This window comes from Vipera berus (assembly GCF_964194415.1).
Source record: "Vipera berus genome assembly, chromosome: 4".
Taxonomy (NCBI): domain Eukaryota; kingdom Metazoa; phylum Chordata; class Lepidosauria; order Squamata; family Viperidae; genus Vipera; species Vipera berus.
Genome location: NC_138206.1, coordinates 71248717 through 71370612, shown reverse-complemented (window position 1 = coordinate 71370612; position 121896 = coordinate 71248717). Strand labels below are relative to the sequence as shown.

Sequence of the window (121896 nt, the reverse complement as noted above, 5' to 3'; positions counted from 1 at the left end):
ACCATCACCAGCATCTGGTGAGTCCAAGGTCTCAGCTTTGGGTTCACCAAGCAGAGGGCTTACAGTGAGATCAGCTCCAGCCACCTGGTCTAATACAGGTTCTCTTGGACTGACAGCACCCAGTAGATCCCCCTCCTATCAAGCCCACCTTTGATGGGGATCCTGATAAGCTGCTCTTTTTCCTGAATCATGTGTACACCCATATGCATCTTAATGCTCATGCCTACCCAGACCCTGCCAGTATGGTTGATGCAGTGGCAGCAAACCTAGAAGGGGAGGCAGAATGGATGAATTGCCTGCATAATGAGCAAGCACCACAACTGTGGAATTTCTATCTGTTTATGCTCTGACTAAGATCCAGATTTGAGGATGAGTCCCTAGCTTTGCAAGGAGAAAAAGACATCAATGAAATAAAGCAGAAGTGTCGGCCGGCAAAAGAATACATGAGAGAATTCTGGAGGTGGCCAGCCAAATTCAGCAGTAGCCAGAATGGTCCCTGGTTTACCTTTTTAAGGCTGGACTACATCATAATTTATACCAAGCGTGAATTTACAGGGGAATCCCTAATCAACTGCATGACTGGTACCATCTGGCTATAAATCTAGACCTTGAGCTGAACCACTACAAGAAAACCTCCTATGCCAGTAGCCAGACCAAAACCAGACCAGGGAAGGTGCCCAGCTCAGCAGTGAAACCCACCTACTGTGACTAACAGAGGCCTAGAACACCTACATGACCTCCAATCAAATGTTTCAGATGTGGTCAACCAAGGCACTGAGCAGCAGACTGTCCAGTCCCTTTCCCACCACCAAAGAGTGCACCGGTTGCTTCTGCTAAACCTAAGAAGGAATCCCAATCAATATGTGAAAAGTCAAATTGGGTCAGCCAAGAGAAAGCTGTGCAGATCACCTCACCTCCCCAATGGAAAACTGAGATCCTGACTGAGAATTTGCCTCCTCCTGGCTCCTGGTGACAATGATGATGAAGGAGATGACAACCTGATGGTGAGTCAGCCGGTCCCACCTTTTGCATTTTCTGCAAAGCTTTTAGTCTCTAAGAATGTTTTAATTGACTCCGATTCCACCCAATGTTTAATCAATCTCCCCACAGTACTTAAGCTAGGTATTCAGTCTAAGTTATTGTCCACACCCGTGAGGTTCGAACAGGCAGACGGATTCCTGATAGGTGAGGCCCCAGCTACTCACTTAACTGAACCAATACACCTAGAACTAGGGGACCATTGGGAATTTATCCGTTTTGTGGTGGTTCCCAAAATGACTGAGGCCATAATTTTGGGACTAGCCTGGCTGGATAAATGGCAACCCATGATCTGGTGGGAAAATGGAATGAGGACTTTAAGGTTAGCAATGGGACCTTCACCTCCTGATTCCACCAACAACACAAATGAGGCCCAAAGGCAGTCTCTTGAGAACCTAAAAACTGCTGTAAATTCACCACCTGAGATACCACTTGTCCCAAGCAAGTACTGAGACCTAGCAGAGGTGTTCAGTGAAATGGAGTGTGACATCCTGCGTCCCACAAAGCAACTGATTGTGCTATTGAAATTTTACTTGGAGCTAAATTGCCTAAGCCAAAAATGTACTCAATGACCACCCGTGAATTGAAGGAACTGAGGGAATACATTGACAAGAACCTGGCTAGAGGATTCATTCAGCCAGCTAAATCCCAAGTAACTGCCCCTGTGCTTTTCAAAGAAAAAAAAATGGATCATTGAGGCTGTACATAGATTTTAAAGGGTTAAATGGGGTTAAATGAAAAACATGTTAGTCCATTTGGCAAAAGAAAAGATTTTTACCAAACTAGTTCTAAGAGAGGTATACTATCAAGTGAGAATTAAAGAGCGAGATGAGTGGAAAATGGCATTTAACAGCCCCCTGGGGAGCTTTCAGTTCAATGTTATGCCTTTTGGACTGCAGGGATCCACTGCAGTATTAATGCAATTAATCAATCAAGTGCTACATGATCACCTATACAAGGGGGTCTTAGTTTATCTTTATGACATCCTCATCTATACAGAAACCACAGCAGAACACATTAAATTAGTGCGAGAAGTGTTCAAAAAATTGCTGAAAGCTAAGCTCTATGCCAAACTCTCTAAATGTGAATTTCATCAGACATGCTTAGATTACCTAGGACCGTGGTGGTGAACCTATGGCATGTGTGCCACAGATGGCACACATAGCTGTCCCTGTGGGCATGCACACCATCACCCCAGAGGGAGGCAGGGCCGGACTGCTCCCCTCACCCTCTCCATATGCACTAGCACTTTCGCTTTCTTTCTCTACACTGGGAGTCAGGGAGCAGATGCAACAACTGGGCTGGGAGAGGTGAGAAGCCAGAAGCAGCACAGAGAAAGAGGTGATCCGTGCGGTGGGGGGAGGGGGGAAACAGCAGTGGCAGCAGGGCGATCCGTGTGGTGGATGGGGTAGGAAACCTCCCCCACTTGTTCCATGGCTGCTTTCGGCCGAGCCGCATTGCAGCAGCATTGGGCACAATATGCAAGGCGGCAAACAGCTGCGTTATGCCAAGACCAGCCGTTTGCCACCTCTTGCCCAATGCCACTGCCATGAGGCCACAGAACAAGCCAGGCAGCGGTAAAAAACCAGCAGCAGCCCCACGTGTGTCCGACCCAATCCTTGCAGAGAGTCCTTCTCCTGCCGCTCTGACCCAACGCTCACAGAGACCTGACCCGGTTCCTTACCTCCACCTGACTTGTTCCACGGTCTCATGGCAGTGGCACTGGGCAGGAGGCAGCAAACGGCTGGTTTCAGCATGGTGCAGCAGTTTGCCTCCAGATGTGGCCATTTGCCACCTTGTGCATCACGGCTGTTTGCCTCAGGCCATGTCCATTTGCCGCCTCGTGCGTTGGACCCAATGCTATGGCCATGAGGTCGCGGAACAAGCCAGACAGCAATAAGAAACCAGTATACCAGGATTTCCAGTGAAGGCATAGAAATGGACCCAGCCAAAGTGAAAGCACTGATCGAATGGCAACCCCCATGAACCTGTAAACAACTCCAAAGTTTTTTGGGCTTTGAAAATTTCTAACAGCAGTTTATCCCCTCTTTGAGAGATAGCTAGCTAGCTAGCTAGACATAGATGATAGATAGATAGATAGATAGATAGATAGATAGATAGATAGATAGATAGATAGATAGATAGATAGATAGATAGATAGATAGAAGCTTTATTATCATTTTATCCTGTGGGCACAATGGCACACATCAAAAATGAAATTTAGTTGCTTCATCTCAAAGTGTACACATACATAACACATTTAAAACATACTATATACAACATATGTATAGACCTACATTCTTACATATAAGTAACATATAAATATTATTCACTGTCCATCTTGAATACATAATGGAAGGAGGAAGCTTTAGAGTTCACAAGTTAATACTGTATGGAACAAAGCTGTGACTGAATCTGTATGTTCTGCTTCAGATACCACAAAGCCTCCTCCCAGAAGACAATAAGGAAAACAGGTTGTGAAGAGGATGTGTAGTGTCTCAGACAATCTTGCAGACCCTGCTCAAGCAACACTTATGTGCTACATCCTGGATGGAAGGGAGGGAACTGCCAATGATCTTTTCAGCCATCCTCACCACTCTCTGCACTGCCTTCCTGTCTGAAGCAGTGATGCTTTCAAACAAGATTGTGATGCTGTATGACAGGATGCTCTCGAGAGTTTCCCCTGTAGAAAGTGGTAAGGATAGGGGAAGAAAGATGTGCTTCTCTCATGCGATGCAGAAAATACAGGTGCTGCTGTGCCTGCTTCACCAGTGTCTCGCTGTTGAGCGACCAAGCCAGCCTACTTGTTAACTGCACACACAGGAATTTGGTAACCATCTCTACAGGTGAATCATTAATGCACAGAGAAGTATGGCTGTCCTTGCCTTTTCTGAAATCAACAATGATCTCTTTGGTTTTTCCAGTATTTAAAACTAGGCTGTTTTCCTTACACCAGTTCGCAAACCCTTCACCTTCTTACAGTAAGCACCCTCATTGTTGTCATGAATAAGGCCCACTACTTTTGTATCATCTGCGAACTTCACAATATGGTTAGTGGCAAACCTAGCAATACTGTTATGGGTCAACAAGGTGAACAGCAGCAGACGTAGGATGCAGCCCTGGGGAGAACCTGTGCTCAAGAAAATGGTGTTAGAAATATTTGTTCCAGCTCGCACATATTGGGGCCTGTTAGTAAGAAAGTTTTGCAGAGATCACTTTACCCATTACTGAACTGTTAAAAATGGGAAAAAATGGAGGCAAGCCATGACAATATCAGCCTCTGCCGTGGTCTATGGAAAGCCAAACAGTATTTGAGAACTTAAAGAGACTGTTTGCTGCCGAGCCTGTTTTCAAACACCCTGACCATGAGGAACAGTTTATTATCCAAGTTGATGCTAGCGATGTAGCTGTGGGGGCAGTTCTCCTGCAAAGAAACCAAAAGGGAGACTTGCAACCCTGTGCTTACACATCCAAGAAATTAAACAACACTGAGTGAAGGTGGGCAGTTTGGAAGAAGGAGGCTTTTGTGGTGAGATGGGCCCTTGCTTACTTGGTGTCATTTCCTCAAGGGGAGCAAGGTGCATTTTGAAGTATGGACTGATCACAAAAATTCAGAGGCACTGAAACCACCATACACACACCCTTTAAACTGTCCCCCAAAGAAGTTCAATGGGCTCAATATTTTAATCATTTCAACTTTACTCTAAAATACATTCCGGGAGGGAAAAACTTCTTAGCAGATGCCCTCTCCAGGCTACCCCAGTACAAGAGCCATTGTGAAGAGATCATGAATTCCATCATTGCACAACCACACACAATCTCTCAAATAACCCCAGCCGGCCAATAACAAGCAAAGCCATCTGAGCCAGACAGCTCACTGACAAAAAAGTTAAAGGAAGAATTGAAAAATGACTCCCGGTTTAAAGAAAATCAGACTGACTTATCAAGATGGGTTAGCTTGGAAGGGGTGAAAATTGTATTTGTATCAAACAAGTTGGCCACTTTGGATATCTAAAAACTTTACATTTCGTCCGGAGGCAGTTTTGGTGGCTGGGTTTGAAAAAAGATGTTGAAAACTATGTAAAAAGCTGTGCAATGTGTGCAATGATGAAGAAACACCCCAGAAGAACCCCTGGACTTTTGCGGCAAATGGCAGCAAATGGCGGATCCTTCCCAACCATGGGGGGAGATTGCCATGGATTTTATAGTGGAGTTACCAGAAAGTAGAGGAAATATGGTAATATAGCTTGTGGTTGATCTTTTCTCGAAGCAACTCTGTAAGGCCAGCCCCAAACTTCACAAGTGGAAATCGAGGGAGATTGCCAGGAACACGAGATCGGCTTTTCTCAGCCCGCGCTGATCTTGCACTCCTTACAGTCTCCCTCTCTTTGTTTCAGTTTGCTTTCTGCATTTGGGATGAAGACTTGAGATTTGGCATTTCCGTGCGGAGAAATGCCGAATCTCAAGTCTTCGTCTCAAATGCAGAAAGCAAGCTGAAACAGAGAGGTAGACTGTAAGGAGCGTGAGATCAGCGCACGCAGAGAAATGCTGAATCTCGAGTCTTCGTCCCGAAATGCTTGCCTTCTGCAACGCAAGCAACTGGGACGGCTCAGCAGAGGGAATGGGCGTTACTCCACGTGCACTGATCAGCGTGCATTGAGAAACACCGAATCTCGAGTCTTCATCCCAAATGCAGAAAGCAAGCTGAAACAGAGAGGGAGACTGTAAGGAGCGTGAGATCAGTGTGCACGGAGAAACGCCAATCTCGTGTTCCTGGCAATCTCCCTCAATTTCCACTTGTGAAGTTTGGGGTCAGCCTTACAGAGTTGCCAGAGCTCCCGTGGGCCCGGGAGGACGCATACACAGGGCCGCTGATCAGCTGACGACTCTGTACCACTGGCCCTGACCTCCGCCGACAGGCTCCAGTCAGCGGAGGTCAGGGCCAGCTGTTCAGAGTCACCAACAGTGGAGAGGAGCAGCGCATGGGTCTGGAGCACCTCCATATCTCAGCAAGGGCACTAAGCTGCCTGAAAAGAAGCCGCCACTGCCACCGCTGCCGCCAACCTTTCTGTTTTTTGTGCCCGGCAGGCAGGCAGGTGTTGCTACTCCTGCTGCCAAAGATGGTCCAGCATCTCGGCAAGCGCACTAGGCCGCCCCAACAGCAGCTGCCACCGGCAGAGCGATTGCCTGCTCCTTGAGGCTTGCTGCTGCCATGGGGGCTGGCATGGGGATTTGTTTCTGTGGGGGAGGTGGAAGCTGAGGGAGATGCGGCAGACCTCCAGCATCTCTCTTCCCACCGCCTCCACAGCTACTGTCGTTGACTTCTGCTATGGCTGAACCCGGGCAGCCTCCTCCACCCCCAGCAGTGGTATCCAGGGATTCTCAGGTTAAATTGGAACCAAGCAGCAAGTGAAAAAGTTAGCAGTAGCAGCAATAGTGAGAGTGGTTTTAATTGCCAAGCGTCCCCATGGAAGTCAATGAGAGCAAAAGAAGCTTTTGTGAGGAACGTGTGAGTGAATGAGAGAGCGAGATAAAAGCTTTCTTTTTATCCCTTTCTTCCAACACCACCTTCACCCTGGCCGTTTCTCCCGAGTCACCAACCTTCACAGCTCCCTGCTGCGAGCAAGAACCATCTTTTTGAGTTTTTTACTCTTCTTTTTCCAGGCTAAGGGAGTGCCAGCCCTGCTGATGTAGGAAAAGCGAAGCAGAGGCCCTGCTGGCTCTCCAGAATAGAGGGGCCGCTTCCTAATAAATGTGGCTGATCAGTCTTAGTTTCTTCTGCGAGGGATGGTTGGGAGAGGGGTGCGTTTGCTTCACCCTTTCCTCCCCCAAAAGGTTCCCTGCTTGGAAGGAGTAACGTGAAAGGGGTGGCTTTTGGCTTCTTTCCTTCTAACGGACAGAGTGGTGCCCAATGGGTATTTAGGGAAGGTGCAGATTGGGAACGGGGATTGCATCTTTCGTCATCCAGCAAAACTGGCGAGAGAAAGCTTGTGGGCTGACCAACTAAGCTGCTAAATCCCCTCTTTCTAGTGGACCCTCCTCACTGGGAAAAAACCTTGGCAATGAATGGATTTGGAGGCGGGCGCGCGTGTACACACACCAACAGAACTCTCCCTCCCCGGCACGCCCCATTTGACCGACCTTTCCAGCAGTCCTCCTGTCTCTTCCTCCGCTGCCGCCATGTGCAGTCCGAGGAAGAAAAGAGGTTTGTGGGCAGTCCCACAAACAGCTTGTGAAAAGTCCCACAAACCAAAGAACTTCAACCAATCAATTCAAGCTTCGCAAGTTTTTTTTCCATGAGAAGTTTGAATAGATTGGTTGAACTTTTTTAGTCCCACTTTTTTTTTAACTGCACATGGCAGAGGACTGGGAGCCGCAGGAGACAGCTGAAAGAGCCGCATGTGGCTCCAGAGCCACGGGTTGCCGACCCGTGGCCTAACGGAACTAAGAACATAAAAGTGGCAACAAAAGTGGGATGTGCTGCTTAAACATGAGAGCCTGAAGTCACTAGGTTGTGAGGCCAGCACAGAGGCTGGGATGAACTACGTTCCCCCCCTCGGTCTGCCAGCAAACCACGCTAGAGACCACCTCGCCCTAAGGATCCATCCTAGGGCCTGCACAGAAGCCAGCAGCACAAGGCATTGCGAGCAAGAAGCAACTCACCATGGCAAAAGTTGGAAAACTGGAAGAATTTGATGTGGTGCACCCGGAGAGATGAAGTTCCTACATCTTTTGTGTCGAAAATTACCTCTGCGCTAACCAGGTTGGCGAAGACGGATTGAAGGCCGCAAGACTCCTTTGCATGTGTGGTCCAGCCGTCTTCGACATAGCCGAGAACCTGGTCACCCCTGTGCCGCTTGAGTCGACCACCTACGCAGATCTGAAGAAAAAGCTCCAGGACCACTTTGAGCCCAAATTATTCATCATGGTGTGGAGGCACACATTTGAGCAGTGGTTGCTTGTCTTTCCTGCTCTCCGGACGAGGTTTGAGATCTAGAGCTTAAAGCTTCTTAGGAAAAGAGGGGAGAGCCTCTCGCTGAGGACACGACGGCAGCGCCCTCTCACCTTCCAGCGTACAGGCATGACTCTTCGCCTGCCTGGAACTAGACGTGGACAGCGAAAACGTGCAAGTCTTCTAAGGGGAGAGAAAAGAAGGCGGTTGTGGTGGAAGCAGAGAAGGACGCAACAACTGTAAACAGAGGCGTTTCCTTGACAAAAAGCCCCGCGGCCTACTTGGCTCCGGCCTTCGGGCGCCTGCGCGAGAAGTCACCAATCAGAGCCTGCACGCGCGTTTGCCTTCGACGCCCCTCTGACTCTTCCCTTTCCAACTGCCGGCGGGCTTACTTGAGCAGGAGCGCTTTCTTTGCTAGCGGGGGAAGAGTAGTCGCGCGTCCGAGGGGGGGGGAAGGGAGGGGTTAATGTTGCTCTCTTCCCTCTTGGAGAGATCTCTATAATCGTTATTGAATTCCTCCTTTGGGTGCTTGTAACTGCTGTAGGATAAGGTGGGTTTATGTTTATACGCAGATTCGTGTCCAAATAAACCATTGGTGAATGGGATGACCTTTCGATACTTACCCCTCCCCCCCAAACAGATTGTTGAAATAAAATGAGGCAGAGACGAGCATCACTCCGGGTGCCTTAATGTGTAATTAATACCGCTTCCCTTCCACGTTGCTTAGCCTTAATTCATGAAGCAAAGGAGGATTTGGAGAATTGGAAAGGAGGACGAATGGGGGCAATGCAGGACAGTTGAGGCAGCATCCCCGAGGACTCCTTAGGAGCCAGGGAGCGATGCTGCCTCAAGAGGGAAGGGCGTCGGGCGGGAGCCGGCAGGGCAGTCCTGCACACACGCGCACTCCCCAGCTGCTAAGGAGCAGCCGGGGAGTGCGCGCGTGCGCAGGACTGCCCTGCCGGCTCCCGCCAGACGCCAGACGCTGATTTTCCGGCGTATAAGGCGACTGGGTGTATAAGACGACCCCCCAACTTTTGAGGTGATTTTCATGGGTTAAAAAGTCGTCTTATACGCCAGAAAATACAGTACAAAAAACAATTATTCTTGCTTGTGAATAGGTTACTAATAACACAAAGGAGATAAAAGAACAATTTTCTAATTCAAATCTACAAACTCAGAAGACAACTACAGAGAAGGTACCAGCAATCCAGAAAATAGAAGGAAAACTAGAGAAAGCTGACGCAAACATTGATGATTTAAAGAAGGAAATATACTACCAGACTCAGATAAATAAAAACACAGAAGATATCATGATAATATTGGAAACGGAAAAGACAATTTATAAACCAAGGTTTCTGAATATACTGGGTGACAAGAAAGGACAGCTGATGGAAAGGAAGATAAAGTCATTAACAGAACTGTGGGGAATCAGAGAAGAATATCCATGGGCTAGCTCTTCCAAAAGCATTTTAACCAAATTGTTTCTCATGTTCCAAATATAAAAAAGAGGAAGAACTATTTGATGATCCAAATGCACTAACTTGGAAAGTTAGTTGGCAAAGAAAGAAAGCAAGAGTAAGACTGAAGGAAACAGAAGCTTTGACCTATTAGAGGGGATGCTATATTATTGATTAGAGGTGTGAATATGGTTAAGAATATATTGCTAGAAATAGAAGTATTATCATAACTAGTCAGTTAGGATTTGTAATCAGAATATTATATCTTGGTATGAAAAGGGAAATAAGAATATGTTAAGAACTTTGAATAAGGGATTCTTCTGGTTGCCCCAATATAACTTGTTTTGAAATTACAAATGATTGGATGGGAAACTAAAATTGAAAAAAAAGAAGCAAAAATAGGATATGGAATAAATATGTGGAAATTGAATGCAAATTAAGATATGCTTTGGCTAAAAATGATATTTTAAACTGATATTATTGATATTATTAAAAGTGTAATAAATGTTGATATAATTGTATGTTTACTAATATTAATAAGAATTGTATTTGTCTAATGTGGAAAAATTGTTATTACCAGATGAAGAGAGGATGTACTGGCGGGTGTAACATTGGACTTAGTTGAAAAAACTTATATGTATCACAGAATTATTAATGGAGTCAGTCACCACGTTGTTTATTGAATACTTGTTTGTGAAAATAGAAAATCAATTATATATATGGCTTTCAACAATGGAAGCATTTGTACATCCAAATTTAGTCAGTTTTGAGAAAATATGGACATATAAAGATATTCTAAATTCTGAAGGGAATTTAAAATCTAAACAAGAGATGGAAAATCAGATGTTAAATTGTATGGATTTTATAAAGAGCAGACTTTGTTTGATCAGACAATATTAACCTCTGATGAGAGATTAATTAAGAAAATGTATAACTTTTCATTGAACTTGAAAATGGAAAATGAACAAGTTAAAGAAACAATGATAACATGGGCAAAGAATTTTGGATATAATATAGATTTAGAAAAATGGCAAAACTTGTGGCAAAGAAACTATAAATTGACAATGTCAACTTCTTACAAAGAAAATCTATATAAAATGTTTCATAGATGGCACTTGCCATGAGGAAAATTAGCAAAAATGTTTAAAAATAGATAGATGTTGGAAATGTAAACACAAATCAGGTACTTATTATCATGTATGGTGGACAAGTGTTAAAGCAAAGAGATATTGGACAAAAATGCATACTTGGCTAGAAAAGATGTTGGGAAAACATGTAGATTTTAAACCTGAACTTTTTTTATTAGGTATAATGCCAGAAAAGATTGATAAACAAACTATATACTTGATTCTACATGTGATATCAGTGGCAAGAATCATATTCACACAATACTGGAAAAATGAATAAATACCACCAGAGGAAGAAATAATTAAAAAAATACTAGAAAGTACAGAAATGGACAGACTTACTTTGAGGTTGAGAGAAAAAGAAGAAACAGAATACTATCAAACTTGGGACTTATTTTATCAATGGCTGGAGAAAAGAATAAAGGATTAGGAATTAAATTTGTATTAGTGAATGATAAACTCAACACGTTTGTTGAACAAGTACTACTGAATTGTATGAAAAAAATCAATAAAAACTTTTTTTAAAAAAATACCCTTGAATTTTGGAAGAACTTGTGGGAAATCAACAAGAAGCATAATGGGAATGCAAAGTAGATTAAGGAAGTTGAAAGAACTGTAAAAGTGACTAGAATGGAAGATGTTCACATAACAAAAGAAATGGTTCCAAACAAGCAAAGGAGGTCAAGACCTGGAGTACTCCTGGTTCATATGAGCTGCATGGCTTCTGGTTGAAATCACTAACATGTTTGCATGCAAGATTAGCAAACCAGATGAATCAGGTTCTGGAAACATCAGAAAGTGAAAAATGGCTAACAACTGGAAGAATTTTTTTTGATTCAGAAGGATGCAAAAAAGGAAAATGAACCTGAAAACTACAGGCCAATTGCTTGCCTGCCAACAACATACAAATTACTTAAAGGCATTATTGCAAACCAAATGTATTGATATCTAAAAAAACAAGGATTTAAGGCCTATAGAACAAAAAGGGTGCTACAAAAATTCAAGAAGAACCAAAAACCAACTGATGACTGTGTTATATTTTCGGTTCTTTAGGCATTAAGCGAGACAAAGTGTTGAAACAGCAAACAAGTTTATTAACTCAGAACAGAAGCAGCCCTAATGGCTGCTGCACAGCTATTTATATGGTTAGCCTCTAGGTGGCGACTAATAGGTTTAAAGTAACAGTTTCCTGCCCCAAACCTAATTATCAGCCTGAAGACAGCAAGTCTGGCTTTCAGTAACAACAACCGTTACATAACAGAGAAATCTAGGTCAGACATTAAGCAAGTGATCATACATTAACCAAGTGATTTAAAACAATTATGGCCAATACATTACAGACTGATAAACTGGTTATGAAGAATTCAAAGAAAAGACAAACAAATTTGTTCATGGCCAGGATTGATTATAAGAAAGCAATTGATTCTGTTCCACACAGCTGGATTGAGAAATGCTTAGATCTTTTTGGAATTAGCAGCAACATCCAGAAATTCTTAAAGACTTCCATAAGCTGATGGTCTGTGGAGAAGAACTTGGTGAAGTTGAAATCAAACGAGGAATCTTCTAGCGACTCACTGTCACTTCTGTTATTTGAACAAGCATTTTGAACACAACAAACTGTGCCTATGGATTGACTTAAAAAAGGGCTGAAAATTTCCCATTTGCTCCAAACAGATTTAAAACTGGAAAACCAAAGCTGAATTGAGCTCACTGCTGAAAAGCACTGAGGAGTTTAGCAGAGACTGTCAGAGACTGTCAAATGTGCAACCATTGTTGTTAAAGCAGGAAAAATTGTTGAAGATGATGGATTTGAATTTGATAATGAAAAGTTGATAAAGGCAGTAAAACTAGAAGAAGGGTAGGAGTTTTGGAATCCTGTTGCACAACCAAGTCAAGGAAGTTACTTCAACAAAATATATAATGCGAGTCCAGAAAATCTTGCGATAAAAGCTGAATGGAGGAAATATCATAATGGCAATTAACACCTGGGAAATGCCTGTAATATGATATTCAGCTGGAATAATTGATTGGACTCAGCTAGAATTTGATAACTTGGACTGAAAGACAAGAAAACTAATGACAACGCACCATGCTTTGCACTCAGAAAGTGATATTGATCGATTGTGCTTGCCTAGATCTCAGGGTGGCAGACATCTCTTACAGGTGAAACAAACTGTGGAAGAGCAAAAACATGGCTTAAATGACTATATAATACAAGCAAAAGAGCCACTGCTGAAGAAGGTGAACAAGTGAAACCTCTTGAAAACAACAAGATTGAAAGCAGAATATCAAAAGGAAACAATTGATCATTGAGTTTCTAACTAGAAAAATAAGCCTATGCACAGTCAATACCTGAAGAACATTGAAGGAAAGATAGATACAAAACTAACATGGAGCTGGTTGAGATCAGGGATACTGAAGGCTTCATTTTGGCTTCCCAAGAACAAGCCTTGCAGACCAATTCCATGAAAGCTAAAATTCAACATGTCAGTAACAATAGCAAGTGTCACATTGCAGCAAGAAAGATGAAATAGTGAATCACCTTATCATTGACTGCAGCAAACTCTCACAGACTGATTAGCTACAGCATCATAACTGAGTTGCCAAAATCATACATTGAAAGCTTTGCCAGATGTTTGGGTTTGAATGCAGCAAAAATTACTGGGAACACCAAATTGACAAAGTTCTTGAAAATGAGCAAGTCAAGATCCTATGGGACTTTCAAATCCAAACAAACAGACATCTGACCCACAACATCCCTGACTTCAGTTCTGTGGAAAAGAAAAAAAGTCTGGTTCATTGATATTGCAATATCAGGTGATGTACAAATTGAGGACAAACAGGTAGAAAATAATAATAAAATATTGTGAATTGCAAATTGAAATTGAGCGATCATGATGGAAGAAATCAATGGTTGTACCAATAGTAATAGGAGTCCTTGTAGCAATACCCATAGGGCTGCCTCAATACATGGAAATTTTGAAATTACTAGACCTGAATATCCTGACTTTGCAAAACATCACCCTACTCAGGACTGCCTATATACTCAGATATATAGCTTAATAGCTCTTAGAGTCTTGGTTAAGACTTCAACTGTTAAGTTTTTACCAGTCCCAGGCTATGAATTAAATTGAAGATTAAATCAATAACAACAAAACAACAATAAATAATAATATCAACAAAAACAACAACAATAATAACAACCTTTATATTAATCTCAGTTGTTGCATATAATAACTTTAATATTAATCTCAGGAATTCAACCCTTGTTTCTGTATGCATCCACATGTGTATTTATGATTTAAATCAGGAAGCCCAGGCAGTGAGGAAAAGAATACAATTAAACAAAATACTAAACTCCCCCCAATAAGCAAGATTAAAAAGAACTTCTTTCATAGGATACTTTTTTAAAAAAATGATGGGGACAGTTTTTCTGTACAGAGTTACTTATCTAATATTGTGGACCATTTTCCCCCCAAGTATCCTATGCTCAGTCATAACAGCCACTATATTATAATAGGTCTATTGAATGATCAGCAAAAAGTGTAGGAATGTTTAAGAGAACTCTAAGATTTCTAGAAGTAGGAAAAATATTATTTATTGGTAAAGAAATCTCTAAACCAGCCCATGTAATCGTGAATGTGCTTGGTTGCCACTGGGTATCTACTTTTAAAGAACAGAGACAAAAAAATACAGAAACGGGAATGGAATGGAATGGCATATCATGAAATGCTACATAGTAGACAAGCTGCCACACTTAAGAGCAACATTGCATTCTGCAATTTACATGTTATACTGCAGTTTTTAAAAAGTATGTTATGCTTTTGTTATACAAAGTATATGGGCATGTTTGTATCTACAATATATCATACTAAAATTATTCTTAAATCTTTACGCTGTAATTAAAAGTACAATAGGTTTCATGGTAAAACTACTGCAATACACCCAACCCCCCTTTATTAATGTTTGTGGAACCCTTTGAAGCATAATATGATTTACAGAGATTGTGTGAACCCAATCCCTGTTATGCTATGCATATAAGCAGACAATACAGATAGTCCTTATGAACATTTGATTAACAAATGAAGTTATGATGATTTCAGGAAAAGGACTTACTGTCCTCAAAGTTACAACTGATGCACTACCCCCATGGTCATCTGATCACGATTTGGGCTTTTGGCAACTGGCTCACATTTATGATAGTTGTAGCATCTTGGGGTTACATTGATTGCAATTTGCAACCTGTCCCAATGAGCCAACCGAGGATGATAGATTTACCTAGTGATCATGTGATTCACTTAACAACCATGGTGATTTGCTTAGCAACCACGGCAAAAATAGTTGTAAAATTAGGTTTGGTCACATGGGGATTTGCTTTACGACTGCACTGATGTATGATGGAAATTTCAATCCCAATTCTCGTAAGTTCAGTACTACTTGTCCTACCTATATCTCCATGTATGCAGATTTGCTGAAGTGTATGCAGTTGTTTCTCAAGTTTGTATATAAATAATTATGTGCATTTTATGTTCCTTGATTTGGCTACATCTAATAAAGTAGCATAACAATGATAAATCATTCTCCGAAAAGAGAACCTCTAGAGCAGGGATCTTCAAACTTGGTCCTTTTATGACTTATGGACTTCAACTCCCAGAATTCCTCAGCCAGGCACGCTGGCTGAGGAATTCTGGGAGTTGAAGTCCACAAATCATAAAAGGGCCAAGTTTGAAGACCCCTGCTCTAGAGCATAAACTACTCTTTGTCTTTCTCTGTGTTTGGTTGGGAAAAATGAAGTCAGTGACTGCAAACTCACTTAATTTTTTCAGCCATGTTATCATAAAACTCAGCTGTGTGGGTCCTTCCTGAATTAGATGGTAGTTAGAGAGAAAATATTAATGTGACCAACCCAGTGCAGGCAAAAAATTGAATCTTCTCTAAGAAGATTCTAAGTGAGAGCTATTGACAGATAGTGATGAGGAGGCTTATTTCATTGTTTTGAAAGAAGATAGTGAAAAAAATTACTTCATGCCATTCAATTACTCTCTAATCTCTTATTCTCTCTCTCTCCCCCCCCCCCAGATATTCTCTATTGCTTTTGTGAATTGTTAAAGGGTAACATTTTAACTCCAAATTTAGTATTAGAATTACCGTATTTCAAAATATCAAAAGAACCAGAAAAGGAGAGACATTGGGGTATAGAAAATGTAATCTATTGGAACAAAAAGCTGACTGTTTGGTGAACACTCAATAGTTCCCTATAGTATTTCAGGATTGATTAAACTGGGTATATAAATCTAAAGAGCAACTGCAAACTCATTCATATTTTGACTCTTAGTGCATGCAAATGAAATCACACAAGTTTCTGTTTTAGCTTAGCAGAGACCACATTCCTTCCACTGAGCAAAACGGGGGAAAAAAACCTTTCTGAAATGGCCGTAGTGTGCTATATGGTCTTTCCATTGCTACAGCCTTTTCTTTCTTTTGAAGATAGAATTGAACCTGACTGTAGGCTAAGTATTTTTGGAATTTGATGGTGAGTAACATTTGGATTGAGAAAGCAACACAATATAATTGCTGAGGGCTATAGTGTGAATCTAAAGTTACTAAAAGGGAAACCATGCCTCATTTAAAGATTACAACTACTTTTCTAAGATAGCATCTTCCACATTCATTTTAATTCCTTTTGGGACTTGTATAGAAATGCCTATGAAGAATGCCATCTTGAAGAAGGCAAAGTCAGACTATGTCCACTAATTCACAAATGAGCCTCACTGAACTGCAAACTGATTCATACGTTGTACTATGACAGGGCTGTTTATATATGGTTTTGTACAGCATAAAACTTTACTGACTGATTTGTGTAACACAGTAGGCAAAATCAAAACATACGGTCCAAGTACAGTGCATGATGTTATTTCAGTGATATTCCTTGGGATTTTGCAGTTGGCATAGATAACTTGTGGTCATCCAGATTTTGTTGGACTTAAATTCCCAGAAGCTTCAGTGAGCGTGGCTATTCTAAAAAATATTGGCTGTTGTATGTGGAGATTCTCAATCATCCATGTCATGGTTGCCCCAAAGGTGCTTCTTCCAAAAGGCAACTGGACTTTCTTGTTTTTCTTTCCTTTCAAAACATTCTGTTTCTCATCCAAGAAGCTTCTTCAGTTCTAGCTGACTGATGGGGAATTCCATCAACTGAAGGAACATTTTGGATAAGAAGCAAAATATTTTCAAAGGAAAAATATATATTAAAAAGTCCAGTTACCTTTCGGAAAAAGCACCTTTGGGACATTGACAATTGTAATTCAAGATGACATGTTTCCCATTGTGATATAAGAGATTTTTTTTCCAAAATACCTATTTGGGGAAAAATGGCTAAGACCTATCTCAGATGAACAGATTTTGAAGTAAGTTCCACATACTGAAGTATAAAACAATGGAGGATTGGATTATTGTACCAGACTAGTAGATGCTTAAAAAGAGAATTTTGTTAATCCCCAGATCAGCATTATCAGTGTAATCAAGAGCACAGTGCAATCAAGTGTGTGAAGAATATAATTCAAGAGGATTCTGACTTACCTAAAAGATCTATAACTCAGCCAAATATTTAATAATAATAAAGTTGGAAGGGACCTTGGAGGTCATCTAGTCCAACCCCCTGCTCAGGCAGGAAACCTTATACCATTTCAGACAAATGGCTGTCCAGTCTCTTCTTAAAAACTAGTGTTGGAGCATTCACAGCTTCTGGAGGCAGGTTGTTCCACCTGTTAATTGTTCTAACTATGATTTCAGATCATAGGACCTGTTGTGCTAGTAGCAAATATTACTCATCAGAAGGTTAATGAAAATATAATGATTTAAAGGATTTTTTTTCCAAATATACAAAGGTATCTGGAAGAATAGATTTAATTTTCTAAATAAGGTTTTCTTTTTATCCCCTTTGCCTAGGAAAATATTAGCATTTCTTCAACAAGATATTTGACAAATATTTTAACCTTTCTATGACTTACATTTTTAGATCTGTAGCTAAATTTAGTTTAAGGTGCTTTTTTCTCAATCCCCAAGCTTATTTCTGAGTTATTGATTCCATGGGAGAATCAACTGGACTCTTCTTGTCAGATTTAAAGATGATGATATGATACTACATAATTGCACAAGTCAAAGCTGTATTTAATCAGTGAGTTTGTGCTAGTTTGCAAAACTGTTTTTCATTATCACAAAAATTACGTCCTTTGGATGTTAGTGCATTTCAAAGTAAATCAATAGTTCTGTATCCATGAAAAACATTCCAATTAACAGAAACTGGGCAGCTCTGCAGGGAAAGTAAGCATGGCCTGTAAAGAAATTTTTTTCTTACTCAGCATCAATGAATTATTTTCCTGAAAATATTTATCTCTAGATATAACTGAGTTTGTAATATTTACATATTGCAACAGTATACAGTTGTCTATAACAACAATAGCAAATTGTTGCTATTGTATTTTCAGTATAAGATTATTTATAAAATGTATTTAAGATACTTTATCTTCCAATTTTTTCTGGATGTAAACGCATTTTTGTAAAGATAGCTATTCTGAGAAAGCAGCTTAATGAGATGCGAGGCGCTTTCACTAAGGAATACACACACACACCACTTTGTGTGCTAGCAAATCTATTTAGACTTAAAACTTTGATAAAAGCTCCTTCTTTATTTGAATTTTAAGCAGCATCAACCTTCTCAATTAATAGTGGAACTATTCTTGTGATACTTTATTGTAAGGATCATTATAGCAGCTTCTCCTTGCTGCAGAACTGTAATAGACCACAAGGTTTAGTTTTGAGTTCAGCATCTATTTAATTGTCTCAGAACATAAAGATGACCTGGTTAGAAGCAGTAGAACTGAGAAAAAAAATAGTCGTTTAGAGTAGCAATCCTGGAACATAAATTTGGGAGTAAGCTCATATGGTTCATTGTGAGTAGTCTTGCACTATTGGGAAATTCTGAAGCTAAGCTCATTTTTATCATTTTAAAGCTAGGAAAAAGTTGATTTCAATTTCAATTTTATTGCATAAGGAATTGTAATAAAGAGCTTTGTGATGCATTTATTGAGCAAGAAGAAAATAGATTTTGGAAGTATGCTATCAAATAAAAAGAATAATCAATAAACTGAATAAAGTTATATTTTTATTTAGTGTAAGAAGCAGACCAATTCAGGTGCTTCAAATGGACAGCTGTGGTAGAAGATCTATTCAGAATAACAGAATGACAAGAGTTGAAAGGGACTTTGGAGATCTTCTAGTTCAGGCCTTTTCAACCGGTGGTACGCGTACCACTAGTGGTACACGAGCACCTGGCTGGTGGTACACATAGGATGGATTGAACAGCACTGTAAAAAAAATGTAAAAAACGCTTGTTTTTAGTAACCTGCTTTCAGCTGCATTCTGTTTCTCCATTCCCTTCTCAGGCTTTGCCACACATGTGTGGGACAAAAAAAAAGTTCCATGAGACTTTCTAACTCTCACGAGAAGTTAGAAAGTCTCATGGAACTTTTTTTTCTTTTTTACCGATAGTCCCACAAACACGTGGTGAAAGCTGAGAAGCAAACGGAGAAACAGAATGCAGCTGAAAGCAGGTTAGTAAAAAAAAATGTGCCGGGAGGCTTCAGAGCGCTGAGCGCAGGCGGCTTCTGACTGTGGGCGGGGCAGCTTCAGAGCCCTGAGTGCAGGTGGCTTCTGAGCGCCGGGAGTCTTCTGAGCACAGACAGGGTGGCTTCAGAGTGCCGAGAGTGGGCAGCTTCTGAGCACCAGGCGGCTTCTGAGCATGGGCAGGGTGGCTTCAGAGTGCCAGGAGGCTTTTGAGCGCCCTGTACAGGTGGCTTCTGAGTGCTGGGAGGCTTCTGAGTGCCCTGCACGGGCGGCTTCTGACTATGGACAGGGCAGCTTCAGAGCGCCCTGCACTGGCAGCTTCTGAGCACCGGGTGGGGTGGCTTCTGAGTGCAGCTCAGCTGTAGCTGCACACACCAAGCCTGGCTTCCAAGCGCCCTGTGCGCCCTGTCCTTCAGCCAAGGTTGCTAATGAAGCACAGGTAGCCCAAACAGCCCTGTGCTTTTGAGGCAGAAGTGATTGCCCTTTTGCAAGCAGGAAATCTTGCGGGTCTCCTTGTGAGGAAGGAAACCCCGGATGTGGGGCAAGCCAGGGAAAGTGTGTGTGTATGTGTGAAATCCCCAGCTGCTATTCCCATGCTATTCCCGGCGGCGGATGCCAGCAATCCAGGTTGGGGCTGCAGGCAAGGAAGGGAAACCCTTTTGCAAGCAGGAAATCTTGCATGGGAATAGCAGCTGGGGATTTCCCCCCCCCCACACACACACACTCTTTCCCTGGCTTGCCCCACATCTAGGGTTTCCTTCCTCGCAAGATTTCCTGCTTGCAAAAGGGCGATCACTTCTGCCTCTCTTGCAAAGACAGGGATTTCTCCAGCGGAACAAAACAGAGAGGCAAAGAATGTGGAAGTATGGTAGGAAGGCAATTCCTTAGCTTCGGTAACCGTGCCTGAAGTCGAACACTTCCCAGTTCCATTTCCAGCAGGGAAAAGCAGCCAGCTGCCTCTCCACCTTCTTGCGAGGGGCGGGACTCTGGCCACTATCAGTGCGGCATGCGGGAGGCTGTGAGTATTCCCAATGGCACCTCTGCGGGCCAGCACTGACCTCCTTGTTCTGGGCGGCCCCCTTGCCGTGGTTGGAGGGAGAAGATGCTCGTGCCTGCCTCTGTCTGAGGCCTGATCTCTTGTGTGCTTGAGGTGGAAAAAAATATGATTTTGGGTTTTACAGATTAGACTGATTTCCCAATACAGAAATGGCTAGTACATACTACTATACAAATGTAAAAACTTGAGACTGAATTTTAATGTCTGATTTTACTGCAACAGAGTTGGAAGTCAATGCCTATTGTTTCTTCCCATCCCTTTCTTCACACTTTCCCCCCTTCTCTAATGTTGTCCCCTACTATTTGCTTTTATATATTCACATTTTATGTTATAAATGAATAACAATAACAATAATGGAAATGAAAAATTGCTCACTGCAGCACAATTATTGATTCCCACATGTCATTATGTGAAACTATTGTGCATTATACTGTCCTGTCTTTGTCATTATCTGAATTCAAATGTTCAGAATGGTTGAGTTTCTACATCTTTATGCTCATTCTATGACTATGAAATAGGAAAGCAATTGACAAATGCAGTTACAGTATGTTAAATTGACTGAGAAATGTGCCAATTATATAGTATCCACTAGCAAACTATATTGTCTTGTTTTTTTGTATCATGCTGAACTGTGGAGAAGGCTTGAGTTGAAGTTGAGTGTGAAAAAACTTACAACCATGTTCACTCACCATGTTAACTCACACTTTGTTGATTAAATGAATAGACGGCAAGTTGAATATACAGTACTCTGCTCCATGCAAACAAGTAAAACTAAGTAAAATATGCCAACTTACCATAACTGAAACCAAGCCCCTAATTTATATTTCCCAAATAGGTTAAAACCATAAGATAAACAACAAATTGGTCTTAACTGGTTTTAAGTTGATTTTCAAAAGACTTGTACTTCTCCCCAAATATTTTTGCAATGGGTGTTAAGTATGAGTTGGAGTGCATCTATACTTGCAAGCTAAATTCTTAATTATTAATTTCTGATTGAAGAGACATAAGATTGCAATTTTCTTTACCTTTCAAACTTAAAAGAATTTGATAATTACGGTCTCTTCATCAGATGCATTGGAGTGAAAGATGTAATAAAGTAACTCACAAAAGATAAGTATTCTAATAACATTTTCTGAAAATATGCTTAGTTTGGCTTCAAGCTCTGATTTTTTTCAAATAAACTGTGGGTTTAAAAATAATTTTTAATACAAACATACTTTAACTGCAGCCCTTTCAAGAAAATTATTTAACAGAATTCTGTTTAAAAAACGAACTACAATAAATCATTCTATACTGGTAAAGAGCATACTTTCTGAAAATATTCAATAGATTTGACAGCAGTCCTCAGTGAACAAAAAAAAAGGGAAAGTGGTTTTTTTAAAAAAAATATACACCATTTTGAATTTGTTTCCAAATAACAGAAAAAAGCTTTCTGAAAACCTTATAATAGCAATTATTCCAATGGTACTTCCAAACATACATTTTATTATGCAAATTGCTCTACAATAATTCATCCAAACAATTGTATAGGAAATCTTTATTGGTTTATTAAAATAATCCATTATGGCTGATTAACTCAAACATGGTGACTCCAAGTGGTATATAAACAAAATAAGTTAAACTATTTCAATTAAGAACCAAGATGTTTAAGTATAACCAGAAGCTCACATTCCAGATGGCGATTCCAATCACGCTGCCCCCAAGATCCAGGTAAAAAGCCAAATTTTTACTGCCTTTCGGAAGGCCCATTGAAGGCAATCACTGCAGAGAGGAGGCCTTCCTGATTACATATCTACTGTAATGGGAGTAACTGGGATGGGCAGATATCACTGAGTAGAGGTGGTCCCACAAACTGTCTTTTGTAAGCTTCAAGTCCTTATTAAAAAACCTGTTATCTTTTACCTGCAAATACCCACGAAACAACAGCACGTTTCAAAATATTTTAAATAGTTGAGCAATGTACCTTGTCAATTTAGTACAATCTTAAGTATAGATAGAAACACTTGGAGAGAGAAATACACATGAACAGCCAAGGCCATCTGTGCAACTAAACTTTGAATAAAACTGTTTTTTGTTTCACAAGCAAAGCTTAAACTTGAAAAAGAGATCATGGCACATGTTTTCAAAATGCAGTATGTATAGAACTATTCCGAATGCAGAAATTGATAAGATAAAATATAAGCTTCTTATTGGTATAACTGCTAATTTTGCAAAGGCATAAATATACATTTTAAGGAAGATCTTTGAATGGAGATGTTGTACCAATTAAGAACATTTGAATGGCAAGGATGCAAATATCTTATTTTAATTAATCAGATCTAGCACAGTATATCTATGGAGGTACTGCTTCAGGGAAAGGATTATCCAAAGGAAATGTCTAAAAACCATAGGACTTCTAACACGTATATTCACATGAGACAGAAATATCAGTCAGCTAATTTATGCATATGTATGACTGCCTCTTTCTCAGTTAACAGGAATGTTAGCTTTGAACCATCTTTTTTAAAATGAATTTTTAATTTCTATAGCTAAGTAAGACAAGAGAAAAGTCAGTAGCCATGCTGCGGGGGGGGGGGGGATGATTAGAATTAAAACTTTGTTCCACTATATTCATGATGAGAATCACAAGGAACCCATTTCCTTCCCCACCCCAACCCCAATCCCATGCCCATGTCTAGTTTATTTTTCTTCCTGATCAGTTAAATACAACTTTGAAATAAACAAAAATGTGTATTTTAATCTGACTGGGTTTTTTTTGTTCTGTTAGTTCTGTGAAAGCAATGTTTGCTTCTGACTTGAAACTCTACAGCCAAAGTTTTCATTTTGGAAGAGAAACTCAAAAAGCCAAATTACAGTAATTTAAGATTTTATCCAACTAATACAGGTGCCTCCAAGAAAATAAATGGTTGCAAAAAAATAGCTGCATTTAAAATCCTACAGCAAAACTAGTGTAGTACTAAAACATTTTTAAAAAATGCTTTGAATTTTGATAGTTTTAGCCTTTTCCTCTAGTCCAACTGAGCAAAAATAAATGTTACTTCATTTCCTGCAAGGCTAACACATGCCAACATTAAATTAACTGAAATACCATTTAAAAGAGAATTTTCCTTATCCCCTGTACAAATGACCGATTCAGCTTTTCCTATTGAATTGCAGTAAGACTCTGGAAATTGGCAGACAAATTCAAAGTTGTGCTGGAAAGGGGAAAGAAAAATTAAAAAGATCTTTTGCTGACTGTTGATTCATTCCCTTAATTATACTGCTTGGTTGAACATCAGGATATATAGCTCTGAATCTCCAAAAAGGGGAAAAGGTGCATAACTCAGAGTTTCAGAGAAATAATTGGCCAGTACTTGGGCTGTTTTGTATCACAATTCCTATCAAAGTTGAGTTGCATGATGGTCTCCATTGCTTGTATTTTGTTGGCACCTTTGCCATAGAGCTTTCTCATTTCAGCCATTCTTCTCTTGCCGGGCTTCTCAGCTGGGGGCTCCACTGACCGGCTTGTGGACAAGTGAAGGTCATGGTCAGCTTCCACATATATCTCTTGATGTTCCGCCTCCAGCTGTTTCTGTTTTCCTATGTAAAAAAGAACACATTTCATGATTGTTTGGAAAAAAAATGGGAATTTCAAATGATGCCAGCAATGAACAACTTAGGTATCTTGTCTAAAGATGTGTATACCTTTAAAACAAGAATTCTTGTTTGTATTTTAAACCCCCGAGCAATCCACTATGAACTGAAGTATGCTGTTACATAAAAGGGAACGCTGCACCAATCTTACAAAAATGGCATTGATCATCAGCTCTTTTCTGGCCACAATTATAATAAACCTTTATTGTCAAAGTACAACATGTGTACATTGAGATTAGCTGAGCCTCCCCCCGTGCTCTCTCCCCCCAACACACAGTGACAACAAACCCTCCATCCCACCACACTATGTGAACCAACTACACTACACACCGGCCTCCCAAGTCAATTCTGCATAAGATTATGTCCCATTTAAAAGCCTAATAGCCCACGGATAAAAGCTATTTTTCAGCCTGTTGGTACGGCTGGCTATATTCCTATATCTCCTACCGGATGGTAGGAGAGTAAAGAGATACCGTCCAGGGTGTGAGTCATCCCTGAGAATCTTCCTCACTTTTCCAAGGCAACGAGCCCTGGCGATGTCATCCAGTGGTGTCAGGGAACAGCCCACAATGTCTTGTGCTGTGCTCACTACCCTCTGTAATACTTTCCTATCCACGGCTGTCAGACCAGCATACCAAACCACAATACCATACGAGAGGCGCTTTCTATAGTAGACCGGTAAAAGAAGGCCATTAGCTGTTGTTCTACCCTGTTCTTCCGCAAGACCCTAAGAAAGTGAAGCCTCTGTTGGGCCTTTCTAGCCACCTGAGTTGTGTTAACTTTCCAGGTCAGATCTTCACAGAGGGAGACTCCCAGAAATTTAAAGGAGGAAACTCTCTCTACACAGTTCTCTCCGATGTAAAGTGGGGCAGGTTCCTCCTTTTTTCTCCGGAGGTCTAACACTATCTCTTTCGTCTTGCCGATGTTTAGGTGCAAGTTGTTGTTACTACACTATATGGATAGTTTTTGTACCTCCGCCCTATATGCTGTCTCATCCCCACCTGTAATAAGACCCACCACAGCTGTATCATCTGCGAACTTGATTATCGCAGTGGATGGGTCAGATGATACACAATCATAAGTGTATAAAGAGTACAGGTAGGGGCTAAGCACACAGCCCTGTGGTGTGCCGGTGCAAAGCTTCAGGGGGCTGGACAAAGCAGAGCCGACCCTCACAGTTTGAAACCGATCCCTAAGAAAGTCTTGAATCCAATCGCAGATGGCGGGGGAGAATTTCAAGTCAGTCAGCTTCTCGATGAGAATGCTCGGCAAAATGGTGTTGAAAGCCGAGCTGTAGTCAACAAAAAGCATCCTGACGTAACTTCCAGGCTTCTCGAGATGACTTGCTACAGAGTGTAAAGCAGTAGCTATGGCATCGTCTGTCGACCTATTTCCCCTGTAGGCAAATTGATGTTTATCAAAGTCCAGTGGGAGGCATGTCCTAAGATGTTGGAGAACCAGTCTTTCGAAGCATTTCATGACTACAGATGTTAATGCAACAGGTCTGTAGTCATTCAGGCACTCAACTGCAGTTTTCTTGGGGACTGGGACAATCATAGCACTTAAGTCACAAATCATTTGGATTTAAAAGACAGCCTTGTATTGTACCATCCTGCCCATTCCCCAATATTTGTGAAGCCTTTTTGGCCCATGATGATCAATACATAGTGTTATATAAAACAGTGGTAATTACAGGTAATCCCCGAGTTACGAGTGTTCACTTAGCGCTCGTTCGAAGTTACATGATAAGCGTCCCCTAGTGTTTATGAGCAAGTTCTGAAATTACGAATGTTACAGTACCATGGCAGTTATTAGCCCTTACGAACAACTGCAGAGGCGCTGCAACATTCACCCTATTCCCCCTCCCCCTGCTCCCCACAATTGCTTCCCCCTCCCTTCCTGCCATGCTGGATTCACTTACCTTGCAAAGATCTATTGCCTCTCTCCTGCAGTTTCTTTGCCTTTGAGGGAGAGTCAGTGGAAGCTCCTGAGTGCTGTAATATTGTGTGAGTTCAGGCACCCATCATCTTTTGCAGAGAATGGGTGCCTGAACTCTCGCAAGATCATGGACCCCAGAAAAGTTCATTCTCAGCACGAAAAGTGTTTGCGGTGCCTGTCTCCTGCTCCTCTCCCCCTAACTCCTTTCTGCCACCACCAGAACACTTTTTGTCCAGATGGAGATCTGATGGAGACTGGAAGCTTCATCTGCATGCAAATGGGGCACATGGAAATGAAGCAAATTGCTCCGTTTCCAAGCACCTCATTTGCAAGCAGATGAAGCTTCCAGTCTCCATCAGTTCTCTGTCCGGGCAAAAATTGTTCCAGTGGTAGCGGAAAGGAGTTGGGGGCGAGGAGCAGGAGACAGGCACCGCAAACACTTTTTGTGCCCAGGAGCTTCCAGCGACTCTCCTCTATCTCAAAGGCAAAGAAACAGCAGCAGAGAAGAGACAGATCTTTGCAAAGTAAGTGAGTCCAGCACAGCAGGAAGGGAGGGGGAAGCATGAGGTATCTTAGTGGGTCGGGGAGGCCTTGGGGTCTGGTCCATCACTAGGCCCCCCCATGGCCTATTCCAACCTGAGATACCTCATGTGCACTTAATGAACCACACATTTGATTAGTTAATGTGTGGGCGAAAGCAGGGAGTGATCTCGTTCAAGGTATGAGATTCACTCCTATGAATTCTTGAGTGACGAATGGAATGGGCAGGCTTCATTACATTCGTAACTTGAGGACTACTTGTATATATAAAAGGGGGGAGGGGGGAGAGATAAAATAGTGCTTATTACAGTCGTAGACCAGAATTCAAAATAACACATGTTGAACTTAGACAACAAACCAGAGTAAGAATGTTACAATTGTGGCAAATTGATTGTTGAAAAGTCAGAGTGTGTCTAATTTTACAGGAAATGTAAATATATTTAGTATAGATATAGCCCCAACTTTGCCATTGACTGACTATGGACCAATATCAGAAGATTTTTGTGGGGATAACATTAACTGAATCTGATGAGATGTGAGTGTAAAACATTCACAACCTTGAGCTAATTGATGACTGGATAAATACACATGTAATGATGCAATGTTTTTGTTCAAAATATCATTGCCTGCCCCTGAGCACTATAAATGCAATAAGTAGTTTAAGACATAACAGTGTTAATAAATTATGTTAGAAATAAAAAAAATATTGAGATGATGAACATAACAGAAAGATTTAAAAAAATACATTTTGCTGCAATAGTAAAAAAGTGGTAAACAAACCACTACACCAATTCCTAAAATGAAAATAGAAGTGACATGTAGAGAGACATTAAATTTTTAATGTTCCATAAAGATGAAACCAATACAGCTGTCAGGACCCACCCCAATCCACATCTTAGAAAAGAAGAACTCTTGGAGACAGGGTTGTCAAAGCAGGAACTTTTACTAAAACATGACTGACTGCGGAAAATCTAGACAGGATCTGGAAACTGTGTTGCAGATTGATACTTTTAAAGTGTCTCCGAGTAAAAACCCCTCCCCTCAGTCCATTTGGTCAGTCCCGGATCAATTAAGTTTCAGGTGTCAAAACCTTCCATGGGAAAAGGGATCTTCCATGCCTTTACAACATTTGCTTCCTTCCCTTCAAATTCCAATCAAACCAGATTCTCTCTTTCCCCCCCCCCCCGCCTCTTCCTTTGTTCTTCTCAGTTCAAAGGTTCTTTTCCCTGGTCTTTGATGATGGCCTCCAGGCAGGCTGAATAAACAACCTTGCATCTAATGGATAGGGATGGCCAATTAACATCTTCTCTTCTCCTCCTTGGGAATGGCAGAATCCAGTAAAGGGGAGAGATTTAGGGGTACACAGATAGGGATTTAGGAATGGAATATAAATGGATTCTGACAATCTGCTCTTCTTAAAAGAAAGATAGGTCCATCTGTTCTCTTTTTAGTAAACTGCAGTGAAAAATTGGGTGTATCTGTTGAAGATTTTTAGGTAGTCCTAATTCAACTGTTACTGGGTTTATGATTCTTTTAATTGGAAAAGGTCCAATATATTTTGGTCTGAGTTTTTTACAGGGTTGTAGTGATTTAAGGTATTTTGTGGATAAATATGCCAACTCTCCCACCCTGAATGGTTTGGGATCGACTTTTTTTGTCCGCCTGTGTCTTGTAAGCTTGTCTAGCTTCATCTAAAGCAGGGGTGTCAAACTCAATTTCATTGAGGGCAGCATCAGCATTGTGGTTGCCCTCAGGGGCTGGGTGGGTGTGGCCTGGGTGGGTGTGGCCTACTGGGTGGGCGTGGCTAAAGTGCCTATGGCCTACTGGGTGGGCATGGCCAGCTCTACATCGTTCACATCAAGGGTGCCTATGGGGGCCTGGGCAGGAATGGGACAGATCTGAGGGTCTCTGGCAGGAGGAGGGTCTCTGGGCCAGGGCCAAGGCAGTGGGGGCCATTCCCTCACTGTTTCCAGGATGGCTTTGCGGGCCACATGAAACCACTTCATGGGCCGGATCTGGCCCCCGGGCCTTGTGTTTGACATGTCTGGTTTAAAGCTTTCCTAACGATTGAACAGATGTTTTGTAATTCAGCAATTCCTTCAGTTCGGGAATTACCAGTTCGTATGGGGTTAGTTCTGGCATGGGGTTGAAACTCTGACCGGTAGCTACTTGAAAAGGAGTGTAACCTGTGCTGGAGTGGACTGCATTATTATATGCCACTTCTGCGAAAGGCAGTAGGTCCGTCCAATTTGTTTGCTGGAAATTAATAAAGCATCTTAAATATTGCTCAAGTACTGAGTTAGATTTTTCACATTGACCATTCCCCTGAGGATGGTGACTAGATGTCAGTCCTTGGGTGGTTCCTAAAAGGGATAAAAATTCCTTCCAAAATGTTGACGTAAATTGTACCCCCTATCAGATATGATGCGTTGTGGTGCCCCATGCAGTCTGTAAATATGCTGCACGAAAAGTTTTGCTAAGGCTTTTGCGGTGGGGATCTTTTGGCAAGGAATGAAGTGCACCTGTTTAGAAAACAAATCTGTGACTGTCCAGACTACAGTGTTCCCATTGCTTTCTGGTAATTCCACTATAAAATCCATGGCTATTTCTTTCCATGGGGCTGAGGGGTTCACCACTGGTTGTGACAGTCCTGGTGGTTTCCCTTGCAGCCTCTTAGCCGTCGCACAAATTTGGCAGCTGCCCACATAGCTTTCTATGTCCTTTTTCATGGAGGGCCACCAAAATTGCCTTTTAGTTAAGTGTAAGGTTTTTACAAACCCAAAATATCCTGCTGATTTTGTATCATGGCACAGTTGCATGAAATTGATCCTCTGGGTGGCAGGTATGTATAACTTCTCATCCACCCAGGGTAGTCCATCTTTAATTGTGCACTATTTTTTTTCTGGAACTATTCATCACTTTCCAAAGACTTTCAGAATTCTATTCCAGTTTGGCTATCCACCTTCGGCTTCATTTTAGCTTGGGACCTGGTGGTGATTGGTGCTGCCAGTTGTTGTTCAGGCATAAGTGGTTTAGAGTCAGTGGCCCATGTGCTTTTATATTGGGGCATGTGAGATAATGCATCCGCCAGGAAATTCTTCCCCCCTGGTAAGTGTTTGAGAGTGAAATTGAATCGGTGAAAATGTTGGGACCAGCGGGCTTGCTTAGGAGTGAGTTTCCTGGGTGTTTTTAGTGCTTCCAAATTTTTGTGGTCTGTCCAGACCTGGAAGGGGATTTTATTTCCTTCCAGGAACTGGTGCCATGTAAGTAATGACCATCTCACAGAATAAGCCTCCTTTTCCCACACGGGCCAACATTGTTCTGTCTCCGTGAGTTTCCTGGATGAATATGCACATGGTTGCAATGCCCCCTCATCATTTTCCTGTAATAATACAGCTCCCACCACCACATCGCTAGCATGGGTGGGGTATTTTTAATTATTTATTGTTAGGGCTTAATTAATTAAATTTCATTTTAACTTTTGTATGTAAAGCTTTTACTGCCCTGTACACCGCCCTGAGTCCTTCGGGAGAAGGGCGGTATAGAAATTCAATTATAAATAAAAATAAATAAATAAAATCTGCCTGTATTACAAAAGGTTTATTGGGATCTGGGTGTCTCAGGACAGGTTCAGCAGAAAAAAGTCTCTTTAGCCTCTCAAATGCTGCTTGACATTCCATTGTCCACTTCAGAGTCTGGCTGGGTTTCACTGGGGACCCCCCCTCGTTTTCAACAAGTTTGTGAGTGGCAGGGCTATTTGGGCAAACGAAGGGATGAATTGGCAGTAGACGTTTGCAAACCCCAGGAAACTTTGCAATTGCTTCTGTGTGCAGGGGGTGGTGGTGCCCATTCTAATACTGCCTTGACTTGTTCAGGGTCCATTTCGATGCCCTCTGGGGATATGCGATACCCCAGGTAGTCTATTCTTTCCTGGTGGAATTCACATTTTGATAGATAAGCATATAGGTGGGCGGACCGCAACTTTTTCAGGACTGCTCTGACTAGGTTAATATGTTCCTCTTTGGTCTCAGTGAAGATAAGAATGTCATCTAGATAAACCAGGACTCCCTTATATAGGTGCTCTCTTAGCACTTCATTAATTAATTGCATAAAAACTGCGTGGGGCCCTTGCAGTCCAAATGGCAGTACTTTGAACTGGTAGCAACCCATTGGGCAATTGAACGCAGTCTTCCATTCATCTCCTTCCTTAATCCTAATGCGGTAGTATGCTTCTATCAGGTTTAGTTTGGTAAAAATCCTTCCTTTCGATAGGTGGGATAGCATATCCTTCATTAGGGGTAGGGGATATAGATTACATTCACTAATTGCATTAAGGGACCTATAGTCCATACATAAGCGAAGCGAGCTGTCCTTCTCCCTGAACAGGACCGGGGCGGCCAGTTTGGGTTTGGTAGGCTCAATAAATTCTCTTTCTAAGTTTTTCTTTATGAATCTTTCCATCTCCGCTGTTTCCTTTGGGCTTATGGCGTACATCCTGGGCTTTGGGAGTTTTGCCCCGGGTTTGAATTCTATAGCACAGTCTGTGGGGCAGTGGGGGGGAAGCTTATCTGCCCGTTCCTCACTGAAAACTTCAGCAAGGTCCCTGTATTCCTCTGGTATCTCTGGTAACCTCTTCTCTTCCCCCACTGATGCTGAATCCTCTCTTCAGGTTGGGGGGGTGCTTTGGGGTTTTAAGCTCCTATGCTCCCCCTCTGGGAAGTTGAATTCTGCTGTCCTCCAATTTATCCCGGGGTTCCATTTCTTCAGCCATTCCAGTCCTAAAATCATTGGGCATTCCATGCCTGGGGCTACTACAAACGTTATGTCTTCCTCATGAGTCCCTAGGGACAGGTGAATTGGTAAAGTGGCTAGGGGTAGCTGGGACCCCCACTGCTATTGACCCATCTAACTGGCCAAAGGAGATTGGTTGTTTTAGTCTCCTCACCGGAATGCCCCAAATCCCCACCAGCGTCGGACTGATGAGGCAGTGGGTGCAGCCAGAGTCTATTAGGGCTTTTACTTTGACGGCTTCAGGCATAGAGGAAGCTAATATAGTCACTGTCTTAAGGATGGGTAGAATGGATCCACTTACCAATGGTTCTCCCTCCGAGCTGTCTTCTGAGGTGTCCACCGCCCCTGCGGTGTACGCCGGAATCCAATCCCAGTCCTTGGCAGGGGTTGTGGACTCTACAGCCTCTGTCCCCTTCATGGAAGATTCTTTTGGGTTGCCTTGGGACTTCCCTGGTCTCTTGGAGGGTGATGCCTCTGATTTACGCTGAGGGGCTTTGGAGTGGCATTCTGCGGCACGGTGGCCCTCTCTCCTGCATTTGAAACAGCCTGTTGATTTCTTAGCCGTGGACGGTGGTTTTTTCCCCTTGCGTGTTTGCTCGGGCGGCAGGCGGTCCCATAGTTTTCCCCGGCGGTGCCTCTTTAGTAGGTCTATCTCTGCCTCCTCTGCCAGGACATACCAGTCGTCGAGATGGTGTGGGTCTCCTCGAGGCAGGCAAGCGTTATACAGGTTGTAGTTTAGCCTGACTTTGAAATGGCTAAGGAGGATGTCTTCCGGCCAGTTCAGCTTGCTGGCAATGGCTTGGAATTCTTGGGTATATTCAGCCACCGGCCACCTGCCCTGCCTCACTGTATTGATTCTCTCCCGAGCCTTACGATCAGCCAAAGGGTCCTCAAATTGCCTCAAGGATGACATGAATCGGTTGAAGTCGTTGAGTTCTGGGGTGTTGGAGTCATGCAGGTTCACCACCCAGTCTGCAGCCGGTCTGTCTAAGGTGGATTGCACGATATGGATGCGGGCTTTGTCACTGGGGATGTCTCGTACATATTCTTCCATATACCTGAGGACTTGGGTAAGGAAAAACCCCAAGCGTGGTGGCTCTCCCCTGAATTTTGCTTCCAGGGCCGGTAGTCTTTGAATGGATCATTTTCTGCACAGCGGGTGGTATTGCCCCTCATCCTGACCCCCGTCTGTGGTTCTGGGGGGGTGCTACTGAGGCGGCAGCTCCTGGTCCAGCAGACGGCCCTGGTATTGCAGGTTCCAGATCCTCCCCACTGCCTCTCCAGTTGCGGCCCCAGGTGCTGCTGCGGCTGCGGTATTCAGCTTTCTCCTCTTTTAGTGAGCTAAGGATTTTCTTCATCAGGTCAATAGCTTTCTCCAGGTTCCACTCCTCTTCACTCCTCTTCACTCCATCTCTTGCCTCCATTCAGGTTGGTGGCCACCCCGCCTCAGGGTCACTTTTCTCGATGCCTTTTCCCACTCGCTTTTCCTTCCAATGCCCATGGACTACCGTGGTTTGTGGTCGTGTGTCTCCGCCACCTCTTCCTCAGAGGAATATGACGCCTCGGTTTCTGACCGTTGGTGGAGTTTTGTTTGGGGGGAAAGTTCCCTTTCGATGAGGCTTTCCTCCTCCCTTGCTTCGTTGTTAGACATTGTATTTTTTGCAAAGTCCCCAAGTAAGGTTTTTCCTTCCAGGCTGACTCTTAATGCAGATCCTGTCTAATGTCAGGACCCACCCCAATCCACATCTTAGGAAAGAAGAACTCTTGGAGACAGGGTTGTCCAAGCAGGAACTTTTACTAAAACATGACTGACAGTGGTAAATCTATACAGGATCTGGAAACTGTGTTGCAGATTGATACTTTTAAAGTGTCCCCGAGTAAAAACCCCTCCCCTCAGTCCATTTGGTCAGTCCCGGATCAATTAAGTTTCAGGTGTCAAAACCTTCCATGGGAAAAGGGATCTTCCATGCCTTTACAACATTTGCTTCCTTCCCTTCAAATTCCAATCGGAGATACAAACCAGATTCTCTCCCCCCCCCCCCCGCCTCTTCCTTTGTTCTTCTCAGTTCAAAGGTTCTTTTCCCTGGTCTTTGATGATGGCCTCCAGGCAGGCTGAATAAACAACCTTGCATCTAATGGATAGGGATGGCCAATTAACATCTTTTCTTCTCCTCCTTGGGAATGGCAGAATCCAGTAAAGGGGAGAGATTTAGGGTTGCACAGATAGGGGTTTAGGAATGGAATATAAATGGATTCTGACAAGAGCTAAACCAGGGGTGTCAAACTGCCGGCCCGAAGGCTGGATGCATCATAGCGAAACTGCGCCCACCCCATTGCCGGCAATGGCAAAAAGATCATGATATGTTGCAACACGTCACGTGACATTGTGAGTTTGACACCCCTGTGGCAGTAAAATAATACACACAGGACAACATAAATTCAGCCAAATCACTGGTAATGAAGACAGATGACCTTAAAAAAATTCTGACCAAATTAAGCTAATTTTGTGATACAGCTGCTGATATGGTTTACACAGCAGACACCTGTATAGACAAGATTGTGATTCAGACAGATGTGTTGAGAAAATTATTGCTTGAAAAACTTCACTTTATGATTAATACATTCAAATATTTAGACTTACACTCTCACAGAAATAGGTTGCATTAAATTTATTACCAGTTTTGAAAAAGTGAGTAATTTGTTTATTGAGTCTATGAACCCATTTTGAATGCTAATTTTAAAGGGTTGGTATTTAGATGATAATAATTATACTGAATATGCAACACTGGTAATCATAATAAATGGAATACATATTTTGAAAAAAATCTTTAACATGTTGCTGGCATAACTTTAAAATATATTTAAAAATTATTGTCTTAAATCCTTATATATAAGTCCCTTACAAAACACCACTGTTTTACTGGTTTCTGAAATTTTGCCAAAAGCACATCTTTAAAAGAAATGGTCACATGTGGTGGCCTCTTTAAAAAACAGCTGTGTGAGCCCAAAGTCATACTGTACTAAAGTTATAAGTTCTTATTGTTTCCAGCAGTAAAAAGAAAGATTATTATCTTCAAAGAGAACATTCTTTTAAAATTGAATTTTTATCCTTAAAATTGGAATAAAAACAACTGTTTTCCTTAAAGGAGTAGCACACTTTCAAAATATGCTATGGATAGCTAAGGAAATACACAATTCAAAAGCCTCTAAAAGTTCCAGGAACATGTAAAAATCTTTAACTCTCCCCAAAAGAACCACACACATACAAGATCCATCAAGCCTTACTAGAAAGTTCCAAAGTTAGACGCTACCCCAGAAAAAGTCCTGTGTTTTAACATGCATCTTTAACACACTTAACACACAAGCCACATGGAGTGGGAAAAATGATTCAGGATTTCAGAATTAAGCACTTCAAACAATGAATGCTACCCCCCAATCTCTACTTTCCATTCCATCAAGCAGACTGTTCTGGATTTAAACTGTTGCTAGAAAATGATGGTAGTTTGAATGTAAACAGCAACATAAAACTGAATCCTGACTAATTCAGTACAATTACCCAACAGCACTGACCTGGAATCAAGGTGTCACCTAGATGAGGTATTATTGAAAAAGAAGATGTAGAATTTGGGAGTTCTTGAATCTACTTGTTTAGAACTTAGCTATGGTTATTGTCAGAATCCATTTATATTTCATTTCTAACTATCTTCTCTGTGCAAAAACCAAATCTCATCTTCCCCGGGATTCTGCCATTCCCAAGGGAGAGAGGGAACAAGCATGGGGCTTTATTGCTTTCATTTCCTTCATTAAATGTAACCTTTTGTTTATTCCACCTGTCTGCTATCCATTACAATGGAAACCAAATTGTTTTCTTACTAGGCATTCTCTCTAAACTTACCGGGCAACTAGAAAAGTGGGTGGGGAGGAAGAATTATAACCCTCCGGAATCTGGGTCGTTTCTCCGAAGGAAGTGTGAGGAGCTGTGGAAATGATCGTACTGCAAACAGATTTTTATCTTTCTTTTCCCACAATGGATTTACCACCTGGAGATTGGCTGATCTGGAACTGACCAAATGAACTATGGGGGGAGTTTGCTCGGGGGCACTTTAAAATTGTTGAGATGTAAGATAATGCCTCAGATCCTGTCTATTATGCCTGCTATCTCCTATTTCTTAGTAAAAGATCCTGCTTGGAAAACAGTGTTCCAAGAGTGCTGCTTTCTTAAGAAGTAGGAAGAGGTGGGTGCTGACAGTTATGCTCACTTCTGTGCAATGCAGCAAGGCAGGGTAACTCTGCCTACTAATATGGCAAGAGTAACGTATGCCTTCTTTAACACATGTAGCCTGCTATAATGTCCTTTATAGAAGCCTTTTGAACACCTTTAGAAAATTAAAATTTCTGGCTCAGCCTGGCTGCATACAGGAAATTCAACCTTGTTTCAACAGCTGCATGGCTTCCTAATTGTTTCATTCCAATTTGAATTGTTGCTGATAATTACCGTAAGGCCTTGAATGGTTTAGGTTCAGTCCACACTGTGTTCTCCCATTCAAATCTACTGGTTAGTAACATCTTCAAGGAAATCAGATTGTTGGAACAGCCCCAGAAAAAAAATCTCATTTAGGCTGAGAGTAGAACATTTCAGAGAACCAGATCTGGCTTTGGGACTGCTTTCCAAAGAACGCCATTTCATGAATGATGATTCAGAAAGCTATTTTGTATGCAGGTTCAGTTTAACATTTTAACCTGCCTGTTGTATTATTTTCATGTATATTTTTCATTCAGGTTATGATGGGATTTTTTTAAATGTTAACTCTTGATTGCTTGCAAGCTACGATTATCAATATTATTGATAAATTAACTCCTAGGGTGTATTTTACGTTTCCTATCTGCCTAACTACAGCATATAAAATAAAAATACCTGCAAAATGACATGTAAAGTGAATGGACCCTCCTCACATTTAACTGATGTATTGGGATTGCATGTATTTGTCCCCTCCCCCCAATGTTTTGGAGTCCAAATCTCCCAAATCAAGTGCAATCTCAGTCCAGAAAGACTTGTGTAGTTCTGTCAATACAACCAATTCAGTACATTAGGTATTATCTAACTGTTTATTACTTGGATTGTTCAAGTCTATCTATTCCAATTCATCTGGGTTTGCTTCAGGAAATTAGTGTAATCTCCAGAGAAGATTTTGCAAACATTATTCTGAACTCTGTAGGAGAAAAGGGTAGATGTATGGGCCAGAAAGTTCTCTTATGCTAGCAGAAGTCCTTTTATCTACACAGATAAAGCTTGCATTCAGAGTTAAGCATCTTGCCATATTATCCTTCAGAACATCTGCAATATATTTTATGGTGGAAAAAAGATACTCTGTGCAGCTCACAAAACAAGTTATACTACATTCATGGAAAATAGATAAACAGTGCAATCAAGTATCATAGTTTAGGACACGTTCCTGGAGTAGAAGACCTCCAAGGTCCCTTCCAATTCTATTCTATTCTATTCTATTCTATTCTATTCTATTCTATTCTATTCTATTCTATTCTATTCTATTCTATTCTATTCTATTCTATTCTATTCTATTCTATTCTATTCCTTTTCTAATTTGCAATGTTTATCATTAGCCCTGTCACCAATTTGCAAGGGTTAGAGTTAGGGTTAGGGTTCTATGTCACTGTTCTCTAGGATGGTACTAGAAAGGGAAAAATCTCTTGGCTACTGTACTTCAGGTTTTTCATGCTAATACCTAAAAGAGAAAATAAATATTAATATCCCTATTTATTTAGCCTTCAAAACAGTATTTGACTCCTGGTGACTATACTGACAACTCCTTGTGGTTTGTTTGACAATATTTTTGTAAGAGGTTTGCCATTACCTCCTTCCCAGGTCTGAGATAGAGTGATTGGCCCAGGGTCACCCAACAGGTTGGGGGAATGGAATGGAATATTCTTTATTGGCCAAGTGTGATTGGACACACAAGGAATTTGTCTCTGGTGCATAATCTCTCAAGAAAGACTAGATCTCACAATTTCCTGGTTTCTGGCCTGGTGCTTTTACTACTACATCAAACTGGCTCTCATCCCTCAATATGATGTTTATAAAATATTTTTGGATGGTTAGATATTCTTTTATGTCAAGCCAAGTTCACTGTCTAACCAATGAAGGAGTAAAAATGCATAGTCTGTATAATCCAGGAAAGTCCTAAATTCTCAACATCCTCGCATAATTATAGCTTTTATACTTTTTAAAAATTTATTCTTTATTAACTAATTACTTTACATTATTTTGTATTTGCATCTTTCCACTTTCTACTATATTTGCACATATTTCTTGCACAAATACTATTGCACATAAAAATAATCCTGCAAATTAGAATGCGAACATGTGGCTTTTGCTTTTCTCTTTCTAGCAAAAACAATAGTTAGGGTTTTAGCTGGGAAAAGATGGGTTAAACCATTTTCTTTCCTAAAGGAAAATTAAGCTATATAAAATCTGAAAATATAAACAATTGTTTCAAGTTATGTTATTACCATTATTTGAAGTAACTAATTCATATAATTAACTTTTAAAAAATAAATTATTATTAAATTCCCACAGGCAGTAATTACACAGGAAACTTGTGGGAGATCATTTGTACAAAAGAAATAATAGAAAATGTGATATGCTATTTTTATAAACAATAGATATAACAATAGCAATAGTCATATCAGTGCATGGGAACAATCTTTCTTAGCCCTGAAAATCTCAAACCTAGCAAAAGCATTTTTAAAGTATGAAATGATCTTGAATGCTGTGTTTACATGCTAGAGCAAAATATATACCTGGCAGTTAATGGCACTGAGTTAATTACTGTAGCACATGTGACACCACTGTTGCATGAGTTATACTGGTTTACAGTGTCCTTCCATTGCAATTAAAGATACACTGATGCCTTCCAGTGCAATACAAGTAATCCCCGAGTTATGAACGTTCATTTAGTGAATGTTCAAAGTTACACCGTGAGCGCGCTCTAGTGTTTACGAACAAATCCCAAAATTACGATTGTTGCAGCACCAAGGCAGTCATTCATCCTTAAGAACGACCGTAGAGGCACTGCAAAATTTGCCCTGCCTATTCCCCCCCACTGCCAGGTCTCCACAGGCACTAGGGCTGTGGATACTCACCTTGCAAAGATCTAGAGAGCCTTTGGTTTCTTGGCCTGTTTTGGTGCTTCAGGCCTTTGGTGCAATCACAGAGAACAAAGGCTTAATGTACTGCAAGATCGCATGAGATCAGTAGTGCAAGGTCTCATGGTACTGATCTTGCGTGGTACTTTAGGCCTCTATTCTCTGCAAATGGACACCTAGATAAGATCTGGGGCAAAAGGCTTTGCAAAGGGAGGGAAGGCCTGCCCTCTGTTTGCAAAGCCTTTTGCCATCTTTGCAAAAAGCCTTTGCTACTGAGAACAGAGGCTGGGAGGTATGTGCGCATCCCTCAAGGTTTTGCTGCTGAGAATGGAGGCCCGGAGGGACATGCCCACCTGTCTGGGGGTGTTTTCATAGGCAAAATGCTTGAGGACACCTTTGCTGACAAGAACGGAGGCCCAGAGAGACAGATGCGCCCCTCTGGGCCTCCATTTATGGCAGCAGAGGCCTTTTCTCAAGGCCTTTGCTGACAAGAATGGAGGCCCGGAGAGACACGCCTGCCTCTCTGGGGCTCCATTTTTGTCAGTAAAGTGCTTGAGGATACCTTTGTTGACAAGAACGGAGGTCCGGAGGGATGTGCCCGCCTCTGTGGGCTCCGTTTTCTTTGGCAAAGTGCTTGAGGATGCCTTTGTTGACAAGAAGAGTGGCCGAGAGGGATGTACCCGCCTCTCTGGGGCTCCGTTTTCATCGGCAAAGTGCTTTGAGGATGTATTTGCTGAGGAGAACGGAGGCTGAGATGGATATGTCCACCTCCCCAGGGCTCAGTTTTTGTCAGCAAAGTACTTGCGGATGCCTTTGCTGATGAGAATGGAGGCCTGGATGGAAATGTGTGCCTCTCTGGGCCTCCATTTTTGTCGGCAAAGTGCTTGAGGAGGACTGTGCTGGTGAGAATGGAGGCCTGGAGAGGTGGGCGTGTTCCTCTGGACCTCCGTTCTCATTGGCAAAGGCCTCCTCATGCACTTTGCCAACAAAAATGGAGCCCCAGAAGGGAGCACATGTCCCTTCGGGCTTCCATTCTCATTGGCAAAGGCCTCCTCAAGCACTATGGGGCTTTTTAAAGCGGCATCCCAGAAGTGGCAGGCAACCCGGTGAGTCAGAGAAGCCAAGCAGGGTGAGCTCATCCTGCTCTCCCTCTGCTCTCCCTGATCACCGGGAGCAGGCAAAGAAACAGAGGCTGGAGGAGATAGATCTTCACAAGGTAAATGACCCAGCGTGGCAGGATAGGGGGGAAGCAATTGTGAGGACCCTGGGGGAAGGAGAATGAGGTATTTCAGTGTGTTGGGAGTGGCCTTGGGTGGTCTGAAGCAGGTGGCCTGTTCCATCACTAGGCCCCCCATGGCCTTCCCCACCCTGAGATACTTCATGTGCATTTAACGATCTGTGCATTCCATTAGCAAATGCGTGGGCAAAAGGCGGAAGTGATTGCAGTCAAGGTACACAATTCACTCCTATGAATCCTCGAGTTATGAATAAATGGGCAGGTTCCATTCCATTCATAACACAAGGACTACCTGGACAAGGTTGCCTTTAAAGTCTTTTATGGGTTGGGACCACAGGACTCTACAAATATCTTGATTTGTCCTACCCAGAACGGGCATGCTCTGGGTCCCATCAACTATGGACTGATGGGGCCCAGAAAGTATTTTCTGCCATGGTGTTTGCCCTTTGGGACATCACTCTGAGATCAGACCTGGTGTTGGATCCAGCAGCTTTGGCTTGGCACCTTGCCAGTATTCTGTTATCAATTGGGGAAGGGAGTGGACAACAAATAGGCAATAAGCCTATATGCCTTTATGATGGTATATTGGGAGGGGGGGAATTGACAGTTGAGGAAGAACAGAGCTTCTTGGAATCCAGTTTGTGTTGGCACACTGGCATCTTCAAGGCCATTTGCCAAGAGTGTGGAATTTCACCAGCCAAAACACCTGTTTCCTATAACATCTCGGTGGTGCTGGATTGGTTGTGAACGGATGGACTCTGGGGGGAGGGCTAGGGGAAACCAGGGGTTTTAGTTCTGCTTTGCATGCAGGAATTTTAGATTCCTCTTGACTTTACTGCAATCAACATCTCTTAGTAAAAGTACCTTTTCACTTCAATCAAATGGAGCCAAAAGTTTTACTTTCCTAAGGGATTAGCCTGGTTTTGTGTCTGGTCCCTGGGTGTGTGATAGGGCATGATTCTTGGCTTTTTGATGGCTATTTCTAGGGTACTGTCAAAACTGACTCGGCTGCACCTGATTTCAGCTCACAGTTTGTCAAACAGAAATGGGAGGGGAGTTGGTAAATTCCTAGGGAGGGGAATGGCTATGGAATGCATGAGAGGAACCCTCAGCTCAAGGAGCCCTGATGGTGTTGCAGACTAGGGCAGATACACAAACAGCTGGTGTGCATCCCTAACAGAGAGCCAGAAAACCAAAGCCTCAGCCAGCAAGCTTAAGGGAGCAACTGAGAGATGCTCCATACCAGGGGTAAAAGACCTGCTGGGCAGCGAATGTGGGGAAGGCGCTGGAAGCTGAGGACCCCTAGACCCAGGGCAGCTGTTTGTAATACAGGCCAATGCCAGCAATATAGCAATAGGGGCAGTCCTACTCCAAAAAAATGCCAAAGGAGAATTACAACCTTGTGCCTACATGTCTTGAAAGCTGTCCGATAATAAAAGCTGCTGGCTATCTGGGAAAAGAAAGCTTACATGGTCTAATGGGCTCTCATGACGTGGAGACAGTTCCTAGAAGGTAGTAAGATCCCGTTTGAGATGTGGATGTATCATAAGAACCTAGAAGTGCTAAAGACCCCCTGGAAACAGGTCTGGTAGGCTCAATACTTTAACTGGTTCAATTTCACCCTACAATATCTGCCAGGAGGGAAAAAAATCCTTGTAGATGCCCTCTCTTGCATGCCGCAGTAAAATAGTGCCTGAGAGGCAGTAGTGACTTCCATCATTCTATCCAGACAGCACACAGCACTGGCCCTCACTTGACAGCAAACTGTGTCCCGACAGGAGCCAGCCCAATACTTAGCACAGCCCTTGAAAGATGACCTGGCAAGAGACATGTGGTTCCAGCAGCACAAAGATGACCTGTCCCTAAAAGAGTGGTTGGTGTGGAAGGGAATGAAATTATATATCCCAGCCAGTTAATGGATCTGGATTTTACAGAGGAGTCATGACACAATGGCAGCAGGACATTTTGGGTTAGTAAAAACTCTTCACTTAGTGAAGAGGCAGTTCTGGTGGCCAAAGATGTAAAAGGACATAGAGGCTTACATGGTCAGCTGTCCTGAGTGTGCCTCCCAATCTATTGCAGCCAGTGACCAATGTAATGAAGCCCTGGGAAGAGATCTCTATGGACTTTATTGTGGATTTGGCAGAAAGCATGGGGAACATCTGGACCATCACAGACTTGTTCTTCAAACAAGCACACTTTGTGGCATGCCCGAAGATTCCCTCTGTTTGATCTCTGGCAAAGATGCTCGTGGAGCATACCTATTGACTGCACAGAGTCCCAAAATGCATTGTTTTGGACCAAGGGGTGCAGTTCACATCAAAGTTTTGGCAGGAATTCCTGAAACTTATTGGCTCCTCACAGGGCCTTAGGTCCACCTATCATCCTAGTACCAATGGAGCCTTACGAACAATCGGACTCAGTTTTGGAGCAGTACATGACATGTTATGTTAATTACCAACAGACCAACTGGGCTGAGCTTCTGCCATTTGCAGAAGTAGTACACAATAAATTTGTTTAGTACAGGATTTACCCTTTCCGGGTAGCTAGTGGAATAGAGTTTGCACCCATGCCAGAAATCCCTCAGGGACAACCCTCCTTGGCATCATTGGATGGATGGAAACATTAAAGGAAAAGTGAGTGGTAGTGCACAGAGTATTGCAAAAGAGGCAGGCAGATAGAATAGGGCATTACAGGGGGAGTTCAAAGTGGGGTATAAAGTATACCTAACTACCAGGTTCCTCAATCTGAGGCAATCAGATAAAAAGTTGGGTCCCAAATACATAGGCCCCTTCCAGATTACCCAGATCATAAATCCGGTTACTGTAGAACTGTAGCTGCCAAAAAGCCTCAGATGAGTGCACCCAGTATTTCCCTGCAGATTGTTGAAGACTTTCCATTGCTCAGAATTAAGGCCTGCTATGGATACACTTCCCCCTCCCATCATGGTCAAAGGAGAGAACCAATATGAAATCAAGAAGATTCTCAATTCCCTGTACCATAGGGGGAAACTCCAATATTTGGTATTGTGGAGGTGCTATCCTTTAGCCAATGCAGTGAGCAGATTGCATGCTGAACATTTATTTATTTATTTATTTATTTATTTATTTATTTATTTATTTTGGGACTTATATGCCGCCCTATCTCCCGAAGGACTCAGGGCGGCTAACAACAATAAAAAACAACAATACAAAAATTATAAAAGAATTAAATAACAGCCCCAAAATAAATTGACTACACAGTTAAAAATTAAAACATATTTAAAAACCCCATCATCAATCCAGGTCAGCCTGATGGAAGAAAAAAGTTTTGAGGTCGCGGCGAAAGGACCGGAGGTCCGGGGCCATCCGAAGCTCAAGGGGGAGTTGGTTCCAAAGGGCTGGTGCTCCCACAGAGAAGGCCCTCCCCCTGGGGGTCGCCAGCCAACATTGTCTGGCCGCTGGCACCCTGAGGAGGCCCTCTCTGTGTGAGCGCACTGGGCGATGGGAAGTCGTCCCCGGTAGCAGACGGTCCTGCAAATATCCCGGGCCTAAGCCATGTAGGGCTTTAAAGGTAAGTACCAGCACCTTAAATCTCGCCCGGAACACAACTGGTAGCCAACAACTGGTAGCCATCCAGGTTGTTCTTGAAAAAGAACAAGCAATGCTTAATGTTATGTGCACCTTTGTGTTTATTTTCTAGGGTTGGCATGTAAAAAAGGAGGGTTGGCATGTAAAAAACTTCATCGTTGCCTGCACCTGGTTTTGGCTCATACTTTGCCAAACAGAAATGGGAGAGGGGTTGGTAAATTCCTAGGAAGGGGAGAGGGTTAAGGAAGGCATAAGAGCCTTCTGCTGCCTGAGAAGAGTCACCGACCAAGGTCAAGTTCCAAGAACTATTCAAATGGCACAGAAGTGTTTTCCCAAAACAAAGGAACTGCGTGTAATTAGTGAACAATGAACTGTGGGTGGCCCAGGGAAGAAAAGGGGTATTTACCTATGTCAGTTTTGGTGGGGAAACCTCACAACTGACTTTGCTCTATCTAGATGAACCTTTCAATAAAGTTTTACTCTTGGTGAACTCTTTGAAGGAGGAGTTCCTTTTTTAGAATGTGCCAACTGGGACAGTTGACATTAAATCAGTTCCCCCAGTAGTGCATATCTGGACCCCACCAGGTGGTCAATAACCCTGAGATGTCACTGATATAGGAGGAATTGGAGGAGGAGAAGAAGCCAGGGGAACCCTCAGCTCGAACCCCGACGGTGTTGCACACCAGGGCAGGAACACAACCAGCGGGCGTGTGTCCCAAAACAGAGAGCCGAAAAGCCAAAGCTACAGCCAGTGAGCTTAAGGGAGCGAATGAGAGATGTCCCATACCAGAGACTGAAGACCGGTGGAGGTTGAGGGCTTCCTAGTGCCCTCAGGAGTCAACATAATCTGAGGGAGCAAATGGAAGGCGAGACGATCAGTTGAGGGTGATGATTGTGATTTAATTTTTGCGGCTAGACTTAATTTAATTTTATTTTAATTTTATATTGGATTGTTTTTAAATTTTGCCTTGTAAATTTAAATTTTGCCCTGAGTCCTTTGGGAATAGGGCGGTATATAAACCGAATAAATAAATAAATAAAATAAATGAGCCAACTGAGTGGAAGCTTCCAGTTGCTGCCTACAGCCCATTGATGGAACAGCTGGGGGAGAAATTTGGCAGATTAGAGTTTAAAGGAGCACACACTAATCAAAAACTTTTCTCTTCAGGCATAGGGAGGTTGTTCTTTAAAATTATGCTTAGCCTGCCGAACACCTGCCAACCACATTTAACACACCATTCAATTTCCCTTATTGTATCACTTTCCACTGAGATCCATTGGCCAAGGTATATGTAGTGGTCTACTTTGTCTAGTTCTTCTCCATATATATATATTTTTCTTTTTTTGGTGATGGCTCTTTTTCTGGTTTAGTTTTAAGTCAAATGGTTCTCCTGCTTTGTGCACCTCTTGTGTGTGTCTTTGTAGCTCTTCTGGGCCTTGTGAGAAGAGAACAACATCTTCTGCAAATCTTAAGCAATTTAAATAGGTTTGTGTGCCACAAGATTTGAATCTATCTTCACTGACAGCACTGATAAAGTCAGTAACGCATTAACGTTACTATTCTACTTACTTGATTTTCCTTCATATAGTTTGGATAATCATTAGGATAACTCATCAATATATTAAACTAGAGTGGTGTGGTGGCCTAATGGTGAAGACGCTCACCTCCCACTCGAAGCTTGAGAGTTCAATAGCGGCAGATGTTTCTCTTCTAGGGCACAAAGAAAAAAAATATCTGCTGTGAACTCCACATGACATCAGGAAAAACATCCGGCCAGTAAATGCTCCGTTCCATTCAGTCACCCTGATTCCACCCCGAATTAAGGGATTACAAGGTCATAAAAAGAGATTTTAAAAAATCAATACACTAAACTAGATGAGCAAAATAGGACACTTTTAACACACTTTTTCTAATTTGGGCAAACCCCACATTTTGTTGCATTTTAAATTGTAATGTTAATAACTAGTACATTACAGTTTTAATTTAAGTTTACAAGGAAATTACTGATTTCCCTGTATAAAACTGGATACTGTGTGGGATTTTAAAAGAATCTTTTCAATGTTTCAGTATACATAAGCTGAAGAATATTTCCATCCAACATTCCATTTGTGGTACTAGGATAAACAAAGGAGAACAGGGCAAGTATAACATGCTGCCTCTGTAACCCTAGAAATAAAAGTTTCCAAAAGTTAAAACAACTATTTGATTATCAAGTTAGCTTTTTAAAAAAAAGCAACTATGCTACAGCCAGGAATAGAACCTCCAGCTGTCTAGCAGCTGTCTCAGTAACTACTGGTATCCACACAAAAGGATAATATAAATTTCACTGATAGACATAAAGCTTGTCTCTAGATTTTTTTTAAAAAAAAATTAAAATTGTTTCTATGCTTCTTGGCAACAAGCCTGTCAGTTTTACAATGGGGCCCCTTGAGAGGGTATAATTTAAGACTTCGTTCAGTAACATTTATCTCCTATCACTTTCTTCTAGGTACCCTTCATATTTTTAAAATTTCAAATTATTTGTATCAAGAGATACAAAATTATGCAATTCATAATTTTTAGATTAAAATATCAACCCATTAAAGCTGCCAGATTAAATCAACTGCACATAAACTCTTGCTAGTTTTAGTAGTCATCTACACGGCGACAGATCATGAAGCAAAGGCCTCTGATCCCTAAAGATTTCTTTTGATTGGATACTGGCTTTGTCTCTTGCTATCTTTATTATGCTTTTTGATTAATGTTATGACTAAACTCAGAAAACTGAGCTACTATCAGGAAAACTCAGGTTTCTCCTAACACCGTTTAGCCATTTGGTGGCTAGAGACAAAGCAACTTCCTACAGTTTGTGGTTATTAATGCTTTACAAATTTGTTATAAAAATGCTTGATAACAGCTTGATCTGTCAGATTTATGCACATAAAGCTATTTATAAGGGTACACAGATGCACACACAAATACACACACACACACACACACACACACACACACACACTTCTGACAACAACACTGTGGATTAAGTTGGCCCCAAATCACATAGTAATTGAAAGTGGACTTAAAACTGTGTCTCCTATATCCTGGTTTATGACCTCTGTGCCCTACATTCCTATACTCATTTTATCTTTTTACATACAACCAAAGAATTCAACTTTTGTTTTTGTTTCTTGTCAAATGAGATTGGGTTTGTTGTTAGTTACTATGAGTTAGTTTTAAAATAGTTTATTTGATGCTAACTTTAATGTATTTAAGCCAATTCATTTATCAAATTTGCATCTTGTTTGTATACTTGATGACACAAATATACAAATAAAAATCTTTTTAATTCTTCTTTGGCTATGTGGAAAATTGTTGAAAAGGGATGAACTTGAAGCATACACACAGATGCTCTTAGAAAGGGAATGAATGTGTGTGTGTGTGTGTATATATATATATATATGTGTGTGTGTGTGTGTGTGTGTGTGTGTGTATGTTTTCTGAGGTTTTCACAGGTGTTTGTATATATGTATAGACACACACACACACACACACACCTGATGCCAAGTTCAGGAAGATATAATATCCACAGTGCTTTGACCATCATCAAGCCATTTATACTTTTCAATTAAGAAGTTTTCAAAATATCTCTGCACAAGTCTATAACTCAGAAGAATATTAAGTGAAACATAACTGAAGTATGTGAAAACTGAAGTCATATATTCCATTTTTATTTATTTACAAAATTTATTTAGTAGGGTAACTGATAGCCAACAGGGTATGACACAGCATTGATGAGGAACAAGAATTCTCCCTTTTACATGTACAGTGAGGGAAAAAATTATTTGATCCCCTGCTGATTTTGTACATTTGCCCACAAAGAAATGATCAGTCTATAGTTGTAATGGTAGGTTTATTTTAACAGTGAGACAGAATAACAACAATGCATTTCAAAAAAGTTATAGATTGATTTGCATTTTAATGAGTGAAATAAGCATTTGATCCCATCAAGCAGCAGGATTTCTGGCTACCAAGTATCTTTTATACAGGTAAAGAACTGAAATTAGAAGCAGTCTCTTAAAGTGAGTGCTCCCAATCTCATCTTGTTACCTGTATAAAAGACACCTGTCCACAGAAGCAAGCAATCAGATTCCAAACTCTCCACCATGGCCAAGACCAAAGAGCTGTCCAAAGATGTCAGGGACAGTAGACCTACAGAAGGCTGGAATGGGCTACAAGACTATAACCAAGTAGTATGGTGAGTAGGTGACAAAAGTTGGTATGATTATTCACAAATGGAAGAAACACAAAATAACTGTCAATCTCCTAGGTCTGGGCCTCCATGCAAGATCTCACCTCGTGGAATTTCAATGATCATGAGAACGGTGAGGAATCAGCCCAGAACTATGGGAGGATCTTGTCAATGATCTCAAGGCAGCTGGAACCAAAGTACCCTTCACAACCTGTTTTCCTTGTTACCTTCTGGGAGGAGGCTTCATGGCATCCGAAGCAGAACATCCAGATTCAGCCAAAATTTCATTCCATATAAGGTAAAGGTAAAGGTTCCCCCACACATGCGTGCTAGTCGTTTCCAACTCTAGGGGCCGGTGCTCATCTCCGTTTCAATGCCGAAGAGCCAGCGCTTGTCCAAGGACGTCTCCGTGGTCATGTGGCCGGCATGACTAGATGCCAAAGGCGCACAGAACGCTGTTACCTTCCCACCGTAGTGGTCCCTATTTTTCTACTTGCATTTTTACGTGCTTTCTGTTCTGAACCAGCCAACTACCGGCCTTGTAATAAGGCAAACCCCTGTTCAAACAGTAGAGACTGGAGAGCGTCTGAGGCTGCAAAGCGTCTGCCAAGATTTATTACTCAATTAACAGAACAAGAAACAAAAACACTGGAACTTGAATCCTCAAGCGGAAGGGTTGCTTTCAGCAACCAGCCCTTCCCCAAACACTCCTTTTATTTAGAGTTCAGGGCGTGGCCTCCCTCTGCCTCCTCCCGAGGAGACCCGCAGCCTTTCTCTGCTTGGTCCTGCTCGACTGCCTCCTGCGTCGGGCGTCCTTGAACAGGGCCAGCTGTGGGTCATCATCCTCCGCACTATCGGGCTCACGCAACTGAGAAGAGGGCCCCGGCTGGGAGCTCTGCCAAGCCTCCAAGCCATCATCAGCCAGTTCGTCTCCCTCCTCCCCCTCATCTGAGTCATCCGATACATCTGAGCCGGCTACCGGACCCACAGGCTGGCCCTGAGTCACAACACTTTCGAACTGCTAGGTTGGCAGAAGCTGGGTCGAGTAACAGGCGCTCACTCTGTTACGCGGCACTCGGGATTCGACCCGCCAAACTGCCGACCTTCTGATTGACAAGCTCAGTGTCCTAACCCACTGAGCCACCGCGTCCCTCTCATTCCATATAGCATTAACCTTGTGAACTCTCAAGCTTCGTCCTTCCATTATATATTCAAGATGAACAGTGTTTTTTATTTGTTTTGTATTTGTAGGGGTGTGGGTCTATACATATGTTGTATATAGTATGGTTAGGTGTGTGTCATGTATGTGTTCACGTTGAGAGCAGGCAACTAAATTTCATTTTTGATGTGTGCTATTGTGCCCACAGTAAAAAATGACAATATCTTATCTTATCTGGGACCAAAGTCACCAAGAAAACAATTAGTAACACACTATGCTGTGAAGGACTGAAATCCTGCAGTGCCTGCAAGGTCCCCCTGCTCAAGAAAGCACATGTACAGGCCGTCTGAAGTTTGCCAATGAACATCTGAATGATTCAGAGGAGAACTAGGTGAAAGTGTTGTGATCAGATGAGACTAAAATCAAGCTCTTTGGCATCAACTCAACTCATCCTGTTTGCTGACGGTTCAAGCTGCCAAATATCAGCCTGGAAGCCTTAATGACTTGGAGAGGATCTGCAAAGAGGGGTGCGACAAAATCCCTCCTGATATGTGTGCAAACCTGGTGGCCAACTACAAGAAACATCTGACCTCTGTGATTGCCAACAAGGGTTTTCCCACCAAGTACTAAGTCATGTTTTGTGAAGTGGTCAAATACTTATTTCACTCATTAAAATGCAAAGCAACTTAAAACTTTTCTGAAATGCATTTTTCTGGATTTTTTTGTTATTCTGTCTCTCACTGTTAAAATAAACCTACCATTACAATTATAGACTGATTGTTTCTTTGTCAGTGGGCAAATGTACAAAATCAGCAGGGGATCAAATAATTTTTTTCCTCACTGTACAAAAAAAATCCCATAATATCTTTGCTAGGCAAATCTGCATGTTAAATGCCATAAAACCACTTAATCGCTTAAGAACTTAATCCACTGACTGAATTCTCATCCCCAAATCTAGAATTTTCATTTTATGCTAGTATATTTGAATCTAAAAAGATGGGGAAAAATGTCCTCTAAAATGATTTAATGAAATTAAGGTCATGTGCAGGAAAAATTAATACTATTTCAGGCAATATTTTATTGGCTTATGGGTATCAGATACAGATAAATCTTGATTTAACAAATCAGTGGTAGAGAGAAGATGTTTGTAATTCCTGATTATCTGTTCAAACAGAGATTGTATCATTCACAGCAACATCATTACACAAATCAAAAATCTTTTGCACCAAATATCACTTGCATAATGATTTCCTTATACAAATTATAGCATGTCATTTGATGCTATTTACATAATTATATCATTACAGAAGTGATGTAAAATTACATAAATACAACAGGAATTTTATCCCATCTGAATTCTGCTGCATCATGGTCTACTAGTTCAGGGTATGAAATGTTGGTACACTAGCTGTCATAAGATCAAGAAAAAGCAGATTCAGATGACCTGTAACTACTTAATGCCTCCTGTTATGCAATATACTTCTTCTTTCTTACATTATAAAAAAGGATTTTACCTATGTAATAAAAAAATACACACAACTTATAGAATCATAGGGTTGGAAGGGACCTTGGAGGCCCCCTAGTCCAAGTCCCTGCTAGAGTAGGAGACCTTATATGACTTCACAAGGGCATATGGGAGATAAGTTTGACCTTGAATTTGCAAGACATTATTGCATCCCTAAGTCTAAGCACAGAGGACAAGATGCAGTAAATGATGGTCTTTATTCTATTCTGGTTTCTGGATGGTATTCCATTCTAGCACCATCAGATAGCAAAATTAATGCTTTCTCCTTCTCACAGTCCCCTTCTTTTGGGCCAGTTTTAGAACTAGGTTATAATTAACAAAAGAGCAAGATTTTGTAATAAATGTTGGTTCACTTAAACAGCTGTGGAGACCTGTGATTCTCTAGTTGATGCTGAACTGCAACTGCAATCACTGCCTAACCAACATACTGTTCAGACTTACAGAACTGGAGTTCAGTAGTATAAGGTCCTAATGATACTGAGTTTGGGACTTGCCATTCCGAAGATGCTGTAACATAAACTAAAGCCTTGGGTGATGATAAATTAAGAGTACAGGATGATATTAAATACTCCCAGCTTTCCCTTATATTTTTTCCAAATTATTTTTTGGCTCCTCTTATCTTAGAATTTTAGAAATAGTGCCATCCATACACACATATCCACCCACAGTAAGCAGTAGTAACAAAATAAATAAACCAGCAGTGACCTTCGGATGTAACTTTCTCTGGAAAAGTGACTTGACAATAAAACAAGGGGACTGAGAGAAAGCTGGATGCTCCTGAGAAGCAACACAGGAAACAGAAGTAGAATTGGAAAGCAATGACTTTTCTTAAGAGATGCTCTTGGCAGCAATATCTTCTTTGGTCAACAGATGTTCTTATAAGCTCCCCTGAAGAAAAGAAATCTAAAAAGAAGAAATATTTATAAAAGCTTACTGGTGCAGCTGCAGCCATTAGTGGATTACATCAATTAGAATAGGCCCAATTCATAAGACTGCTTAGGATGGGAGAGTCTTAAATTATTAAGAAAGCTACCCTCTATTGTCAGTAGGTAGCTCCCCAATATCTTCTTCATAGCATCTGTCTTTGGAATTTTGCCAGATAAGTTTCATTGTCAATGACTTTCTAGTCATAGAACGTTTTTACATGTCAGTTCCATAAAACACAACCAATGAGCATTTATGTCTCTATAATATTGGGATTTTATAGCTTTTGTTCTCCCAAACAGATAAACTGAATTTCCAGAAAAATGAACTTGATTAGGCATTTCTTTTTGCTTTTATTCCTTTACCATATAGAATTACTGTTTAATGGAACAAGATAAATTTTCTTGAAAAAATTGCAACATGCACACTTACTATCTTTTACGTCCTCCTCCTATACAGACAAGAAGAAATAATATTATAAAAACCAGAGACAAAAGCTTTAGGAGACAGAAGACTGTTGACATCACTATGGCTAAAGAAAACCAAAGGAAGTGATTCTTTCAATTTTCACAAATACTCAAAATCATTCTTCTATATACTTCCTCATCCTCACTCCTCTTTTCTCCATCTAATGATACTTGAGCATACAAATGTTAAATCAATTACCTTAACTGAAAAAATGTGCTCCAAACAAAAAGTTACAAAATCACAGCAATTGTAAAGAACAGATGAATTAACTTGTTACTAGCTTTAAAACTGAGGTAAAGAAGCTTGAAAAAAAGAGAAACACATACACCATGCTGTAATTGATTGGCTTAATAAAGTATATTTCCACATTATAAGTATCTCAGACTCTGGCATTCAATATTCACAGAAAACTTTGAATTCTAGTTCTACCTTAGGCATGAAAATAGTTGGGTGACTTTAGACCAATCTTCCTCTCTCAACTCACAGGGTTGTTGTTATAGGGAAAGTAGGAGGAATAGGAAGGAGTATTAGGTATGTTCATCGCACTGATTTATTTGTAAGAGTAATAAAGATGGGATAAAAAATCTAGAAAGTATCACAATCTTAGTACGTTCCTTCTCTAGCTAAAAGCCTTTTTCCAAATCTAAGGCAGAAGTACTGAGCTCATGACTGGCATGGAAAAATAATCATGGTCTAACAGTATATAATTCTGCATTAACCCAGTTGATACACTGATTACAGCTTGACTGATTTAAATTTTAAAAGTCCAAGAAAAGTCAAACTAAAGAGGAAAAGATATGATGCTATTGTCATGGTTCTGATAGATGAGACCAGTAAGAATAAGAACTCTGAGGCAATTGCTTTCCTCAAACAACAATTTTAATGGCTACATAATATCACCATGAACAAAGGTGAAACCAAGACTGAAAGTTGCCCCTCCCCAAAGGTTACAAAGTAAAAGTTGAACTTCCCACCCCTTTAGTGTGTCATAAATCACAATCCCCAATTAACACCTTTGGTGGCCTTCCTAACGGTAGCTCCAGTCCGCCAAACATTTAGGCTGCTTGGTTCCTACAAGAAAGTTTTTGTTTTGACTAAACTAAAATAATGCATCTCCCCCCTCTCTTTGCTGTGAAGAAACATGGCTGAATTCAGAGCATTTGAAGGATTGACAGCTATTTAGACGTTAGGACCTTAATTTCTGTATCATTCAAGAGCAAATAAACAACAATTTCCTCATTTTATAAACTGATAAATGAATAAATTTTAGATATAGAAAACTTCTGCAATGAAGTATGAATGTGTTGAAATGTAAGTGATTTCATTCTTTAATCCAGCAATTAATTAATTTTCAGGAACTTTTTTTTACAGATGTTATATTCCTCTTTAGTTTTAAGAACAACGTCTAAAAGGATAGTCTGCTTTCTCAAGTTCCTGATAACCAGCATTTCTGAACAGTTTCACAACTAAATGCTGAATACCTCTGACAGGTGCAATAATCCAGAAAAATGACTTCATGCTTTTAATAAATAGCCTCTGGGATATCAAACACATTCACAAAACATCTCCTGCAGATTAAAATTACAAGCTCCACAAGAAACATAGGAGAGATACAGAAAGAGGGGCCAATATTTAACAAAACAAATAATTAACCTATCAATAATTTCAAATGCTGCAGTACATGTATATCTCTCAATTGATAGACAGGCAGACTGATATATCTTGTTGAATTGATGAACTCTGTGGGAAAGAAATGGAAAGAAGTAGGTTGCTGCCTTAAAAGAAAAACATAGGGAAAGCATGCAAAACATAACTTCCTAATACTTTCCAACCTTACATTGGAAATGGCCATAGGATACATTACATCTGTTTTTTCTTTTGTTTAATGAAGCAAAGCAAGTAGTCCTCAACTTATGATTACAACTGAGCCCAAACTTTGTTAAGTGAGACATTTGTTAAGTGAATTTTTCCCCATTTTACGACTTTTCTTGCCATAGTTGTTAAGTGATTTACTGCAGTTGATAAATTGTTGAGTTTACTTGTCAAAAGGTTGCCAAAGGTGATCGATCACATGACCTTGGGACACAGCAATGGTCATAAGTATGAACCAGTTGCCAGGCATTTAAATTTTGATCATATGATTATGGGAATACTACAAAGATTGTAAGTGTGAAACACTGTTAAAAGTCTAACCCTAACTCTATTCAGTGCTGTTGTAACTATTTTCAAGCTTGAACTTCCATTTGCTGGTTTCTCTTGTGGTTTTTCACTGCATACGTAAACATACATACGACTCATACACAAATACACACCAATGCCGTGGCACTTTTGGTTTTGTTCTGCTTTACTTTCAGGGACTTATTCTTATCCAGGCAGAGTTTTGAACTCCTTATGTTACTTCTTTACAATATTTTATTTTCTTGGAGGGAATAAGAACAAACCACTATGGTCTCTTTAACTGAGAATTATAAGTGTTTATTGTACAAAAAAGTCTACTAATTTGGCATATTATACATGTTGAGATATGCACTGTTCCACAGCTAGTTTGGGGCCATTTAGGAACCTGGCATATGAAATGAATTACAAAGAGAGGGAATTTAAGAGAAATGGAAATAAAAAATGGGGAGGGGAGAGTAGGTCTACAGGCAAGAACAAGGTAAGGCAATCTTATCTTTTTTTTATTAAAAAGTTTTACAGATACATTTCAAACATAAAACCCATCAATCTTATCTTTATTGAAATGTTAAAACATAGACAGAGTGTCAAAAAAGTGAAAGTTTTGAGAAATATTCTTATTTACTGAAGGTCTGAAGTTTAGCACAAAAATTATTTAGGTGACGGTAGTTGGTATTTTATCCTTATTTCATTATTATTTTGAAATATAATGGCTTCCCAATGGGCAGCCTACAATGAGGGAAAAAATTATATGATCCCCTGCTGATTTTGTACGTTTGCCCACAGACAAAGAAATGATCAGTCTATAATTGTAATGGTACCGTAGGTTTATTTTAACAGAGACAGAATAACAGCAAAAAACTCCAGTAAAACACATTTCAAACAAGTTATAAATTGATTTGCATTTTAATGAGTGAAATAAGTATTTGATCTCCTAACAATCAGCAAGATTTTTGGCTCCTAGGTGTCTTTTATACAGGTAATGAGCTGAGATTAGGAGCACTCTCTTAAAGGGAGTGCTCCTAATCTCAGCTTATTACCTGTATAAAATACACTTGTCCATAGAAGCAGTCAAACAATCAGATTCCAAACTCTCCACCATGGCCAAGACCAAAGAGCTGTCCAAGGAAGTCAGGGACAAGATTGTAGACCTATACAAGGCTGAATGGGCTACAAGAGTATAACCAAGTAGTTTGGTGAGTAGGTGACAACAGTTGGTATGCTTATTCACAAATGGAAGAAACACAAAATAACTGTCAGTCTCCTTTGGTCTGGCGCTACAAGCAATATCTCACCTCATGGAGCTTGAATGATCATGAGAACAGTGAGGAATCAGCCCAGAACTATGGGAGGTTCTTGTCAATGATCTCAAGGCAGCTGCGACCAAAGTCACTAAGAAAACAATTGGTAACACATTATGCCGTGAAGGACTGAAATCCTGCAGCGCCCGCAAGGTCCCCCTGCTCAAGAAAGCACATGTACAGCCTGTACGAAGTTTGCCAATGGAGGTGGAAACATGCTTTGGGGCGTTTTTCTGCTAAGGGGACAGGACAACTTCACCGCATCAAAGGGACGATGGATGGGGCCATGTACCGTCAAATCTTGGGTGAGAACCTCCTTCCCTCAGCCAGGGCACTGAAAATGGGTCGTGGATGGGTATTCCAGCATGGCAATGACCTAAAACACAAGGCCAAAGCAACAAAGGAGTGGCTCAAGAAGAAGCACATGGTCCTGGAGTGGCCTAGCCAGTCTGCAGATCTTAATCCCATAGAAAATCTGTTTTTGAACAATTAATGTGATTTTTGCTGTTGTATGCATGCTGATAATTTGTCTAACCTTGGCTCATATTTTGTAAGTTTGAGTGCAACACATGTAGCATTCAGGTTATCTGTTAGTCTGTTTCTGGTGTCAGATTTGATATAATTCAAAGCTGAAAACAGCTGCTCACAAGCATAAAATGTTCCAAACAAAGTAAAGAAAGCAATCCCCAAGTGCTTTCATTGACTTAAAATTATTTGACAGAGAATTCCACACTTTAGGGATTTCATTTTCAGAACTAAATGTGCTGTCCTTTATCATCCTTGTTTTCGCAGAATTACTCTCAATAAGAGTGAGGTGCACTTTGGCTCCATTTTTGCTAGGAAGGGGCTTGGGAAATTGCTTTTTCCTGGCAAAAACAAGCCTCCGAGCCCTGATGCTGGCGGAGTGAGGCAGTGGAGGTCAGAGCAGACCCTTCCCCGTCTCCCCTCACTTCCCCAAAGCCTCCCTTCACTAACCTCCTTTCCAGCTCTGTTCTCCGCCACCGGGTGCAGGGCAACAAAAGAAGCATGTCGGACTACTGGTTAAAAATAAAGTTCAACCAGACCTTGCAATTTTGTGAGATCTTTTTTTTCCCCGCAAGAAGTTGGAAGGTCAGATTGATCTCTTTTTTTTAGTCCCACAAACTTCCTTTTGTTGCCCTACAGATGGAGAATGGAGCTGGAAAGGAGGATAGTGAAGGAATGTGGTTGCCCTGGGTTGGAGGTTAGGATTTGGCATTGTGGATGCCCTGGGTTGTGGTGGGGGTTAGGGTTTGGCATTGTGAATTGTGTAGTGTTTGTGCTCTGGTGGGTCTATTCAAAATGCAGGGATTCCCTGCATTTTGAAGCACCATGTGTCACTGCATGAAAAGGAGCACTCCGTTTCTCAAGAGCCCCATTTTAGGCATACAGAGCTTGCAGTCTCTGCCAGATCTCTGTTAGGCAGAGACTGCAAGCTCCATATGCATGGAATGGGGCTCTTGAGAAACCAAGTTTTCTGCTAGATCTCCATTGGGATAAAAAATGTTTCAGCACCTATGGAGCACTTCCAAACGCAGGGATTGGCTGCATTTGGAAGCACTCTATAGGAGCTAAAAGACTTTATCCCAAAGGAGACTCCCTCTGGAAGCTTGTTTTGGCTAGGAAGGGGCTTGAGAAATGGCTTTTTCCTGTGAAAACTTAGCCAAAGAGTGAGGCACGCATGCCCACAGAGGGGGCTCTGAGTGCCCCCTCTGGCACATGTGCCATAGGTTCACCACCACTGATCTAGAACAATCTCCTGCCCAAGTGGAAGAATTCAGAACTACATTAACTCAGAAAGACAGAGATCCAGCTCTGGTAAAGAAGAGTCTACCATCTCTAAAGAAAAAACATTCTACTGCTGAATAGAATTCATTGTTATAATTTTGTTCCCAATGTCCAAATAAATCTACAATTAGAACTGCAATTAAATCTATAATTAAATCTGTAATTTAAGAGTACTATTTTTGGAAAAACCCTGTCACAGCTTCTATTCAACAGTTCTTTTTCTGAAGAGAACTATCATGGCCCCCACCCCAACTTCCAGACTAAACATATTTAGTGCCTCCCACTATTTTTATATACATTTATTCTTCTAGGACCATTTATCTTCTTTGATTTCCTCTAGACATATTTCAACTTCTTCATATCTTTTCTAAAATGTGGCACTGGGTGCAATATTCCATAGCAGTTTGGTCAATGTAGAACAACAGAAAGGAACTATACTTCTGTTGATGCAGTCTAGGATTACATTTACTTTTTTCCACAGCTGTTAATGGGCTTAAGGAATTCTGAGAGCTTCTCCATTATGTCTTTAAGAGAACATGGACAGCCATTTTAGTCAGGAATTCATGCCTGTGGCAGCTGCTCTTTCTTTGGGCACCAGAACTGTTATGATCAATCAAGCAGGGCCTGGAATCTATTCTAAAGCTCAACAAATTAGGACGTATTCTAGGCAAGGTGAGTCCTTTGCATACACTGACTGGATAGAGAACAAGCTGCAAATGTTGGCCTGTCCCTTTTTTTCTTTTATTTCCATGCATTCAGCTGAAGACAAGTTTCCTTATATCTGAATAAAACTACCACTCACCATGTGAATTGGAACCATGTTTTATTGTGCACTGAGATATAGTTATGAAATACAGTATAGTGCATTGAGATATAGTTCACGTTCAATTGAGGACACTCACTTTCATAGTTTCCAGTTGATCACATGAAAGTTGAGAGTAAGAAATTGAGCTGTTTGTGTGGCCACTTCCTCTATCCAGTTTTAAACTGTATTTGGTCAAATGGAAATATTGTACTAGATGGGGAGGAAATATTTACTACATATTGAAAGAATTATTATAACTCCCCTATTTTTCTCTTTATTTTCTACAAAATCAAGCAAAAGGAAAAACCTTTTAAAAAGAAAAACCAAACCGCTAATGGAAAACTGTCCAGGGCTCATTCAACATTCCAACCAGACACAGTGTAACAAAAACGCTAACCACAGACAGCCACGGAACTAATAGTACTTGCTAAAGCATGCAAAGCCACAACAGATCGCTTTACCACCATCTATACCGATTCAAGATATGCTTTAGGGGTTTGTCATGCCACAGGGGCCCTATGGAAACAACACCCAATTGCCCATGCTGCCTTGGTCTCCAAATTATTAAAAGCCATACAATTGTCCTCAGCCATAGCCATAGTACATTGCAGAGCTCACCAAAAAGATGACACCCAAATTACAAAAGGCAACCAGTATGCTGACAATGCTGCCAAATGGGCTACCCTACAGCCACTGCCCATGTCACTGTGTGCCCCCTCAATAAAAGCATGTGCCAAGATTCCCTATCAGGAATACTTGGAACCAGGGGAGGCAGAGTTACAGGTGGGAAAATATGAGGCCACCTTCTAGGAACAGTTCTGGAGAGTCCCTGATGGGAGATCAATTGCCCCCCGCCACTTATTACGACTTATATGCCAACAGTTACATTCCAAGGGTCACTGTGGGGTCCAGGCCATTGCAGATGCTACTAGGCAGGTCTGGTATGCACCTGGGGTATATAGTGAAACTACATGAATAGCCAAGTGTGGCCAGACTTGCCAGGTTAACAATGCCTCATCCAAGAAAGCAATCCACATAGGAGGGAGGCCCTGGGTCCAACGACCTTTTGAAAAATTGCAACTAGATTATATTCAACTAACCCAGGCCAATGGTTTTCAATATGTCCTGGTATGCAGGGACCAACTCACCCACTGGGTACAGGACTTTCCCTGTCGTCATGCCACCGCCCTGGAAACAGCCAGGCATTTGCTAAAGGACAGTCCCCAGCTTTGGAGTGCCAAGTATTCCAAGTTATAACTTATGTCTTACAGGCCTTGGGGATCTCTCACAAGCCGGTGCACCCAAATTCTTCTGGGGAGGGTTGAACGAGAAAACAGGAAGCTCAAGACCCTCCTAGGGAAGTTATGTCAGGAAACACATCTGCCACAGATCCAGGTTGTTGTGTACATAGTTGAGGTAATTTGACAGCTCGGCCCCCGGCAACAGCAGGTGGCGCCGGCGTGCACTCGGATTGGCTGACCAGCATTCGGCGGGATATTCCAACAAGGGGATTGGTCAAGTGCGCACCGGCTAGAGTATTTAAGGGGCTCTAAAAGGGGTCCGGGTTTGTCTTGTTTGGAACTGAAATAAAGCTGAGTTACTGAGTCTCCGTTGTCAGCTGTTCCCTCACGGTCCAGACCACACCACATTACAGTGGTGACGAAGGTGGGATGGATACTGCTCCACGCTGAGCTGAAGCACTAGCTGAGTCACTGGGAAGGTGGAAAGAGAAAACTCTTCCAGGAAAAAAATTCCTTCCCACTGAAGCAGTATCCAGGACCGGGACAGCATGACACAACTCAGGCACACCCGCGAGTTCGATATCCGCTACCCTGATCACTGGGAGTCGCAGTTAGGTCAGATTGAAGGCTACCTCCTGGTAAACTGAATAACAAAAGACCGCATGAAGGCAGCGGCTTTGCTGTGCCTCAGCGGTCTGGCTGTTTACGATATAGCTGTTGGATTGTGTAACCCAGATCCTGTCACAACCTTATCATATGCTGACCTCGCCGACAAACTGAGCCAACATTTCATGCCGAAGAGGTCTGAACTTTTCTGGCGGCTACAGTTCATCCAGCGGAACCAGCTCCCCGGCGAATCATCGACTGACTTTGTCGCAGTGGTACAGCAAGCCGCTCACATGTGTAAATTTCCCAATCTGGAAGACCAGATTCGAGATCGAATCATCTTCGGATTGAGTGATGAGTGGCTTCAGCAAAAGATAATCGCTAAGCCAACTCTGAGCCTGTCAGAAGTCATTGATGAAATAATGGCCCAGGAGGCAATCAACCGAAAGAATACACTCCAACCTGGCAACAACTCCAGTGGATCTGTCCACCAGGAGAGCGTTGCGGACGGCGGAGGCAAAGAACCCAAAAATGAAGCGGAAATCGATGCCATACTACAAAGGCTTGAGAAATTCAAAGTCCGACACAACAACGATGTGAACCAAAAGAAACCGGGGACAGCCAACAAAAACTCAACATACCCGAGCTACAGTTCCAGAGACAATGACCAAAGATGTGCCAGCTGTGGCGGCAGTCATCCAAGGGTGTCCTGCCGGGTCCGTAGCGCAAAGTGCTGGTTTTGCGGTAAATCCGGGCACATACGAGTCGTCTGCCGCAACCGCGACCACGACAACCTGAACGAACTTGACTCATCACCAGCAGGTACAGATAAGCCACCATTCCCCGGCACTGAGCCCCCTGGGACCCTGTCACAAACAATTGTAGAAAGTATGGAAGTGGTGAGCCAGTCAACAATCCACCAGCTGCTTAAGCCAAAAATCAAAATTGAGATCCGTTTGCAAGGAATTCCTTGCAAAATGGAAGTGGATTCGGGTTCATCTGTCTCAATAATATCTTATGAGACATATTTATTGATTTGTGGCCAGAGCAGGCGGCGGATTCCCTTGGAACCAACCCAAATTAAATTAGCGGATTTCCAACGTGCCCCAATTAAAATGAAGGGACAGGCCACAGTATTAGTAAGTTATAAGGGGTTCATGGGCCACTTAGACATATTAGTAACGGAGAGCAAGAGGACTAATTTGGTGGGGCTGGACTGGTTCGATGCCCTGGGCATTTGGCTTGGGGGAGTTAATACCACCCAGTCCTGAAGCCTCGAATCTGTCTGCAAATAATTTGCAGACGTGTTCGATGGCGAACTGGGAAAATACACGGGAGGGCCCATTAAGTTAAAATTAAGACTCGATGTCCTGCCAGTAAGAATCAAGGCAAGGAGGGTTCCATTCGCTCTCAAACACAAAATTGAGAGCGAACTAGAAAAGCTAGTGAAACAGGGAATCTTGGAGCCCATGGAGGGGGGAGACTGGGAAACCCCCATTGTCACCCCTATTAAACCAAATGGGGAAATAAGAATATGCACAGATTATAAGGCCACGGTAAACCAGGCCTTAAATCCGCATGCTTACCCGGTCCCATTGGTGAAACACGTCCTCTCAGCAATACAGTCAGGCACCATCTTTGCAAAGCTCAACTTGGCGCAGGCGTACCAGCAAATTCCGGTTGCCCGCGAAACAGCTGACATTCAAACTAGTGACACACAGAGGAGCCTTCAGAGTGAACCGCTTACAGTTTGGCATCTCCATAGCTCCTGGGATATTCTAAGAGGTAATGGAAAGGACGCTGAAGGGTATTCCTGGAGTGTGTCCGTATTTTGATGATGTTTTAATTGCTGGGGAGTCAGAGGAAGTTTTAGCAGATAGGCTGCAGGCTGTATTAAGTAGATTCCGTGCTGCTGGCCTCAAACGTAAGAAGGAAAAATGTAGTATTGGAGTGTCTTCCATGGAGTTCCTAGGATTCAAGGTAGATGCACAGGGCATCCACCCCACCAACTCCCAAGGTAAGAGCAATTAAGATGGCTCCTACTCCTAAAAACAAGGCCGAACTGCAGGCTTTTCTAGGGCTGCTTAACTTTTATCATTCATTTTTGCCCCACAAGGCAACTATTGCAGAGCCATTACATAGGTTACTGGACAAGAAAACCCCTTGGAAGTGGTCCACTATACATGACAAAAGTTTTAAGAGCCTTAAGCAATTACTGTCCAGCAATTCAGCAGTAACTCATTTCATTGAAAAGAATTCCATCTGTTTAGCATGTGATGCCTCTCCTTATGGTGTGGGTGCAGTACTAAGTCATTTAGAGGAAAATGGAGAACAAAAGCCAATTGCTTTCTATTCCAGGACACTCTAAAAAGCTGAAAGGAATTACGCCCAGATTGATAAGGAGGCCTTGGCCCTAGTTGCAGGTGTAAAGAAATTCCATGATTACCTATATGGTAGAGAGTTCACCATCTTTACTGATCACAAGCCCTTGTTAGGATTATTTACAACAGACAAAGCAACACCACAAATTCTGTCTCCCAGGATTTTAAGATGGTCCGTGTTTCTTTCTGCCTATACATATAGATTGGTATACAAACCAGGGAAGGAAATGTGCCATGCAGATGGGTTAAGCAGATTGCCTCTAGCAGTAGGTGAGCCAGACCCGGCACTGGCAGGTCACATCTTAGCCATCCAGGAACTCCCTGAATGCCCTCTCCAAGCTAAAGACATTGCTGTCAGTACAGCAGCAGATAAAGTTCTAAGCAGGGTGTTAGCTTGGGTAGCATCTGGGTGGCAGGAGAAGAGCCTGGGATCTGAGTTCCAGGCATACTTCACGAGAAGGCACGAACTGTCTTCTCATAAAGGCTGCCTGTTATGGGGAAGCAGGGTCGTGATCCCTGACAAACTAAGGAACAGAATCCTGGAAGCACTACATGAAGGGTACCCTGGCGTCGTGAGGATGAAGGCGTTGGCACGAAGTTATTTGTGGTGGCCAGGCCTGGACAAAGCAATAGAGGAACAAATAGCGGGTTGCTACCAGTGTCAGAGATCCCGGCCAGAACAACCACATGCTCCTGTGCATAAATGGGACTCAACACACACTCCATGGTCTAGGGTCCACATAGATTATGTGGGGCCTTTCCAAGGTCAGCTATTCCTAGTGGTAGTGGACAGTTATTCAAAATGGTTAGACGTGGTTCCAGTTAAGAGCATGACCACAGCCAAAACTGTACAGGTGATAAGGGGGCTCTTTGCTACACATGGTTTGCCGGATGTGATAGTCTCTGACAATGGCCCACAATTCAAATCTGATTTCCAAGGCTTTCACCAGGGCCAACTTGATTAGGCACATCACGTCCGCCCCCTTCCACCCGTCGACCAATGGCCTTGCAGAAAGAATGGTGAGAACAACCAAGGACACCTTGAGACGCATCATCACTGGTGATTGGCACCAAAAGTTGGCTCAATTCTTGCTTGCACAACACTCCACACCATGCACAGTCACTGGCAAGAACCCTGCTGAGCTGCGTTGGGGCTGGCGTCTCATTACCAAGTTGGATAGACTGCACCCTGATAGAGTGGCTGCTGAGGCGGAGCAGCCCACCCCCACCAGGGAGTTTGACATTGGCGAACTAGTGTGGGTCAGAAACTATGGCTCTGGGGACATGTGGGCTCAAGGGGTGGTGGTTGATAAAACTGGACCATTATCGTACATTATAGAGGGGGAAGGGGGCTGCCAGGTCAGAAGGCACATCGACCAACTAAGGAAGCGGGCCCTGGAAAACCAGCAATGTGAGCAAGACCTAGCCCTCCAATCACCACCATTGCCCCAGCAATATCTCCTACCCAATGGTAGGAGAGTAAAGAGATACCGCCCAGGGTGTGAGTCATCCCTGAGAATTTTCCTCACTCTTCCAAGGCAACGAGCCCTGGCGATGTCATCCAGTGGTGTCAGGGGACAGCCCACAATGTCTTGTGCTGTGCTCACCACCCTCTGTAATGCTTTCCTATCCGCGGCTGTCAGACCAGCATACCAAACCACAATACCATACGAGAGGACGCTCTCTATAGTAGACCGGTAAAAGAGGGTCATTAGCCGTTGTTCTACCCTGTTCTTCCGCAAGACCCTGAGAAAGTGAAGCCTCTGTTGGGCCTTTCTAGCCACCTGGGTTGTATTAACTTTCCAGGTCAGATCTTCACAGAGGTAGACTCCCAGAAATTTAAAGGAGGAAACTCTCTCCACACAGTCCTCCCCGATGTAAAGTGGGGCAGGTTCCTCCTTTTTTCTCTGGAAGTCTAGCACCATCTCTTTCGTCTTGCCGATGTTCAGGTGCAAGTTGTTATTACTACACCATATGGATAGTTTTTGTACCTCTATCATCAATTCATCCCCTTTTGCCCAAATTGCACTGTCCATCACAAATCTACTAAAAACCAAAGTGGAGGGGAAACCGAAGCCCAGCCAAATATTGAAATGGACTTTGGAGTGCCAAACCACTTTTGAGAAACTGAAAAGACTATTCTCAGCGGAACCGGTCTTAAAGCACCCAGACACCGAAAGACCTCATTCAGGCAGATGTTAGTGATGTGGCGGTGGGGGCAGTGCTGCTTTAGGAGAATGACGAATGGAAACTGCAGCTGTGTGCATACACATCAAGGAAACTCACGGAAACTGAGCAAAGATGGGCAGTGTGGGAGAAAGAAGCTTATGTCGTTCATTGGGCCCTCCTAACCTGGCAACATTTCCTGGAAGGGAACAAAATCCCTTTCCAAGTGTGGACTGACCATAAGAACTTAGAGGGTTTAAAAACACCCAGGAAATTGTCCCCTAAACAGGTGAGATGGTCCTAGCATTTCTGTCAGTTCAATTTCACTATCAAACACTTGCCAGGGGAAAAAAACTTCCTGGCAGATCACTGTCATGATTACCACAGTATAATAGCACAAAAACTGAGATAACAGACCCACTCATGCTGTCAAAGCTACTAGCGAGTGCAAGCAAAAAAACCCAAACCCAAACCCCAGGATTATTGCAACCACTAGTCACCCCATCAGCACCCTGGAGGGAGATTTCTATGGACATTATTGTGGAACTGCCAGAGAGGGGGGGAATACTGTCATTTGGGTAGTGACGGACTTGTTTTCAAAGCAGGTTCACTTTATCCCATGTCAAAAAGTCCCCATAGAAAAGACACTAGCAAAACTATTTGTGTAACACATATACCAATTGCATGGAGCCCCACAACGGATTATATCTGATAGGGAGGTGCAGTTTACATCTGAGTTCTGGAAAGCCTTTTTGGACCTTTTGGCGACCACCCAAGAGCTGTCATTTAGCCATCATCCGCAAACGAATGGTGGGTCAGAATGTTCGAACACAGTACTGGAGCAATACCTAAGATGCTTTATAAATTACCGGCAAGACAAGTGGACTGACCTGCTCCCTTTTTCAGAGGTTGCCTGTAATAATGCTGTTCACTCCAGCACTGGCTATACACCATTCCAGGTCACGACCAGACAAAGCTTCAACCTGATGCCTGAACTACCAACTAACGAGCCCACCATCCCCTTGCTGAAGGAATGGATAGCACAACTCCAAAATACCTGACCAGTTGTGAGAAAAGCTTTAGATGAAGCTAGAGAGGCATACAAAATTCAAACAGATAAAAAACAAGTAGAGCCCAAGCCATTCCAAATAGGTGAGAAAGTATACCTGTCCACCAAGTATTTGAAGTCCCTACAGCCATCAAAAAAGCTAGGACCAAAATTTGTGAGACCTTTCCCCATTAAACCGATAATAAATCCAGTGACAATAGAATTAGAACTCCCCAAGACACTAAGACAGGTTCACCTGGTTTTTCACTGCAGCCTCTTAAAACTAGAATTAAGCTTGCCCCTAAGGCCAGTGGCAGCCCCTCCTCCTCCTCCAATCGTGGTGGAAGGAGAGCAGCACTTTGAGATCAAAGAAATCCTAGACTTTAAGAAATATCATGGCTCCGTATAATATCTGTTAACCTGGAAGAACCTCCCTCCCTCCCAAAACGAATGGGTTCACAAACGTCATGTCAGAGCCCTGAGATTACTTAATAAATTCCATAATAGATATCCTGACAAACCAGACTAACCCATATATATTTTCTCTCCTTTCTTGTTTCCTCTACAGGTGGATCGCTTATTTTTTAAGGGGGGTGGTGGCATGTCGGAATCCAAGCTTGGGGTTGGGGGGTGTTTTCTTTCTTCTTTATTCCTGTGGGTTCTGCCATACTCATGGGGGGAGGGGGAAGCCACGGGCACTACAATGTATCTTCTTTTGCTTAGCTATAACCGCTACATTGTATCCTCTCCGCCTCTATCTGTCTGCTCTTTGAATTATTTCCCTTGATGCCAGCCTGGGGTGAGAAAGGAATGCACTTCCAGCCATCTGGCTTATCTCTGGCTGTGGAAGAAGAGGCGCGAAAACCTAATGGCCTAACAACCTTGGGAACAGCATCTTATCAACCCCGTTCCCACAGTGGGTTCACACCTGGAGATTGGCCCGTTTGAACTGACCGGATGGACTATTGGGTAGGGTTTGCTAGATGCTCTGTTAACCTATTGATTCGTGCAGGAAACCCTCAGATCCTACCGTCTATGCCTGCTGTCAACTTCTCCTAATAAAAGTTCCTTTTGGAATGAAGTCATTCCAGGAGTTCTGCTTTTTTAGGAAGAGGGATTGAGGCGGGTCCTTACAACAGCCCTCACTTGCAACCATACTGAGATTATCCCCTTCACTTACACACACATGAAACTTCCTTCAGGCTAGTTTATACTCTGTGGCACTAAAGCCTTCTCTTACCTTATAGCAGGGGTGTCAAACTCAATTTCATTGAGGGCCGCATCAGCATTGCGGTTGCCGTCAAGGGGCCGAGTGGGTATGGCCAGGGTGGGCATGGCCTACTGGGTGGGCGTGGCTAGAGTTCATATGGCCTACTGGGTGGGCATGGCCAGCTCTACATTGTTTGCATCAAGGGTGCCTATAAGGACCTGGGCAGGAGTGGGACAGATCTGAGGGACTCTGGCAGAAGGAGGGTCTCTAGGCCAGGGCCAAGGCAGTGGGGGCCGTTCCCTCACTGTTTCCAGGATGGCTTCGCGGGCCACATGAAACCACTTTGCAGGCCGATCCGGCCCCCAGGCCTTGTGTTTGACACGTCTGCCTTATAGAGAGCAATACAAAAAATCTCAGGGCGCTAACAAAAAAATGGCTATGAAAAATCTCCCTTTGATCTGTCAGGGCTCTTCTCATGGCTTCCAGACTTTCACTGGTTAAAATCCCTCCTTATGGGAGCAGCTGCAGTGATCCTTACAGGATCTCTCCTGTGTTGTCTCTGCCAAAATCTAACCCCATTCCTAACCAATCTGAGAGACTTTATTCTCTCCCGGACTTCTTAAAGGAAAAACCAACATGATATGCCAGATTGATAAAAAATATCAGTTATACTCCCACTAAAGGGTCCAAACTGGTTGGGCAATAAAATATGCACAGATATTTTAAAGCCCAAAGTGGGGGACTGAAATAATTATTATAACCCCCCCATTTCCTACAAAAATCAAGCAAAAGGAAAAGCCTTTTAAAAAGAAAAACCAAACCGCTAATATTCCAACCAGACACAATGTAACAAAAACGCTAACTGCAGACAACTGCCAGTACTTAGGGAGATGACAAGCTTATTGAAAGTGGAAGCCATGTATCGGACCGTGGCCCCAGTCATAAGCAAACAGGAATAAGCAAACAGAAAAAAACCATTAACACAAATTCTTTTGAAGTCCCATGCAGCAAGATTTGTCAACTAACAAAGATAGAATGATAGGATTAAAATCAGCAACCCCTCAGCCAAAAAACCCCAACACAAGACATACCCATCAGCCACAAAAAAAGTTACTCAAACATTCCTTTAGAAACACAAAGCCCAAATTACACTCCAAACTTCAAAGTCTCAGAACCATATAAGAACCCTTCCACTCACCCAGTTAGTTGTTCAGCTGAGCCAGAAGCGAACTGCTGAAACGGTACTTCGCTTCAGCCAGCTTGGACTCGTTTATTTCAAATGGCGGCATTTTGTTTTTTCTCTTAAAGGTATAGCCTCCCGCCTGGAAAGTAAGCCCCCGGCTTTTTCTTCCAAGTGTTGTGACTCAGGGCCAGCCTGTGGGTCCGACAGCCGGCTCCGATGTATCGGATGACTCAGATGAGGGGGAGGAGGGAGACGAACCGGATGATGATGGTTTGGAGGCTTTGCAGAGCCCTCAGCCGGGGACCTCTTCTCAGCTGCGTGAGCCCGATAGTGCGGAGGATGATGACCCACAGCTGGCCCTGTTCAAGGACGCCCGACGCAGGAGGCAGTCGAGCAGGAACAAACAAAGAAAGGCTGTGGGACTCCTCGGGAGGAGGCACAGGGAGACCACGCCCTGAGCTCTCAATAAAAGGAGTGTTTGGGGAGGGGCTGGTTGCTGAAAGCAACTCTTCCGCTTGAGGAGACAAGCTCTAGTGTTTTTGTTAATTGAGTAATAAATCCTGGCAGACGCCTTTTAGCCTTGGACGCTCTCCAGTCTCTTCTTTCTGAATAGGGGTTTGCCTTACTACAAGGCCAGAAGAGGGCTGGTTCAGAACACCAACAATATCTACCATTTATTTCTCTTCCCATTTCCCAAGACGCCCAGATATTTAAATTGATTGCACTGTGATATGCTATCAACCAATAAATGTCTCCGAATTCTGGATTTAAAAGAGCAAGTAGGCAAGAGAAGTTGATTTGTCCACCAGGGAATCTCTAGAAATTTGGGTTGAAGAATTTGATGAGGAAACCAGAAAGACACATCTGTAGGGACTAGCATTATTAAACACTTATAGGCATGAGGAGTTGGTATATGTATAAGATACGATCTCCCCAGCCCTATTAATAATAATAATAATAATAATAATAATAATAATAATAATAATAATAATAATAATAATAATAATAATAATAATAATAATATATAATAAGGAAGGGACCTTGGAGGTAATCTAGTCCAACCCCCTGCTCAGGCAGGAAACCCTACACCATTTCAGACAAATGGCTGTCCAGTCTCTTCTTAAAAACCTCCAGTGTTGGAGCATTCACCACTTCTGGAGGCAGGTTGTTCCACTGGTTAATTGTTCTAACTGTCAGGAAGTTTCTCCTCAGTTCTGGGTTGCTTCTCTCCTTGACTAGTTTCCATCCGTTGCTTCTTGTCCTGCTTTCAGGTGCTTTGGAGAATAGCTTGACTCCCTCTTCTTTGTGGTAGCCCCTAAGACAGGGGTCGGCAACCTAAAAAAGGAAAAGAGCCACTGGGAACCGGTTCCATCACAAATTAAAAAAAGTGGGAGCCGCGTGCGTGTGTCCATGCACACGCATGCGCAAAAAACGTTTTGCGCATGTGCAAAACGGTTTTTTGCGCATGCGCGGACGCACGCGGTTGCCATTTTTTTTAAAGTGAGATGGAACCGGTTCCCGGTTGCCCGAGGGCGACGGCCCGTCTGCAAAGCTGCCGCTTTCGGCAGCTTTGCAGATGGGCCGCGGCAGCTTCCTCAAAGAACGGCGCCCCTGCCCATTCCGAGAGGTGCGCGCGCTGCCAAAAGCGAAGCTGCCAAAGGTTTGGGGAGGTGCGCGCGCACCTCCGGTCGTTCGGAGAGGTGCGCGCGCACCTCTCGGAATGGGCAGGGGCGCCGCTCTTTGAGGAAGCTGCCGAAAGCGGCAGCTTCGCAGACGGGCCGCGGCAGCTTCCTCAAAGAGCGGTGCCGCTGCCCCTTCGTGCGGAGGTACGCGCGCACCTCTCCAAAGGTTTGGGGAGGTGCGCGCGCACCTCCGCCCATTCGGGGAGGTGCGCGCGCACCTCTCCAAACGGGCGGTGCCACTCTCCATTTGGAGAGGTGCACGCGCACCACTGCCCGTTCGAAGAGGTGCGCGCGCACCGGGCGGCTGGGAGCCGCAAGAGACGGCTCAAAGAGCCGCATGCGGCTCCAGAGCCGCGGGTTGCCGACCCGTGCCCTAAGATATTGGAACACTGCTATCATGTCCCCCCTCACCCTTCTCTTCATTAAACTACACATACCCAATTCCAGCAACCGTTCCTGATATGTTTTAGCCTCCAGTCCCCCAATTATATTTGTTGCTCTTCTCTGTACCCTTTCTAGAGTCTCGACATCTTTTTTACATCGTGGTGACCAAAACTGGATGCAGTATTCCAGGTGTGGCCTTACCAAAGCATTGTAAAGTGGTATTAGTATTATTTCCTCCCAGCATTATCCCTAATGCATTGGTCGCGCTGGTGAATGATCTCTGGCGGGCTTGGGACAGAGGTTGCTCCTCTGTCCTAGTCCTTTTAGACCTCTCAGCGGCTTTTGATACCATCGACCATGGTATCCTGCTGCGACGTCTCAGAGGGTTAGGAGTGGGAGGCACAGTTCTCCAGTGGTTCTCCTCTTACCTTCTGGGACGTTCGCAGTCGGTGTTGGCAGGGGGGCAGAGATCAACCTTGAGACCTCTCATTTGTGGAGTCCCTCAGGGATCGGTTCTCTCGCCTCTCCTGTTCAACATCTATATGAAGCCGCTGGGTGAGATCATTCGTGGTTTTGGAGTTGGGTATCACCAATATGCTGATACCCAGCTTTTTATTTCGACCCCAGTGATGCCCTCGACGTGATGTCCCATTGCCTGGAGGCGGTCCGGGTCTGGATGGGGAGGAACAGGCTTCGACTCAACCCTGACAAGACTGAGTGGCTGTTCGTGCCGGCATCCCGGGAAATTCCGATTATTCCATCATTGGCCATGGGGGGTGAGCTATTACCCCCCGTAGATAGGGCCCGCAACTTGGGGGTCCTTCTAGACTCACAGCTCTCTTTGGAAGAGCATATTGGAGCTGTGACTAGGGGGGCCTTTGCCCAGGTTCGCCTGGTGCGCCAGTTGCGGCCCTATCTAGACCGGGATGCCTTGCGCACAGTCACTCATGCGCTCGTGACCTCTCGTCTAGACTACTGCAATGCTCTCTACATGGGGCTGCCCTTGAGGACCACTCGGAGGCTCCAACTGGTGCAGAATGCAGCCGCGCGAGTTGTCTTGGGAGTTTCCCGATACTCCCATGTTACACCTTTGCTCCGCGAGCTGCATTGGCTACCGGTTGCTCTCCGGGTGAGGTTCAAGGTGTTAGTTATGACTTACAAAGCCCTTCATGGCATGGGTCCGGATTACCTATGGCAACACCTGCGGCCGGCGTCAACTTCCCTCCGTCCAGTGCGCTCCCACAGAGAGGGTCTCCTCAGGGTGCCGCCGATCAAAGAATGCCGATTGGTGACCCCCAGGGGGAGAGCGTTCTCTGTGGGCGCGCCAGACCTTTGGAACCGCTTACCGGTTGAGCTCCGGATGGCCCCCGACCTTCGCTCCTTCCGGCGCGATCTCAAAACATTCTTTTTTGAACAAGCTGGCCTGGTCTGACGGGATGGGGTTGGGTTTTTAAAACTAGTTTTAACTTTAATATGTATTGATTTTATGGGCATGATGTTTAATGGCTTTTTAATTTTTGTATTCGATTTTTATTGTGTATTGCCCTGTTCACCGCCCTGAGTCCTTCGGGAGAAGGGCGGTATAGAAATCAAATTATTAAATTAAATTAAATTAAATTAAATTAAATTAAATTAAATTAAATTAAAAAAAGCCAGCCAAATTCATATAGCTATAGCCTTTGATACAGCAGATAATCTGCTGATATTTAAAGAAAACAACATGCAGCTTCTCCAACAAATACACTGCAAATGTTTAAATGTTTTTTTGCAAAGGAAGAATGATGAAATGAAGTAATGTGCTAATAGCATTTAGTTTAATCACATTTTATTCTAAGATTTGTTCAGCTTAAAATAGCCAACTGCAAAATCAATAGATCTGTGAAATTAAATGCATCTCTTCTCCATTGCCAAATTCCAGGGGACTACCAGGTGCTGAGAGTCTTCCCAAATTATAACAAAATTGGGAAGATGGATAGATGCTCTTTCCCAATCTGTATTTATTTTTATTTGGTACTACGACAGTTGGGATTCTTACTGAGGGAGAGGTTATCCTATTCTATAAAACAGGCTCTGCCTGTGTGTTCCTCAGTGTACAACTCACAAGGGAGAAATAATTTTATTTAGTTTGTTAATTGAGCCAATCAAAAAGAAAGGTATAAGAGCTCTTTTGAATCCAAGTCATTCTAAATAAAAGGATTACATAGGAAAGAAACTGCTTTTAATTTGTCTAAAACCTTTTTCCTCAAGTTAAAAGTTTTATCTTTGGTGGGGGAGAAGGAGGAGGAGAGAAAGAGAGAGAGAAACTTCCTATACTGCATAACAAACACTTGAAGGATAAAGATGTATTGAAATCTATGCTGTTGGATTAAATCAAGGAAAGAGAAAGTAAATGGCTGATCTGTATGATATGCTAGTCACGACTTTCCTCCAGGCTTCAGCAATACAACTAAGAATTTCCTCTGGACCATTTTAATAATCTACTAATTAAAATGGAAAAATATCAAGTTGATATTAGTTTTAAACAATAGCATTTTATACGCACAAACTTCACAGGATAAGGCTCAGAACAGTGCTTTTTTAAAAGTTTCAATATATTGTTTAGAACAAACTTTAGAACAAACTGTAAAATTGCCCTGCAGACTATTTCTCTTGCCACAGAAATCAAATCCACACAAAGCACAACACTTTTATAGCCATAGGTTTACAAATTCTATATTAATAGGGCTATATTTGGATATATATATATATATATATATATATATATATATATATATATATATATATATATATATATATATATATATATATATATATATATATATATATATATATATATATATATATATATATATATATATATATATATATATATATATATATATATATATATATATATATATATATATATATACATATACTCAGATTCTAATTAGGCTTGAAAATCCTCTGTCATTTTGAAGAGCCAAGAGAATTTCCAATGGTAACATAAAGTGAGATTCACTTTCTAGAAAAGGTCCCTGGTCAATTTTCTTTATTATGGTATATGCTCAAGAGAAGTGGCCAGAAGAAAAACTAGCTTGGTTAAATTCCATTTTACCAAAATATTTGGGGTCCAAATTATTAGTAGATAGAGTAGCTGACAAGCACAGATTTCATAACAGTATATGAATGGCTTTCTGCTATGCCTTATGGCCAAACTTGAAAATCAATATACCAGCTTGGCTGGATAAATCAGATCTTATCTTTGATTTAAAGCAATCTAAGAGAACTTTAAGACAAAGTTACACAAAACTGCAAAGTAATATTTCTCTCATCAATTTCTGAATGAAAAATACCTGAGAAAATGAAGGGGGAATGTGGAGAAATCCGTTTTGCTTTTCTGACTTGATCGAGAATAGCTAAGACTGACTTGATCATAATAGCTGAAGCTTGAAGCTTGCCTAGTATATTGCATAAGATTTTCTCATTTTAGGAGAAAGGCTTACAGTTTCCTAAAGCCTTTATATCCCAGGCTTTTTTCTCCTGTAATGAACCATGGCTGATTATTAACTAAAAGTTATAATCACTAGCCAAAATTGGCTATTTGAATTCTACTGGTTATTCAGTGACACTGAAAGGTATTTAATCCAAATCTTAGTGGCTCAGATAAATCATCACCACTTTTTTCATTATCTTTTGCATTTCAAAGCAGCTTGAAAAATTATTTTGCAATTTTGACTAGAGACATTGACACTTTGACTGCAAATTACCAGTCCCTGAGCTTACTGATTCCTGATTTGTGAAAAGCACACAATGAAAATCCTATCTACAAGATTTCCAGGCTCAGCTCCTTAGACAACAGATATGGACATGAAAAGAAAGGATAAACAGTGTAAAAATAAACTGATATGAAGAATAAAAGAAGAGAGTACACTTACGTAGTTCTTCCTGGTGTCGCTCAGTCTGCTCAAAATAGTGACGAAGTTCTTCGGTGATTTCCATGTTGCTGAGGTCACATTCTATGTCCTCTTCACCTTCACATTCTGAATCTGTTTCAGAATCTGTCTCTGCTGCTCTCCTTCTTCTGACATAATGCAAGTCATCCTGAGGCCTTGGAGGATACCGTGGTTTGCTGTCTGAGGTGGAGAAAAAAGATGGACCAGTTCTCCCTGGAATATTTTCATCCCAATCAGAATAACGTTGATGTTGTTTGGAAGGATGAAGTGACGGATTATATAATAATTCCATGGCTTTCCTATAAGCATTTTTATGTCTATACATCCATTCCATAGCTTCATTGTAATGTTTCCAATATCTTGCATACATTTTTTGAAAATACCATGGTCCTATGTCTTGACATAAAAATGTTGCCTAAAAAGGAAAACAAAGTTCAGCAGTGTAAGATCTCATTCCTATATAATGTTTTGTTAAGTGTCCTATGTATCTAGAAAACAAATACTTGATACTTTTTTATACAGTATACAGTATGCTAAACATAAAAGAATAGGAAATACACAGACAAATATCCTATCCTCTCCTACACTACCCCAAAATTATGACAGGTAATCCCCGAGTTTGAGCGTTCACTTAATGCTCGTTCAAAGTTACGTGATCAGCGCCTCCTAGTTTTTATGAGTAAATCCCACAATTACTTCTACTGCAGCACCACAGCAGTTGTTTGCTCTTATGAGTGACCGACCGCAGAGGCTTTGCAATATTCACCCTATTCCTCTCCCTGTTCCCCACAACTGCTTCCCCCTCCTTTCCTGCCATGCCGGATTCACTTACCTTGCAAAATCTATCTCCTCTCTGCTGCGGTTTCTTTCGCTTTGAGGGAGAGGAGAGTTGGTATGGAAATGCTTTTCATGCCGACAATGGAATCCCTGGGTGCTGTAATATTGCGTGAGTTCAAAATAAATTCTCTGCAAAAGAGATCATGGCCCCCAGAAGCTTCCATTCTCTGGGGGGGGGGGAGTGTTTGCTTTGTTTGCATGCCTATGGGGCAAAGCATGGAATCGGAGTTGGCGAGGTGCAGGAACCAATGGCCCTGGTGCACTGCTCGCTCACATGTGACAGCCTTAGTTTGAGGGGAGGAACGAAGCCTTCACCTGAGCGGTGAGGCATCGTGGGGCCAGGTCCCTTGCACCTGCATCCAAGCTGGCAGTAGTGGCAACCACCTGAGCGGCCATGATCTCCCTCCCCAGTCAGCCACCCACCGCGCCCACCTAGTTCTTGCCTGGCCAGCCAGCTGGCACTAATCCTCACCACTCTTCTTCTCCTCCTCATCCTCCTCACTCATTGAGCGGCAGTGGCTTGTTTCTCTGCTCTGAATGAAAAGAAATTGAGGCGAAGAGCAGGATTGCTCTCAATAAGGCTGGTGGATGCACTGCACCTGTGTCTTCTTGAGAGCAATCCTGTTCCGTGCCTTCTTCCTTGGGGATGGAGTGGAGAAACTCAAGCTGCTGCTGCTCAAACACTTTTTATCCAAATGCAGACCTGAGAGAGATTGGAAGATTTGTGTGCCTGCAGCAGCGCATTTCAGAAACGGAAAGAAATGAGGCTTCTGATCTTGGCCCTGGCAGACACCCGGGGGATTGCTCCTGCCGCCATCTGGCTTTCTTTCACCGGGGGATCCCTGAAAGGGGGTCAAAAGTCGCCTTGGAGGGGCGATGAGCAGGGAAGAGGATTCTCCAATCGACTCTGGGAGGGAAGCGCCCCTCCCTTTTGACTTGGAACAGCTCTTCAGACCGACGAAGAAAGGATCGGCCACTTCCATGGCCCATTGTTAAAGCCGTTTCCAGCCGAGGCCAAACTAATAACTTAGCACTTTTTATTTATTTTATTTTAATCCCATTTATATCCCGCCCTTCTCCAAAGACTCAGGGCAGCTTACAATTTAAGCACAAACCAATGTGCTTAGCAATAGCCTTTATTCTATGTATATTTCGCCCCCCCAAGCGGCATTATTACAAAGTCAGCTTATTGGCCCCAACAATCTGGGTCCTCATTTTACCTACCTCGGAAGGATGGAAGGCTGAGTCAACCTTGAGCCTGGTGGGATGCGAACCTGCACTAATTGCAGGCAGCTGGTGTTACTTAGGGAGGCATTAGCCCACTGCTCCACCAAGGCTCTTGAAAGCACAGCAGAGGAATGGGGTGAGACCTGCCTTCTCCCTTCCCCAACTTTCTTTTCTTTGCCTGTTAAAAACCTTCTGAAATTGCTTCCCCCTGTGAGGAGAGAGGGAAGGGAATTTTTTCTTCTCCCATCCTCTTAAATGGCAGCATTTGAATACATTGGGGAAAAAAGCACCTTGAAACAGTATAATTAACTAATTGGACTTACATCCCTCTTACATTTGGCGACCTGAAAAGCTCCTATCTTCACAGGATCTGGCTATTTTATGCATTTGACAAAAAAGGAAAAAGAAAAAAAAAGACGAAGAACTTAAATTTGATAAAAGCCTAGTCTTTCTCAAAAGGATTTTAAATAACACTGGGTACATTTTGTGGTTAAGCCTGGTACAGCAAGCGAATATCCCTGGCAAATAAATCGATTTATAACTCAGATCTGTCCTTGGCATTAGCTAAAGAAAAAAATTAAAACAGTTGGGAGATGCATTTGGCTTCTAAGAACTGTGGAGGTGAATATTTACTGACTCTTGTTTAAAAATTAGCCTCCACTAAAAGACTATCTATAACTATTCCAGAAATGGAGGGAAATCAGCTACAAACATCAACTGACTATAAGCTTATACTTGAAAAAATTCTTGAAGCCACTGAAATAATTAATTCTAGACTCAAAAGATAAAGGTGGTAGCTTGAAACCACAAATTGAAACCCAGACTCCAACTAAAGAACTTATAACCCAGAAAACAACAAAACTGGAAGGAACCACCACTAAGACAGAGGACCCTAAGGAACAACAACAAAATACTAAAAAACTTAACATCCAAATTTTGACTCCAGTCAAAGATCTTACAACTCGAAAAGTACATGAAGCGGAAAAAAGTAACACCAAAATAGAGGATGCCAAAGATCAACAGACAGCTTATTGAAAACCTGGACAACCAAGGAATAACTATAAAATTGGATACGACCTTCTACTTAAATCAGAAGATACCAGAGGAAGGAAGAGACCAGACTGAAGATAAAGATATTGGAGCAAATACAGAGTTTTCAACCATCAGCACAACAATTCAATGATTATAAATGGTTTAGCTTTTCTGGATCATTGATGGCTAGACAGTCTCCCTCAATTCAAGCAATATGTGCTGGAACAAAGGGAGACCTATCTGACAACTCACATGTTTTTGGTCTGAAAACCTGGCTGGCAGAGAAAGAAAGCTAGAGTTAGGTTTAAAAAAAAGAACTGTTAGAGAGCTACTAAAGGCTATTCTTTTAGTAAGGTGTGATCTATTAGGTTATGAAATAGAAAATATCTATGATATAAAACTAGAATATGTTTATCTATTTACTAGGTTTATTTTAGATATTATAATTTGTGTAATGAAACAATGGAAATTTGGGTTATGGATGCCATTATGGATGTTAAAGGTTAAATTTGAATACTTTAACTAAAAATTAAGAATTAGATAGAATTCAAAACAGAACATGGATATGCATAAGTAAAAATAGATTGACAAATCTATGTTATTGTATTAGTAAGTTGTGATTATCAGGATGAGAAATAGAAATGTTTATGAAATAAAACTAGAAGTTATGTATATAGGTATTAGGTTTATATTAGATGTTATAAATTTTGTGTAGTGAAATAAGGGAAATTTGGGTTATGGATGCTATTATGGATATCAGAGGCTAAATTTGAATACTATAATCAAAATTAAAAATTAGGAAAAAATTAAAAACAGGATATGGATATGTATAACTAAAAATAGACTGATAATTGTATTAACTGAGCATGTTATTGTTAGAAATTTTCTAGTTTAAGCAGGTTATATTAAATGTTAAGGGAAATAGAGAAGGATGTACTGATAATGTTACTTGAGATAGGTACTAAAAACTGTTATTGAACTTTTGATTACCCAGTCATCATGATGCTTTCTAAATATTTTCATGTTAAATTGGAAAACTAATAAAACTTGTTCAAAAAAAGAAAGAAACAGAAACACTCCATGTGACTGCTTGAAACTCCGTGTGACTCAGGTCTCCGGATGAAAGGTGTTTGAGCAGCAGGCTTGAGTTTGTCTGCTCTTTCTGAGTGAAAGGAAACAGAGGTGCAGAGCAGGATTGCTCTCAATAAGGCCGGCTCGCTCCGGAGGTTTGCTTTTGCAGGATTGCTCTCAATAACAGCAAGGTGTGCTAGCTCTGGAAGCTTGTTTTTGCAGGATTGCTCTCAAAAAGTGAGGTGCGCTTTGCCTGTTTTCACCATGAAGGGGCTTGAGAAATGGCTTTTTCCTGGCGAGACCAAGCCTCCAGAGCAAGTGCACCTCGCTCTGTAGCTCCGTTTTTGCAGGAAACAGAAGCCAATGAGCAAGGTGCGTTTGCTCCGGAGGCTTGTTTTCGTCAGGAAGGGACTTGAGAAATGGCTTTTTCCGGCGAGAACAGGCCTCCAAACCCTGATGGTGGTGGAGTGAGGCAGCATTGGCCAGGGGACACCCTTCCCCATCTCCCCTCACTTCCCCAAAGCCTCCCTTCACTAACCTCCTTTCCAGCTTCATTCTCCGCCACCGCGGATAAGCCTATGGGACTATTGGTAAAAAAAGTTCAATCAGACCTTCCAACTTTGCGAGATCTTTTTTTTTTTGTGAGAAGTTGGAAGGTCGGATTGATTTCTTTTTTTAGTTCCACAATCTTCTTTTGTTGCCTTGCACACAGAGAACGGAGCTGGAAAGAAGGTTGGTGAAGGAATGTGATTGCCCTGGGATGATTAGGATTTGGCATTGTGGATGCCCTGGGGTGGGGCTGGGGTTAGGATTTGGCATTGTGGATGCTCTGGGGTGTGGTGAGGGTTAGGATTTGGCATTGTGGAGTGTTTGTGCTATGGAGGGGCTATTCAAAATGCAGGGATTCCCTGCGTTTTGAAGCACCCTGTGTGACTGCACGGAAAGGAGTGAGTGCTCTGTTTCTCAAGTGCCCCATTTAATACTGTTATAAGTCTTTCCAACAGTTCTCTGAAATTTTTGTTAAGTTCCTTTTTGAGAAATTGTCTTTCTTGTCTTTGACTTCTCCTTTCTCTTGTTGGAAGTTTCCACTGTAATGTCTTTTCACAGTGACTCTTCACAACTAATAGCCGTGGTGGAGCAATGGATAGAATGCAGTACTGCAGGCTACTTCTTCTGACTGTCGACTGCCAGCAGTTCAATTTTCACTGGCTCAAGGTTGACTCAGTCTTCCATCCTTCCAAGGCCGGTAAAATGAAGTCCCAGCTTGTTGGGGGCAATATGCTGACTTTGTAAACTGCTTAGGGAGGGCTGTAAAGCATTGTGAAGTGGTATATAAATCTAAGTACTATTGGTATTGCTATTCCACATTTCTTCTGGTTTTCAACTTTAAAGTATCTGAGGATCTATAGAACCAACTACCTAAACTTTTACAGCCTAAACTGGCACATCCAATAACCAAGATAGTCCATATAAGGATAAATATTTCATTACTCTGGAGAACGCTCCAATTCCTTATACCATAAAAGGACAGTGAAATAGCAAAGCAATAGCAGGCAAAAGTTCTATCTAAAGTGGTTGAAATATGAGACTGCTGAATACAGCTACCCTCTAGGGCCTCTCCAGATGATGTAATATATAGAACTTGGGACTGAATAAATATGTCTGCCTTCTTTCTCTATACTTTGAGGAAAAAATATTGCAAGTACTAGTCCAGAAACTCCAGTCACATGTATGTTCAAAAGTGCCCTTGTCCTCCATTATGTAAAAGCCACTATAACTTAAGTCAAGAGAGCTGCATCTCATTCAACACTATGGAATCTTCTATTTCACTTTTAAGAGTAAAAAAGATATTCTTATTTCAATGGGAAAAAAGGTTAAACACTGTACAATCAACTTAACTTTCCATATCATGAATAGATATCTTGGTCACCAAATCCCATAAGTTGACAAGATTGATTTCTAAAAGTGCAATTTTAGTCTAAACTTTTAAGAATACATGAATTCCAGAAGCCTAATTGTATTTATTCTTGGTATTCAGTTTTAACAATGAATCTTAAGAGGTCAGCCTCCTTTTGTTTGTGGCTAGTTTCACTTTCTGGTTCCCAGGAACCAGTAGGACATACTGTTTTGTGTCAGACACATTTGAATACAAGTTTCTCCTCCACTCTCAAACTTCTCTGAAAAGCTCTATTTTGGGAGAGGGGGAGGAGACTTGACAATGTATTCAGTCTCTATGCTGCTGAAGTTAATGGCAACATTCCCATTATTTTAATCACCCAGGGCTACACAATAGCCTTTTGAAGACACAGTTTCCAAGGACAAAAACAAATTGCTCCAAAGATTAGCTTATTTTCTCCTGGTTAAGGTTATTGGCAATTATTTTTTGTGTTTCTATTTACTTAAAAGCAACCCCCTCACCCGGAAACAGATAAAAAACTGAAACTCAGAATTCAAGTTTATATTTAGCATAATATCTTTTGGATGCAAATATTAGAATTCTGTTCCAGTACTAAATAAATCCATTAGTCTGATGCTATGCCTGATATCCTAACTTAGTCTTAACTTAGCATCCTTTAGATGCAAACCTCCATCACCTCAATTTCATGGCACATGTAGATTATTTCATTCTAACTTGTAGGCCCTGCTAACAGTTGCTGCTAGGACCTGTGAAATATTTTTAGACTTGAGAATTTGTAACTGTGTGCACTTTGTCAGAAAAAAATGTAGATTCTAAATAAAATAAAGGTTTTTTTTCCTGACGAAGTGCGCAGTCACAAATTTTCAGAAAAAACCTCTTTTATTTTTATTTTATTTGTATGGAAGAAACGAGTTAGTTCAACCAGTAAAAAAACTGACAACTCCAATAAAGGAAATCAATTTCATTTTTTGCTTAAGTGCAAAATATTAACGTAAGTTGTTTCTCAAGCTTATTTTGATGGCAACTTCACTGAAAAAAAGAATACAGCTGGCTGATTTGCAAAACTGTTGTTAACTGTGAAGAGGGACAGAAAGGATTGTTTCAGCTGTTTAGTATTGTGAATCTGATGCAAAGCAAAACTTTTTTGAGGGAGAATGAAAAGGGGTAGAAGAGATCTAGGAAAACCTTTAGTTTAAATAGAACGTTAACAAAATCTCTATCTTATACATTTAAAAGGAACAAAGCATGAGAAAGTTATTCGCATGAGCCTTTTTTTGTAACTCTAGGATGATTATGGAGTCAGTTTGTTACAGTAGTTAAGGCATCTGACTAGAAATCAGAAAACTACTGAGTTCTAGTCCCACATTAAGCACAAAGCCAGCTGGGTAACCTTGAGCCAGTCATTCTCTCCCAGTCTTAGAAAGGAAACAATGGCAAACCACTTCCAAAAACAACTTGCCAAGAAAACTGCAGGGACAAGTACTGCCAGTAGTCCAGAACTAATTTGAGGATGATTATGAGGAATATACTGGCCTTTCTAAACCTTAAAGAAATTGTTTTATGTATTTCTACAGAAGCTACAAGGGATTAAAAACAATGAGGAAATGAAAGACAGTTACAATGCTGTTACTTTTAAGATTTTGCTCAGAACAATTTCTTGAGTCTAGTGTCCTAAAAGGTGTCAGACTACAAATTTTATTACTATGAGGCAGGGGTGTCAAACTGCCAGCCGGTTTCCTCATACCGAAGCCGCACCCACCCCATTGCCGGCAATGCAAAAAGAGTCACCATACGTCGCGACACGTCACGTGAAGTGGAGAGTTTGACACCCGTGCTATAAGAAGAACAAGGGGAAGCTTCAGATTAAGAAATATTTAAACTACCATGCTGGAAAGAGGCGAGCATATAATCCTACAATGTTTTTGTGCATGTGGATGCAAAAATAATGCTATTCATTTATTGTCAGTGTGTAAGAATTTATGAACTGGAATAGCCATAGCAACAAACCAGCTAATGAGAACTGTTTATGATTAAGACACAGTATTGGCTGTGAGAAGCATGTGAGCCAGCCTAGGTCTGGGCGTGGTTTAGTCTTCTCTATGTTGTCCTGATCTCCAAGTTAAAAGTTGTTGATAATCCCAAGAACTGAATGAATCTGTATGTATCATGTTTATATATATTTTATAGATAAAGTTTTCCTAAACTATGCCTCCTGCTCATTTTGAATGTGTGCTTATTTTGGGGGCTTATTTTTGTGCTGGAAAGCTGTAAAACTCTAACATTTATAACAATCAAAACACCATTTGTTTAACTTCTGTTCCAGTGATGCGGTTATGGAATAGATATGAATGTCATTCTATACATCTCCTGATTACAAAGAAAATTCTAAAGTGAATGTGACTAGAACCCCCGGAGAGCCCATTATTCAAGTGTGAGAAAATTTGAATAGATACAACTGACACAAAGTGATGCAATGTAATGCCAGTTTTGGTATTACAGGCTTGGGAGAATAGGGGTCCAGGAAAGTTGTAATGCCTTATTCACTTCATACTATTTTCTCCATCTTGGAAGAACTCACAAAGTAAAGATAAACACTGTATGTTGTAAGTTATGCTAATATACAACTTAAAATAATGAGTTTCTCCATTAATAACAATAATTAAAACTTTATCGTTAGCTATGTACTTTATTTAGTATTTGACTAAATCAGATGAAGAGAAATTCTGCATGATTGAAAACCTTATTTTCTGTTAAGTTCTGATAGAAGCAAAGGACAAAATGTTCACATTGCATGTTATTGCAAGTTTTTTTACTTACTAGAGAAATAATATGTTGTGGATTGAATGAATGAATGAACCTTTATTGTCAAAGTATACCCATTTATACATTGAGATTGGCTGAGTATAGGTATAGTCCTCACTTAGCAACAACACAATAATGGAGTGTGGTGGTAATGAGGTTAGGACGCTGGACTGATTGGCAGGCTTATGTTTGAGACTCGGCTGCTGCTGCAGGATGTGATGAGCTCCCGTCACACACTCCAGCTCCTGCCAACCCAGCAGTTCATAAGCGGACAACCGGGAGTAGGTTAATGGGTACCACTCCAGTGGGCAACTTAATGACATGAAAGGAGCTCCCAACTGAGTGTCCCTCAGACAATGGTAATGTCATTGTTCAATCTTTTCAACCTGGAAGCATTTTGGTGCTCCTGGCATGACTATAGTAGTAGTAGCTGTCTACTTTTCCCAATCACACATTCTATGTGGACATTCATAACACCATACAATTAAATATGAAGAGCAAAAGCCTAGTTGCCAGGTATGGTGCCATTGGAACAATGACAGGCAGACATATTGTATTAAATTGGGTTAAAGCGATGGACAGGAGTGTGAAAGTCTAGGTTCTTATCTCCTTTAGGTACAGAAGCTGGTTATAAGACTAGACTGGGAAAAACATCTATCTACCCACAAAACTAGAGCAGGGTGGGAAATATTGGTCCATAATTTTCAATAAAGAGTGCATGGATTATAGTATACACACACACACACACACACACACAAACACACCTCTACCTCTCAACAGCTAAAATACAAACTTTTTTATTATTACTGCCTTCCATGATGATTACCAGCTCCACTTAGCTTTATGTTCTTACCAAATTCTTTTATCATCTTAAAACTGCTTATTTAATAGGCTATTACTCTGATGTAATCTTAGGGCACAACTTCCCAGGAAAAAATAAAATACACACAATTTCTATATTCAAAATCTGACTGGAAGATAAATCATACTTCAGTGCAAAGATATAGAAAAGACATTGCAGGATGCATGATTCTGTTTTTCAAACCTTTGATTCTGCATTCAGTTTCCAAAATCTGCTGATTGAAATTGTCATCACACTCTCTACTAATTTCAGTACTTGCACTGAAAGGCAAGATGATTTGTTCTGATACCAAGTGCAAGAGTTGAATAGTGGAGTAACTTTTACTAAACTATTCTGCATTTTTCCCTCTTTTTTATTACTGTATGAAAGACATTGACAATGTTGCCCACACACATGACAACACACATACATCCTGAATAATAATTCAAATATATATTAAATGATTTCAAAAGCAATTCAACTGGAATAAATATCTGTATCTAACATGAAACAAATCAAATACATTAGCAATTATAAGGAAACAAATCTTACCATTGTCTATTGGTACACGTACTAGTGGTAACTGAGAACTAAAAGACAAAAGAAAATTAAAATCAAAATTTAGCACATAGAGTGGTAAGATTTAAAGAGCAGCCATTTAAATTCCCACAGACTCAATTTATGGTTGCATTTTATTTTAAGTCCAAGTTAATTTAGGGTTGAGATATCAAGTATTTTTATCTCTGTTCACTAAATGAGAATTTAGTCCCTTCTAATTTCATCATGTGAAGCAATATCTGTTAAGAGGCAAAGATTTTTATGAACGGTATAAAATTCTCAAACAAAACCTTCCATACCAAAATACTTTTCAGATGTTTTACAGTACTGGGGCAAAATAATGTTTGCCAATATTCCACTCTCACTCTCCATTTTTTTCTTTTCAGTCTTACTGTTAATTGTTCAATACATTTACTTCAAGATAAATCCAACCCAAATTAGCAAAATGTACTTCTGATGAGACAAGCATACATAGAATTGCAATGTTGATATTCACTTTCCCCTTTTCTCCAGAAAAAAAAAGTTTAAAATTTGGGTGTTTACTGCCTAAAAAGCTTATCTGGGGGTTTGCAAAATAAGATGTAAACATGCTTTTCCTCATAGTTCATTTGAAAAAAAGGATTGCTTTTTGCAAGGGTCAAGAGTATTTTAGAATACTCTTGACCCTTTCCCTCTCAAGTAAATGAACAATCCACCCATTCTATAAAATTAATCTGTCCCATAAATAGCCAACAGAACACTCATTTTACAGTGGCAGTCATTTTGAACATCTCAAAGTTTAAAACACAGTTATGTCAAAAGCAACTTTGAACATTGCCAATAGTGAGCAGATGCAAAAACCCACAATTCCACACAACAGAAGCCAAAGACAAAATCTTAAGAACATATAGGTTTTCCACTGACAGACACCTGTAAGAAGCAAGTATTTAGTTCCATTAATACCGCACTTCACTTGCACTATGAACAAATAATGAAACAGCAAGCAATTAAGACTGTTCTGGGTAAAACGTGGAACTCCAAATCTCTTTCCAGTAGACGTTTTTCACCTCCAAGCATCATAGTTTACCTTTCATTAATTGGGACAACTTGCCATGGCCAACTCATCACGGTCAACTTGCCATGGCCAATTTGCTGCAGCCAACTCACCATGGCCAACCAGCTGCAGGACATAGTTGTGAGTTGTCCAGTAGTGAGTTGGCCATGGTGAGTTGGCTGCAGCAAGTTTTCATAGACTATCAGGATGATTTCCATTTCTTAAATCCCATATTCTTAGAAATGCTTTATTGCGTGTCTGGAAAAAGTATTATTATAAGTTAAATTATAAAATACCGATTTGGGGAATTCCTGGACACGCGATAGAGGGCGTATCTATGGGAGTGAGTATGGATATGGTTTCTTATAAGGAATTACTTAGATTGCAAGGGAATGATTGGCAACTTAAACCATTAGAGGAGTTAAGACACGAAAACATAAGTTACTCTTGGTTTCAATATACCCAATTGAAAGCTAGGTGGAAGTCAGATCAAAAGGTTGGCATCACAATTACAGATCAAAATTTAGTAAAGCAAATTAGAGATTTAAATTGTGCACATATAAAGAGGATATATAATGCTTTAATTGAATTGGATTCGGAAACGGAACTGGTTAAAGACTGCATGATAAAGTGGGCACAAAATATTCAGGAACCAATTTCGTTGGACACCTGGGAGATAATTTGGGTCAGAAATGTTAAATTTACCCAGGCTCAAAATTTAAGAGAAAATTTTTATAAAATGTTTTATAGATGGCATCTGGATCCCAAGAAGTTGTCCAACATGTATCCTAATTTACAGTCTAAATGTTGGAGGTGTGGTAGTTTAGAAGCTACCTATTTTCACATGTGGTGGACTTGTAGAAATATAAAAGCTTTTTGGATTAAAATTTGGTGGAACATTCAAAAGATTTTTAAGAGAAAGATAAAGTTTTCTCCGCAATTGTTTCTATTGGGTATTGTTGTAGATTGTGATGTTAAAGAAACTAACTTGATGTTGAACATGATAACAGCAGCACGGTTACTGGTGGGACAATATTGGAAGAAGGATAGTTTGCCCACTATAGAAGAATGGGTGTTTAAAGTTTCGAATCTTGCAGAAATGTCTAAGATTTCTGCTTATTTGAAAGATCATTCACAGGAAAGATATATTTCAGTTTGGAGGAGATGGATAAATTATATTCAGAACAAATATGGGACTAAAAAGTTCCATTTAGCTTATGAGTAGATTTTAGTGGGATATTCTTATTAGCACGTTGTTTGTAGTTATATTAAAGGGGAGTTAAAGCACATTATGAATTTGGTTAATTGTATATTATGCATAATTTTTATTTAGAATATGATTATTGTAACTATAATCCTGTATTTAGCTCTGGGAAGTGGGGGGGAAGTGGGGGGGTTTGGGGTGGGAGGGATTTGGGGATATATTGTAAAATTTTGTTTTTGTAAAACTCTTTAATAAAAAAAAAGGATGATTTCCATTTCATCTGACTTCCAAATGAACAAGTAACTACAAGGCAGCCCAGGAAGGCAGCTAATATGACTGTATATCTGAGAGCAACTACTGGTTATTTGCTTGTTACATATACACAACTTGTATGGGGAAAGATATGAAATTTCACTATTCTACACAGAAAAAAATCCTACAATGTACTGCTTCTCCTACAATTTTGGAGAGCAAGAAGAAAAATAAAGCCTCAGATAATAGTACGTCCATGGAGATTCCAGTATACTTACGCTATAGTGCAACAGTACCGATTTCCATTATCCATAATAGATAAAAGACTTTTTTTGCAGTTATGTCAGCAGGTAATATTTTATTTAAATCACCAAAAACAATGGTCAATTCACAGAGGACCAAAACATTAGCTTGTTAACAATTACTGTATTTTGAATCCCTTGCCTAAAACCTTTCCATACTAGTGTTTCTTAGCTAATGGTAGTGCAGAGAAAATTTGCTCCATCTGAGAAAAGAAACAGAAATTTTCAAAGGACTTGGAAAACATGCAAACTCTGCTCAGATGCTTGTTTGAAAAGAGGAGGGCTCTCATAAGGTAGAAGATGGGGCATCCACAAAGCCTTCTCCTCCATCCTCCATATGGTCCTCGTTTTTAAAACGTCATAGGAGTTTGCAGCAGGCAGGAAGTCCATCTATTCTGTAGCTGTTGAGAAAGATGCATCTGCTCTGCTGTCTCCTGATTTTTAATTGTCAGAAGGAAAGATGGGTACTAAGGATATGAATGAGCTTACAGTGATGGATACATAATATATGCCTGCTCTGTAAAGTAGGATTTTAATTTACTTGATTACATGTTACCCAACTATTATTATTGAAAAACCTTTTACTTTCATTTTAATCAATGTCCTTATTGTGCTAATGCATGAAGACTTTTGATTTCATTTTGATCAAACTCAACATTTTTTAATAATATAGGGAACTTTCCATTTCCAATATGGGGTAATAGTGAAGCAAATAAAAAGTCTCTGTTCTAGAGTTATGATGTTGTCCTGCTTATTTATCGTTAATAATTAATTCACATTAAAAACTATATAACATGTTACAACTCTAGAAAAATATTTGGAGGTCTCTGAGAAACTTTAGTTAATGTGGACATGGAATGAAAAAAGTTAATAAAAATTACTATAAGAAAACAACTCACTTTGTTTTATAACCTAGACCAGAAATGGGCTATGGTTTGGTTGCCAGGAGCCAAATTAATACTATGCTACAAGAATAAAACAATCACACACTCGCACACACACGCGCACACACACACACACACACACACGTTATGACCACAACAACTGAGCCCAAATTTCTGATGCTAAGCAAAACAGTTGTTAAATGAGTTTTGTCCTATTTTGCAACCTTTCTTGCCACAGTTAAGTGAATCGCTGCAGTTGTTAAGTTAGTAACACGGTTGTTAAGTGAATCTGGCTTCCCCATTGACTGTGCTTGTCAGAAGGTTACAAGAAGTGATCACATAACCCCGGGACACTGAAATCATCATAAATATGATCCAGTTGCCAAATTTTGATCACATGGCTATGGGCATGCTCCAACAGTGTGAAAGAAGGTCATAAGTCACTTTTTCCACTGCTGTTGTAACCTTAAACGCTAAACGTTTGTAAGTTGAGGACTACCTGTACTGTCTATTTCTTGTAGATAATTTGCACTGGGTTTTGTAAACTATGGTTTTATATACCTCAAAAATTTATGAAATCATACTGCTGAATGATTGTACCTTTGTCTCAGAGATATACAAAAATCACTATATAGGAAAGTACATCTGTAAAGCTAAAGGGTGGCTCAGCCCTGGACTAAATTACTCATCCTGCTAAGATATTTCCCATCATTACTCAATGTCAGTGAAAAACCATGTATATCAAAACTGAATTTCTCATGACATTTTGATATTCTATTTTACTAAGATGCCCACAAGGCAATATAAAATTTTCAACAAGCTATAATGATTCTCGATACATGATCAATATAAGTATATAGAAAAAAAACATCATAATCTTCAATACACAGTACTTGTAATGCCACCAAAATAAGCTGGATTTAGTGGCAGTCTTTGCGGCTGAACTTATCTGGAAGGAACCAAGTTAAAGAAGGCAACTTGCAGACACTGAACTTTATCTTTCCTCCCAGCTTTGGAAGAATCACAACCCAAAGGTCATTTTTTATTCTGATCAAACCAAACAACACACAATTAAGAGGGATAATCCTCTTAATATATATAAGAGCAGAAAAACTGAATGCATATCCAACAGTTATTAGAATGATTGTACCCCAGTATTATTTGCTGCTGCTTGACTTCTACCTTGGATAAACTTGGAAGCAAGATGGTCTCAAGACCTAACCCCATATTCTGCATTTCTGCCTGTATTAATTCTAATGATCATTATAATTATCAATATAATCATGCAAAGTCCTACTAGTTTGTATGAACAAATGGCTTCAAAACTGCTGTGGCAGAAATTAAATGCTGCAAATTGTTCAAATTAGTTTGTGTTAAATGTACATTTTTGTGCAGAATATGTGACTAAAAGCAAGGTGAAGGAAGACAGCCATCATTCCAAATAAAGCAATTTTAAATTTTGCAACTATGCAACGTGTTGCATGAATTTATGCATGGATCTTCATAACACATAACTGGATACCCTTCTATTAGTAGAAGCAAACAGGATTGTAATTTAGGCAATTTAAAGGCTTTCCTCTTTCAGGCTCTTTCATATGCGTATGGATTACAACTCCCAAAGAATTCGGAATGCCAAATTAGTTTTTTTTAAATCCTGTAATGCTGCATGCAATTTTTTGTTTAAGTCCATTCAGTATGTTTAAACCTGTGAACTGTTTTACACTTCGCGCGTCTCCAAATACCCGTGTCAATAAATTAGTCTGGGTCAGGGTTTTTAAATTTTTTAGCAAGAGAACTAAAAACTCCTAAGCTACAGGATTCACAAGGAATGAGAATAAACTCGATTTTTTTCTCTTAGAAAGAGTCGCAGCTTTTCTGATGCAACCTTCTTAAACTTTTCAGACGAAAGCGATTCGAGGGGGTTTAGCTTAGAGAAAGGATTGAATCCTTTGTTTCCTCCCAACCGCGGCCATCCCGCCCTTAGGTGCGCTGAGAACAATCGTGCCAGGGTGACCGGACAAGAGGAGAATTGGTTACAAAATAACTGGGGGACACTGAATCGAGAGAAGCTACGCTGAACATTCCTGCAACGGAAGATAATGTTCCCTTTGCTTTGCCTCCCTGCCTCCACTCTTTTCGCCATAAGGAAAGAAAAACCCGGGCAGAAACAACAGCGCACATACTTGATCCACGCGATGCCCAATTAGAACCACGCCGTCCCTCTTCTTCCGTCCTATAGGCCCGGAAGAGGAGGATCCTGCTTCCATTAGGAAGTAAACACAGTTATGGTGCGTGAATATATGGGACAGTGGCGCCATCTCTTGGTTCAAGGTGATCAACGCCATCAAAATAATGGCTTTCTTCAAAAGTATAATGTGTACTTTCTTATACGGAACTCATTCTCGGAACGGAATCCCGAGATACAGTTAAGTAACCTAGCAACATTTACAGAGTAAAGGCATATGGGAAGTTCCGCCAGAGAAGGAAATGTTAAAAGGGCAGAAAAATAATATTTCCTCAAAGGATCTTAAAGAGGCAGGAAAGCTTGCCCAGTTTTTCTTAATAGCCCCAGGTTTCCCTCCGCCGAGCAGAAACCAGCTAGGTAGAAATGCAGATGGAGGCCCCAGCTAGAAGATTAATGTTATGTACAGAGGGGATGCCACACACAGATAAGCCACTATCACCACCAGGTGGCAGGGTGCCCTATCAGGATTGGCAGGGCATCCTCTGGCAGGAAATCTGGATATTGGGATTGGTGCAATGTATACCTGGCTAGGTATATAAAAGGGTAGATCCGGACCGGTTTGGACTCTGACTGGACAGAGTCTGACATGGAGGAATCGAGCGGTCTTGAGCATGTTATCTGGACTGAGTTCGATCCTGTGTCCCCCGATGACGTGGACAGGATCATGAGGAGACTAAGCTCCACCACTTGTTTATTGGACCCGTGACCCTCCTGGTTGGTTTATGCGGCCCGGGAGGAGACACGAGGCTGGTTCCAAGCAGTAATAACTGCTTCCTTGAAGGAGGGTATCTTCCCCGCCGCCTTGAAGGAGGCGGTGGTGAGACCCCTCCTCAAGAAGCCTGCCCTGGACCTGGCTGTTTTAAATAACTATCGTCCGGTCTCCAACCTTCGCTTTTTGGCGAAGGTTGTTGAGAGTGTGGTGGCGCATCAGCTTACTCTGTTCCTGGAGGAAACTGATTATCTTGACCTGTACCAATTGGGCTTCAGGCCCGGGTACAGCACGGAGACGGCATTGGTCGTGCTGGTGAATGATCTCTGGCGGGCTTGGGACAGGGGCTGTTCCTCTGTCCTAGTCCTTTTAGACCTCTCAGCGGCTTTTGATACCATCGACCATGGTATCCTACTGCGGCGTCTCAGGGGGTTGGGAGTGGGAGGCACTGTTTTACAGTGGTTCTCCTCCTATCTCCTGGGCCGCTCGCAGTCAGTGTTGATGGGAGGGCAGAGGTCCACCCCGAGGTCTCTCGTTTGTGGAGTTTCTCAGGGGTCGGTCCTCTCTCCCTTCCTGTTCAACATCTATATGAAGCTGCTGGGCGAGCTCATTCATGGTTTTGGGGTGGGGTATCATCAGTATGCTGATGATACCCAACTTTTTCTTTCCATCCCAAACCAACCCAGTGATGCCCTCGACGTGATGTCCCGTCGCCTGGAGGCGGTCTGGGTTTGGATGGGGAGAAACAGGCTTCGTCTCAACCCTGCCAAGACTGAGTGGCTGTACGTACCGGCATCTCGGGTTAACCAGTTTGTTCCATCATTAAGGATGGGGGGGTGAGGTGTTACCCCCCGTTGATAGGGCTCGCAACTTGGGTGTCCTCCTGGACTCACGGCTCAGCTTTGAAGATCATATAGGAGTCGTGACCAGGAGGGCTTTTGCCCAGGTTCGCCTGGTGCACCAGTTGCGGCCCTATCTGGACCGAGATGCCCTACGCACAGTCACCCATGTGCTCGTGACCTCCCGGTTAGACTACTGCAACACTCTCTACATGGGGCTGCCCTTGAGGACCAATCGGAGGCTTCAACTGGTGCAGAATGCAGCCACGCGAGTTGTGATGGGAGTTCCCCGATACTCCCGTGTAACACCTCTTCTCCGCGAGCTGCATTGGCTTCCGGTTGCCTTCCAAGTGAGGTTCAAGGTGCTGGTGATGACCTATAAAGCCCTAAATGGCTTGGGTCCGGATTATCTAAGGGAACACCTGCTGCCAGCATCAACTTCCCATCGTCCTGTGCGCTCCCACAGGGAGGGCCTTCTCAGGGTACCGCCAGTTAAGGAATGTCAGCGGGTTATTCCCAGGGGAAGGGCGTTCTCTGTGGGCGCGCCGGCCCTATGGAACCAACTTCCCATGGAACTCAGGACTGCCCCCGACCTTCGCTCATTTCGCCGGGACTTGAAAACCTGGTTCTTCGAGCTGTTTGGCCCAGACTGAGGGGTTTTAACTAATTAATTTATTGGGTTTTAGTTTAACTTCAGGGACTGTAATTTAATCATAGTTTTAACTGATTTTAATTTTGTATGTTATGTATTTTAATTCTCCCTGTAAACCGTCCTGAGTCCTACGGGAATAGGGCGGTATATAAATTTAAAAATAATAAATAAACTACTCCATTTTTCTTGTCTGGAGCAGATGCAATAAACTGTGTACCCAGTCTAAAATTTATCAAATATTTTTGATCAGCTGCTCGAATATGCATTTCCTGTAGACAAATAACATCATTTCTAAATTATTTTAAATACTGAAATACTTTGTTTCTCTTCTGCGGGGAATTTAATCAATTAACATTCCAAGTTAGAAACTTTGTCGCCATCTTTTGCAACCTGAAGCTTTTGGAGCGCCTCTTGCAGAACCACCTGCACTCTCTTCGGTTTCGCTTCTCCCACTGCTTCACTGTAAGTAGGTTTTTGAGATATGGTTGTAGCTTTCTGTTGTTCTTGTTCTTGTCTCATTCGTCTAATTGCAGCCTGTGTCATTCTTTGTTCTCTAACCTCTTCTGTTAACAACTGGGACTGATCCACTTCTGTAATTTGCTGGGATTCTTTATCGTTCTGCAAAGTAGCTCCTTCAGCTCCTTTTATACTCTCCACTTGCGACTGACGCTCTCCTTCGCCATTCCTTCCTTTAAATTCTGAAGATGGCGGAGAATCTGCCTTCAAAATATTAGAATAAAAATCTCGTGCCTGCAAAACTGTATTAAGACGATATCTCGTGCCTGCATACATCACCACCATGCCTGCTGGAATCTCCCATCGAAACTGAAGCTGACGTTTCTTTAATTCATCTGCCAAAAAAGCAAATTCTTTTCTTTTCCTTAAAATCCTTGGAGGAATCTCTTTCAAAATTAAAACTTCTTGCTCAGCAACTGTAAATCTATTGTTATAAAAGGCTTGGATGGCCACATTTCTAATTGATCTCTTTGTAAAATAAACCACCACATCTCTAGGTAACTTTCTTTGTCTTGCAATCCAAGAATTAACACGAAATATTTTGTCTATATCCCCCATAATATCTTCTGCTTGTCGCTCCAAAACCGGTTCAAGGGCTTGTGCCAATAATTCTTTCAAATCTTCCTTAGGGTCTTCTTTCAATCCTCTAATCCTCACAGCAAACTCCATATCCCTATGTTGTTGTTGTTAGTTGCGAAGTCGTGTCCGACCCATCGCGACCCTATGGACAATGTTCCTCCAGGCTTTCCTGTCCTCTGCCATCTTCTGGAGTCCATTTAAGCTCACGCCTACTGCTTCAGTGACTCCATCCAGCCACCTCATTCTCTGTTGTCCCCTTCTTCTATTGCCCTCAATCTTTCCCAGCATTAGGCTCTTCTCCAGTGAGTCCTTCCTCCTCATTAGGTGGCCAAAGTATTTGAGTTTTAGCTTCAGGATCTGGCCTTCTAAAGAGCAGTCAGGGTTGATCTCCTCTAGGACTGACCGGTTTGATCGCCTTGCAGTCCAAGGGACTCGCAGGAGTCTTCTCCAGCACCAGAGTTCAAAGGCCTCAATTCTTTGGTGCTCAGCCTTTCTTATGGTCCAACTTTCACTGCCATACATTGCAACTGGGAAGACCATAGCCTTGACTATACGCACTTTTGTTGACAGGGTGATGTCTCTGCTTTTTAGTGTGCTGTCTAGATTTGCCATGGCTTTCCTCCCGAGGAGCAAGCGTCTTTTAATTTCTTGACTACAGTCCCCATCTGCAGTGATCTTGGAGCCCAGGAAAATAAAATCTGTCACTACTTCCATTTCTTCCCCATCTATTTGCCAGGAATTGAGAGGGCCGGATGCCATGATCTTGGTTTTCTTAATGTTTAGTTTCAACCCAACTTTTGCACTCTCCTTCTTCACTCGCAACAAGAGACTCTTCAGTTCCTCTTCACTTTCTGCCATTAGAGTGGTATCATCTGCATATCTTAGGTTGTTGATATTTCTTCCAGCAATCTTAATTCCAACTTTTGATTCATCTAGCCCTGCCTTTCTCATGATGTGCTCTGCATATAAGTTAAATAGGCAAGGCGACAGTATACAGCCTTGCCGGACTCCTTTCCCAATTTGGAACCAATCAGTGGTTCCGTGTCCAGTTCTCACTGTTGCTTCTTGGCCCGCATATAGGTTTCTCAAGAGACAAATAAGATGTTCTGGTACTCCCATCTCTTTAAGAACTTGCCACAGTTTGTTATGATCCACACAATCAAAGGCTTTAGCATAGTCAATGAAGCAGAAGTAGATGTTTTTCTGGAACTCTCTAGCTTTCTCCATAATCCAGCGTATGTTGGCTATTTGATCTCTAGTTCCTCTGCCTCTTCGATATTTGATCTCTAGTTCCTCTGCCTCTTCTATATTGTATCATAACTACATCATCATCAATATTCTCCATCACATTTTCAGCATCCAACATTTTAGCATCTAATCTCATATTGTTTTGACTGAGCTCTTCCACGCGATCATCCAGACGCTCAATACAAACTGCAAGCCCTTGAAATGCAGCCAAAATGTCTGCTCTTATTTCAGTATTCTTCTCCTCAATAAGTTCAGCTATTTGCTGAGACTGTATCTTTAAGGCATCTTGTAAGTCCTTTATAGTTAATGTGGGTACAGAAGCGGGTGCCACAGGATGAGGCATCAAAGCCTGTAATGAAGAATGCTGAACTGGTGAAGCACCAGCACTTCTAGGAGCTTTAGTTGATTTAGAAGCCATTTTAACACCCAATTAATTTCTGCTGCGCACTTTCACTTTCCACACCACTTGCAACTTTTTCTCTCACAGTAATCAGAGTTAAAGTTCAAATACTTGCTATTACAATATTCTCCTGCACAGCTCTGCCTGCATCCAGGTAATCCAAAATTAATTATTGATAGCAGGGATGGTTTCAGCATCCTGCTCTGCTCCAAAGCCTTGGAACAGAGGAGTCCAGAGCAAATTCAGGCTTTGGGGGGGCTCACACCCTTCAACCACCAGAATTTAGACTCTGGTGGTCTAGGGGAGCTCTACCCCTACCTAAACACTCACCCCCCCTCTTCTCCCGAAGAGAGGGTTTCCGAGCCACCAAACAGCTGATCGTCACTGTTTTTAGTGGCTCTAACGGAAAACAACGGGGCTGACAGCCGAAACGGCCACCATCGACGGAGCCTTGCCACCCGGAAGTCCCCTAAAATATGTCTTAAACTTTGGGAAGATAAATGACCCTTTTATAACAAAGGAAACAGCAGTTGACATTATTTCACTTTCCCTGCTAACACAAGTTTCTTATTTGTATTGATTTTGAAGTGCAACACTGAAAGGTGTACAAATGTCCTTATTAGTTCTTGTGAGCCCTTTCACAGTACATACATAAGGCAAGTAATTAGAGCCAAAATCATTGCGGGGGAGAATTCTTAAACTATACATTTGTCAAGACACAAATACAATGGGGGTTGGGTGGGAAATGAAACTGATCTGCAAATCACAATTCCAGTTGTGCTGCAAAAGAGTTGTGCTCTTTCTAGTTTGAAAAACAAATGAACCAAACCACACAAAAAGTAGAGAAGGGAACGAGGGGATTAGCCATTTTGGATCTAATTCTCACTAACAGAGATGAAATGATAGAAGGTGTTGAAACCACAAGAATCTTGGGAGGAAGTGATCATGCAATATTGGAATTCAACATTATGGAAGCACAAGCAATAGAATACAGTCAAACTAGAGTCTTGGACTTTAAGAGAGCTAATTTCAATAAACTTAGAGCTTGGGAAGGATTCTATGGATGAGAATACTCAAGGGGAAAACAACTCAAGAAGCTTGGGAAATTTTGAAAAGTGAGATAATACTAGCACCATACCAACAAAGAGGAAAAATAACAGCTCTCAAAAGAAACAAGCATGGCTGCATAAAGAACTCTCTGATAAATTGAAAGATAAAAAGGACAAGTATAGAAAGTGGAAAGAGGGGCACATAACTAAGTCAGAATATCAGCAAATAGCCCGAGCCTGCAAAGATGAAGTGAGGAAAGCTAAATTAAGGCTTGCGACCAAAGTCAAAAATAACAAAAAAAGCTTCTTTAAACATGTAAAAAACAAACAAAAGTAAAGGAAATGATTGGTCCATTAGTGGGTGAAAGTGACAAGCAACAGGGAGAAAGCAGAACTATCTCTTGTTTTTTTGCATCTGTCTTTACACAAAGGGAAAAAAACAGACCAACCTATCAAAAATAGTGCCATAAAAACAGAATAGAAACACAAGTTAAGATAGGCAAGGAAATGGTAAGTGAGCACCTGTCCAGCCTAGATGAGTTCAAATCACCAGGACCAGATGGATTACACCCCAAGGTTCTCAAGGAACTGGCAGATATGATCTCAGAACCACTGAGCAATATCTTTCAAAGATCCTGGAGCACTGGGGAACTACCAGAGGACTGTAAAAGAGCTGATGTAGTTCCCATCTTCAAAAAAGGGGAAAAAATGGATCCAGGAAATCACAGACCTTTCAGCCTGACCTCAATACCTGGGAAGATTCTGGAAAAGATAATCAAACAATGAATCGGCGAGCACTTAGAGGTAAACAAAATCATTACTAAAAGCCAACATGGGTTTGTCAAAAACAGATCATGCCAGACAAATCTTATTGCATTTTTTGACCAAGTGACAAAATTAGTGGACCAGAAAAATGCTGTGGATATAATTTACTTGGACTTCAGTAAGGCATTTGATAAAGTAGATCACAAACTACTACTTGATAAGATAGAAAAATGTGGGTTAGATAGCATCACCACCAGATGGATTCGTAGCTGGCTGACCAGCCATACTCAGCGTGTGGTCCTCAATGGAACCGCATCTACATGGAGGGAAGTGTGTAGTAGGGTGCCCAGTGCTCTTCAACATCTTCATCAACGATTTGGACGAGGGGATAGATAGGGAACTCATCAAATTTGCAGACGACACCAAGCTGGCAGGAATAGCCAACATTCCAGAAGACAGGCTTAAGATACAGGAGGATCTGGACAGACTTGAACACTGGGCACTATCTAACAAAATGAAATTCAATGGTGAAAAAAGTAAGGTTCTATATTTAGGCAAGAAAAAGCAAATGTACAGGTATAGTATAGGTGGTACTTTGCTCAATAGTAGTAACTGTGAGAGGGATCTTGGAGTCCTAGTGGACAATCACTTAAATATGAGCCAGCAGTGTGCTGCAGCTGCCAAAAAGCCAACGCAGTGCTAGGCTGCATTAACAGAGGGATAGAATCAAGATCACGTGAAGTATTAATACCACTTTACAATGCCTTGGTAAGTCCACACTTGGAATACTGCATCCAGTTTTGGTCACCACGATGTAAAAAAGATGTTGAGACTCTGGAAAGAGTACAGAGAAGAGCAACAAAGATGGTTAGAGGTCTGGAGGCTAAAACATATAAGGAACAGCTGCTGGAATTGGGTATGTCTAGTTTAATGAAGAGAAGGACTAGGGGTGACATGATAGCAATGTTCCAATATCTCAGGGGCTGCCACAAAGAAGAGGGAGTCAAGCTATTCTCCAAAGCGCCCGAAGGCAGGACAAGAAGCAACAGTTGGAAACTAATCAAGGAGAGAAGGAACCTAGGACTAAGGAGAAACTTCCTGACAGTTAGAACAATTAACCAGTGGAACAACCTGCCTCCAGAAGCTGTGAATGCTCCAACACTGGAAGTTTTTAAGAAGAGACTGGCCAGCCATTTGTCTGAAATGGTATAGGGTTTACTGCCTGAGCAGGGGGTTGGACTAGATGACCTCCAAGGTCCCTTCCAACCTTACTATTATGATTATGATTACTGGTATCATAGGCAGATACTGTTGTCCATATTTTTATCACCTTGCCTCATTCTTTGTACAGATGTTGATTTAATTATAGCATGGCAATCTGGTTTTATGTAATAAAATCTGCATCAGATTTTGAATGCCTAGCTATTTATGTTATGGACTCTAATCAATGAAAAAATTCTGTTACCATTATTAAGTCACACCTGCAATTGAAATCATACTACCATAATAATTTCTGTCAAAATTACAATTTGGCATTATGAGGACACTTTATTCATGGTCCATTATTTGTACCAGATTTTGGATTTCTACTGGTTTGAATTAGATTCAGCCAATTTTCTAGTCAGCTGTCCTAGTTTAGATGGTTGGCCAGATATCTAGACTTTGGAGGGTACTTGCCTGTGCAAAGCAGTAGCTGGATCCCCCCTCCCCCATGTAGATTTAAGCATTATGCTCCATAAACATTTCTGCCCAGAAATTTTGAGATCTCATTTAACAAACTACTCATCCAAATGGTGAAAAATATGGTCCTAGTTTCTAAGTGGTCATACAACTAATGTATTCATGACTCCTTGCTGGGTTCACTGAATTATATAGGAAAAGGTCATTTAGTTCTGCTCAGTGAAGGTATCTACTTAAAGCGTTAGATGCCTGCAAGGCCCTGCTTCAGCATATCTAATGAATTCACCATAGGTAATCAGTTCTATGGCTGAAGTCTGCTTATCATTAGAAATATTTTTCCAATGTTCAGCTAGAACCTGTCTTTTCATAATTCTGACCTGCACCTTGGTTTAATAGAGATGAGGCCTTGACTCAATACAACACTTTTCTGGTCTTGGAAATTTTGACATTTTCCCATAAATTATCTTCTGTATAAACAAACCTATTCAATGTCTTTATGTAAAAGTACCTTCTAGTTCACTTGATCATCGCTGCTTTTCTATATGCTTGCTCCAATTTTCTAGATCATCTAGAAAATTGAGGATAATGTTTATAATGGGGCTTGATCAATAGAATGCAGCCTAAAAGTGCATTTGTACGTTTACCTAAGAAATCAATGAAAATGATTTTTAGTGCTAGGCCTAGGCTGAACCTTATGATCTCTGTAATGTATTGGGTTTTTGTCTTAATAAAGAGTATCACATGGGGTTAATTGCTGGAAGGTTGCTTAAGCAGGGAAGCTGGCTAACGGCTCCCAGCTCCTCAGACAACCTGTCTCCAGCGCTGCCATTGGCTGCCTCTAGGGCAGTAATAGGTTGCTTTAATCCTATTGGCCACCAGGGTATAAATAGCTGCATTTGCAGCCCTGTTTCCCAGTTCACTTCCTGCAACCAAATAAAGAATGATTCTTGCTGAATTCACTTGCTTCGTCTCGTCAATCAAGCAACGAACCCAGTATATAACAATCTCCATTCTACTTTATTTTGTTTTCCATCAACCTTGTTGATAAACTACTAATGAGCACTCTTTGAATGTGAATTTTAAACTACTTATGGATTTATCTAAAGGAATGCCATATATCACTGCATTTGTATTTTGCATTTTAAAGACAGGCTTTGCAAATACACTGAATCATAAACTAGGTAAATAACTCTGAGGTCATACTCTACACCAAGCCCCACAAAAAATAAGGTTAAAACTTACAATTGTATGAATGCTTTACTTGGTAATTGACCTGAGAGGATTATTGTATGAAGATAGTCTGAGGTATGATATATATATACAGCCACTACCACATGCTTCTCCCAGAAGAAGGAAGCTGAAGCCACCAGCCTGAGGATGAAGGATGGGATTCCGTCGAAACGTTGCTCCTACACCTTCAATTCTACGCGGGAGAGAACCCGAATGACCAAAGATCCACATACAAACACCCACGAAAACCTCAGAAAACATATATATATATATATATATATATATATATATATATATATATATATATATATATATATATATATATATATATATATATATATATATATATATATATATATATATATATATACACACACACACATATACACATACACATACACATACACATACACATACACATATACATATACATATACATATACATATACATATACATATACATATACATATACATATACATATACATATACATACATACATACATACATACATACATACATATATATATATATATATACACAGGGACGCGGTGGCTCAGTGGGTTAGGACGCTGAGCTTGTCGATCAGAAGGTCGGCAGTTTGGCGGGTCGAATCCCGAGTGCCGCGTAACAGAGTGAGCGCCTGTTACTCGTCCCAGCTTCTGCCAACCTAGCAGTTCGAAAGCACGTAAAAATGCAAGTAGAAAAATAGGGACCACTACGGTGGGAAGGTAACAGCGCTCCGTGCACCTTTGGCTTCTAGTCATGCCGGCCACATGACCACGGAGACGTCCTCGGACAAACGCTGGCTCTTTGGCTTTGAAACGGAGATGAGCACCGGCCCCTAAATGACTAGCACGCATGTGCGGGGGAACCTTTACCTTTACCTATATATATACACACACACATATACACACATATACACACATATACATATACACATATACATATACATATACATACACACACACACACACACACACACACACACACACACAAACTTTTTCCAGGTTATTCTAACTTTCTTCATTTTTATAAAGTAAGCACGCTTCTTGCTTTATGTACTGTCATATTGACTTTAAAAGAAATATATTGTAAGTAAACAAATGTCAATGATTATTATTGTCTATTATTATTGACTGGATAATTAAGAGTGACACTGAACAAAAAATAGAACAAAGTAAAACATCAGCAATATAAAATTCAATGAGTAGAGTTTAACCATGTTACTTCATCTTGTTCTGCTCTTTGATCTCTCTCACACACACAGACACACAGACACACAGACACAGACACACAGACACACACACACACACACACACACACACAGAGAGAGAGAGAGAGAGAGAGAGAGAGAGAGAGAGAGAGAGATGATCTGGCCTAAGGGTTGAACTGGTTACAAGGAGATGCAGTGAATGAACACTGAATGCCCCCAACTGTATTTTGTCCAGCAATTGGAACTGGAATGATCACTACTAATGAGGGCCATTTTAAAGCCAGATTTTCCCATCATCAGAGAGAGGTAACCATCCATTTTGTCAGTAAATCCTTTTTTGACAACTAGTCATTAAATGAAGTCCATTAACTTCAGTGAAGACTACAGTACTTTCATTTGCAATTACAAAATCCCCTCTTATGTATTTGGCTTGTCATTCTCCATTCCAGTCATATTATATGATTGAGATTTAGTCCACAGTGAAGGAAACCTTTATTAATCCTTCAGCTGGACACTAATATCTGAAAATTTCAAAAAGGAAAGACACAATTATGTCTATTTAAAAATTCCACTTTTGTACAAATAAAACAAATGTTCTTGCACTACTCCATATAATAATCTCCTAGATGTGATAAAATACTGCTTTAGAAAGGAAATAGATCCAAAGACTAGTGTCCAGCTATAGGACCAGGACCAGAATCCAGTAACAATTTTGTATATTTGATTGCAAAGATTCTAGCATGCTTTAAATTAATGTAAGTAGATATGCACAGATGTAATGTGCTCTGTCTCCCTTTTGCTTGGGCAATATATGTATGCAATACTGAAATTATTACTTCAGGTTTTATGTCTCCTTTTCATTCTGTTCCATCCCTGTTAGTATCCACAGTGCTGCAGTGCTGTCCCAGGATATAGTCACAGCAGTGCAGGAGGTGCTGACCAAGAAGAAAACTGCAGTTGTATGCTTGTTATCCATGTGATGACCAGAATGATGGCCATCTTTATGAAAGATTCTTTTTCATAAATAGCAGAGACCTTACACTTGGATCCTAAACTACTGCTGTGATACCACCTTGTTAGTCATATGATTATAGCCTAACTGGTTGGGTTGGCAATATATAAGCCATGATTTGTAATGTATTGTATTCCTTTAAATGTGTAATGATTGGCCAACGCTGTGTTCTTTCAACGGCCATAAGAGGGAGCTAGAGACATAGCTTCTCTCTCTCTGTGTTAGTTACTTTGTTACATTGCTTGCTGATTATTGTTGATTGTGGTTTTGCTACTGTTTGCTAAACCCGAAGAACTGTGTTTTTGACTTTTGGACTGGTAAGACGACTTTGTATTAGATAACTCTTGTTTTTCAAGATTATCATTTTTGTAATAATTTACATTAATGTATTAATGAATTAATAAAAAAGAGGACATGAAGTAGATAAACAGAAGCAGAATACCTCTCTTCTGGATTTGAAGATGAGCCATCATCTCCTGTTAATATTTATTTAAGCTGAAATAGAGCTAGTTCTTTTTACCCAGTTAGGATCCCAATAGCTTATTGAAATGGTATACTTGTCCTTGTTTTATTGCATCAATTATTTATTAGAGGTTATGTTCAAGGGAGCTTAGGGAAATAACTACCAAAGGCATTCTTCCAAATTGATGTTCCAGTGGCAAATAGAATTAGAATGCCATGACTTGCATAAGTTAAGAGAGAAAAAGAAAAGAAGAGGGGAGCTGGGGAACTGGGGAAGGAAAAAAGGAAAGAAAGAACGAAGGACGTTTGATTGTAGCTCACATATAAGATGAGAGGTAGAGATTATGTGTGTGTGTTGGGAGAGAGAGTGAGGTCATATTTTTCTTTCAGGATCTTGGCTAGAACAGGAAGACTATGAGTTCTAGACCCACTTTAGCCATGAAAACTGGGTGGGTGACTTTGGGCCAGTCACTGTCAGCCCATAATGTCAGGCTTGGGCAACAAGCTGGTTGGTCTATTCCTGTCACAACCAATGGATCAACATTCTGCTGATCTGAAAAAAGCAGACCCAGTACGTGTGTGGTGGGGGAAGTGTCAATAACCAGACAAAAAAATACTTTTCATTTTAGACATATCCATTATAACTGTCATGATCTCAAGTTGAAATCAGAAAGCAACTGGTTCAATATTGAGAATCAGCAGCAGAAAAACTCACCTCTTGAAACATAGTCTTATATCAAACAAGATTTCTGGAAGCCCCTGAAGCCACTTCCATGGGTATGAAGGGCACTGCTCTGCAATCGAATCCTATCATTTTAGTTCAGTGCCCAGTAAGATGCATCAAGTACAGAAGGAAAGCCTGCAGAAACAATAAGATTGACAGCTAGAGGACAGTTTGAACATAAGGCCACCAGTTATTTCCTCCTCCGAGAGTCCTAAAATCAGGCCATATCATCCGGCTAGAAGGCTAAACAAACCCCTAGGTATGCCTTTATGTATGTACGTATTTTAATATTAACTGCCCGATAGCTGAAGCTCTCAGGATAGGTTATGGTAAAAAATACAACTGAAGTTCAAACATATGCAATAATACAATCAAATGAAATTTGAAGCAAAGACACCATACAAACCAGGCAGAAGTGGTGATTCAAAACTGTTAAAATTCAGTTAAGAAACAATTAAAATAATTTTAGAAAAATAAAAGACTTGGAAAATAGAAAGGTCTTCACCTGCTCTGAAATTTTGCTAATGGGGGTACTAGTTGAACTTCTCTGGGGGTGGCATTCAATAAATAAGAGTGTCATCTCAGAGGAACTGAGAAAAAATTAAGATGGTTGTGAATAAACCTTTACTAAAGGAGAAAGAATTTATATAAATAGCAACAAAGGAAATTGAATTCTTTTTTAAAATAAATTAAAAAAGAAGAAACATCCCTTCAAAATGTGTGGGATATGGCTAAAGCATACTTCAGAGGATTTGCTATAACATACATGGTGAAAAAGAATAAATAAAAATAACAACAGTTAAAGCTACAGGAAGAATTTATGAAATTAGAATCAGAACTACAAATAGGCCCACAAAAGAAAATACTTAAAAACAAATGGAACTAATAAAACATAAAATAAATTTAGGTAAAGGTAAAGGTTCCCCCGCACATGCGTGCTAGTCGTTTCCGACTCTAGGGGCCGGTGCTCATCTCCGTTTCAAAGCCGAAGAGCCAGCGCTTGTCCGAGGACGTCTCCGTGGTCATGTGGCCGGCATGACTAGACGCCAAAGGCGCACGGAACGCTGTTACCTTCCCACCGTAGCGGTCCCTATTTTTCTACTTGCATTTTTACGTGCTTTCGAACTGCTAGGTGGGCAGAAGCTGGGACGAGTAACAGGCGCTCACTCTGTTACGCGGCACTCGGGATTCGACCCGCCAAACTGCCGACCTTCTGATCGACAAGCTCAGCGTCCTAACCCACTGAGCCACCGCGTCCCTTTTAAAAAATAAATTTAGCAGAGGCCAAAAAAATGGCGCAACAAATTAAAAGGGTCAAACAGATTTTTTTTTGAAAATGCTAATAAACCAGGAAGGTGGCTAGCATGTAAACTGAAAAAGGAAAGAGAGAAAAAAGTGATAAATAAACTACAAAACTCAAAAGGAGATTTACAGTTTCAAAATGACACAATTTTTTAAAAAATTAAAGATTTTATGAGACACTTTACAATACAGAGGAAACTCCACAAGAAAAAATGAAGCACTATATTAAAAAAGCAGATTTACCAAAAATTCCAGAGAATATACATAATATTTTAAATGAAAAAATATCAATGATGGAAATGACAGAGGCTATTAAAAGACAAAAAAAATGATAAGACTCCAGGCCCAGGTGGACTACCTGCAGAGCTGTATAAATCTCTACAAGATACTTTAAGTTAGTATCTTAAATACTAGCAGCACTGACACCAGTAATGAAAGAACTATGCAATGAAGTACTTTCAGAGGCTAAAATGCCAAATACATGGACAAAAGCTAATATCACTCTAATATCCAAAGAAGACTCAGACCTGATGCAAATAAAGAATTATAGACCAATATCTTTATTAGACGTGGACTACATAATTTTTGCTTCAATAATAGCAGAAAGACTAAAGAAATTTTTGACTGAATTTATACATACAGATCAAAACCTAAAAGACAAATAAAAAATAACCTAAGAATGATTTTAGTTATTTTGGAATACTATGAACTTTCCCCCCACTTTTATAGGTATTGTTTGAAACAAAAAAAGTATCTTCACTGTTGCTATTCTCCCCAGCATTGAAAGTTGTAGGTTTTTTCCATTTTTCCAAATCTAGTTTTATTTGTTTTAATAATTTTATGTAGTTGTCTTCTTTTATTATTGCCCATCTCACCTTTAGATTCCCAAGTATTTAATTTTTTCCTATTTGAAAACCTGTTTTTTCTGATAATTGATTTTTTTGTTTTTCTGTAAGGTTTTTAGTATACTTCAGTCTTTTGTTGATTTATTTTCAGACCTGCCACTTCTCCAAATTCTTCTATCTTTTTCATAAGCTTAGCTGTTTGTCTATAATAAATTGTTTTGTTTATATTTATAAAGTTTTTTCCAAAGTCCATTTCCACAGAACAGCTAGAAGAGATAAGAATGCCTTCTTAAATGAACAGTGCAAAGAAATAGAAGAAAACAATAGAATAGGGAGGACCAGAGAGCTCTTCAAGAAAATTGGAGAGATGAAGGGAACATTTCATGCAAAAATGGGCATGATAAAGGACCAAAATGGCAGGGACCTAACAGAGGCCGAAGAGAGTAAGAAGAGGTGGCAAAATTACACAGAAGAAAATACAAGAACGAGCTTAAGCTCCCTGATAACCACAATGAGGTGGTTACTGACCTCAAGACAGACATCCTAGAATGTGAAGTGAAGACAATGCAGTAAAAGTGCTACACTCAATTTGCCAGCAAATTTGGAAAACTCAACAGTGGCCACAGGATTGGAAAAGATCAGTTTACATTCCAATTCCAAAGAAAGGCAGTGCCAAAGAATGTTCAAACAATCGCACCATTGCACTCATTTCTCATGCTAGTAAAGTTATGCTTAAAATTCTACAAGCTAGACTCCAGCAGTATGTGGATCGAGAACTACCAGAAGTACAGGCAGGATTTCGAAGAGGCAGAGGAACTAGAGATCAAATTGCTAACATACGCTGGATCATGGAGAAAGCTAGAGAGTTCCAGAAAAACATCTGCTTCATTGACTATGCTAAAGCCTTTGATTGTGTGGATCATAACAAACTGTGGCAAGTCCTTAAAGAGATGGGCATACCAGACCATCTTATTTGTCTCTTGAGAAATCTATATGCGGGCCAAGAAGCAACAGTGAGAACTGGACACGGAACCACTGATTGGTTCAAAATTGGGAAAGGAGTCCGGCAAGGCTGTATACTGTCGCCTTGGCTATTTAACTTATATGCAGAGCACATCATAAGAAAGGCAGGGCTAGATGAATCAAAAGTTGGAATTAAGATTGCCGGAAGAAACATCAACAACCTAAGATATGCAGATGATACCACTCTAATGGCAGAAAGTGAAGAAGAACTAAAGAGCCTCTTGTTGCGGGTGAAGAAGGAGAATGCAAAACTTGGGTTGAAACTAAACATTAAGAAAACCAAGATCATGGCATCCGGCCCTCTCAATTCCTGGCAAATAGATGGGGAAGAAATGGAGGTAGTGACAGATTTTATTTTCCTGGGCTCCAAGATCACTGCAGATGGAGACTGTAGCCAAGAAATTAAAAGACACTTGCTCCTGGGGTGGAAAGCCATGGCAAATCTAGACAGCACACTAAAAAGCAGAGACATCACCCTGTCAACAAAAGTGCGTATAGTCAAGGCTATGGTCTTCCCAGTTGCAATGTATGGCAGTGAAAGCTGGACCATAAGAAAGGCTGAGCGCCAAAGAATTGAGGCCTTTGAACTATGGTGCTGGAGAAGACTCCTGCGAGTTCCTTGGACTGCAAGGCGATCAAACCGGTCAGTCCTAGAGGAGATCAACCCTGACTGCTCTTTAGAAGGCCAGACCCTGAAGCTAAAACTCAAATACTTTGGCCACCTAATGAGAAGGAAGGACTCACTGGAGAAGAGCCTAATGCTGGGAAAGATTGAGGGCAATAGAAGAAGGGGACGACAGAGAATGAGGTGGCTGGATGGAGTCACTGAAGCAGTAGGCGTGAGCCTAAATGGACTCCAGAAGATGGTAGAGGACAGGAAGGCCTGGAAGAACATTGTCTATGGGGTCGCGATGGGTCAGACCCAACTTCGCAACTAACAACAACAACAATCAGTAAAACATCCTGCCTCTATTTTATGCATAAATATAACTAGAATTTACATTGGTGATAGGATTTATTTTTAGAACTAATGTAGTAGGTTATTACAGTGTACAGACAGAATGACTGCTATTATCCTTTCTATTGAGGTCTTTCATTTAATGTATCATAGAAAAACGTTGGCTGTGTGGCATGCTGCTGTTAACTAGTGCTATAAGATTTATCTTTCCAGATGCAGGTTAATCTATAGTTTATGAGCAATAGTCTGCTTAACATGCAAGGACTTGGCTTTCTTGATAAATAATGTTCAAGGTCACCTCCTTTTGCAATGCTCCGAAAAGGGCTTTCTAAGGCTGAATTACTGAATCTATTGACAGAGTCTTGATAGGAACACTTAGAGGGCAGAAGATATTACATTAATCCATCTTTGAACATTTTGAGGCTCTCTATCACTTCTAGGCTGGCAGGTAGTTTTCCAAATGGAATTGTTACTGTTTCTCTAATCTTTCTGTGCCTATAGGGTTCCTTTTGTAACTTATTTAGCCTTTGGCAAATGGTTCGTTTTGATACACACCCTTAGTTTATTAATAGATATTAATTGGTCTCTTCTCCCTTGAAGATAACCTCAACTGCTTTTCAAAGATATGTGATGACTTCATTTCAGAGCATAAAAGAACACATGAAGAGACAGGCAATATTTGGAAAAGGCCTTTTACTTTCATTCTATGAGAGCTAGTGCTTCAGAAGAGACAGCAAACCATATTAATCCCATTTTTGTGTCCTTCCTGCAACTTTCATAATTTGTGAGTGGAATGATCAAGCAGATTTTGGAATTGTTACTTCTTTTGCTGCAGAGTAATACAGAAACAAAATATAAAGGTAGGATCAGAGAACTAAAATTAAGAATTAAGAAATGCAGAAGGACCTATTTGGATGATCAAGTCCACCTTTCTTTCCTGACAAGCAATTTCAAAGCTTCCATAGCAGATATTGAATAGCCAGGTATAGTTGTTTGGAAGTTAAGTCATGGCAACTGAACCTTTCCTGTTGGTTCAGAATGTTTCACTATTTATCCAAGTAGCTTCTTCAGTCTTCCATAATAACAATGACTGCCCAGTCTATCCTAATGGTAGTGGAATGTATTACCTAGTGGGGTAATTCTATCCATTGCCAACTTTTACTTTAACAATTTTTCTTACCATTCATATTATAAAAGTCAGAATCTTCCTTTTTGTAATTTAAATCTATTATTTGTAATTTAAATCTATTATTATATAAATGCAACTAAATAAACAACTAAATAAATATTCTATGTCCTACCCTATACATGATAGAGAACAGACCTTAGCTTTCTTCTATGTGACATACTCCTTAACTCAAAACTCAAGAAGTGCCACATATTTTTCAATTTTCTATTCTCAAGAATAAATGCCTTAGATCTTTCCATTTTGCTTCACACGATTTAACTTCTAGATCACTGGCCATCTTTAGAGATCTCCTCTGAAAGTGTTCCAGTTTCCCTGAATACTTTTTAAAGTATGGGGTTTTTTTCCTCTGAAAGATCCCTTTGAGGGCTAATCTGATCAATGCAAAAAAGTGAAACAATCCCTTTTCATGATTTAGAATTATGTTTCTTTTGATGCAGCATAAAACTTCATTCTCTTTTCTTTTTTAACCACATCACATTCATATACAGACTGAAATATATTGGTATTCCAAAATCTTTTGTTTTACAAATGATAATTCTACACTTCCACATATGATTTTTGTTTTGTAGGATTACAGCATTCCATTTTCCTCATCATATTGGTTTTTTTTTTAGCATTTTTAACCTACCATGGATTTTTCTATCTTCTGGTTATGAGCTCTTTCACCAAATTTAGAGCCCTCTGCATGTTTAATTAAGCATTCATCTTTTCTTCACAGTCAGTAATAAAAATATTGAAGAACTGTGCAGAATTTTGCTCAGTACTTCATTTTGATAAGGGAGTACTGATATCACTCTTTGAGTACAGTTTTCAAGCCAACAGCAGCCATTTAAATGTCATGTCATGATTCATAATTAGCTTGTGAGTCAGAATGTATTGCATACTTCTTCAAATACTTTGCTGAAATCATAAGAACATAAGACAATCCATGCTGGATCAAGCCATAAGTCTATCCAGCCTAGCATTCTGTGTTCTGCTATAACTAATTAAGAATAACAGAAAAACAGAGTTGGAAGGGACATTGGAGATCTCCTAGTCTAATCGCCTGATCAAGCAGGAAACCCTATACCATTTCAGACAAATGGTTGTCCACTCTTGTCTTAAAAACCTCCAGAGAACCCACAACTATTGGGGGCATTGTTCCACTGATTTATTGCTCTAATTGTCAGGAAATTTCTCCTTAGTTCTAGATTGGTTCTCTCCTCTCCTTATGTTTCCATCCATTGCTTGTTATCCTGCCTCCAGGTGCTTTGGAGAATAAGTTGATCCCTCTTATTTGTGGCAGCCCCTTAGATATTGGAACACTGCTAGCATGTCATCCCTAGTCCTTCTTTTAATTAAACTAGATATATCAAATTCCTGCAATGATTCATATGTTTTAGCCTCAGTCTCCTATTCATCTTTGTTGCTCTTATCTGCACTCTTTCTAGAGTCTCAACATTTTTTTATATTGTGATGGATGCAATATTCCAAGTGTGGTCTTGCTAAAGCAGTACTAATGCTTCACAAGATCTTGTTTCTATGTTACTGCAACCTAGAACTGTGTTGGCTTTTTTGGCAGCTGCAGCACACTACTGGCTCATATTTAAGTGATTGTCCACTAAGATTCCAAGATCCTAATTCACTAGGTTTGAAGCTCCCAAACCTGAACTGGAGGGCAGTAATGCTTTTCCACTGAGGCTTCCCAGTTAACAATATTTAAGCATGTTGTGTGTGATTCAGGAACTACAAACAGAACTGTGATTTGGGAATTAAACCTTTGATTAAAAAAGGTGAGAGTATTTCTTTCCATCCATCTGAATTTCCCTGCTTTTACAGCATTTTCAGTAAATGATAGCAAATTCTTAGAAAGAAAAGGAAACTTTCCTCTTTTAGCCTTATTTATGTGTTGCATGGCTTTTAAATGTCTCATCTTTATTTATTTGAAAAAAAAATATTGCCACCTACTCATTCATGGAGACTCAAGGTGACTTACAGGAAATAAGAAAACAATATAAAAGAAATAAGAATAATAAAAAATAAAAAGAATAAAAGAATAAAAGAAGGAAAAGATGGTCAATTAAATTTAGAATTTAACATGTAGGATCCACACTGGCTGAGTGCTGAAAGAAAAGAAAAAAGCAATAAATTTTCTCCCCTTTTACAAATGTACATATATATATATAAAAGAAAAATAGAAGAAGAAAAGTCAGTAAACAGATTAAGTTGAACATTACACTAAACCTCTATCCCATATCCAGGCCTGAATCCTGACTGGTAAGAGGTCTGGATAATCTGTTTCATCCAGAAACCTCTGGAGCTGGCACGCAACCACCTTCTCAACCACCTTCCCCAAAAAGGGAAGATTGGAGACAGGTCAGAAATTATCCAACAGGGTGGAATCCAGCAATGGCTTCTTGAGAACAGAGCAGACCACAGCCTCCTTAAAGTGCTGAGGTACTACTTAAACCTGTAAGGAACCATTAATCACTGCCAGAATCCACCTTCTGAGAAGCTTTCACAAGCCAGGAAGAACATGGGTCTAAAACACAGGTGCTTGCATGCATACTTCCTATGATCCTGTCCAATTCCTCAGACGCTACAGGGTCAAACTGTTCCCAGAGGCCTCCACCGGACCAGCAACCACACCAACATCTAAGTGGGAATGAAATTGAGCAATTTTGTCTTTCAGAAAATCCGCAAATTCAGTGTGCCCCATCAGGTGCTTCCCCAGGAGGAGATGGCTCACCATAAAGAGGGTCCCTGGTTGATTATCTGCAGACACAATTAGTGTGAAGAAGTATTTACACTTCACCACTCGAATTGCCATGAAGTAGGTCTTACCCATGTTCTATTGAGTTAATCCCTTGCCTTCTGCCAGTGACATTCTAGACTTCTCTTCATCCATTTCATCCCTCTCAGTTCTTCTGTATATCATGGAGGACAGGGAAGTCTATGGGTGAGGAGAGGTCACATGAGCACAATCCTATCCAGAGCCTCAGTCACCTTCCTATTCCAAATAGTGACTAAGAGCTCAACTGGACTGTGCATCAGATCCACAGTTATAACCCCCGGTTCCTTTTGGAACTATCTGGGTCTTTTAGTCACCAGGGGCAAACCAAGCTACTAGGTCCTGCCTCCCTGCGGGGAGAAGTACAGCTCTTGAGAAACACATTGCCAGCACTGTGATCTGAACCATGACAGGGGGACCAAAGACAAGTCCACCAATTCCAGGTCACATAGGCACTGTTCTGACAAGAACACCAAATCAGGTGTGTAACCACTATTCCTAGTCAGGCCCTGGATTATGTGGGACAGGTCCATGGAAGTTATGGTTCCAACCAAATCCCAGGCTACTTCCAACCCCACTCACAGGTTGAAGTGCCCCAGAACTATAAGCCTAGGGAACTCCACCATCAGCCCTGTGGTGAGGTCCAGGAGCCCAGAAGGGAAGCTGACATGCAGTAGGGAGGCTGGTACAGCAGCAGCAATTCCACCTCATCCCTTGAGGAAAAGGGTCTCACAATCGGGTATTTATCTTCTTTTGTAGCTAGTTAGAGAATCCCAGTTGCAACAATCTTTCATTCCTCTAACTTTCTATTTATTTTGCATTTTTGTGAGGATGAGGGAACTGTGACAGAACTGAGATGGAGGTTCAGGGATCTCCTGGCTGATTGGAAAGATAGAGATCACATCAAAATGGTGAGACATGGCTGGCGTCCAGTAGCAGAATACACCAAGGAGTTCCGGGACCTAGCCTGCCACCTCAACTGTCCAGAAGATATCCTGGTGAGCTGCTTCAAGGATGAACTGAGTGATGACCTGTACCACACCTGCATTGCCAGAGGAACCCTGGCTCGCCTCCACGACTGGTGCATCCTGGCCAAAGAGTCAGAGATAGACCAGGCATGGAACCAGTACCCATCAGGCAGAATGTGAAGGTGATCTCCACCCGAGAAGAGAGGAGAGATGGCCAAACCCTGAACAGCCTCACTGTGCACAACTGACTGCTTCAAGTGTGGTAAAGAGGGTCACTGGGCAGATGAGTGCTGGATGAAAACCCCAGTCAAGAAAGGAGAGAGACTGCCAATGGGGAAACAGGAGAAAATATTCTCTAAGCTGGATTTGCGTGAAGCATATTAAATAATCAAAATTAAGGAAGGGGATGAATGGAAAATTACTTTTAACTGCCCCCTGGGCTGCTTTGAATCCAAGGTGTTCCCTTTTGGACTACAAGGGGCCCCTGCTATGTTTAAAGCAGCTGATAAATGAAGTGCTCCATGAGTACCTATACAAGGGGTCTTTGGTGTACCTTGATGGCATATTAATTTACACTGAAACAAACAAGCATGTGAAATTGGTCAGAGCGGTCCTGATCAAACTCTGGGCTGTCAAATTGTATGCTAAGCTCTCAAAATGCAAATTCCACAAAGAAAATATCAAATACTTAGGCTGTGAGATCTCCCATGAAGGGGTGGAAATGGACCCAGAGAAAGTGTAAACTGTATTAGAATGGGCACCTCCTCACATCAGGAAGCAGCTGCAAAGCTTTTTCTGTTTTCCAAATTTTTACAGGCAGTTCATCCCCTCCTTTGCGTAAATCACTCTCCCCATCATCAACTTACTCAAGACAAAAGGGGAGGACAAACCGAAACCTAGCCAACCACTGAAATGGACTATGGAATGCCAAACCATGTTCAAAAAGCTAAAGAGACTTTTTTTCGCTGAACCAGATCCTGAAGCATCCGGATCCTGAAACACTTTTTGTGATTCAGGCCAATGCCAGTGATGTGGCTGTGGGAGTGGTATTGCTCCAAGAAAATGATGAGGGTCAATTGCAGCCTTATGCTTACACATTGAGAAAGTTGACAGAAATAGCAATGTTGGGCAGTGTGGGAAAAAGAAGCCTATGCAATCAGGTAGGCCCTCCTCACCTGACAACACTTTCTAGAAGGAAGCAAAATCCCTTTCCAAGTCTGGACTGATCATAAGAACCTGGAAGCCATAAAACCCCCTAGGAAGCTCTCTCCCAAACAGACAGGGTGGTCCCAGCACTTTCAACACTTCAATTTTACCCTCCACTATCTACCAGGAGGGGGAAGAACTTCCTGGCCAATGCTTTGTTGAGACTGCCCCACTATAATAGTACCAAAGCAGAAATTGTCAAGCCCCTGCTCCCAGCAAAACAACTGGTGGCCCCAGTAACCACAAAAGTGCAAACAAAAGGAGCCCAGCCACTAGAGAACACCACCACTCTCTCTTTCAAGCAAGCCCTGGAGAAAGATGAGTGGTTCCTGAGCCACAAAAATATTTGCTTGATGTGAGAGGGGCTGGCCTGGGTAGGAGGGAAGTTGCATATCCCCGCTAGTCAGAGACTAAAGACTATGCAAACCTGCCATGATTTGAAACTGGTGGGGCACTTTGGGTTCATGAAAACCCTGCACCTTTTAAAGAGACAGTTTGGTGGCTGTCCCTAAAGAAGAACATTGAGAGCTATGTGGCTATCTGTCTCACCTGCGTCACAGTGAAATGGAAGAAAGGGAAAACACCGGGCCTCCTGCAATTGGTGGCTGATCCTTCAGCAACCTGGAGAGAGATATCTATGGATTTTATTGTAGAGTTGCCAGAAAGCACAGGGAATACAGTGATTTGGGTAGTGACTGACCTATTCTCAAAGCAGGTCCACTTCATCCCATGTCAGAAGATCTCCATGGCTAAGACCCTAGCAAAGCTGTTCCTTCATCAAATATACCACTTACATGGGGCCCCATGCCTAATAATTTCTGATAGGGGAATCCACTTCAAAGTTCTGGAGATCCTTTTGGGAACTTTTGGGGACAGATCAGGGTCTGAGTAGTAATCACCATCCTCAAACTAATTGGGGGAGAGAATGAATGAACTCAGTTCTAGAACAGTACTTGAGATACTTTATTAACTATCAGCAAGATAACTAGACCAACCTCTTGCCTTCTGCCGAGGTTGCTTATAACAATGCTGTCCACACTAGCACTGGCTTCACCCCTTTCCAAGTTGCTACCAGGCAAGACTTTAACCCAATGCCTGAGCTGCCAGCCAATCAGCCCACCATTCCCTCGTTGAAGGAATGGATTGACCAGCTGAAAAATACCTGGCCAGTCATTTGCAAAGCCCTAGATCCATGGTGGCAAACCTATGCTAGACTGGGTGGCAAACTTGTGTCAGACTGGGTACACAGAGCCCTTTCTGTTGGCACGTGCACCAGAGGAATGCTCCCCTCCCCCTCTACATTTGAACTGGAGAAGGCAGGGAAACCGAATCCAGCAGTGCTCTCACGGGAGAGCGGGGCCCTGGCATCTGCGGCAGAAGAGCACAGATGGGCAGCAGAAGGCACGAGGAGCCCCAGTCCCAGCATAGCTACTCCCCGCTCTCCTCCTCCCCCATGGGAAAAGCTGTGTGCCTCAGGAGCCTCCCCCTGTGCCTCCCACATCCCTCAGGGAAGAAAACCATTAGCAAGACACTCTTCTGTTTTAATGTTTTTTTCTTGTCTCTTTTTGGAGTTTTCATCCTGGTTTCATGAGATGGCAGTGTTTGGGAGGGGGTGTAGCTGCCCCCTCCCCCCCAAGCCATCAGCTGAGCAAGACACCCTCCTGTCCACTGCCCCACCCACCAGAGACCCCCTGGATCTCCCCCAACCCTCCCTGGCCCCCACAGGCATCCCTCCCCAGGAGCAACATTGAACTGGCCACATGCACACTGGCCACACCCACCCAGTCTGCCATGCCCACCCTAGCCATGCCCACCCAGTGGGGTACACCCACCCAGCGGACCTTGCCCACCTGGCAGCCGATGATACATAAGTGGGTTTTGGGTTGCAGTTTGGGCACTCAGTCTCTAAAAGGTTCACCACCACTGCCCTAGATGAAGCCAGAGCAACCTATAAGGCACAAGCTGACAAGAAGAGTGGAACCTATACCATTTCACATTGGAGACTATCTATCTATCTATCTATCTATCTATCTATCTATCTATCTATCTATCTATCTATCTATCTATCTATCTATCTATCTATCTTATTATTATTTTGACCTTCTCCAGGTGGATTTCTCCTTCCTTTAGGGGGGCAGTGTCAGGTCCCTATAGATCCCTGTCAGGATGCTGCCATTCTTATGGGAGGGGAGACCTCCGGAGCTCTCTTGTGATTAGCTTTTATTTGTTTACTTTGTTTCTCTTTGCTTTGATGTACCTTCCTGGGGAATGGGAGGAGGAGGGAAGAGCCTGGAGCCATTTGCTTTGCCTCACCAAGGACACAATGCCTGGGAAGATGCCTGGGAACATCTCCTTATCACATCCTCCTTCTGGAGTTCTCACAACACCTTCGCACCTCTGGATTGGTTTCCTATGGACTGGGCAGTTGGGAGGGGTTTTGAACAATGGGGTTTAATCTAATGTTTTTGTGCAGGTAACTTCAGATCCTGCCTGCTTTCTCTGCTTTCACCATCCCTCAATAAAAGTTCCTTTTGAAGTGATGCCAGTTTCAAGAGTTCTGCTGTCTTGGGAGAACTAGCTGAGGCAGGACTTTACAATTCCCATGAATTAGTCAATTCTTTTTGAAGCCAATCAAGGTGAGAATCTCTATAGACATTTAGCTATGCACTTTGGGATGAACGCCTTTTGAATGGTGCAGGAGTATGAAAGCATTTCCAGGAAAAAAAATGTAGACTACGGGATTCAGATGACCCTGAGGACACAGATAAACCTCCAAGTGGCTTCAACGACTCTCAGAAAGAGGGTTAATGATCACATGGCTGCAAGGAATATCAATCCTTCTATTCTCTACCAATCAGAACTGAAGAAGTTTCTTGGATGAGAAGTGAAACGTCTTCTAGCAAAACAAGAAAGTCCAGTTGCCTTTTGAAAGGAAACACCATTGGGATATCTTACAGAAGTGAATTCCAAAGTTTAATTACGTGTTGTGTTAAAAAAAAAAATCTTGACTCACTCAGGATTCAGTTTTATTCTAGTACTTTGGGAAGGGGAAAATAGCTTCTCCTTGTCAATTGTGCCTAATTTTGTACATTTTAATCATATCTGCTCGCATTCACCTCTTTTCTAGACTAATCCCCCAAAATATTGCAAACTTTCTTCATAGGGAAGCTGTCCAAATCATTTGATCATCTAACCCCCCCCCCAAGCATTCTCTAGCACCACTTTGTAAGGTGCAGTGATTGAAACTACATACAGTATTCCACACACCATTGCACTGTTGGTTTATATAAGGGCATTATCTACCTATCTATCTACCTATTAGAATTTTATTCCTTTATTATTTTATAAATTGGTGAGTTACATAATATTCCTCCATCCTACTATTTTCCCCACAACAATTACCCTATGTGATGGATTGGGCTGAGAGAGAGTGACGCCCAAAATAATCCAGCTAGCTTTCATGCCTAAAGAGGGACTGGAATTCAGAGTCTCCTACTTTAGTGCTATCCCATTATACCAAACTGGTTCTCTATTACAATATAACATTTATATTTAAATATATCTTCTTATCCCTCACATGCTGTTGGCTTTTATTATAGGAGATGGACTCTGTGTTGATATCTTTACTGAAATGTTTGCCATCAGAATAATCAAACACTATATTCCTATGTTTTCTCCCAAATTACCTGGAATTTTTTTCTAAGCATTAAGAAAGTTATATGGATCTCATAGAACAATGTACACAAAGAGCTTATGGAGACATATGAATAATCTCTACTCTAAAAGTACAGATGGTCATCTTAGTGAAATATGCTAAAACATCAGCTGTGTCATATTAATAAAATTAATATTTTTTCAGTTTGATACCACATTTCATGCATGCTGATACTATAAAAAGCAAAAAAGCAAGGAATGGAAAGAAGGAAAAGAATAATTATGCTAAATGTTTTGAATCTTGGGATCAGTTAAGTTATTGGTATCACATTAGACTAACATGAGATGCCATTTATGCCCAACACGTAATTATAATCAACTATTATTTTTCAAACTTTGATTTACATCTATTGCATAAATGGAGATTCATAAGCAAATGAGGATAAAATATTTATCTGTTTTCTCACCTGAGCAATGTCATTAAAGAACAATAAGGGCTAAAGTCAGACTCTTATTCAGAGAAAAAATCTTCGAAATGCTATAGGTTCAGGTGATTAGAGATATCCAACACAGGTAATAACTGATAATTAAACTATGAGGGCAATTTGGAAATAAACCTCCATTTGGTTATCAATGGCAGACACTTGCAGATACAGAACTTTTATTATACACATTAGAAAAGTGCAACATTACATTAGTTTTCGACATAATCACCATTCAAATTGAGGCACTTGTCATAATGTCCAACACTACACTGGAAGTGGCACCATAGAAAATCCCGTCAAATATGAAGATGCCAAAGGAGTACTGCTAGTGAAGTTTGTGGAGTGAGTTCGTCCATCAATTCAGAAGTCTACTGTGAAACATTATGAAAACTCAGACGAGCTATCCATAACAAGCATTGGGGCATGCTGACTTCCGGTGTGGTATTGGTAATGGTATTGGTATTGATAATGCTTGCCCACACACCACTAGACGCACCCAAGAACTTTTGAAGCAGTTCCATTGGGGTGTTTTTTTATCACACACACACCCCAATAGCCCAGATTTGGCGCCAAGCGACTACTACTAAGGAATTACAAACCTTGTAAGACATTATGACGAGTCCCTCAATTTGAAATGGTGATTATGTCAAAAAGTAATGTAATGTTGTACTTTTCTAATGTGTATAATAAAGATTCTGTATCTGCAAGTGTCTGTCATTGATAACCAAATGGAGATTTATTTCCAAATTGTTCTCATATATTAATGATAATTAAAGTTTAAGGCAAATATTGAACATGTGTAACCTTGCACAAGAATTGAAAACTATTTCCTAAGACAATGGACTGCATCCAGTGTTAGGCAATTAGAAAAAATACAACTCATTGTAATCCCTTAAAATAGGGAGGAAATCTATGGCTCTCCAGATATTTTTGAATTTCAACTCCCAGCTTTCTTTTTCCATGGGGGTCTGAGAGATGGAGGTTTTCAATACTTAGAATTTTCTTTTTACTTCAAAAGTAGCAAAGACGTGAATACTGGTAACACAACAATCACAATTATTATGAGGGATTCTAGACTAAATAACGAGTGTACAACAATTTACAGAACAGTTTCCATAAACAGATTAGGCTATTTGGGTAAAGATGAAAATTGTATTTCTGCAAGCCGTAAATTCTTCAAACATTGAAATTAAGTTGTTGGACACATCTCTGTATTTTTAAATTCAGAGATTAGAAAACAAATTGATGTTGCAATGTGCCTTTCTTATTCCTATTCCTGAAGTTTAAATGAAATTCTGATTGCTTACTATGGCCTTGTTGTGTTGGCTGTGTTTTATTATGTAACCTTTATTGAATGAGGAAATATGGGATGCATCATTTTTTAGGACTAATTGTGTAGCTTCTGCTTCTCATCTTTTTTGGATAACTGTACTGTACCTGATAATAATGAATGGCAGATATTCCAACTATTTAAATCATATTTAAATTCAGGATCCTTTTCTTTTTTCTTTTTTCCATGCCTTTAACTTCTTTGTCGTATTTTTTTATTTCTTTGCTGTAGTCTTCATAATGTTGCTTACTCTGAAAGGGAAGAGCTGGCCTAATCTAAGTCAACTACAGTAAATCAGTTGGTTAGATCCAGGTATAATGAAATGTAGCTATTAATATATTAGCATTATGTTTATTTATTTGGTTTATTTTCTGCTTTTTGTGAAAGAGTTCAAGAAGGCTTATTTTATCTCTTATTTTTTATAGTATCTTCACAACAGCAACCTTGTGAGATAGGCTGAGTTAAGAGAAAATTCCAGGCTCAATTATACGGTCAGTTTCTATGGCTAAAATAGACAAAACCTGGATGTTCATACACTTAGTCCAACACTATAGCTGCTGTGCTGCACCACATCAGCAAAACTTTTGGAGAAAGTACATCAACTTAAAACATTACAGTTTTCTATTCTTTTATTAAATTAATACAAAATATCAAATATAGCTGAATTTCCAACAAATATTAAGCAACATTATAATGCAAGATACTTACCCAACTGGTAGAAACCTAAAGAGTTTTACCTATTAGTTCTCATTGATTACACCTAAATTACTTCAGATAGCTAATTCAACCAAGTGCAAGCCATAATGGAGATGAGCTAAATGGCTTCATTAAAATATAGAAAAGCATGCTGACACATTTGCTGCCCCTATGACCAACCCAGATTCTGCCCAAGGACGTACGTTAATATGGTCCTTACAGCTTGTTGTTTGTCAAAGCAATTTACATGACTGCCCAATTAACATTTACACTCTAATGTTAAACAGCACAGAAATAACCCATGAAAAAAGAACATCACAAAACAGCACAAACAAGAGTAAATCATAATCATGCTCTATACCCAAGCCATTGCAAAATAGGCTCACCCAGTCCCCTGGCCTGATACCCAGGGCAAGGGACAGAGTGTCAATGTCCTTCTGTTGAATTTGGGCCATTCAGATCTCAGAGGGTATGTTGCTACAAAGGGCAGCCATTGTGATGGAAAGACATTCCTCTTAGGTCCTTTTGCTTCATAGCATGCCTACCTGTCCAGACAGAATTCTTCAAAGAGTTAACATGTCTCTTTTGTAAATCCAATATCAGAAAATTGTCACTTTCTTGGTTCTTTTTATTTGTATATACAGCTGATTTCTTTAGTGCCTCCAGTGTAACAGACAGAAACTTTATTTCAGTCATTGGCCAATTAAAATACATTCAATAAAACAAAGCAAAATTAACCCCTAACATGAAAGACAGTTGACAACCATTTGTGGGCAAAGTTTAAACATATTGTAGCAGAATTTTGAGATAGATTTCTCCTAGTTGTCCAACAAATAATGCAACTAAAATTTATTGGAGTGCTCTGAAAAGTTGGTTTAAAAAGGAGTTATCAAATGATGGTGAATGTTCTTGTAGAACTGGAAATACAAAAGAAGATGGGCTGTGGTTTCTATGCTGACTGTATCCCAGGGGCAGTACTGAGTTTCATAAGAGGTTTTCCTATTTTTTCATTTTCAAAATAGCTATGTGGAGAGTATTAAATTGGGCTAAAGAATTTTGGGACTGTGATATGATGTAAATATGAAGCTGATTTAGACGCTAACATTGGGTATTTACAATTATATTGTGAGAAAAAGTAGGGATTTCTGTTTGGTTTTTAGTATCTATGATCATTTGCCTTAATAGTGATTTAGCTTGATCTGGTCCTAAATTTAAGATAGCATCACTGTCGTATTAACTCAGTTTCTTTTAAATAACTGTTTTGCAAGAAGATTTAAAGTTGTCTGTCAATATTAGATGAACCAGTTCATTATGATTGTGGTATATGTTTTAGCCAGTAGATATATTTATCCAGAGATTGTATTCCAGATTAGGGACTCTTGCTTCCTGCCAAAATACTATATTTGAACACAGCAGGTAACCTGGGAGATGCTACTTAAACATTTCATTTGAATTCTTTCTAACTTAATCATGTTGTTATATGGTCCCTATATAGCAAGTGTGCTTGGATTTTAGCTGCAAACAACTTGTAGCAGAAATAAACTGCAGTCCTCTGGAAAAATAATACATTTAAATAGTTGATACAGAATTCTGTGCATTACAGGATACATAATCAAGTTGGAAATTTTTGCTTCCTGAAGCTTGAAAAACTATCCCTAATTATATAAAGATCTTAACCTGCTCAATGTACTGCCCACCTAAATTCCAGCTTCTCTTTTGATCATTTGGAGAAAGTAAGAGTCTTGGAATCATTTATTTTTAGTTTCTCCTCTAGGCAACAATGTATAAGTGTTCTCAAGGCTCTTTTAAGGCCAATGGGAGTCAATGACAGAATTAATTCATCATCAGCTAACAATAATAGATTGATATGTCTATGGCCTAATTTAAGAGGAAGACAAATCAAATTACTTAAGTGAGGAACTAATAAATGTATATGTAAGAACCTGCCTCAATCAGTCCTCCCAAGAACGCAGAACTCTTGAAATGAACATCATTTCAAAAGGAACTTTTATTGGGAGATGTTGACAGCAGGAATAGAAGGCAGTATCTGAGGTTTTCCTGTGAGAAACAATAGGTCAAAAGACTCAATAGTAATCCCACTCCAACTGTCCATCCAGATGGTTCAAACAGGCCAAACTGCAGCTGTGAAAACACTGTGGGAACAGGGCGATAAGGCTGCTTCCAAGGCTGTTAGGTCTCTGTGTGCCATTTCTTCTGTGCTCGGAGATAAAGCACATGGCCAGAGGCACATTCCATTCTCACCCCAATGGAGGATAGAGGATAGAGCAAGGAACAGAGTGAAAGGAAATACACATCAGAAACCCCAAGCTGGCAGAATGGCAGAACCTGAAAAGAACAAGAAACCCCATGCCCATAGAAGGACAGGGTTCTGACAGTATATTAAATAAATAAAATAAAATTTGAGCCAATCCCTGCCTAATTACTCTTGTTACTGGTATTTGCTTTGTAACATATCCTTGACTATTGTACCTGACCTTCAATCTTGTGTTCTCATATATTTTGATGAGCGTGTTACAGTCTATTCGGCTCCCACCCTCCCGTAATCAATTGCTTTATTGTTGTTTCTGTCGCGCATGTTGATGGCACCGATGAGTGAGAGTAAAGGATTTGGAACCAACATGGACAGGGATGATGACAGCAAGGAAGAAGAACCAGCTGAAATGGCAGTATCACATATGGAGATGTCAGAAAAGCAGCAAGATGACTGCGCGCGGCAGAGTGCACACTCCACATGGATGGGGCATGAGGAGAGTAGAGCACCAAAATTCAAACAGCTGTCAATGAGCGTGATGGAAACAACAACAGAGCAA

The 121896-nt window shown here is 41.2% G+C and overlaps 1 protein-coding gene across 1 annotated transcript; it reads right to left on the bottom strand.

Annotated features, from left to right (window-relative positions):
* Positions 1–21618: 21618 nt before the first annotated feature.
* Positions 21619–89533, bottom strand: GEMIN8 (gem nuclear organelle associated protein 8). The gene is made up of 4 exons (XM_081327051.1): positions 89498–89533; positions 83634–83671; positions 73336–73768; positions 21619–23835 (listed from the first exon to the last, which is right to left on the bottom strand). The coding sequence occupies exons 2-4, from the start codon at positions 83634–83636 to the stop codon at positions 23579–23581; spliced, it is 693 nt and encodes a 230-aa protein (XP_081183177.1). The 5' UTR covers positions 83637–83671; positions 89498–89533; the 3' UTR covers positions 21619–23578.
* Positions 89534–121896: the final 32363 nt, after the last annotated feature.

What these genes read in the sequence shown, in the direction of transcription:
- GEMIN8 (XM_081327051.1), bottom strand. An exon ending in GCGACACCAGGAAGAACTAC is followed by an intron (nt 23,836 to 73,335) that starts GTAAGTGTACTC and finishes TTTTTTACATAG; the next exon opens with GAAAACAGAAACAGCTGGAG.